Genomic DNA, 144179 nt, shown 5'->3' with positions numbered 1-144179 from the left:
GTCTGCATGGGTATGGGGCTGAGGGGACGTCTGCACGGGGGAAGACGTGCGCGGCCAGAAGGGGAAAGGGAGAGAGAGAAAGAGAGAGAGAGAAAAAGGGAGGGCAGACGCAATGATGGGGACGACGTGTGCGGGCAGAGGAGAGAGAGGAGAGAGGACAAAAGGCTAATTTTTGTCTTCGAGCGTGATCCAACGGACACGGTTTAAACTAAAAATCGATCTAACGGTCACGATTCAAATTCGGAAAATGATCTAACGGTCCACGAAAATCCCCAAATAATAATATAAGACAAAGGGCCAAAATAAAATAACTCAAAACACACTACGATGGAGGTCTACTAGTCCAAATTCGCACCCGGTCAAAAATCCACTTTTCCACTATTCCTGGCAATCTCGATGCTGGCCACAATAATATCGACACCGTCCAATTTATTTCGTCCCGAAACTCCCGAGAATCGACTGCCAATTTCGGGGTCTAAATAACGGCCAAATTCGATCGAGTGCAATTCTAGCAAAATCTCTATTTTAAAAACATGAACCCGAGAGTGATCAGTTCCCGGGTGAGATTCTATTATAAGCGTACTGACGAATTACACGTTTTATAAATCCCAAAAATCGGCCAAAATTCGGAATGTCACATATCTCTTAGTGATAGTCTCCCCTAGTATGTTCTCGCCTTGTATATCACCCTTGTTATATAAATAAAGGAGAAGATGAAGTTAAAACAAGTATTATGGTTTTCGTGTCATGCTATTCTTTATATTGATCATCTTCCTAGTTTCGGTCTCATAGTAGTAGAAGGAGTAGAATAACATGGAGGGTTGTAATTAATGAAATATGGTCTTGTTAAGGTTTTCTAAGAAGGGAGGTTAGTCATGACTAGTTTAAATAGTAGTGTTCCTTATGTTTAAATTCATGTTATAAATGCTAACATTAATAAGAATCATCTTCCACTTAACACTAAATTGCGAGTACATGGGGTCATATTGATAGCATTAGTAAGGGGCATGCCTGGGACACTACGCTATTTCAAAGTACAGATATGTCATCTGTGAACATTGAGAAGCATATGCAGGTCCCTCGTTTCTTCTGTCTTTCTCTTGCAGAACTGAACATTGATTTTCAGTTCATTCCAATAAGTGATTGGTTCCATTGGAACCGGACCGGACCGGTCCTCGGTCCTAAAAATTGGGAATCGGTCCTCCTAGTCTGGTTCCCGATTCTTGGATGGGACCGGACCAGACCGGGAACCGATCACCCCTAGAATTTGCTACTTCTGATAGGCCGCGTCATGAATTCGTATGAAACAATGTATGTGCTTTTCTTGTGCCAACCATATAGATAATCCTCTAGGTTTTGTTGCTTCATTTGAATGGCACAAATGGCATGGGCATAAGAAATTCTAGTTAGTTACCAGGCTTGACATGAACACATTCTCCTCTCTAGGTGGACGACATACTTATCATTATCGTTTTTTATCTCATAGCTATCGTCTCCATTCCAAATTGGATGGCAGAGCCTATTAGTAGCCAGGTTCTCATCCAATCTCTTCGCAATCCTAGGACCACATTCTCTAGTCCAGTTTGCAGCCTCATCTCTTTACCTGTGCAGCCTAGTCATAATCATAACTCGAATGTCTTCAAGCATGCTGATGATTGGTTTAAACCTAGCCTCTATTATTCTGCCATTAAAAGCTTCACTATGGTTGTTGTCAAGGACATTGCATTTGAATTCTTTGCTGAAGAAGGCCTTACACCAATGCTTAGCTTTTGTTTGGCTAGTCTAAAATTAGCCATATTGGTGCTCTTTACTATTTGCCAAAATTGCTTCTGCAGCTTATCTCCTTTGTAGTTCTTTGCCCAATTTGCATATATGTGCCTTGCAACCATTTTAGGCTAGGCATATAGTATCAACTCAGCTAATGTAGGAACAAGTCCCTGCAAAAATTCAAACCAACAAATACAAGTAAGCAAAAATACGCAACTAATTAATATGAAAAAGCCAATAATTGACAATGGTATTACCTTTTGTTGGTCGCTTATAAATGCCCAACCTCCTCCAGAGTTAATCTCAAGATTAGCCATTATATTTTTTAGGAACCGGGACCAAGTGTCCTTGTTCTCTATCTTGACAACAGCTCAAACTATTGGAAATATTTGATTATTAGCATCTCTCCCAACAATAGCCAACAACTCTTCCTTGCATAATCCTTTCAAAAAAACATCTATCCAATCTTACAACTCTTCTACAACCAACCCAAAATCCATGTTTGCATGCATCAAAGCAAACATAAAATCTATCAAACTTAGACCCACAATCAGACAGTGGCCTACCAACAACCTCTACATACACTCGACTAGATGGGTTCTAAAGCACGCATTCGCAAGCATAATCCCAAACCTGGGCATATTCTTCCTTGTACCGATCCATCGATATTTTCATCACCCTTTGCTTCACTCTTTTGCGCTAATTTTTCAACACATTAACTCCCACATGCTCCTTCACTAACTGCTGAAACCGAAGACTCTTGATCTCGGGCATTGCCTTTATAGTATTCAAGAATTGCTTCGACAACCATGCATTTGTTACCCTTTTATTGTCACAAATTATGTAACAACTATGTTACTCTAGAAAATACCTAATCTAGAATGACCCCTTCCTACTCAGTGCGTCATAGATATTTCACAAACAATTGAGTTGTGAATACTTAGCTCTCACAAATGCTTTCGTATTTCTAATAAATTAAATGCTCTTCTGTTCAACAATGAAGTTATTAACAATAGTTTTTTTAAATTGTTTGACAACATCAAATTTCATGCCTATAGACAAAATATGTTTGGCAACAGTAGGATCAAAGTAAGGAAACTTACTTTTCCTTCTACGCGCACAGGTACATCATCATCCTCAAGCTTATTCTCAAAACTTGCACTCTCATTACCACCACTTTCAACCTCATCACTTTGATTACCTGCAGCTCCATCATCTCTATTTACTGGCTCGGATTCACATGTTTCTTCAAATGCTGCAAATTTATTTCTCACAAATTCCCTCTACTTTTGTCTTGACCGAGCGAGTTCATCACTATCTTCGTCACTTGGGAAATTCATATTTGCCAAAACTTCATCATCCTCGTCACTCGATTGAGCAACTTCCTAATCTAGTCCAATCAATTTTTCATTAGCTAAGGTAGACTCATCTCCCTCCTCCCTCACTTGCCTCTCCTGTTGCCCTTTGTCTAATGTAGACTCATCCTCGACCTCATTATTCGCTTGAATACGATCTCCTACTTCTCCTATTTGAGTGCTCACATCATTTCCATTATCTCTATCATCCTCATCATCACTATAATACTTAGCATACACCTTAGGTTCCTCGCCATGAAAATAATGGTAAATGATATCCTTAATACCATTATCCTTAATACCATTATCATCCCTAAAGTATCTCAAATCATACTTCAACTTCTTCCCAAGAACACAGTAATGCAATTTTTGCACTTTGCATGATAAATAAAGCACTGTATCCCTCACGAATTCAATATATGATAGCTTTATAACATCGACGAAGATAGTACCTTCATTTCTATCGACATATTCCTACTCCTTAGTGCTAATTACAAATTTTCCGTCATAGCAAACAATGATGGCTACAAAACTCTTTCTTATGTTGACAATGCACCCAAGGATAAAAATTATTAGCTTTTGGGATCACATAGCATAAAGGACAACAACTTCACATGGAAGTCCCCACAATCGAAACTAATTGATTAAAGAATTGACTTCGCGGTTGTTGTTTTGTAAAACAAAACCAACGAACTTAACTTAATCCATTCGGTCCCCACAAAAGCACCAAATTGATTAAATAAAGTAAGGTCCCCACAATCATAACTTCACTGTTTCACGATTCCTTCTCTAGTATCAAGAACCATTTTTCCCTCCGAGCTGAGCCCTAATTTTGCCCTTATTGCTCTAATTTTGCCGTCAGAGCCTCAAGGGAGAGAAGATGACAAACCTTAGTGAGTGAGAGTTACGGAGACAACAGGCGAACGACAGCGAGATGGCAACAGCGGGAGAATGATGGTGGGCGAGCGACGGCGAGCGAGCGATGGCAGGCGAGCGAGCGAGCGATGGTCAGTAGTTAGTTTGTATGCAATAACAGGAAGTCGACGCCATCATTTTTATCCATGTTCTGCAACGTCGGACAGAAAAACGACATCGTTCTTCACGTCCTCATTGCGTTTTAAAAAATATGCCACGTCACTTTTTTTTAGCTACAAAAACCACGAAATTAATTTGACTGGAATATTTCACCGTTGGCACTTAAATGATCAATTTTTCTTCGATTTAGCACCTAAGTGATCCATCGAAAATTTTTGACACTAAAGTAAGTGCCATACACAACTTTTGACACTTATAGTGTCTTTCCCCCACCAAAGTTAAGTGGGACTTGCATTAGGCTAAAGGCTTTTGGAAATGCTAGTTTTGACTGAAAAGCCTTTTCATGTTGCAATGTTTATCCATAGCTCATAAAATCTTTCTGCAGCTAATGAATGGACTTTACCCAAAATAGATAAATTTGTTTCTCCTTCCTACCTGACACTTTCTCTACTTAGCCAAATAGGCAAAACTTATTCTAAATCCTCTAGAACGTCTCTATGTGGATTCCGATGGTTGAAATTAGCTCCAAAGCACAAATTTGAATTTAAATCAAATCTATTTAAAGCTAGGTCTTCATTTCTAGGTGTGGAGTATCATCCACACCATCTATAGCATGAACTTCCTCTACAACGCAGTCCATCTAAACTTAGCAAGTTCACCCAATCCAAATCTATTCACCTTTTGCAGTTAGGTCCTTCCAAGCATATTAATGTACTGATGTTATCCAAGTTCTACTCCTATTTGAGTACCTCGACGGCCCCACGTCCCTTGTTTGTTCACCAAAATCTAAATGTCTTTACAACTCTTAACACATTTTAGTCGGTATCTTGTTCTCCATTTGCAGAATAAGGAAGTTCTCCACTAGCACAAATATCATGTTAGCATTATCTACATATGAAATGATGAATGTAGAGGACATAGCGTCCACACACTCAAATACACAATACTAGCTCATATAAAATATTTAGCCATCTTCAAAATATATAAATAGTTTCACCCCAACAATTTCCTCCTTTTTTACGATAACAAAACCTTATATAACCTTCCAATGTGCAAATGTGTTCACATGCATGAAGATTTTGGAAATATTTTGTTACACCCCAAACCTACCAAAATGGGAGAGTGACACGGCCATCCTTCCACTCGAAGGACGCAGCTTCAAACACAACCAAAAACAACAAACTCCCAAAACTCCTCATTGTTATCGCTCTCGATCTATTGACTGCTAATTGAGGGACCTGAAAAGATTGGGAAAGAGAGGGCTAAGCAACTAAAGCTTAATGAATAGTACATATCTCTTTTAAGCTGATCGAGCACTCACTATGCATTTTACAAAACAATACCTAAACTCATTATTCTCAATTCCAATATACAATATATACGCAATATCAATAATGAATTATAACTTTTACATATCGGAAATACTCATTTAAATCAACAATATCGAATCAAGCATCAATGATCCAGTCCATTGACCAATCTCATCAATTTCACATGTCGACGGTCCATTCCATCGACTAATCTCAAATCACATGTCAATGGTCCATCTATCGACCAAACTCGTGCTTAAATATCTAAGCATTGTCACGCATAACACCCCGTGACAAGGCGACCAAGCATTTTATAAAGGCTATGACCAAGTGACAAGGGACTCCTTGACAAAGGCTCTACCTATATTGCTGGTGGCTAGCCCACAAGAATATCCTAAACTTGTATGCCTATACCCACAAGCCCCTCAATGGGCTCACAGCGATATTGAGCACCAATGCAAACTCACAACATCCTTCACCATTCACAAACCAATTCAAAATCAATATCACAAAACAGTTTCACAAACCAAAAATAAATCGCTTTTCACAACTCAGTTTATCAATAAAATGCATTTTATAAAGCATTTTACAAATCCATAGATATAACCTTTCACAACACATTTCCTAAAAGATTTCAAAAAGCATTCACAAATATCAAAAAGCAGTAAATGCCCGATCCGAATTTTTATGCAACAAACATGCTTTAATAACTTGTACGATACTCAAATCAATCTCATTTTTAAAACATGGGTTTACAAACTCAAAGAAGAGATAGCACTACTCACCTGGGAACGCCTATGACCAAACAACAAAGATTACTTAAACCGTCGAACTTGCAATCCTATCAAATAAGCGAGAAACAACGTTAAAATTGAGTAAAATTTTGTCTCAACTATGACTCGACTAAACTAAGTTTATCCACTAAACGTGCCCACAAATCACTCATCCAAAGTGATTATCCAGAATGGTCCCAATGCAAAGATTGAGTGCGAAACTTGGTCGCGCCATAACTTCCTCCACCAAACTCCGTTTCAAACCAATTTATAGTCAAAAGAAAGCCTGTTTAGAGTACTAGAAAAGCCCCATCTTGACCGACCCAAAATCTATTCGGAAATTGGTGAAATTTGGCTCAAAAGGCACTCGACGTGCACTATTCATCACATGCGGCCAACTTCAAAATTTTGTTCCGGGAAAACCGTAAGTCCAAATTGAATTCAGTAAAATCCTCCAACCATATAACACCTCAAACTCCCATTTCTATATGTATTCGTAGCTCGACGACTCCTTAATCAAACCTTGTAGTTCAAAATCCACAAAACCCCAAATTTGGGTCCTAACCCCAAATATTACTCCAATTAGACAAACAAGAGGCACGAGTATTTAGCGGACGTTGCAATACGAAGTAACTCTGCCTTGGCGAGGCTCCCTTCTTTCTTCTTTCTTTCCTCTCTTTTCTTCTTTCCCTTTCTTTCTCTCTTTTTGGCCGTGCGTGCTCTCGGTTCCTTTCAAAGGGGGAAGTCCACTTTTCTTTGTGACGCTGACTTTTCAACGTTTTTTCTTGCTTTTTTTTCTTAAGAATTCCAAATATTACAATTTTTCAGGTGTGTAACGTAAAAGTTGTTGCCTTTGTACCAAAGTGACGTGTAAGATTCAGATCGGAGCACTAGGCATGTATAACATGTTTCGCATGTATGATATGAGTGAAGCAACGTAGGAAGTACAAGCCATACTCATAAATTTGTCAAAGTTAAGCAAGTCTGCAATAAGATCATCTTTTGAGGAATAGGAGAAATAGAATATATACCATTTTTAGAGTCAATGTCTTCTCTAAATGTATCAAAGAAAGTTAACTTTTTTCCATCAAAATACCATAGCATTTTTTTATAGATCATTAGAGCATGATAGGAATGTTATCTGTTCAAGAATTTCAGCAAGTGTCGGAGCAATAATTGTCAGAGTATAGATGAATTTTTCGTACGCACGAGTTTCTTTGAAAATCTTCGTCTAATAAAAGAATTGCAAGAAGCTTTATAGACGATTTTTCTTCCACAATCATCAGAGAAAAAAGACACGTGCAAACTTAACTTATCTACACATATCAGAGGAGGAAGATATGTGCATTTCTAACTAATGCTCTTTCTTTGCAAATTCAACTTCCTCAAGGATCATAAAAGAATAATACTTACTCTCTGCAAACTTAACTTATCTTAGCACAAAGAAATATTTATTTTTGGACCCGAGCATGTCCTTAAAATGCTCAAGGGGAGACAGGGGAAGGAATTCCCCAGTATGATGAAGGGACGTCCCTGTAAGTTCTACCTGTATTCCTAGTCACCCGGGAAGACAAACATAGGGTGGGAACTTGGGGGCCTACTTGGTGGGGAAGGTAAACTCCATGTCAACTTCGGTTGGTTACCACCAAGTCGAAAATGTGAATAACTTGCTCCACACCTGGGGTGAATGTGGGGGTGCTTCGACACCTGATTATTCCTGTGCTTTGCACAATGTGATTAACCGCTTGCCAACAAGTACCCCTGGTAACTCACATTGTGCTTTGCAAACCTAACTTAGAATACTTACTCTCTCTGCAAACTTAACTTATCTTTGGACAAAGAAATATTTAGAACAAAAGAGTGTTAACACATGCTCTTCTGTAAGCATAACTTTTTCTTTAGAGATTAGAGCAGAGAATTTCGTAAATCCTTATTTCGGTCATAAACCAATTGTACAGATTCCGATGTAACCCCACACCTTTCAATTGATCCAGTGTAGTCTTAAACCTTTGCAAGAAATTTCAATGTGATCATTCCAGCCAATTCTAGCCTGAAAGGAAAACCGTGTAATGAAAATGCAATCACCGTTTGTTGTTCCACAATCTCAGGGCTGTTTTGCCCGTTCATTCCAAGGCAAGCGGATCGTTTATGATACCCACCAAAGAGGTGTGCTAGCTTTCTTTTCTTTTTTTGGTTGGTAGTAGACTAGGAGTGCTGGCTTTTATCCTTGAGCAAGTTGTATTATGATTCTCACAGGAGATGCTCTCATTTCCACCTCAATATGAAAGTGAAGGGGAGACATGCCTCGGTGTCACTCAACACAGCATTTCATGATGCCAATTCGCCCTCCTTTTCAAGCATGACTACGGGAAACTAACAGGGACCGTCCCATGTGTTAGTGGAACCAATCATCGTTCTTTTCTTGGATTACAGAACCACTCATCATTGCTTTTTGTCTTTTTGGTTTTAAAGAACCAGCACTCTCTTCACGCCGAAGCCACTTCAACGCAAAAATCGGGGTCTGACTGGCTTTATTTGTAATGATACTCGAGCTTTGATGTTGCTTTCCCTTATATGATAGTTGAGCTCCAGTGGTAGCTCACTCTTTCTATTTTCTTTCTTTTGTTTAATCTTCGTATTTGGCCAAAGGTAACTTTTAGGGGAAAATTTTACTACGTCTCAAAATTTATGATCCTTTCCAATCAAATTCTTAAACTTTGCTTTATCTAATCGAATCTTTTAATTTACATAAGGTTTCTAATCAAGTCCCTCCATTACAAATTCCGACATGTTAAATTCCTAATAATTTTAAGTCTATCACATTTCTAGAATGGTCAACTCCACATTGAACCCACTTAAAAAGACATACACTAAGATAAGACCTTGCATATTTCCTATATTGTGATTGATTCCAGTGAAAACCCAAGAGATTACATGAATTGTTGAGTTAAGTTATTTTGGATGTAGTAAATACTGTGTTTATATCGCTGTCTTTCATTCTAATTAACTTTGGGGCTCGCATTTATCACTTTGTGGGTGAGGTCTTGTACTCGAATCACGCAGACGACCAAACATTAAATATGATATAATAAAATCCCGGGATTTTATATCATGTCCTATCCAGTCCTATTTTATGCAGAAATTCAGACGACCAAACGCATCCCGAAAGTCTTACCCCATACACAAAATCCAATTAAGTTGTAAATCTTTCATTCACTTCAATTCAGTGCTAATTACCTTCGAGGAACTAAAGATCTTTCTACGTAAAATCTTCAAATTGCACATTTCAATATAATTTTATGAAGTTGTTGAATTTTTCAGTAAAGGTTTATGACTTAAGTGAACAAATTTGATAGATTTAGAATTCCATTGCATCCGATGTGTAAAATTTAGGGCAAGTAATACAATCTTCCCTTTTTTGAAAGTAGAACTACGAAGCGACCTTGTAAATTCAAAACAAACACCGAATCGCCTTCGAAAAGGAACAGAGGGACCTACGCTAAAATTCCGCATAAAGGGCATGATCCATTAAATGATTCGCCTTCGATGGTCGTCTACTCTATTTAATTATCACAGTATCTATGAAATAAATAATCAAAGTTTCTTGTCAAGAAGCATGGCAAACATAACTATAAAACCCATTGGTCAATTGCTTCTATGTATGAAAAGGCTAGTGCTCTCGCAGTCTTGTTATGTCAAAGTACAAAATGCCTCCAAAAACGGCCATGTTCTTACTCATTTTTCATTTCGTTGGCCTTCCTATTTTTGCCTCAGACCCCGACCCCGTTCAAGACTACTGCATACCAAACCCTAAATTCGGTACTGGCCGGACCGCCAGATTCTCAGTCCTCCCATGCAAGAACTCTTCCGAAGTCACCACGGACGACTTCGTCTTCTCGGGCCTGAAAAACTTCACACCCAACTTCTCTGAAACCGGACTTGCCGCCCTTTCCGTGGACCCCACCCTATTTCCAGGGCTTAACACACTAGGCATGTCGTTCGCGAAAGCCGAACTAAGAGTTGGCGGCATCAACCCGCCACATTTCCACCCTAGGGCCACCGAGATTGCGTATTTGGTGCGAGGGAGCATTTACTCGGGGTTCGTCGACTCAGCGAACCGGGTTTTTGCTAGGGTTATCGAGGCAGGCGAGGTGATGGTGTATCCAAGGGGCCTGGTGCACTTCCAAATGAATGTTGGTGACAAGCTGGCGACCATTTTTGGGAGCTTCAATAGCCAGAATGCCGGAATACAGAAAATTCCGGCAACCGTCTTTGGATCCGGCATAAACAGTGATCTTCTGGAGAAGGCATTCGGGTTGAGTCCCAGACAGATAGGGCAGATGAGAAGAAAGTTTGACCCCAAAACCACAAGGTAATTGATGTTGCCAGTAATGGACGATACAGTTGTATGATCTGTTTCGGGCTTCTTATTTACTTCTGATATACATATGTTATTGGATCGTTTACCATCGGTGTTTAAGACAAATATGTTCTCAAGGGAATTTCATTACTATTTATAGTTGGTTATGTTAATATATAGACATTTACAATACTCCATACGATCAATATTTCACTTTTTTTTTTTGGACAGACAATATTTCACTTTAGAAACCTCACTTGAGATATATAATTGCAGCTATTAGGGAAAATTACCCGATCAATCCTAAATCTATTGTACAGATGCCAATTCAATCCTAAACTTTTCAATTTTCTGTCATAAACATTTCAATTTTGCCAATTTAGTCCTAAACATTTTCGTGAAATTCCGATTTAATCTTTCTAGTCAATTTTCGCCCAAAATCGTTGACATGGCGGATGTAATCCTTCCGGTCAATCTTTGCTGGAAATAGCTAACGTAGCGGTCCAGTCATCGCTGGCTGTCTTACGTGATACATTGCCACGCCGGCCATTTCCGGCAAAAATTGGCCGGAAGGACAACGTTGGAATTTCGTGCTAAGGTTTAGAACTAAATTGGTAAAATTGAAAAGTCTAAGACTGAATTGATATACGTATAATAGGTTTATGACCAATTAGACAATTTCCCCGTTGTTACTATGAAGCATTTATTCTATTATCGTGTTAATTAGTCTAGATGGGCAGATTAGATGTAATCCTGTGAACACAGTTAATCACGGAAGTAGCCGGACCAAAGAAACACTTTGATCCAACCACATGCTAAGTTCGGTTAAATGTTTTAAATACAATAGCAATTCAGCATGCAGTGTCGAGATCTAACCACATTTGCAGTTGATATCATATGCTCTATAAAGACTCTCTTTGATGCCTTAGGCTCCATTATGAATTATTTGGAAAATATTTTCCTAAAAATAATTGCTTGTATCTCTTACAAAAATAAATAATCGAAAAAAATTTCACCATCCGCGAAAATGTTTGGATATAGATTGCCGTCAATAGTAAATATTTTTTTGTTAACTACTAATTTCAAGCTATACAAGCGATTATTTTAAAGAAAATATTTTTTAAAATTATTTATTTTTCGCAAAATAAATGGATTCTCAGATCAAGATCAGCTGTCGTTAAAATGAGCCCTTCAGACAATGAACAAGAGAGTTTGAGTTGCGACTGTGGCAAAGAGGAGGATGTTTGCGATGAGCGTGGTGTTACAATCTCCGAAATCTTTTTCCGAAAATCCATTCCGACGAGACACGATGGCAGGGCTGTAATTTCGGTCAGCAACGGGGGCTTTTTTGTATCTGTCTCACAGTCGGAGCAAGTTCGGCTTGCTCAGTCGGAGACTTCATCATTTTCCTCAAAATAGTAAAATAGTCACAAAAATTCCCCTTTCGAAAACTCTCGACCATGGAGTGACGACAACCTACTTTAAAAATTCACTTTGAATTTTTCTCTGAAACACTTGAATTTTTCACCAAGATACATGATTCAAATATAAACATTCTTTAAATTTTGAAATTTGAATAATATATTAAAATTTAGGTTAATATCACGAAAAACCTCAAACTAATACACATGTGACAAATTTAACCCGAACTAATTTTTTGACCACAAAAAATCTCAAACTGGTACACATGTGATCAATTTACCCCAAACTAATTTTTTAACCTCCAAAAAACCCAAACTGGTACACTTATGATAAATTTACTACTCGTTAAATTGAATTAATATCATGAAAATAAAAAATCGGTAAATCTGTGACAAATTGAGGGATAAAACCCCAAATGGTACACCCGTCAACTGTCATGTGTCATCCAACTCAACAATTTAATGGTAAAATTTCACAGAAACAATGGAGGATAAATTTGTCATAAATATATAAATTTTGGGTTTTTCGTGAGATTAACCTTTAAAATTTTGACGCTACTTCTATATTTTTTTTATTTTGTAATTCTTAAGTGAATAGGCCCAACTTAAGCTCCCTTGATAGACAGAAACCACTGCGATGGATGGCCAGGTAGTGTAAGACTTACTCCCAAGTAATTTGAGCCTCTTGGTCACAGGTTCGGAACTCTCCCATCACTCCTCGACTTTAAGAAGCCTTCTTTCGTTTGCCGCATAAATTACGTCGTGTCATGGCATATGATAACTCCCGTCCTACTCCCATGAACAACATTATGCGGCAGCACTGATAGGCTCGCTAAAAATTGAAGCGATCACGACTCAAATCGAATATTATGTAATATCGTCCGGTTCCGCCAAGAAAGAGCATGCTCTACGAGCCAAAATTGGTGGACATGCATGATGATTCTTAGCCAAAAGAAAAGGTTGATGATTCTTAGCCAAAAGAAAAGGTATCACGTGACCAAAAAACATGTGATGGCCCACTGACACAATGCCAATCATAACTTTCCTGAGCATGCTTAAGATGTGTAATTGCACATTGCTGCTAGTTTGGTTGCCTTTTGGTTGCACTAATGGCTATTACTTTACAGGCTTAACATTAGTCATGGCCACGGGCCGGTTTCGGCCCGGAACCGGCCCGGTCAAACCCGGGCCCGCGGTTCGGAACCGGCCCGTGGCCTACGGGCCCAGTTCCAGTTCCAGAAATTTTGGAACCGGCCCGGAACCGGCGATTCCGGGCCCGGTTCCAAAAAAAAATTTAAAAAATTTAAAAAAATAAATTAAAAAAAAAAAAACCTGCAGCAGGCCTGCAGCGTTGCCAGGGCAGCCTTTGCAGGCTACCTTGGCAACGGGCAAAAATAAAAAAATAAAAAAAGATAACCGTTGCAAATTGCAACGGTTATCTAGCTTTTTTTTTATCCTAAATTTTCTTCTCATTTTTTTCTTATAAATTCTCTCAAATTCTCTCAATACTCTCAATTCTCTCAAATTCTCTTAAATTCTCTCAATTTTCTCAATCCGCGCAATTCTCTCTTAATTCTTCCAATCAATCCGCTCAATTCTCTCAATTCACTCGAAAAATGGCAAGTGGAAGTCGAGTGCCAACTGGCAAAGGTAAGAATATCATGACGGAATCCCATCATTTTTTTTATCCTCGTGATTATGCAGACTTTCAAGATGATGAAATCAACATTTTTCCCGATGTGGAGCGCGTCCCGACGCAAGAAAGTCTTCATCCTCCTGCCGAAATATCTACAACAAAGGAGGCGGAGCGGGAACTTACATCTACATTTGGGATCACTTTACGAAAATGGAAAGGTTTTATATTGGTCAAAAAAGGTATGATATAATTTGTAAACATTGTGGGAAAATATATGAATATACAGATGGACAAGGATATGGAACATTCAAACGACATCTTAGGAGCAAACATCCAACCCAAGCGGGAATCGATATCAGCCAACAACAAATTTCCGAGTACGTCAATCCTAACACTTCCCCTTTATTTCGTTTTAATGAAAAAAGTTATAAGGAAGAATTAGGTAAATTTGTTTCCGTTGAGCATTTATCATTTAATTTTGGAGAAAGATTTGGTTTTAATCAATTTGTACAAAAAGCATGTGCTCCACAAGAAAAACGTGTTCCTAGAAATTCACTTAAACGAGTAATTAAAGATCTTTACAAAAATGGAAGAAAAGATTTACAAAACTTTTTTATGCAATTTAATGGATGCGTGCATATAGGTAGTGATATTTGGAGTGATCATTGGCAAATTCATTCTTACATGGGCATAACATGTTATTGGATAGATGACGATTGGGGTATTCAAAAAAGAGTTATTGCATTTAGAGTTTTCGATGGTAAGCATACGGCAAATAATATTTATAGAATAATTAGGCAAATTTTAGAAGAATATTATTTGCTTAACAAAATTTTTTCAATTGGTTTTGATAATGCCGCGGCAAATACCGCTTCAATTGCCGATTTAGAAAATATTTGTAAACCCGCTTTTGGCAGAAAATTTTTTCACGTTAGATGTGCTTGTCATGTTTTAAATTTATGTGTACAAGATGGTTTGAAAACTCTTGATATTTTTCTTGAACCAATAAAAACAGCAATTCAATTTTTATGGAAACATCCCCAAAAAATGAAAGAATGGGGTAGATTTGTAGAGAAAATGACAAAAAGCCAAAAAGATTTCCAAGAGATGTTCCAACTCGTTGGAATTCTACTTTCCACTTGCTTAGTGAATCTTATGAATATAAAGATTTATTATGTACATTCATTCTAATAATATACCTCAGATTAATTTATACCCATAAGAGTGGGGTATTTGCAAAAAAAATTTAGATATTTTAAAGGTTTTTAATGATGCAACTTATACTTTGTTCGGTGTTTATTATCCTACTACGCATTTATTTTTAGTAGAGTGTATTAATATTGTCGGAGTTTTTGAGGAATATGAAAATGATGTTGAATTACAACATACTATAGTAACAATGAAAATGAAGTGGTTACATTATTATAACGAAATTCCCATTATTTATTTAGTTGCTTGCGTTTTTTATCCGCGTTGCAAATTAGATGGTTTAAGTGATTATTTGCATATATATTATCAATGTTTACATTATAATACGGTAAATGTTACAATCATACTAAGTGAGGTTAAAAACGTAGTAATAGAATTATATAATGAATTTTATACTAAATATAATTTAGGTGATATTTGATCTTCTCAATCTACCGAGACACAAAGTGAGAGTACAGGTAAAATTAGTAGAGGGTACCAACTTTATTACATAGACAAAAAAAAACAAAATGGAGCAATAGGAAATATTTCTGAATTAGAGATTTATCTAACCGTTTCCTTTAAGTTTACTGAATCCGAAGGTAGTATAGGTTTTTTTAATTTTGGATTGGTGGAAGAGGCACGCAAGCCAAACCCAATCCTTTCTCTTATTGCAAAACAAATTTTTGCAACCCCTTGTTCCACAGTTGCGGTTGAACAAGCATTCAGTGCCGGAGGTAATATTTTGAACGAACATCGTTCAAGATTAGCTCCAGAATCAGTGGAGGCTCAAGCTTGTGTCGATGATTGGACGAAGGCTCAATACCGACAACAAGAGATAGATCGGAATAATGAATCCGAATTCTTTAACGATAGAGATACCACCGGTACCGCTACCGGAACGAGTAGCGACGACTGAGGGTAAAAGAACTGTTGGAGTTGGCAAATATTTTGGGGACCCTTGTTTCTCATACCGAACACGCCCACATGAGCTTAGGGAAACAGAAGTATAATCCGATGACATGTGATCCTTGCGCACGGAATGCGGGGGTTCGGATAGGCTTAGGTTTTGGGGTCATTTTAGGGCATATATATTGTGCTCCTTTTTTTTATAGATCATTGTAACGAATTGTAAGGCGCTTAATGATAATTTATTAAGTTCAAGCCCCCTCTTTCTCTCTTTTTGTCCCCAAATTTGATTACAATTTACATTTTGATTACAATTTATATTGAATAATTCATTATTTCATAATTCATTATTTTTTTATTTCATAATTTATTTTTTAAAATTTTAAATTATGAACCGGAACCGGCAGGAACCGGAACCGGAACCGGAACCGGCCCGGAATCGGAACCGGCCCGGAACCGGAACCGGACCGAAACCGGCCCGGAACCAACCGGTTCATACATGGCCACGAACCGGAACCCGCCGGTTTCGAACCGTGGCCATGACTACTTAACATGTCGATTACAATATTTGATTACAGTAATGAAAGAAAAATTACCAAAGCAGTCCTAAATATATCGCAATTATGCCAATTAAGTCCTAAACATTTTTTTTGGCCAATTTAGTCCTAAATCTTTTGCATTTGTACCAATTCAATCCATTCAGCCAATTTTAGCTGGCCAATATTGACATGACGCTAGCCGTCCACATGTGACCAATTTACCCCAAACTAATTTTTTGACCTTCAAAAACCCCAAACTGGTACACTTATGATAGATTTAATATCCGTTAAATTGAATTAATACCATGAAAAATCACAAATCGGTAAATCTGTGACAAATGGAGGGATAAAACTCGAAATGGTATACCCATCAACTGTCATGTGTCATCCAACTCAACAATTTAATGGTAAAATTTCACAAAAACAATGGAGGATAAATTTGTCATAAATATACAAATTTAGAATTTTTCGTGATATTAACCTTTAAAATTTTGACGCTACTTCTATATTTTTTTTTATTTTGTAATTCTTAAGTGAATAGGCCCAACTTAAGCTCCCTTGATAGACAGAAACCACTGCGATGGATGGCCAGGTAGTGTAGGACTTACTCCCAAGTAATTTGAGCCTCTTAGTCACAGGTTCGGAACTCTCCAATCACTCCTCGACTTTAAGAAGCCTTCTTTCGTTTGCCGCATAAATTACGTCGTGTCATGGCATATGATAACTCCCGTCCTACTCCCACGAACAACATGATGCGGCAGCACTGATAGGCTCGCTAAAAATTGAAGCGATCACGACTCAAATCGAATATTATGTAATATCGTCCGGTTCCGCCAAGAAAGAGCATGCTCTACGAGCCAGAATTGGTGGACATGCATGATGATTCTTAGCCAAAAGAAAAGGTATCATGTGACCAAAAAACATGTGATGGCCCACTGACACATTGCCAATCATAATTTTCCTGAGCATGCGCACCGCAGATAAGATGTTGTAATTACACATTGCTGCTAGTTTGGTTGCCTTTCGGTTGCACTAATGGCTATTACTTTACAGGCTTAACATGTAGATTACAATATTTAATTACAGTAATGAAGGAAAAATTACCAAAGCAGTCCTAAATATATCGCAATTATGCCAATTAAGTCCTAAATAATTTTTTTTGCCAATTCAGTCCTAAATTTTTTGTATTTGTACCAATTCAATTCATTCAGCCAATTTTGGCTGGCCAGTATTGACATGACGCCAGTTGTCCGATCGACCTTGACGTGATAAATTTTAAATATTTTTCAATTTTTTTATTTTTTTCCTTTCTCTTTCCTTTTTTTTTTTCCTTTCCTTCTTCTCCTGGCCAGTCGTTGGACCGGCCAGAGGCTAGGGTCGGCGAGATTGATCTCACCGTCGCAAGTGAGGGCAAGCCTCCCCATGGCTATGGGCAAGGTCGACCATGGCGAGGCCCACCCTCGCCGTCGCTAGGCGAGGGTGAGCCTCACCATGGCTGGGTGAGGTTGAGCTCACCCAGCGACGACAACGGTGAGCCTCACCAGTCCGGTGACCGACCAGGGGAAGAAGGAAAGGAAAAAGAAAAGCAAAAAATACTATAAAAAGTCGAAAAAAATATTTAAAAATTATCATGTCAGCGTTGGCCGGCGTCCACATCAGCACCGGCCAGTTAAAATTGGTCAAATGGACTGAATTGGCACAATTACAATAGGTTTAGGATTGTTTTGGTAATTTTCCCCAGTAATAACTATAACATAGACCACCATATAACAATTATTACATCTTGACTATAATAGCTATTTCCAAAATACTCGTCTTATTTTTTCTCACTCACTCTATCGGTGTTAGATTATTAGTGAGAATTAAAAGATTATTAATTATAACTCATTTTATTTATATAATTTATATAATGATAACATCATTTATACTTATCTTCACTTAATCACATATTTGTATCATCAAAAGTAAATAGTAAATATTAGATAAAGAATCGGCATAATAGTAATTATGTTATCGTGATGATACATAATTTATAATGTTAAAGATTATCCATAATATAATAATTAGCAGAATATTAGTTGCCCCTATTAGGTACGGTTGTCTACATGTTCATAACTTAATATTATATCATTCCAAATATAATGTTTATCATAGTAATTATATTAATCGATGCTCAAATTGTGATATATTTGTTATTTCTATTAATTATGTACCAAATAATATTCAGCTTCATATAATCATATATTATACTATTAAATTCAAATCATAGTGATAAGTTTTAATTAAACAATAAATAATAATATTAAATTGTAATATCTTGACAATATGTATAGGGTATAACACTCATCTTTGACTATTAACGTAATAATTCCTATAACATAATATCCATTTAAATATAATCACATCTTATGTACTTAATATTTAATAAAAACCAGAAATATATGATTAGAATATAGATAATATTTCATAAAATAGATTATATATCCATAAACTCATGAATCATGATTGACTATTTAAGTGACTATTAAAGCAATCATTATGATATTCCCTCTAATTCTGATTATAGCGATATTTTGTGAATTTTGATGTTATGCCCCCTTACTATATATGTCATTCATGAAACCAAACAGTATAATAGGTATTATGTTACTAAAATCAGATTAATGCAACCAAACAGGCTGTCAGTAACCCCAACAACAGGCTGTCAGTAACCCCAACATGGCAGCTAAAAAATGAATGACCGATGTCTATAGCATTAACGTTCAAGAAAGAGAGAACTGACTGTTCGTTCCTGCTAGCCTTCGAGGCCAATTCTGCATCTAATTTCGAAATCTTTTCTAAGTTAGAAATACAAAATACCAAAGTTCACCTCAGAAGCTGAGCAAGCAACAAGTTATCCTTACTTTCAGTTCATGGCCAACTTCAATCTTTGGCATTGAGGTTTATAAACTTCTACCGGGCATCGTAATGGCTACTGCTTATTACCTTAAAGTTCAAGTTCAACTGATAGAGGGGCCTCCCCAGGAAAGGGCGACCGGTACTCGAATTTCCCAATCAGACTAACTCGAGGATTAGGAATTGTACAAGGATCAATCAACAAGGAAATTCAAGGCAGGAAGAGTCAACTGGCCAAGGGGGAAAAGAATGTTAACAGGGACTATATGACCTTCTACGCTGGTAGATGAATCAAATCGACTCAACAAATTGGAAACCTCCCTCCTTTCCAATGTAAAAGAGCTATTCTTGTTTTCTTTTCAGAACATGCATTCAAAATAATGCCCCAAATGTGAAATCTCAAGAAAATTAGACCAATTAGCTCGAGTTTAACCCACCAACTCCAAAGATAAGAAGGGAAAGAAAGAAGAACGCAAACAACATACCGCTTACAACTCTGGTTCAAATCTTTCATTCAAGAACAATGAACAAAACTGAAGGTCTACAAGTCAAGCAAGCTATACGGCAGTTTCTCCGAGTAAAAGTACCTTTGTAATAACATCAGACATCCCATTAGCATAAGGGAATCCGTGTCCATATCCAGGTAGCTCGTGATATTGAATCCAGGGGAGTTGCTGGGAGATGAAGCGCTGCATCGTGACAGGCACCAACATATCATCACCCCCTTGCCACACATGGATAGTACCTTCATTGTTAGGGAACGGGTTTTCTAGATCCATGGGAGTAAATTCCCAGGTACCAAATGTGATCATCAAGTCACGGTGGAGGGACTCAAATTCCCCTTGTTGTCTTACCTCGGCCTAAAAATAAATCAATTGATGTATTTAGTATTCATGAGGATGTAATTAGACTATGCAATCAGGGGACCAATTGAAATTAAGGAGAAGAGGAGAGACAAATTACACAGATAGAAGTGATAACAGAAGATGATAAACTATGTCCACCAAATTCCAGGTGAAATGCAGAGATATGTTGCTTGTGAAACAACTTTTATATATTCCAGGGAATTCATCTGAAAACGAATCTGGCACACAACATTGTTATTTTCAACCTCCATCGGGCCAGGTGCTTTTTAGTAACTGGGATGAATTTTTTTCTTTTTTTCTTGATAAAGACAAAGGAGTTGGTAGATATTGGCTGACTCCAAGGACGAAGATTATTCTTCAGCATGACACAATGGGCATGACTCCCTACACTGTGCCACTTCTTAACAGACGCTATAACCTTCTTACTCCTTAAATCAAGCCATGTGACAGAAAAGCAATGCAGGAATTCAACAACACTAAATAAAGGAATTTAAACGGTGTCCAAAAAAATAACGCGAATCAGAGAAAGAATTTATGGAAAAATGTCAACAATACGAGTTTCATAAACTGAACTTGAAGTAATATAATCCATACATTGGTTAACAAAGGCCTGAAATAGATATTCCAACCAAGACCTCTAAAAGTGTAGTTGCTCATTGTTGACAGTCCTGCTTTCACTAGTGTTACAGGTCATCCTCTTCTCATTTTTCCAATGACATCCAAAAGAAAAAAAAAGAATATTTTATCTAGTAATAAGAAATCAGTAGTAATAATAAGTAGGCCATACATACCGAATTTTCTCTTATATGTTGGGCATAGATTTTTTTGTCTGAGGGAGAAAGAACATCAGTACTATGAGTTACGACGCTGAAAGCGGGGAACAATTTTTGGGTGTTCCACCAATAGGTAAGCCAGGGGGCGTGGTAAGCAACACGGAGTGCCCATTGATCCCTCTGGAGCTTTTGGTTAAATGCCTGAGAAGACAAATTTGCAGGTAAACCGTGCCACCAGTGATTGATAGCTGGAGCTAGTAGTGCTGCTCCTGCTAGCCTGTGGCATCAAATATATCACTTGTATGGGTAGACACAAGACAAACAATCACAGAATTTACTAACATGCAGACCCAAAATCTTGGTTCTCTTACACAGATATATGCTTGCACATTTTCATACATGACCAACACAAGGAGATTAGTAAGAAACTCTTCATGGTTACTACACATTAGATTTGATCCGAGACAAGAAGAATGGGCCAGCGAATATTCTCACACAGGGTACGTTGAATAACTCTCATCTATTTGATTCCGCATTCCTCACAATTACTAGCACGTTATGCATTCACTCAGATAAACTCATTGCAACAATTTTACCTATGAGGAATGTACTTGAGGCAGCCCCACACAATCTGGCCACCCATGGAATAGCCAATTACGTACAATTTTGAGCCAAGTCCCAGCTGATCAGCAAGTTCTTCTATGTCTAAAGCAATGCTTTTCCTCGTTCGTTTTGGATCAGGATCACTCTGTCCATAGCCAGGTCGATCAAAAGACACAATGTAGACCCCTAGATCATCGATGACTTTCTGGATGAGAACACCAATCACCATGAATTAATGAATAGTAGAATCTAAGATACTGCATTTCAGAATGTAGATACATTTTACATCAAACAAAGTCTTTGAGCACCTGAGATAAAGTATTTGCGACAACAGCATCATGCCTACAACTGTCAAAACCGTGCACATAAACAATTTTAAACTTTGCAACATCTTTTGGAGCACCATGCTCCTTATATGCCAAATGCCGGCCATCTCTAAGCTGTATTCTTGGTGCTGTAACAGGAGGCCCACCAAGAGAACCAGGTATTTTAGGTTGAGGAGGTTGGATGGCTTGATAAGCCCAGGCAAGGATTCCAATGAATGAAACCAGAAGTAGTTTCTGGAAGATCCCTGAAATGGTGCGTGCATATAATCACTACACACTATTAGCAACTATAGAGAGTGGATGGAACATGAGTTAAACAATCTGGAAAGACGCATGAATTCCATTAAGCAAATATATACTGACAGGTCTAATATAAGTTCCGTGAATGTTTTTCACGCATCATAAACATTCTCAGTAACCTATTAAAAGAGAGTATTACATGAAAAGTAAGAATGTCAATATCCTTAAGCTAACACAGAGTGGAGTTTTCACTTTCCCAATGTAATTGTTGTTTGGTCAAGAACATGTGAATTTGCATGCCGTGATATAAATGGACCCAATCATGTAAGTGTCACTATCACTTTGAACCCGGCTAATAAATCGGTCGAGTTCCATTCTCACACGAAATACATACAAATTGGCGGAGTGAAACCCGACGAAATAAAAAATACACTAGGTGTTTCACAGCACAGACATTGGCAGTCTCAAATAGTCAAGAGCTCAAATCAACCATTATTTACTTCAAATCAACAAGAAGTATATAAATCTCGCCATATTACTTAACGTATCGTCCCAGCAAAATTCACATCTCAGCCCCAAGATTTTCAACAAGCCCCAGTGGCAAACTGATCGCCGAAACACTAAATTTGGGAACGCTGTAGACCTTGCGATCTTTGTTCAATCAGCATTCCTTCCAGGTGTTCAAGTTCAAACCACCCCCCCTCCAAAATCACGGCCCGAAAAAGAAAACCTCCCCACATCAGACACGCACCCAATAGAAACAGAGCGACAAGGCATCGAAGTGAAGACCCCGAAATCGAAACGAGCTCAAATTATATCGACAGAGAAAGGGAGGGGAGACGCGACACCTGAAGGGAGACGGAAGGAGCTGGGCTTGGATTTCCGGGTGTGAGCTCGCGCCGCAGCTGCCGAGATCTTCCTGCCCGTCGCTCCCGCCATAGCTTTTTCTTTCGGGTTTGCTCGAAGAGAGAGAGAGAGAGAGAGGGAGTTTCAAGAAACTCTGCTTACTGCGTCTCAAGAGCTAAAAGATTCGAGTTTTGAGATCTGGGAAAGGAAGCGAACACGGGCAAGAAGACGAGGGTGTTGGCTGGCGAACGATCCAAGAGCTTTCTGAAATCGAAGTTAGTCAAAGGATTCCATTTCTGACAGCAAACTGGCTTAAACACTTCCCAGATTAGATAGATTCCGTCGAAGTCAAACCGGAGTAAAACAGGTTAATGAGGTCGGATTTTACCATAGACAAATTGGGAATTCTTGACTGATCCATCTTTTTTTTCTAATCGATATAACTAATTTTCCAAATGGTTGATTTTTCGTGGAATAGACGAGCCTTTGTATTTGGAGAAAAGCACTCGAAATTAGGAGTGTGCAAAACGGACCACCCGAACTGGGAACCGCCCAGATCCAATCCAACTGGCCGGTTGGGTCCGGTTCCTAGGAGTGTCGGTCCGATTCCCGGTTCCTAGAAGTGGAATCAGTGTCCGGGCAATCCGGTTCCCGATTTCAAGGGAGAACTGAACCGATCAGACCGGACCAACTACATATACTTTTTTTATTTTTTCAAAAAAATTAGTAAAATGCGAACTGAACTCATACACAACACTTTTCCCTTATCGTTACACTACAATGACTCTTCACACATCGTCCATTCTGTCAATATATTGAGATTTGTCACTCTCTTTCGTTATGGTGGAAAAAAACAAAAAAGTAACCGATTCCATTGGACCAAACCAGAAACCGATCACCAATGCTCGAAATGCGATTGAGTATGAGAAGAAAAACACACAACCTTTTATGAGCGAGACATCTTAACACGATCTTTCAAATGTCTCTAAAAATTATGACATTTTGCTTCCGAAACACATTTGACGTGACTTTTCAAATGTCTTTCACAGGAACACAAATTTTTTGTCATTTGGTAATTTTGAGGCCCATTAACACTCATGGAGCAATTAAAAAAACACTCATGGAGCCCAAAAAAAGAGAAAATACCACAAAAAATCTCAAATTATGTTCATTAGGACACATTTACTCTGACCATTTTTTTGTGTCACTTAAAATCTCAAACTTTTATATACGTGATATATTTATCCTAACTTACGTTTTCGTTAAGAAGCACCGTTAAAAATCTTACATGGTGGCTGACATGAACGACAAAATGTAAACAATGCTGAATGTGGCGTCCACGTGGATTAGTAAAACAAAAACAACGTCGTTTTTCTTTGGTACTACAAAACGGTGTCGTGCTCTTCATCTATATTGCTCTTTGTCTCTCCTTTTGGGGGTTAGGGTTCTTCGCGGAGCTCAGTTGATCTCCATATCCTTCTCGATTGCTCTATTGAAACGACAACGAAATCTCTATTGCTCCGAAGGGAGGAGCTCGATTCGTGGTTGATCATCTCTTGCAAATAAATGAATTTAATAAAAATCAACAAAATAAATGCTATCAAATGAATAAAAGAACTCATCATTACAAAAAAATTACGGTATAACTTTAGAGGGTTATATTGCGTGATTGTGCATATTTCATCAACAAATATGACTAGAAAATTGGTGGCACTTATTGTGACATTCCGAATTTCGACCCATTTTTTTGGAATTTATAAAACGTGTATTTCGTCGGTGCGCTTATAGTTAAATCTCGCCCAAAACTGATCACTCTCGGGTTATTTTTAAATTTGAGATTTCGCTAAAATCACACTCGATCGAATTTGGCCATTATTTAGATCCCGAACTTTGGTGTCGAATTTCCCGGAGTTTCGTGACGAATTTAATTGGACGGTGTCGATATTATTGCGGCCAGCGTCGATATTGCCCGGAATTGGTGAAAAGTGAAATTTGGTCCGGGTGCGGATTTTGACTAGTAGACCTCAATCTTAGTGTATTTAGTGTTTTTGGCCCTTTTTCCTAATTTATAAATTAGGGTTTTCGTGGACCGTCGGATCGACTTCAAGTTTGAACGTGGGTCGTTGGATCGCACTCGATGGGGTTGACTTTCCCTCTCTCTCTCTCTCTCTCCCCCGGTCACATCCCCCCCTGCGCACGTCCCCTCCCCCATCTCCCAATGCAGACTCTCTCTCTCCTCCTTTTCTTCTTCTTTCTTCTTCTTTCTTTCTTCTTCTTCTTTCTTCTTCCCCTTTGCCGCTGCTCCTGCTCCTTTCCGCTCGACCGCCGCTCACCCAGCCGCTACTCGCCGGCCGTCCGCCTTACGCCGCCGCACGCCTAGCCGCCAGGGCCGCCGTCCGTCCAGCCGTTTACCCCTAGATCGATCGCCCTTCTCCTTCCTTCCCTCCCGCCGAGCAGCAAGCTCGCGCGCGTCACGCCGCGGCCCGGCCGCGACCTAAGATCGCAGCCGGCCAGCCACTCTGTCTCACCCGGCCACCCGCGACGCCACCATGCCAAACCCGACCGCCGCCAACTCTGCCATTACCAACGCGACCCTTCTCTTTTTTCCCTTCCCCTGTTTTGGCTCACCCCAGCTCCGCCTCGCCAACCGGTCGCCGCCATTGCTACTGGCCACCGCCGCTCTCACCGGCTTGCCGCCACCACCCCAGCTCCCCCCGAGCCGCCGTCGCCCCTGCTGCTCCGGCGACGATGAGGCTGCCCCTGTTCTGGCCGAGTCCTCCGCCGCCCTAGCTCGCCGGCTGCAGGCTCGGCTAGCTCGCAGCCCATCGTCGCCCATCGCTGTCGCACGCTTGCCGGTCGTGGCCGAGCTTGTCGCCCTCGCACGTGCCGGCCGAACCGCCCCCGGTCGTGGCCGAGCAGTCCAGCTGCTGCCCTTGCCCGTGCCAAGTGCCGAGCCCATCGCTCGCACGCCTGGCCGCAGTCCCGGCCGTGGCCGAGCTCGCCCATCGTGCCCAGCCGCTCGCCCGCACGCACGCCTGGTCGCCCACCTGGCCGTGGCTGAGAGTCCCGGGCCGTGGCCGAGGGCTGTGCCGAGCCGTGGCTAGCCACCTTGCCCGTTACGCCCGTGCCGCGCTGAGCCCGCCACTGTTCCAATAGGCCATTTTGGTCCCTTGCCGGCTTTCCTTGGGCCAAAACCTAGGTAAGTGACTCCCTAAACCCTACTTAGTACTTTGGGTATTATTAGACTTGTTTAGGGGGTGATTAGTGTTGGTTTAGTGACTAAGTTAGGTGGGGATTAGTTAATTAAATGTGTTTGGTTTATGGATTATTGTGGTGGTAATTTTGTTGCTAAATTAGTGATCGATCAAGATGGGTTCAATGACTGAGTTGTCGTGGCGTTTGTGGGTGAAATTGGTGTTTGAATGTGGCCGACTTGAAGGTCGGGTTGGTGGGCTAATGTAGTGAGCATGACTTGAATTTGAATAGTATGACGTGTTAGATTGGTATTGGCGAATTGTGTTGTGGCGTATGTGCAAGAGAAACGTCTTGAGGCGTGGTTACGCAGGACTGAGCCCTAATTGATCGAAGGGCTGCTAACCTGAGGCATGGTTACGCGGGTGTGGCTAGAAAAGCAAGAAATGACTTGAGGCGTGATTACGCGGGTCGAGAGAAATGTCCTGATGCGTGGTTATGCGGGACTGAGCCCGGATTGATCGGGGGGCTGTCAACTTGAGGCGTGGTTACGCGGGTCGAGAGAAATGTCCTGAGGCGTGGTTACGCGGGACTAAGCCCGGATTGATCAGGGGGCTGTCAACTTGAGGTGTGGTTACGCGGGTCGAGAGAAATGTCCTGAGGCGTGGTTACGCGGGACTAAGCCCGGATTGATCGGAGGGCTGGACCTGAGGCGTGTTGACGCGGGTCGTGGATAGTTGGTTGGACACACATGCGAAATGTGTTTGGCTGAATAGGGTGAATGTACGTGGTTATGGTGCTCGAGTGTTTATGTTATGTCCTTGAGCTATTATTGCATTATTGTGATTTGACTAATGCGCAAAGTTGGCGGGTGATTTGAGGCAAGGTAAGTGTGTATGAGAATTTTTATTATGTCGATTGCTAGATTGCATGCTGGGACTCGTCTGGGTACGCAATGGCCTAGGTGGGGTTTATGTTGTCTGCTTATTGAGATTTATTTTCATTGCTGTAGTGTAAACCATTTCAGATCCCCGACCCCGACCTTGATCATGCCACCACCTCGGCATTTTGGGGTCCCTATGCATACGGTGCATGAGGAGACCGAGTATCCAGTAGGTCCAAATCAGACTTACATTAGACACCTCACTATAGTCTGGGTAGATGTGGGCTTAGAGGACTTGCAGTGTCACACTTACCTGGCCTGGTTTTATCGTGACGGGTTGGAGCTAGTTGGCCCAATCCGGGGTTTTGAGGGACAGCAGCACGGTAACGAGGATCCCATGGATTGGGAGTCCGGGGACGTGTATGCTCCTGATGGTGAGATTCTAGACGTCGAAGATTCCCCGGAGAACCCTGGTCCCGAACCCGAGCCCGTACCAGAACCTGTAGCGTCTGCGGATCTCAATCTCGAAGAGGAATTTGAGGATTCCGAACCTGAAGAAGAGCCCGAGCCTGTGCCTAAGCCCATGGAGTCCGAGCCCGAGGAGGAGCTGGGTGACGAGGAAGAGCCGATCGAGATCAACTCTGATACGGAGTCGGAGTCTTCAAGGTCTAATTCAGATTGGGCACTATAGGAGTGTTTGGTGCTAGGTTTAGAACTTTTTGGTAGAGCCCTTTTTGTGCAGCTAGCTAGCTTACCCTACTACCTGTCCCTTTTTTATGATACTGGTGGATGTTAATCCTAGGAGCCTATTGTCTGATTGTTGGGCCGAATATTGTAAGTGACTGTTTTCCATTGTTATGAAATTATTGTTTTGTGATATTGCTATCCCTTCGTCATTGTCTATTGTCTGGGTTGTTATATTTTGCTTCCGCTTGCGTATTTATTTGGGTACTTCGTTTGGGTCGGCAACGCGTCTTGGGACGTCACGTTTGATACGACCGCCGTAGGGGTGTCGCGAGCCCGTTGAGGTTCGGGGTGTGACATCCCTGTTGATTTGGTATCAGAGCAAGGTCAGCTCGATCCAAGTTGGTCGAAGCTTGAAGTGATAAGGAGCGATGACTTTGAGGTAGCCAGTTAGGGAGACTCACGTGCCATGCGTACCCCAGACTGTGTGATTGTGGTTGCTGAGTGATCTTATGCAATAATGTGTGAAGTGCATGTGCGTTAGGACTTGAGGTAAGTGCACAAACCATGTTGGCTGCAATTGAGTGTTGTATGTTATTGGCTACCTGCTTGGTGAATTGTTGTTGTGATTCACTGCCTAGGGCTTTAGACTGGTATAGTTGGCCTAGGTCTTTAATTCCTGAGTGGAATTATAGCAGGTAGGCGAGTGTGAGATCCTGTGAGAATGAGCAGTCGAGGAAGAGATCGAGGTCGAGGTCGAGGTCGCGTGGCCCTACAAGCTAGAGTTGTGGAGGATCCCTAGGTGGATGGAATTCTGAGGGCACTACAAGAAGTTGGGATTTTAATGGGTAGACAGACCGAAGAGCGGAATGCTACTGTCGCTGCTGCCGCTGTAGTCGCCGCTAATGGGGCCAATGGAAACAATGGGAACAATGGGAATGGTGGGCATCCCGCTTAGGGCCAAGTAAATGTAAATAGGCCGATGTCTAAGCTGGTTGAACAGTTTTTGAAGCTGAAGCCTCCGAGGTTCGATGGTAGAGGTGATACTGAGGCTGCACCTCGATGGGTGGAAGAGCTAGAAAAAGCTTTCGAAGTGCTGGGATGCACTGACGAGGAAAAAGTAACCCTGGCAATATACCAGCTTCAAGGAAATGCGAGCGACTGGTGGAGAGCCACAAGAGGCCAAGTGTTCCTTGCTGGTACTGCTCCGACTTGGACAGTTTTACTGAGACTTTTAATGGCAAGTATTTCTCGGAAAGTGCCCGAGAGCAGAAGTTGGCAGAATTCATGAGACTTCGCCAGGGTCAGATGTCGGTAGACCAATATGAGGCTGAGTTCGCAAGGCTGTCCAAGTTTGCCCCAAGAATGGTAGAGGACCCAGTGGACAAAGCCAGGAGGTTCCGAGATGGACTGAAGCCGGACCTCCGCAGTCAGATGATCTCACTGAACTTGAGGGGCTATCATGAGATTTATGATCGGGCTCAGGCAATTGAGCGTGATTTGATGGATCGGGCTGCCACCTCTGGATCGCGGTAGGCCCCGGCTTGGGACAACTGTCGTTTTGGGAAGAGACCTGTGACGGGAAATAATCGTTTTGTTCCCCCCGTTCAGATAAATATCGGGAAGCCGAATCGCTTTCAGAACGCCCCGTGTAGGTTATGTGGAGGGAGACATGGGAATGGACCTTGCCCAAATAGGGGCGGAGTGTGTTTTAGACGTGGCGGAAGGGGCCATCAGATGAAGGACTGCCCCAACAATAGGCAGGCTAGGTCGCCTGCACTACTGCCACCGCCACTCCGGAATGGAAATCAGTTCGGAGCTATCCGGCCAATCAGAACAAGCCACCGGCCCAAGGACGAGTATATACAATGGCAAGGAGGGAATCTGAGGATGCGCCTAGCGTGGTCATAGGTACGGTCTCTCTCTGTGATCATGCTGCATATGCTTTATTTGATCCGGGGGCATCGCATTCGTTTATATCTGAGCAGTTCGTTAAATTGTCTGGAATTGAGTCGAAACCGCTTGAAGTTATGTTGTGTGTGATTACTCCGTTGAATGATAAAGTGTTGATTGCGTTTGGATGCCCTGATTGTAAGATAGTGATTGGTGATAGGGAAGAAAGGATAGATTTGACGGTTTTAGCTATGTATGACTTTGATGTGATTGTTGGTATGGACTGGTTAGTTAAACAGAAAGCTGTAATGGACTGTAGTAACAGGGTGATCCAATTTAATCCGATTGGACATCTTAGATTCGATTTTGTGAGAAACCGAGAAGGAACCTCGATCCCTTGGATCTTGTCACTTGAGATGACTAACCTGTTAGACGAAGGGTGCCAAGGATTTCTGGCGACTGTAGTTGATTCGACGGCTGGAGAGCCGAGGCTAGAAGACATAGTCGTGGTGCGCAATTTCCCCGATGTCTTTCCTCAGGAATTGCCGGGATTGCCACCTGATAGAGAAGTAGAGTTTGTGGTTGAGTTGGCCCCTGATACGAAACCGATCTCGAAAGCGCCCTATAGGATGTCGTTGTCAGAATTGAAGGAATTGAAAGTTCAGATGCAAGAGTTACTGGATAAGGGCTTTATTCGCCCGAGTGTGTCTCCATGGGGAGCGCCAATGTTATTCGTGAGAAATAAGGATGGGTCTTTGAGGTTGTGCATTGACTACAGACAGTTAAATCAGGTGACCATTAAGAATAAGTACCCACTACCAAGGATAGACGATCTGTTTGATCAGTTGCAAGGAGCATCAATATTTTCTAAGATCGACTTGAGGACGGGTTATCACCAACTGAGGATTAAGAAGGAGGACATGCCGAAGATGGCATTCAAGACGAGATATGGGCACTACGAGTTTACGGTGATGCCATTTGGATCGACTAACGCCCCTGCAGCCTTCATGGATTTGATGAATCGAGTGTTCAAGGAATTCCTGGATCAGTTTGTAATCGTGTTCATAGACAATATTGTCGTGACCTACCTCTCGAGGGCCAAACTTGATAAAGCGGGTTTAGAGGTAAGTGTTCATGAAACGGTCCATATGGCACATTATAAAAGATAGCTTTACCGAAACATCGACCTTTTAGTCATCCATACGGTCCGCATGGCACATCATAAAAGACGGCTTACCAAAGCGTCAATCTTTTAGTCATCCATACGGTCCGTTTGGCACATCATAAGAGACGACTTATCGAAGCATCGATCTTTTGGTCATCCATATGGTCCATTGATCATGAACGTGGATTTTCCCTAAATCCATACCTCGCGTGACAGCGGATTGATTTTATCTTTTTTAGGAGTCGCCACTAGCCTAGGTCGGGGGTCGGCTAGAATACCCAACCGAAACGCGGGAGTTTCGTTTCGGCTTCTACGAAACCAGAGATCATGAGTTCGGAGACTAGCTTACGTTAACATTTCTATTAACGCCCTTTCGGTACCGCTAAACTTATCATGGTTGTTATCTAAGTTGTCATGCATTTATTTTTTACCAATTTCATGTTAAAGTCTTAGTCCACTAAGTGATCACGCATCTTGTTTTTGTATTTTCTTTTAAGATTATAAACTAATCCTATCTTAGTCTAGAAAAAGAAAGAAACAATCAATTGTATTGAAAGATATTTCGTAAAGTAAACACTCAAAGTATTGAAAAGACGAGCTAATTCTAAGTGCGAGAAAGTAAAACCCGAAACTCGTCGGGTGTTTATTACAACACAAATTGAAAACCCAAGACATGATCGGGGATGAATGAATTGAATACAAATTGAAACCGGATCGGACATCGGTTTATCGCCACCGTCAAGTGAATACAAATTGAGACCGTATTAGACATCGGTCTATTGCCTTGGTCTTTTACAATTTTGGATTTTCCCCCCATGGACCGCCTCTCGGGTGTCGGCGTTTACATTCACAACATACATTCACGACAAACAATATACAAAGGAATAACCAAAGAAAAGCAATGGTGCAAACAATTCACTAATCAAGCACTGGCCTCGGGATCGGCCTTTGTTTTTCATGCATTTCGATTCACCACCCACCTAATCATATAACATTATTTGATTAATGGTTAACGATAATGGGCTACCATTTGCATTCACAAAACGGCAACTCATATCAATTAACCCCTAAAGTCAGGTTCTAAATGACCATAATGGGCTACCCGCCGAACATGCACCGGGCCTAACATCCATCTAACAAACACATGCATAGCAATGAGTAAAACATGCATTCAAGCCCATGGGCCTTATTTCTCAACCAATCAAGCAATGGGAAGTGGGCATCATAATAAGACCACTTATTCAATTATTATCTAATTCGGATCACTTCTGTTCAGATGTGATTAACTAACCTAATGATGTCCAAATGAAGTGATTCAGGTGTCATTAGAAAGCTTATATCACGAGAATCAAAAGTTAAGAAGACTATTTTTTCTAAATCCCTACCGATTTTCACGAAACAGACAATTTTACTCTCGGTGACAGACTGGACCCGGTTCTGTTAGGGATTCAAAATAATGGCGGGAAAAATAACAAACCTTATCAAAACCGTGTGAAAATTTTTAGACAGCTAGGAATCTCTGCGTGTTACAACTTTCATATTTTGAGTTTTTGCTAAAAAGGTCCTCCAAATTTTTATAAAATTCGGTTTTCACAAAGGACTCAACTGCAAATCGAATTTTAACCCGAGAAGGCCTTATATGAGGTTTTTAGCAAATCAACCCCCTAAAAATTGTTATTAGGCCCTCAAATTTCCAGTCTATATAATGAGACCCCAAGGAACAATTTTATAATTTTGATTTTTTGTAAAGGAGGACTCTAACTTTATCAAATTCGGAGAAACATCTTTTGGATTCCAAAGGAATGAAAATCAGATCTGAACACAGATACTGATTAGATAATAAAAATTCCTTTTGAAAATCCAAATGAATTCAGCTATTAATGAAATTAGTATCACTGGAAATATCTCGATCTCAGTGTGAACTTTTGTGAAGAAAATTGTTTCATATTTTGAACACATGAATTTATAAAAATCGAAGAACACATGAAGGTCAGTCAGAAACTAGTCTGTCACCAGATCTATGCATATATGGCGTTGCAGATCGTACAATCCTAACATAGTCGAAATTTTATGAAAATTTTATGATGAATAGATTAAGATATACTCTATGACTTTCATCAAGGAATTTTCTTCAAACAACAATCTTAGAAAATCATAAAAATCATAGAACAGCACAACGTCAATTAGGAAATCATCAGAACAGACTTGAACATCACATTCCAGATTCTGATCCTAACTTCCGAAAGAGTTTTGACATAGAAAACTAAGTCTGATTGAGGCATGCAATATATCAAATCGAAGCTTGAGACGTGTTTTACGACTCTCTAGTTCATCACTTCGCAAGATTTCGACATTAACGAGCTGAAATCAGCATCTCAAATATGCAGGTTTCTCTGTACACGAATTTACAGAATAACATCCAAGTGTACTTACCTTGTTTAATGATGCTTCGATGCGCAATCGAGCGATCCGGTCTCCGTATTCAGATCAAGAGCAGCACGGAGAAGTCTCGGAAAGCTCGACAAACCTATGAGAATCGAGTGCACAAGCTATAGTGAGAACCGACTGGATTTCGCGCTAATGAACTAATAACGAAAAATCAAGTAGAAAGAAGCGATCCGGTGGCTGTTCAGCGGGAAGCTGGCCACCACAGCCACGTGAAGACACCAAGGAAGGCTGCTGGAGGTTCGGGATCGCCGGAGGGACTACCGGCTAGCTGATTTAGCCACTTGAACCGGCTGATTCAATCACCGGCGACTATGCCGGTGATGTTGCCGTGGAGGAGATCACGCCGGACAGAGCAGTTCCGGCCACCAGCAAGGACAGCTGGTCTTGCGACCAGCCTTGTGCCGCCGTGGAGGACGGCGGTGAGGCGGTGGCTCGCCGGAAAACGGCCGGCGGGAGGTGGAAAGGCTAGCGGCCGAGAGAGAGAGAGAGAGCAAGAGGGAGAGAGATACGTGGGCTAGAGAGAGAGGGAAGAGAGGAGAGAGAATTCATATCTGAAAACGTGAGTCCTCCCAATTTTGGAGGGAAAAAAAACTATATACTCCCATCAACTTTGAATCCTAGCCCTTAGATTGATCCAATGGCCTAAAGTGCATCCTTAATGATTAAGAATATTCTTTAAGGGCTAAGGATTTGTGACATGGCATTATGGATTTACATGATCAATTCTAAATGAATGGCCATGATTAATTTGCTTACCCCCTAAGTAATTTGATTAATCCTTAATGAAGGGCATTTTAGTAATTTCACTTAGGGGTATTTTCGTAATTTTTATTTAAGGGCATTTTTGTCATTTTGGGCTCAAAGGGACGTGATCAGTGGTTGGTCGGAATAGATCGCCAGCCGCCGGATTTTTGATTGGAAAATGGCTGGTCCGATCGGACCAGTTCAATTCGGGTCAAACCGGGTTGAACCGGTTTGACCGATTTGACCCGAGTTTAATCGGGTTGAACCGGTTCAATCCTTGGCTCAATTTGTTCCAATTTTGTACAATTTGATTCCTATCATGATTAAATGATCCAATTAATATTGAATTTGATTAAATTGGATCGAACCAATTTAAAACTTATGCATAAATTAATCCAATTTAATTTGTTTAGCTCAATTGTTCTTTAATTTGAGTAATTGCATGGCCAAGCTAGACTAACAAATTTAATTGAAGTTCAATTAATCAAATTGAGTCTCAATTCATCAAATTGGATGTTAGTATAGAGTGGGTCAAGTTGAATTGCACAAATTGAATCAATTACTCTTAGATTTCTCAATTATTGGATCACTAAATTGATCAAATTGGCTCAAATTCATGTGAATATTTCAAAATTGATTTTGAATTTGGATTTAATATAAGAAATTAGGCTCATTCGTGTCTCAATTGCGCAAATCATGAAGAATCGATCCAAATCACTGATTAGGGCCAAAATTGGGGGTTTTTGCTTTTGGCTTGGAATTACAAAATTTGTTCCAAAATTGAATATAATATGACCTCTAGATCAAATGTCGTGAAGAAAACTAACCCAAAAAAATGACTAGAAATGAAGTAATTTCATTTTTGGCCGATTTGAACCAAATTCCGCAAATTGGGAAAAAGTTGATTCTAAACCGATTTTTGTAGAATTTCAAATGCCAAAGTCAAATTGAATGTAAAATAAGATGATTTTTGGATTTTTGTATTTTTCAATTTTTTTGGTCAAAGGTTTGACCAAAAGTCAAACCCTAGTTGACTTTTTACTAGGAGTTTGATTTTATGATCAAATCTTTGAATTTTTCTAAAATTTCCACTTCTAAAGTAAAATTTAACTTGAAAGGAATCTTTTTATGCGAAAAGCCCCAATTTGACTCGGGGTTGACTTTTGGTCAAAAGGTTGACCAAAAAGTCAACGCGAAAGTCAACCGTTTGACTTTTCGGGTTTTTGCATGAAATGAATAGAAAATTGTTTATAGAAACTAGGCCAATAAACAGAATTAAAAAACGACACTTTTTGTTCAAGAAACGGGTTCCGTCGCGATCGGAAATCATAATCTTGAATTTTCTACTTTTAATTACGCGTTGGCTAAAAATTAGGTGTCAACAGCTGCCCGTCTTTGAGCGGGAGTTCGAAGAGGTTTCGCTCAAAGACCAATTGGCACCTGCAAATTTTTAGTCGACTCCACTTGGGATATGAAAGAAAATAGAGACAAAGACATTTGATCAGAGTCTTACCTGAAGCATTTACCATTGACGTCATGTGTTTTTCTCTCTCTCTCATAGGGTGGAATGAAGGAAGAAAATAAAATGAAAGGATTTTGTAGGAAATCCATGGTTTAAGAATAACCAAGAACCTAAAGAGCAAGGTTTAAGGATGACCTAGAACCTAAGGACAAGGTTTAAGGATGACCTAGAACCTAAGGACAAGATTTAAGGATGACCTAGAACCTAAGGACAAGGTTTAAAAACCAAAGGGACGGTATGAAAACCGAAAGCGATGCATGGTTTAGGATAACCAAAAATCAAAACTGAAGGGTATGGTTTAGGCTGACCCAAAAACAAAAAATGAGGGATATGGTTTAGGCTGACCAAAAACCGAAAGTGAGGGATATGGTTTAGGCTGACCAAAAATCGAAAATGGGAGGTATGGTTTAGGCTGACCAAAAATCGAAATTGGGGGGTATGGTTTAGGCTGACCAAAAACAGAAAATGGGGAGTATGGTTTAGGCTGACCAAAAATCGAAAATGGGGGGTATGGTTTAGGTTGACCAAAAACCGAAAATGGGGGATATGGTTTAGGCTGACTAAAAACCGAAAATGGGGGATATGGTTTAGGCTGACCAAAAATCGAAAATGGGGGGTATGGTTTAGGCTGACCAAAAACCGAAAATGGGGGATATGGTTTAGGCTGACCAAAAATCGAAAATAAGGAATATGGTTTGGGTTGGCCAAAAACCGATCCACTGGGGAAAGATATTTTGAAAGAAGTTCCGAGATTGTTTAACGACAAATCAAACGGAATTATTCACATTTTGGTAAAGGACACTGATTTCCTTAAGAGGAAATTTTAACAAAATGATCTTTGAATAACCATCTAAAGAGGTTAGAAAAAAAATGCAAAATTGGAAATAACCTAATCAAAAAAGTCTTTCGCACTGGCTCTCATAAAGGATTTGATTCCCATCCATTGATGTGGGAAAGCTATTCAATTCTCACTGGTGATGCCTCACGAACCTATGTCAAAGGTTTTCGGAAACGTTCACATTGAATACAAATTGATTGACCAGAAAGGTCTTTCAAAAGGACCGTAATGTAGGCTTGGTTATGAGCTTACACAAAGGGTATTTGCTTTGAGACCAAGAAAAGAAATATACCATCAACATCTTCAGCGGGTTTACAAGTCAAGAACCTTGAAGACAAGACAAGATATGATTACTTCCACTCCTTCAAGCGGTAGTTTCTTTGTGAAATCTTTACGTCAACTCAAACCATCCCAATCAGAAGAGACTTTGGAGAGGGTTGTAATGTCGGTTCGGGTTAGGCTCAAAAGGCTTGAAATTTTGTAGAAGGGTTTTGAAAGAGAAATGACGATTATCTTGGCATCATTACCAAATCATCCAAATTTGACATGATTTGACTCTTGAAAATCAAATTATCTCGAGAGTCCATTTTTCTTGCAACATAAGAGCTTTGCTCTTTCTAAGTATCTTTTGCAATGGGAATTTCGTTTTCATCATTAACATGTTGCTTTTTGCTTTTGCTTTTGCTTTTGATACATTTTCTTTTTCATGGGCATCGGCCTTGCTTTTACCAGGCACACTGCTTTTTCATGCCCCCTAATATTTATCTTTTGAGCTCTTTGGACTCTTGAGACACTCTATACATATTAACCAATTTTTCCAAATTTTCTTGGTAAATCATATGCATTGCCCCAATGTAGGGAGATAATCAACATTTTGGGCTTTGAAATGAACATGCTTAATGTTATGCCCCGAACCCCATCGAGCACGTGACACACCTCTTTGGTCGAATATCACGATGTCCTAGAAAATCGCCGACCCAATCAACTTATCAGAGATTTAAAGCATCAGCGAAAGCCACAAACACCCAGACAATAATTGACTAGGGGTAAAAGGGAGAATAGACATCCATTACCTAACCAACTTTATACAATATCCACCATATACAACCCATAATATACAAGCACACCGAATATCTAAACTATACACTACCGATATCAAAAAGATCAGTAGCCTGGGTACCCTAACTGTAAAAAATGGAACACCTCAAAAGACCTACACTCAACCCCTACACTAGCCCCTACGCCCCCTAGATGGCGTCCACTCCGAGTCTGACTCCTCGGGACCCGAGTCCGAATATCTCTGAGCTGCCTGATCATCTGAGGACTCGGAATCTGCCTCGATCTCGATCGGATTGTCCTCGTCACCCGACTCCACCGGAACCTCAACCCGTTCTTCCTCATCAGGCTCCTCTTCCGGCTCGTCCTCTAGCTCGTCCTCTGGTTCCATCTCTGGGTCTTCTTCGGGCTCATCTTCGAGTTCTTCTTCCGGCGCCTCTTCAGGTTCTTCCTCAGGGTCTTCTTCTTCTGGTTCCTTCTCTGGTATTACCTTGAGATCCACATCCATAGGATCATACCCTGCCTGTGACTCCTCTGGCTCCGAATAAGGCTCAGCCACGGGAGGTTCAAGTGCTGCAGGTGCTGACTGTTGCCCGGACTGGACGAGACTAGTATCCAGACTAGTCATCTCGCCGTCACGAGGGGGTATTGCTGACGGATCCCAATCCCCTACTCCGTCAAACGGAACGTCAAAGCCACGGACGGGGCCAAACTCATCCAACCCGTCCCTGAACATTCACGCTGTATAGGTGTGGGCCTGCCAAAGAGGTAGTCCTACGTCTACCCAGACTACGGTAGTATGCTTAACCCAGGTCATATTTTCGTTTATTGGGTACTCTACGACATTATGGTCGGTGTGCATCGGAATCCCAAAACGCTGCGGCGGCGGTGGTGGAAGGTTCATGGCTCAGGCCGGGGTTCTGAAATTGTTGGTTGAAACAACCATGAGAACACGTCTCAATAAGTACACACCCTAAACCCCACTTAGGCTATCATGTACCTCCAGACAAAACCAAACATAATATCACCCAATAAACACATCATGCACACAATTACACTTACCTGGCTTTTGATACGCACCATCTGCAGGTTAGTCTCAAATATATATAATTTCCAATCACATACATAATTCAAATTAACTTCACGCCCAATACACAAATCGAACACGTGGCATTTCATTTCCACATTTCATACACTCATTCATGCCTCATCACACTATTTTCACTCAACTCGCCAGTGACCCGCGTAGTAGTACCGCCTCAGGTTCACTGCGACCATCTCGTATTTTCACTCGACTCGCCAGTGACCCGTGTAGTAGTACTGCCTCAGGTTCACTGCGACCATCTCGTATTTTCACTCGACTCGCCAGTGACCCGCGTAGTAGTACCGCCTCAGGTTCACTGCGACCATCTCATATTCACAACACTCCTTAGCCCGCGTAATGGTACCGCCTCAGGCTATGTATCTTGCCCGCGTAATGGTACCGCCTCAGGCTCAACATCCACCACCTATGGGACAACCCGCGTTATGGTACCGCCTTAGGTTCGCCGTCTTCCGGTAATACTGTCACGCCCCGTACCCCACGAAGCGCGAGTATCCCACGCAAAGGTCGAAATGGGTGCGACGTCCCAGGACGCATCGTCGACCCAACACAAACCAGAGATCAAGTCACATGCGAAAGCACGATATATAAGAAAATATATCACCCAGACAAAAGTTACAAAGACCAGGGATAGCCACATCACAAACGATTACCAAATAAAACAACTTTATCCTTTTATAAACATATAGAAATTTATACAGTATCCATTTACAAGGGCAAGACAAAAACGGGTCGTGACCACTACAACAAAAAGGGACAGTGGCCACAGGTTACTGAGCTAAGACGGCTTCGGTCAAAAAGATGCAACCCTCCTTCTAAGGCTAAGATCAACCTAGGGAACCCAATCCGGGTCAGAACCGGAAGACTCTGACGAAGAAGAACTATCTGGCAGCTCCTCATCAGAATCCAACGAGTCTAACTCGGACTCAGCCTCCTCGGGCTCGTCCTCTGCGTCCATCGCCTCGGGCTCAGGGTCTCCTCATCAGAATCCAACTAGTCTAACTCGGACTCAGCCTCCTCGGGCTCGTCCTCTGCGTCCATCGCCTCGGGCTCAGGGTCCTCCTCCACCTGCTGCTCCATCTAAACATCATCCGGCTCCATGTCCATCGGCTCAACCTCATCTACCTCGTACTCCACAGGAACGCCATCAGAGCTCATATCCTCCTCGTCTGAAGTGGCGGGGTCTACTATATCTCCATTGGGACACTGGGGGTCAATCTCACCCTTCCCGTTAAACGGGATATCAAACGTCCGAAGGGGTCCGGTCTCCTCCCCATTATACGTCCTATAACACCATGCCACATACTCATGGATCGCAGACTCTAACTCCCCAACATCTACCCATACTAAAGTATAGTATCTAATGTACATATTCCCGTCCCCTACGGGATGTACAGACATCGTCTTCTCTATGAAGTAGGGAATCCCAAAACGCACAAGCGGCTCCGCCATCCTCACTGCCGGGGGTCTGAAATATAGGTTTCCAACAACCGTGAGACGAATCTCAGCAAGTAAATAACCCCTAAACCTAAACTAGGCTAACATGCACCTCCTGACAGGCGAATGAAACACGCATGATAGTACGGCATAAACATCACAATAATTGACCTAGGCTCGGAGACCAGATCACTTATACAACAACCCTGCAGGTTAGGCATTTTATAACAGTACTAATGGCACATGCGCGCACGCATTGGTCACATATACGTCATACGCGTGCTCATGCTCAAAAATACCAATTTCACGTGCAATTTACCGAACGTGCACACGGCTAATATACTCTGTACACGATTGCCATGCTCATGAATCAAATAATTATTCCGACCCGAAGGCCCATAGATATATCGACCCGAAGGCCAACAAATATTCCGACCCGAAGGCCACAAATATTCCGACCCGAAGGCCACGACCCGAAGGCCACAAATATTCCGATTAGGTACGTGCAATTTCGCACTCACAATCCCAGCCATATCAAAACACATTATGTGAAGTCACATATAATGACATTCGAGTCGATCATGAACATACAATTCACTAACACCAATATGTGCCCAAGTACAATTCGTCATAACTCGACCAATTCAATACATTGTCGGCACGCCCAATTCATTCCATTTTAGCCCATTGAAACTCGGCATTCAATACATGGTTTAAACCTGAGACCAATTTATATAATTCAAGTTCGCCATTAACCAGTCAATTTCGGCTACTATACCAACAACAAGGACTCACACAATTTAACCCAAACAAGTCCCATTTAGCCATTGGATCACCCAAATTAAGCAACCACAACAAGAATCCAATTAATCCCAACTTAGACAATTTTAATCCAAATTCGGTTCTGGTGTGAACAGTACCAAAACAGCCCACATTTGGGCATTAAATCACATCCAAATCATCCTATTAGGCTCCAATTACACCCCACAATCATCCAATACACATTCACCTATAATTAGACCATAATCTAGTCTAATTAAACTCTAATTCACCCATTTAAAGTGCAAATTAAACTAATTTGGATTTAGGGATTTAATACTCGCCTAAACCGATTCGAGTCGACGGGAACGAGCGGCCAATCGCCGGTAGATGGCGGAATCGGCGGCGGCATTCCAACAGTAAGGACGGCGGCGCGGCGTACGAACGGCGGCGGTCCTGCGTCCGGACGGCGGCGGTCCTGCGTCCGGACGGCGGCGGTTCGGCCCAAAAGAGAAGAGAGAACGGGACGAGAGAGAGAGAGAGAGAGAGAGAGAGAGAGAGAGAGAGAGAGAGAGAGAGAGTGAGTGAGGGACGGTGGTGATGGTTAGTTGTGGGCGACGGTGACTGGCGGCGGCGCACGGCGACCGGCGGCGGCACACGGCGGCGACGGGCGGAGCTCCGGCGTGAATGGCTGAGAGGAAAAAGGCGCCGGCGAGAGAGGGAGAGAACGGGGGATGGCTAGCCGGTGAAATGAAGAAAGAGAGAGTCAAAGTTGGTCTTAATAGTCAATAGTGGATGCCACTTGTCATCATCCTACTCACTTTGACCAAAATGCCCTTAATCCAATGGCCTTAATTCATCCAAATCCAATAATTTAGGGGCCTTTTTGTCTTTTAATAATGGCTGATAATTATCCACTTAATAATCAAAACTAAATCCCCAAAATCCTTAAAAAAAAATCGGAATACCTTAGTTAGGCATAGGGGAAAAATGGTAATTTTCCGATCCCCGGTCGAAATTCCATTTTTCGACCATACCAACCCCAAATGTACGTGGCCACCAAAAATCGCGCCGGCCACGCAAAATAGTCACTTACGCCCTCGAAAATCGGCTTCAAAGTCTTGAGGGGCAAATCCGTAATTTTTCACTTCCAGGTCGAAATTCCATTTTTCGACCGTACACACTCCAAATATGTGTGGCCACCCTAAAACGACATCGGCTTTGAAAAATAATCTCATATGGCCTCGAAAATCGACGTCGGAGTCCAGAGGGGTAAAATCGTAATTTTTCCAATTTCGGCTGAAATTCCAATTTTCGGCTGTACTAGCCCCAAATGTATGTGGCCACTCCAAAACGACATTGGCCACGAAAAATAGTCGTATACGATCTCGAAAATCGACGCCCAAGTCTGGTTCAATTTTCCGTGATCAAAATCGCTCAATTTCAAATTTTAAAGTCTCTGACTAACGGGCGGCTGTTTAGGGGTTACGCGTATCGACCTAGGGATACTCGAGTCGTGACGGCCTCGATTACCGGGAAAACGTGAGAATTTATCACTAGTGCCGGAGGTCGCGATCGGTCGGGTTAAGTTTGGGATTTGATCGCCACGTGTACTTTCGGTCGTACAGAATCACCCGCGATCCTATCGTACATCGTTGGCCAAATCATATCCTTCACTTTCCTAGGATCGGCCCATATTGGCCCAAAATATTTCCTCGTCGCTTCTCGGAATCAGTGCCCGATTCACGGTCGGGTCCCTAGTCCACGTACCGTTTCCTAATTAGCCATTCCCTTTTGGTTAGTATCCCGAGAGTGATCAATTCCGGGCGAGACTTTTCAAAATGAAATGATAAACAATATTCACTTTATTGATCTCGGAAATGGGTTGAAATTCGTGATGTTACAAATACCGGGCATCGTCCCGCGTTGTGGTACCGCCTCAGGACGGCACAATTCCCCGCGTAATGGTACAGCCTCAGGGATTTTCGTGACCACACATACAACTTCACACACAATTTCTCATTTATTCACTCACTCGATTTACACCCCAATATTGCCAATTTACTAGCCGATCAAATTCGACCCATGCACGCATCAAACTTCACGCATTTCACATGCTCAATAAACACCTAATCACGGCCATTTGCCAGTCAATTCAATTCAGCCCATGCGCGCACATAATGGCCTACATTTCAATCAATCAACTCACGACTCAACAAACATACAAGGCCACTATCGGGCCCACAATCACAGCCACAATCATGGTATAAATTCAGCATTTCCAAGCTCATTTCAAACCATAACAAGCACCACAATCCAGCCACATTACAACACACCAAACCGACACCATTTGCCCCTAAATCGAGCCATATGCTCGTCAATTCAATCCACGACGTCCAGTACTCAACTCAGCCTCAAATTAGTCCCGAAACATCACCAATTCATCCTCAATTCAGCCAATACCATTTCCCAAATCAGTCCACCAAATTAACCCCTAAATAACCCCTAAACCGCCACTAATTGACGTTATTTAGCCACTAATCAAGTCTATCGATACCCGATGTCCTAAATAGGGTTTAGGGGGCAACTTACTTTGAATCTAGGCTAGCTCGGCTGAAGGGGAGGGGCGGCTGACCGGCGGCCACTCGGTGGCGGACGACGACGGCGAGCGGCTGAACGGCGGCGTACAGCGACGGCGGCGACTGGCTGGACGGTGGCTGATCTTCCACGGCTGGACAGGATCGAAGGGGGCTGGTGTTTCGGTGGGGACAGAATAGGGGAGAGAGAAACGGTGAGGTGAGCGGCGGTGGTGAGGCGAGCGGCCATGGCGGCGGCGGCTCCGGCTCGGCGGGAAGGTGGCGGCGACGGCTGGCCTGGGCGGCTGGCCACGTGATCGGTGGGAGGCCGAGGAAGTTCGGTCGTGAGGGAGAGAGGGAGAGGGAAGCCGAGAGAGGTGAGAGAGTGAGGAGAGAGAGAGAAATTTGGTTTAAATAACCCAACGTCAATTATTTGTGTATAATACACATGCCTAAAGACCATCATACCCCTCTCTCACATTTCCAATCAACGGCCAATATTCGATCTTATCCTAAGATCGACGGTCCGGATTAATTCTTGCAAAAAATATCCAGGGGCAAAATTGGAATTTCACAAAATTCCCAAGGGTAAAATTGTCCAAAAATTTTTATTTCTAAAGTGAGGGTGAAATGACCAAAATGCCTTTCCCCATTTACACTTGGCCTTAACAAAATCTCAAGGGTAAAACGGTCATTTTCCATTTCTCGCCGAAATTCGATTTTTCATAAGGATTCGAACAATTCTAAGACTGATCATGCTAATAACAACGTCGTTCAAATGCTCTGTCGTGACTTTCTAAATTTCCAATGCCCAACTTGATCTCTAATTAATGACTAAATTTTAAATAACGTAACTTGAGCATATCTCAGACTAACGGGTGGCTTTTGGGGAAATTTGCACATTTGACCCGTGGCCGATACTGAATCAAGCCACGTTCAAGTTCACTCGGGTCGTGACGACTTCGGTTGTCACTTAATCGCGAGGGTCGATCGCTAGTTCCGACGGGCGCGATCGTTTGGTATAGGTTTAGGGTCATTCGTCTGTTCATCTCGTGGTCAAGCGAAATCACCCGCGATCCACTAATATGACAGCGGCGAATTGATCCCTAACTATCCTTGGATCGGCCTACATTGACTCAAAATGTCAACTTGACAATTTTTATGATCGAAAGTCAATTCACGATCGAGTTTCTTTAGTCGCGCGAATTTAAATCCCTAATTAGCCTTTCCCTAACGGTTAGTATCCCAGGAGTGATCAATTCCGGGTGAGATCTAACTACAAGCACATCCATAAACCATTCATTTAATAAATCCCAAGTGGGCCGGATTTCAGAATGTCACACTTAAGGCTCAATTTGGCTAAGCAAGGGATAACTGTGTTTGGGTAGAGGAAAAGAATGCTTTTCTTCACTTTGGGATGTTTCGTGCTTCTATAAAGATCCACCTGAAATTACCACAAGAAGGTTGATGCAAATGAAAGCAATAAAATCTTTCTTAATCTTTTTGCTCCAAAAATGATCAACCACAACTTCTTAACTTACCCTAATGTGGGGTGGTTCTTGACAGGGGTATTTTGAAAATTCTCCCTATTTGGCTTAAAGTGGCTAGCAAAGGATAAAATGAGTGTTTAGGATAGAGAAATGAAATGCCTTTTATCACTTCAATCCATGTATTCAATGTGAACGAACCCTACGTCCTAGGACATGATTTTTTTTCGCTCAATTTTCTCAAAATGAGTATAGGGACGTGTTTGATCAAAGGTTTGCCTTTTATCATCCTAGGCATTTCCATTCGGCATTTTTGAGAAATTCCTTTTTTTTTGTTTTTTCAAAGGATCATTTGGTTAAATCTCCCGTCTGTGGGAAATTCTGATGCATGATGTATTTACCAATGTGTGAATGAATAATTTGAAGAATGTCATTTGAGATCTCTTGAAAAAAATGATTTCAAATTTCTCTTACGATTATTTGAAATTTGAACTTGGAACATCTTTTTAGTTCAAAACAATGTGTCTAAGATTCCGCATCTAGGACTTAATTGTTTTATAAAGCATTTGAAGACAATGGTTTCAAATTTACCTTGATCATGAAACCAAATTTTTTATCCAAGAGGTTTTGAAATGGAATGGCTTTGAAAGCTCATTTTTTAGAATTATTCGAAATATTTTTTCTTGAAAGATCTTTGAGGAAAAGGATACTTGTTCTGTGTTGGACAATTGATCCTACATGAATACAAAGGAAATCATGTCAATGAATATCCTTTGAAAGATGACAACTTGGAACAACACAACTTTACCCTTGTATTTTCCTTCCATTGATCGATGTCTTCCTATCAAGAGAAAGGAAATTAAGTCAATAAATGATATCATAAGAGGTAAATTGGAACCGATACAACTTTACCCTTCATTTGAGTCCATGTAAACGACTCTTTGAGCTTTCTTGATTGTTGACAACTTAGTTGATTGTACTAAAGCCATTTGCCCCAGTTGGACACTTTTGCGTTCAAAGAATCTGGTATGTTCAATGCTCTTCCTTATTTGATTTCCATTGTCTATTGTTTGAATCTTTTCTTTTATTCACCTTCATGTAAAGGAAAGATATGTCAATTTGGATTCTAAATAAATTTGAGCTTAAAAATGAAATGCTCCCTTTGATGATGACATCATCCTTTGTCACGTCCATATTATTCAACCGTCTTGACACCTTATCTACAAGATAAATGGATGAACAAGTCAAATCAGATACGAGATATTCTCATTGGAACGAGTACTTTTACCTTTTTGAGATACTGCTCTTTGAGATCATTCTGATTAGGTAAATAGAAGCCAAATTTATGCATGATTGTTTGGAAATCATTTTTGAAAACAATTTCAAAAGTCATTTGAAAATCTAACCCTCAAATCTTTTGGTCCATTTTGATTTAAAAATCTAATCTTCAAAATTTGTTGGGGGATTAACCACACATTCATGATATGCCCCAAAAATTGGTTTTGAAACCATGCCAGAAAATGTTTTAGGAAATTAGTCCTCATATCCTCGGACATCCTTGTTCCTCAAATCTTTGAAACTAGGAAGCATGCGGAAGTCCAATCCTCAAAATATCATCATAGGACTGGTTTGGTGTACTTCCACACGTCCTTAATAAAACATGCATATGCCTTCTTTTTGAAATTCAAATGATGAGGCCGTATTACAATATATGCTACCTTGGACCAACGGCTCAAGATCCAAGTGTCCATAACAAATCAAAGATCGAATTGAAAGAATCAATTGAACTAACAAATTGATCCCACGCATGGGCAAACAAATGAAGCGATAACGAATGCAACAGACTTAGAAGAAGGGTAAGAAGCATCCCTATTTAGCAAGGTTGATAGGTGCTTTGAATGATTCAGCTTTATCGTGGGCTAAGATAGTGCCAATAAAGTCTTCATTAAAGAGATCTGCCATAAAGTCAAAGGAAATCTCTTCTTCTTGTAGCATCATGGGAGGTCCGGAAAATGTCTCTTTCAAAGATGGAGATAGCAGCCTCTGTCGACTGTTTGTTTTTTTATTTTGGTATTTGCGATCACCTTGGTCTTCATGGCTTCCATGGTAACCTAAACCTTTCTTGTTCCTCTTCATAACAGCTTCAATTGGTTTCAAGATGCCTTGGGAATGCTTCCCTAAGCCTTTTCCGAGAGTGTAGCCGTTTTCAAGCAACACTTTGCTAGACATAATGGCGGGCTTTGACATTTGAGGAATTTGCATAATCGCTCCAACAGGCACATGTGCAATGGAGACCAACTCGAAGGAGTGGCAATTCGATTCTTCCTTGATTTCGGGCTCAACATATGGAATGGCAGTATCATGGAACACCTTGAAATCCGTCTCAGCATGTATGGTTATGACCTTGCCGTCTACCACGAATCTCACTTTTTGGTGAAGGCTTGAGGGCACAGCTCCGGCATTATGAATCCACGGTCTACCAAGGAGCAAACTAAAGTTGCTTGGTATATTTAGTACTTGGAAAGTGAGCGAGAAAAGAACAGGTCCAATCAGGAGTTCCAACTCAATTTCGCCTATAGTTTCTTTCTTCATTCCATCGAACGCTCGCACAGGTGTTTTGGCGGCTCGAATTCTATCTTCATTTACTCCCAATCGTCGTAACGTAGCCGATGGGCATATGTTTAGGGCCGAGCCATTATCAATGAGAACTCGCGACAAAATCGTGTCACGATGTTTTACGGATATGTATAATGCCTTAGAATGAGAACGTCCTTCAGGAGGGAAGTCCTCATCGGAAAAAGAGATTTGATCCTTTAAAAGGATTGCCTTAACAAAGTTTTCGAGTTGAGCATCATCAATGGAATCGGGTACATGCACTTCATTCAACACCCTGAGCAAGGCATTCTTATGTTTCTCGGATGACTTGAATAAATCCAATAAGGAGATTTGGGCGGGCATCTTCCTTAATCGGTTCACCACGTTGAATTCACTAGTCTTCACCACGGCTAGAAATTACTTAGCATCCTCTTCAGTCACGGCTTTCTTTTCGATTCCTTCTTTGGGTAGACAACAACGACCCGATCGAGTGACAGCATCAATTTCATTTGCTCCGTACTTCCATGGAACAGCTTTTTTATCAAACTTGAGAGTAACTTCAACAGTTATTTCTTCGCCTTCCAATGATGGTGGTAATTCAATCACAACGGGCTCAAAATCATCCATCGTGATCTCAATTGACTCAAAGTCTTCAACTAACAAATCAATAACCATAGGTTCCACACCCATCGGCTTGATTTCATAATACGCGGCTTCTTTAGACAAGTTAACTACTACGGGTTCAATACCCATCGGTTTGCTCTCATGATCATTCTCTTCGGAGAGGTCAATCGCAACGGGAGTGATCATAGCCACCATCTCTTCATCATCCATTCCTCCCCATCCGTCGGGAATAATATCCTTCAGGTCAATAAAGAAACTTGGCGGAGGTGAATATTTGATAAAAAAGTCGTACTTCCCACTTGGTTGACCTAGAGTATCAACCACTTCACCACGCTCATGAGCGGCTGTTACAAATTCACGATCCCAATGAGCTCTTCTAGCACCAAGCTCGGAATCCGTGTCAGAAACGTGCTCCTCATCTTCATTAACGGGTATAGGTGCAAAGACTTTAGATGTGCGATCCACGTTTTCATCATCCATGCCTCCCCATCCATCGGGAACAATATCCTTTGTCAATGAAGAAGCTTGGAGGTGGCGTGTATTTGACATAGAAGTCATATTTCCCGCTTGGTTGGCCTAAGGTATATACTACTTCTTTGCACTCACGAGCAATCTTCATGAATTTATGGTCCCAATGGGGTCTTTTGACATCGAGGTCGGAATCCACATCGGAAACGATTTCTTCATCTTCTTCAAATAGAAAATCATCGTCAATAACTTCTAAAGCTTCTATTCCTTTAGTCAAGACTTCGACGGATCCATCTCCGTTCTCCTCCTCTTCTAACTCATAAAGGAAGTTCTCGGACGATACATCAATCATAGCCGTCATCATTGTGGCATCTGATTCTTCTCCTATACACCGGATAACCCCCATGTCAATTAATTTAGAAATGCATATCAACTTTTCTTCTTTCGAGATGTCACCTCCTTTTTCATAATGTCCAGCTAGCATCAAGATCTCATACAACTTTGGTACATCCACCATAAAAGACTTCTTATCTTCATTCATATCTACCATATTCATACATTGGGTATGATCGAGCAATGGATTTTGTTGTATATTCGGTTCGGGATACTTAAAAGACAAGATCCCTTTGTCAATCAAGCTTTGAACCTTAATTTTCAATACTAGGCAATTGTCGGTGCTATGGCCTTTCTCGCCCATGTGGTACTCACATGATTTCGTAATGTCAAACCCAGCGAACTTTGGAGGATTATCTCGGGGGACTTCTTTTGCAACCATTCTCGTCTCAAGAAGCATGGGTAGAAGCTTTGATAGCGGTCTTGGTAAAGGTGTAAACTGACGAAGCGGGTTACACTTATATGGCTTCTTATTGGAGTCATGACGCGATTGAATACGAACTACGTCCATTTTGTCAAGATGTCCTTGATTACATTCTCCAGTCCCAGAAGATAGTTCACTTTCAGATGCTTGTTCTTTATAAGGCCATTTTCCTTTACCCTTTGAATAAAGACCAATCGTTTCCGGCATGGAAAGGGATGACAATTCTATAGTCATTTGATTTACACGATCCATAAGACGCATCATCATCTCACGCATTTTGTTTACTTGATTCTGAAGATCCTCAAGAGTGGGTGCAATTTTGGTCGGAAGCAATGGAGTTACGAACGCTTCAAAGTCTGCAAATGTAGCGATTATTTCATCCAGTTGATTTTCCACATTAGTTACTCGAACTTGAGTGTCTTTGTTCTCCATCTTTGCTTGATGACAGGTGCGTATAGTAGAACGTGTCTCAGCTGTGCTTTAGTACCTTTTTTTACAAAAAAAACAGAAATCAAGTTAGTATTGCAGAAAATGAATCGAGACGAAAATATAAAACCCTTCAATTTTATATTTTCTTTGGATGAAATAGAGATAAGAAATATTCTCATGATCCCAATATCATGTGAATAATCTCTTATCACAATTTCTTCACAAGAAATTATACAATTAAAGGGGTAACACGCAATGATTAACCAAGATGCCCCATCTATATTCCATTGGAATCTCGAAGAAAGAAAGTGCATACAAAAAAAATTTCACTATTAACAATAAATTTCATGGAATATAATCCCTATACATCAATCTAAAAACATGAAGAGAATCCTATTACATCATTACTAAAATGAGTAAAAAGGAAACCCTATACATCAAATCTATGAAAATTACATGAAAGGAGATTTCCTCATGGAATATAGTCAAACTCCTAATGGATCTTCTTTAGGCACGAGGCGAATTCGTTTGTTTTCTTGGATCAAACGTTCAACCTCAGCTAAAGCCTCATCCTTTTCCCTAAGAGCTCTTGCGGCTATAGCTTGTTGAGTTGGCTTCTCGGGGACATTAGGGAGATACACTTTAAGCTCGGGCTCGAGGCGACGGTATATATACTCCGGCAATGCATGATGTATCCTCATTTCACCTTCCAATTCCGACTCGTCGGTAATGAGAATTGGCTCTGGGTGGCATTTGTACCACATATCAATGATGGACTTGATCATTTCCTTCAAATCCGCCATTTGGTCCTTTTGGATAACATCTTTGCGTTCGTCAAAATGATATAACCCCAACTTGAGGAATGGCGGAATCTTTTGAAGCGCACAATATTGACGGATCACCCTAAAAGGGTAATATGACGTAGACCCCATGAGACCCAAAAGTGAGATTGGGTTGTTGGATCTGTTATTAAGGCGTACCTCGGGATTTCCAAGCCAACGAACATGCCATTGGATTTGATTTGGAACAAGGTTCTTGAAAAAATTAAATCAAGTTGAGAATGACCAATAAGGAAAGATTTCTTCCTTTTCTCGGAAGAGCGAGATAGGATGACAATCTTTAGACACATCTATGATTTTCAAGCTCAAACCGAAGTCTTTGAGGTGAGAGACCAACCAAATTTGGAGTAAACCTATTGGGGCTCTAAAGATACCATTTCTGTTTTGTTTGAACTTATTGAGTGATACGATAGGATAATATTGGAGAATCTTACATACACACTTGATTGACAATGTGAACTACCAAAGGATCCATGGTCTTTTTGGCGAATGGAAAGACCACAAAACCAAAGAATGCTAAGAGAAAGACTCGAGGAATTTGATTACCCGCTTCTTTTGGCAAGCTAGAAAAATGTCGTTCTAAGAATGTAAAAGGAAGTGCATTAGAATTTCCTCTAAGAACGCCTTTGATTTGGAGAATGTCAACTCCTAAGAATTGGCAAAAGGACATTATAAGTGTCATAACTTGTGTACGGAGATCACTTTGGTGCCATAACTTTTTTTCGGATCACTTTGGTGCCAAGTCGGAGGAAAAACGATCACTTAAGTGTCATAAGTTTTTTTTGGATCACTTCAGTGCTAAAATTTTTGAAAAACGATCACTTAAGTGCTAAAAATTTTTTAAAAACGATCATTTAAGTGCTAAAATTTTTGAAAAACGATCACTTAAGTGCCAATCTCCGGCGAGCCACGCGCCTTCAGAAATTAATAAAAAAATGCCACGTCGGATTTCCGGCGAAAAATTGTGTACGGCACCGGAGTTGGCACTTAAGTGATCGTTTTTCAAAAATTTTAGCACTTAAGTGATCGTTTTTCAAAAATTTTAGCACTAAAGTGATCCAAAAAAAACTTATGGCATCAAAGTGAGCGCCGTACACAAGTTATGGCACTTGTAGTGTTCTTTTGCCCCTAAGAATTGGCTCAAAAGAGTTATAGGATCTATATCTATCGGAGGACTAACTAGACCAAAAGACCCGACTCTTCCAATGGCAATATTGTACTCCTCAATTGTAGGGGTCAATTCATTTCGACCAAACACAAAAGTGGATGTCTTTGAGTTTAAAAAATGGGACAATGCTTTGATCATAGCAACACGAGGCTCGATGTATAAAAGTGCGGGAAGATATCCTATCCTCTTTTCCACGTAGTCCTTGTGCTTTGACTCGAGACTTTCCCACATGGTCACGAGAGCTCTAGGTACGGGGATGATTTGAATCTCTGACATATCCATTTTGACTAACCCTAATTTGGAGCATCGAGATTAATCACCACGTGTTATAGAAAGTAATATAACATGAAATGACGTAAGTGAAATTACAATTAAAACGATACAATCAACCTTACCGTGAAAAGAATGGCAAACACATCGACACATCGCATGAGTACGTGAGGTTTGACGCCTAAAGGTAGGATTCTAAAAGTTCAAGGTCCCACCTTGATTAGATAAGAAGAGTTTACCCACCGCTACTAACGTCGGTCGGTGCACTTCTTACTAACCAAGATGAGCGGTATTGAAGAATGGATTACCACATGCATTCACATGCGGATTCCACTCTTAATACCTCCTAAAGGTGCCCTAAAAGCGATCCGGGGTTTTAGACCGCAGGATGTGGGTGCATTGTGTCGTGCTAAAGCATGTAAACATGCATTTGAATTTAAACATCCAGCACTTCAATATAATCCAACATACACGCATACATCCTTTCACCACCTGCAAAACAAAGGGTTGACACACACGCCTCCCCTTATAACTCCCACCTACAAAAACATTTAACACTTGATTAGCGACTAACCTCATTTTCCACGCGACTTTGACATGCAGTCGATGCTACAAAGTGAGATAACAACCAACAAGTTTATTACGGCTTTAATCCACTTAGATTTGTAACCTAGTCCCCAGCGGAGTCGCCAAGCCTGTCACGACCTACCTCTCGAGGGCCAAACTCGATAAGGCGGGTTTAGAGGTAAGTGTTCATGAAACGGTTCATATGGCACATCATAAAAGATAGTTTTACCGAAACATCGACCTTTTAGTCATCCATACGGTCCGCATGGCACATCATAAAAGACGGCTTACCAAAGCGTCAATTTTTTAGTCATCCATACGGTCCGTTTGGCACATCATAAAAGACGGCTTACCGAAGCATCGATCTTTTGGTCATCCATATGGTCCATTGATCATGAACGTGGATTTTTCCTAAATCCATACCTCGCGTGACAGCGGATCGATTTTATCTTTTTTAGGAGTCGCCACTAGCCTAGGTCGGGGGTCGGCTAGAATACCCAACTGAAACGCGGGAGTTCGTTTCGGCTTCTACGAAAAACCAGAGATCATGAGTTTGGGGACTAGCTTACGTTAATATTTTTACTAACGCCCTTTCGGTACCGCTAAACTTATCATGGTTGTTATCTAAGTTGTCATGCATTTATTTTTTACCATTTTCATGTTAAAGTCTTAGTCCACTAAGTGATCATGCATCTTGTTTTTGTATTTTCATTTAAGATTCTAAACTAATCCTATCTTAGTCTAGAAAAAGAAAGAAACAATCAATTGTATTGAAAGACATTTCGTAAAGTAAACACTCAAAGTATTGAAAAGACGAGCTAATTTTAAGTGCGAGAAAGTAAAACCCGTAACTCGTCAGGTGTTTATTACAACACAAATTGAAAACCCGAGACATGATAGGGGACGAATGAATTGAATACAAATTGAAACCGGATCGGACATCGGTCTATCGCCACCGTCAAGTGAATACAAATTGAGACCAGATTGGACATCAGTCTATTGCCTTAGTCTTTTACAATTTTGGATTATCCCCCCATGGACCGCCTCTCGGGTGTCGGCGTTTACATTCACGACAAACAATATACAAAGGAATAACCAAAGAAAAGCAATGGTGCAAACAATTCACTAATCAAGCACTGGCCTCGGGTCGGCCTTTGTTTTTCATGTATTTCGATTCACCACCCACCTAATCATCTAGCATTATTTGATTAATGGTTAATGATAATGGGCTACCATTTGCATTCATAAAACGGCAACTCATATCAATTAACCCCTAAAGTCGGGTTCTAAATGACCATAATGGGCTACCCACCGAACATGCACCGGGCTTAACATCCATCTAACAAACACATGCATAGCAATGAGTAAAACATGCATTCAAGCCCATGGGCCTTATTTCTCAACCAATCAAGCAATGGGAAGTGGGCATCATAAGAAGACCACTTATTATTATCTAATTCGGATCACTTCTGTTCAGATGTGATTAACTAACCTAATGATGTCCAAATGAAGTGATTCAGGTGTCATTAGAAAGCTTATGTCATGAGGATCAAAATTTAAGATTACTATTTTTTCTAAATCCCTACCGATTTTCACGAAACAGACAATTTTACTCTCGGTGACAGATTGGACCCGGTTCTGTTAGGGATTTCAAAATAATGGCGGGAAAAATAACAAACCTTATCAAAACCATGTGAAAATTTTTAGACAGCTAGGACTCTCTGCGTGTTACAACTTTCATGTTTTGAGTTTTTGCTAAAAAAGTCCTCCAAATTTTTATAAAATTCGGTTTTCACAAAGGACTCAACTGCAAATCGAATTTTAACCCGAGAAGGCCTTATCTGAGGTTTTTAGCAAATCAACCCCCTAAAAATTGTTATTAGGCCCTCAAAATTTCCAGTCTGTATAATGAGACCCCAAGGAACAATTTTATAATTTTGATTTTTTGCAAAGGAGGACTCTAACTTTATCAAATTCGGAGAAACATCTTTTGGATTCCAAATGAATGAAAATCAGATCTGAACACAGATACTGATTAGATCATAAAAATTCCTTTTGAAAATCCAAATGAATTCCGATTTTAATGAAATTAGTATCACTGGAAAGACACTACAAAAAAAGTTGGTTTTAGCGACAAATTTTGCCACGAAAAATTTGGCAAAATTCGTCGCTAAACGAATTTGCGACGAAATTAGCGACGGAAAAAAATTCGTCGCTAATAGGCCGTCGCAAAATTTTGCGACGGAAAATTTCAATTTTTGTCGCTAATTTGCGACGAAAAAAATTTCGTTGCAAAATTCATCGCTAATTATTCGTGGCAAAATTCGTGGCTAATTCGTCTCAAAATTCGTCGCTAATTATTTGTGGCAAAATTCGTCGCTAATTTGCCACGAACTGTATTCGTGGCAAAATTCGTTGCTAATTATTCGTGGTAAAATTTGTCGCTAAATATTCGTGGCAAAATTCGTCGCTAATTTGCCACGAACTGTATTCGTGGCAAAATTCGTCGCTATTTTTTTCAAATTTTTTTTTTGTTGGTCGCGAAATTGCGACGAAATCTTTTCGTGGCAAAAATCATTGCTAATTATTCGTGGCAAAATTTATCGCTAATTTGCAACGAACACATTTCGTGGCAAAATTCGTGGCTAATTTGACACCAAATTTTTTTTGTCAGTATTTTGCGGCGAACTTATTCGTGGGTAATTTGCCACGAACACATTTCGTGGCAAAATTCGTGGCTAATTTGCCACCAAGTTTTTTTTTTGGTCAGTATTTTGTGACAAACTTATTCGTGGCAAAATTCGTCACTAATTTGCCACGAAAAATTTTGACTTTTGCCACGAACATTGTTCCGAAATGAATTTGACGACGAATTTTAATGAATAATTTAGCGACGAAGTCTGCGACGAATGTTGTTTAGGGACGATTTCGATTTGAAATCTAATTAACAGTAATTATAGAATTTATATTTAACATTGATAGAATCACAGTCAAGACAAGAACAAACACAAAAAAGAAAGAAATGGAACAAAGCACTAAATTTGTATGAAAAATCCTTGAGAGGATCCAACAAATTCAACTGCTTCAAATCCAGTTCGCTCTCTTGTTGCAAACTGTTGATCTTGCCAAGAAGTTCTTTCATGTAGTCACGTAGTCACGTAGTCTATAGTGTCTCCAAGAATCGAAGTCCTGTCCATCTGCAGCGCAAACATCACAATATCAAACTCCTAACCCCTCTTAATTTTTTCACATCTATTCAACAGCAGAAAGAGGGGTGTTCAAAAAAGAATATATTAGGCTATGCTCACACAAAAGACCAATTCCAGAGGGCATGTATGCAAACCGAACGCTTATTGTCATGTAGCATAAAGAATGATAGAAGTACCTCTTGCATTAACTTAGTGAACCCAGGGCACAATTCTCTGCGAACTGACTCGTCAAAAATCTAATCCAAAGTGAGATCTTGTAAAGCCACCAAAAGTGTTCTCTAATATGTCAAGTCCTGCCTAGTTTGCAAAGACGAAAACTGGAATAGACTGCCAAACCAAAAGGAAGACCATCATTAATCATTCCTAATTACATACATGGCAAAATTCACTTTTAACAATTTCGAGTAATACAAATAACAGATAACAACACAATATGGCATCATAATCATTCCAAAGATTCTTCAAAGAATCAGTGCCAAGTAATTCAGATCCCAACAACTCTGTTCCTAGAATGCACGTGCGTGCGTGAACAAGGGAGAGAGATAGCCGAGCATTAGCTTGATTAGTCCATTGTCTCTCGCGTACATGTGCAAAAACAGTTGTTGAGCTTATAACAGTTGTTGAACTTTTAACAGAATCGATACATGTGCATTAAACAAATGCAATAACTAATAACTTGTCCTATAAATAAATAGATAATGCTGAAGCAAGCTTTCCCTCGAGTTTGGAAATTTTAACTAGCAAGGATCATCATCAGCAATCTCATTATCATTGTGTCGCCCATCATTATGCCCATCACCTACTGGATTAGTGGGAGGTATAGGAAGAACGTCATCGTGATCGAGGTTGAGGTGTCGCATGATCAATTGCAAATGTTGTTTCACTCCTCTTATTTCTTCGTCCTTCTATACAAGTAAATGTTTCGGTTGGTTCAATTCTTGGGTCATTTGCTCCTCGTGTTGTGTCCTCCTTAAAAAAGCCGCATTAGAGGATGAAGTTGCAGCAGCCGGCGTTGTGTATATCCTTGACAAGGATCCCATCCCAAATATTTGACCTCTTCTCATTCCACCCGATGCCTCCACCCATAATGCCATACTGTTAACCGATGGCTCGGACGCAACAACACCATCATCATCACCACCACTAGCAGCAGTGCTCGTTACAAGTTCATCATATTTGTCCTACATTAACAATATAGATAAAAATAAAAAAACTTCATTAATATAACTACAAAATATAACCTTACATACCTTAATAGCTTTTGCTCGATTGCCAGTCCATGTCTTATCTTTTTTCTGAAATGTGCATTCAAATGTAGCTATAAATGTCGGTTCCGTCCCCAATTCATCTACCTACAAAATATAAACATAAATGAGTAATCATTGAATTAACTTACAACATGTTTAACAGACTTACCATTCTTTTTCTATGCTCCCCGATGTTGATAGAGCCCCCAGCATATGTGGCAGACCCTTCACTAGAACTAGAAGCTCGATTCTTCTTATTTATTTCACTGATTTGCTTATGCTTTTCGGTGTCCCAAGTTCTCTTAATTTCCGTCCAATTGTCAGCTGCAATAAAATCCGATTTTTCTTGACTTCTCTTTGCTCTATTCATCACATTTCGCATGTGATCACCGGCTTTCTTCTTAAAAATTCTTCTAACTTCTTTCTCTTCCGCTTGATCCCACCTGAACTTCCGATGCAAGCAATCAATAGAAAAACAATTGTACACTCAATATGCTAAACCGAACTTAGTTTGTGAGAAAATAGAAGGACAAAACTTACCTTGAACTTATTCCACCACAATTCCTTTACTTCTTTTGGAGCAGTGGTCAAACTACTATACTGCCCCATCCAACAGTTATTGATTATTTTATTAAGTTTCCTCACAACATACGTAGCATCCGTGAATCTGCAAATAGGTTATAACGATGTCAACATACGTAGCATCCGTGAAGCATATGGACAATTCAGTTGACATTCATAATAATTTGCATATACTTAAAAAAATAAAGTACTTACGAATCTCCAAATGGGCATATCATGAATCGGCTATCTTCTTCATCATTCGAGTGTTGCATTGAAGAAGAAGGTGGAACCGAAGGCGATGGAACTGAAGTAGATTCAGTTCGCATTTGAGGGTCGGAGGAAGGGCCAATGTATCCATCAGCATGTACTGGTTGAGGGTTAGATGAAAGGGCAGGGGAAGAGGAAAGGGACGAGGACGAGGACGAGGAAGGGGAAGGGCCTGGTCTTCTTTGTGAAGCTACACCATGACGCATGTGACCTCCACGTTTATACTAACAAGTTGGAAGGTTAGACAAATATGTTAAAAAATATGAACATGTATTATGGACACATAATGACATAAGTCGTGAAGCTTACCATTTTGTTTTTGAGAGCAAGAGATAAACTTGAGAAAATGAAACAAACTTGCTATCGCCCCTGATAAAAAGCAAGCTGTCCGGAAATGTCTACGAGCTTAATTCTTTAGCTCGTATTTTGCCACAAATAACAGTTGTGGTAACTGTCTACAAAAACATTCAACAAGCACTTAAATATTATCTCTTTTCTGGTGATTATTATAGAAGAAAACATGAGTGAGCATGTAGGCTTACGGAAAGGTCCCAAAAAAAACAAGAATCTAGATAATTTAGAGTTGAGCATGTAGCTGGCAGATGCTAAAATATATTGTAACTCACAGTTTTTTGTCCTGAAGAATTTATACACTCCACACTGAATCCAATGTCCTGACAGATGGAAGAACATATATCAAAAGATATTCTTGCAATAATCTCTAGCTTGCATACCAAAAAACTAACACTAACACTTACACTCTGGACCATGCATTCATTTTGATTCTCCTAATTCAATTGCCAAATTCAACATCCTGTCTCATGTGTATAAAAAGAGGCACTCATTGCAACTACCATCATCAAATTGAAAAAAAAAATTACCCAAGCTCAAAAAATTCAACCCACAACCAAATTCGAGAAAGGTGTTTGTTTGACTCAAGATCAAGCCTATAGTCTATGACTTGAAGAACTTGTCCATATAGTCCAAAAATACAATTTAATATCAAGCTAACAAAGCCAAGGACATGGCAACAATGGGTAAGGGAGATGGTAGTCGGTAATCTCTCCGTAAACAAGGCTGGTTTGGTCAGTCTTGGGTATGCAATTGTAATCACAAGTTAGTGAACATGTTGAGGTCATGCACAAGAATACTCGCTTTCAGTCAAAGCTAAATGGCTGCAGCTACTTCTCAGTGAATAGAAAAGTTTCACGGAAGTTTGAAATTACTGGGGCAACTGGCCTTCCACTTTGAGATTTTGGTTTACAAATCCCATTAGTTTCCACATGAATGATCTTTTCAACTTGGTAAAATAACTCCATGTTTGCACGGCCTTATAAAGGGAGGATGGTGGGAGGATGGTGCTGCAGGAATATACTTTTTTCTTTGTTAAAAATTCATTAAATGGTTCAGTATGAACTATTCAAGCTAATACTATTAACTCTTATACCAACATATCCCTATGTTCTTCATTCAGCTGCATCAAGCAATTATGGTCAAAGGACAGTTGATGAGGGCGAAAGATTGAAAAATCACGAGGAAAAGGCAAACACAAACAGCTTGCCACCTCCCTTAGATGATGGGCCACCCAGTACATAGTCTTAAATGAATTACTAGGTTAATTTTGCCTTGTACAGATGATTAATTTCTCGCAAACAGATTTTTGGAACACAAACAAATTGAAAAATTAACCTAGTATGAAAAATTAACAGATTACCACACAAATAAATTTCTCACAAACAGATGATGGGCCACCCAGTACATAGTCTTAAATGAATTACATAGTCTTAGATGATGGACCACACAAACAGATTGAAAAATTTCTCGCAGAATAGTACAGATGATTCAACAACCACAGGAAAGAAAGCCTCATGACTTACTAGGTTAATTTTGCCTTGTACCAGGGCAAAATCCCATGCAATGAATGAAGCAATTCTACGAATCCACCATCAAGGAAACCTAGCATAGAGTCCATTTTATGAAGCATAAAATTTTTTGGAACCAAAACAGCATCATCGAGGTTACAGCAGGAGCAAAAAATGACAACAACAAACCTACATGACATTCGTCATCACATTATAATCCTACATGACATTCGTCATCACACTATAGCCTATTTTTTATTGGTTTCAATATTCAAACCTAGCTATAAATAAAAAAATAATGAAACGACTCCGAAACGCCAAAAAAAACTCAAACCGAACTGAAATCACTGTTCAAACAGAATGGTTTTTTGCTCAAAAACTTATGTAAACGACTCCAAAACGCCAAAAAATGACTTGCGTCACGGCGAAAAGCGGTGATTTTTTATCAGCGGGCCGTTTCCACTTGACCGACCAAATTTGAGTCATTCCGACCAAATTTCACCTCATTCCGACCAAATTTCAACCAAATTTCAACCCAAATCCGACCAAATTTCAGCTCATTCTGACCAAATTTCAACCTAAATCCGACCAAATTTCAGCCCGTTTTCACTTGGCGAACAGAATAAATTCGCCGGAAATTCCAATTACGGCTAACAGTCAACCCGAGATAAGTCGAATCAAATTCGCCGCAAATTGAAAGCTAATTCCAGTTACCACGAACAGAACAATACTTAAGCAAAAGCAGCAGACCCATTCTGTTTCGCCCAACGTCCAACGGAAGCAAAAGCAGCAGACCCAAGCTAATTCATCCAACAGAAGCAAAAGCAGCAGACCCAACACAAACAACAGAAGCAAAAGCAGAAACAAAAGCAAACGTCCACAAAAAAATTTAGAGAACGTCCCTCTAAAACTCTCGGACGACGATCCTCGCGCTGGGTGTCCTCGCGCTTCCCAGTGTCCGCCGCCGAAGAACGCCGAGAATTGCGCCGAAGAACGCCGAATCCGAATCCGAAGGTCGCCGAGAATCATTCGATCGAGAGACAGAGACAGAGATAGAGACAAAAAAGAGGGAGAAGAGGAAGAGAAAACCCTAAATTGAGTGATCGAGACAGAGAAGAAAGCCTAATACTAGTTCTACCCGCAAATGAAGATGACGCCGTTTTGCTAATTTCCGCCGAAATTAGCCACAGATCCAAATTCGTGGCTAATATCGTGGCAAATTAGCCACGGATTCAAATTCATGGCTAATTCCGTCGCACATTAGCCACGAATTTTAATCCGTGGCTAATTTGCCACGATATTAGCCACGAATTTTAATTTTGTCGCGGCAAATTCGAATCGAATTATAAAATTGTCGCAGCAAACCCTAATATTTTTTACGTTGCTAAATCCGTGACAAATTTGCCACGGATTTAGCCACGAATTTCAATTCTACTAGCCTATACACGCCTAATTCATTTTTTTCAAATTCGTGGCTAAATCTGTGGCTAATTTGCCACGGATTTAGCCACAAATTTCAATTCTACTAGCCCTTTTTAAAATTCGTGGCTAAATCCATGGCTAATTTGCCACGAATTTAGCCACGAATTTCATTTCTACTAGCCCACACACGCCTAACTCATTTTTTTTTCAAATTCGTTGCTAAATCCGTGGCTAATTTGCCACGGATTTAGCCACGAATTTCAATTTTACTTGCCCACACACGCTTAATTCATTTTTTTTTCAAATTTATGGCTAAATCCGTGGCTAATTTGCCACGGATTTAGCCACGAATTTCAATTCTACTAGCCCTTTTTCAAATTTGCCACGAATTTAGCCACGAATTTCATTTCTACTAGCCGACACACGCCTAATTCATTTTTTTTTCAAATTCGTGGCTAAATCCGTGGCTAATTAGCCACGAATTTCAATTCTACTAACCGACACACGCCTAATTCATTTTTTTTTCAAATTCGTGGCTAATTGATTTAGCCACGAATTTCATTTCTACTAGCCCATAGACACCTAATTCATTTTTTTTTCAAATTCGTGGCTATTACCACGAATTTAGCCACGAATTTTAATTATACTAGCCCACACATGCCTAATTCATTTTTTTCCAAATTCATGGCTAAATCCATGGCAAATTTGCCACGGATTTAGCCACGAATTTCAATTCTACTAGCCCACACACGCCTAATTCATTTTTTTTCAAATTCGTGGCTAATTTGCCACGGATTTAGCCACGAATTTCAATTCTACTAGCCCTTTTTCAAATTCGTGGCTAAATCCGTGGCTAATTTGCCACGAATTTCAATTCTACTAGCCCTTTTTCAAATTCGTGGCTAAATCCGTGGCAAAGCTAAATTCGTGGCTAATTTGCCACGGATTTAGCCACGAATTTCATTTCTACTAGCCCTTTTTCAAATTCGTGGCTAATTTGCCACGGATTTAGCCACGAATTTCATTTCTACTAGCCCACACACGCCTAATTCATTTTTTTTTTGAAATTTGTGGCTAAATCTGTGGCTAATTTGCCACGAATTGCAATTCTACTAGCCCTTTTTAAAATTCGTGGCTAAATTCGTGTCTAATATTCCACGGATTTAGCCACGAATTTCAATTCCCTTTGCCCACACGCGACTAATTGATTTTTTTTCCCGACAATAACGTTTCAGTAACAATAATAGCAATAATAATAATAATCAACAACAACAACAACAACAATAATAATAATAATAATAATAACAATAACAATAACAATAATAATAATAACAACAACAACAATAACAATAATAATAATAACAACAACAACAACAACTATACTAATAATTACGACAACAACAATAATAATAAATATGACAACAACAATAAACTCCACACCGTAATAATAATATTAATAATAATTACGACATAATTAGTAAAAAGTCTCAAAAATCTAAATCTCATCTTCACCTTCGTCTTCATCTTGATCTTCATCTTCTTCATGAGCATCATGATCATCATCATCATCATCCTCTGTCTCAAAATCATATTCTGCAACACCTTCTAAATTTGATTCGTGAATTTCAATTAGATCTACATCTATCATTGCTCCACATGGATCTTGTAAAGTTGGAATGTTATATTCCTCAGTTTCAACCATGTTACAAACTTCCTCTTATTGATATGCTGTATCCTTCGAGTGTTCCTCGATTTTTTTTCGTGCTTTGGTTTTACATACCGCCCACCAATCAGCTTTATCACGTTTCAAACTAGGATATGATGCATAATATACTTGAATTGCTTGTTGTGCCAACACAAATGGTTCATATTTCATATACATTTTCTTGTGATTTATTTCAATCAAATTAAACTTCGTATGCACCTTCATTCCTTTGACAAGGTCGAACCACATGCACTTAAATAACACAACCCGCATTAATGGTCCGGGGTACTCTATCTCTATGATTTCATCCAACAAGCCATAAAAATCATCTTTTGAACTGCCACTATTGGATGACCGAACACACACACCACTATTCATTGTGGCTTTTCCCATTCCATATTCTTGAGTGTGAAAATTATACCCGTTTATGAAATATGCTGGCCAAGTTCGTACTCTTGACTTTGGACCCCATAACAGATGATATAACAATCCTTGCTCTTCAACTTGATCATGATTACTGTGAACCTAAAGTCACACACGCAAAGTCAATAATATATATTTAAATGATGTATAAAATATTAATAACTTGATTTTGGTCCATAGGCAACTTACATGTGTTTTGAACCATGCTGCAAATTGTTCATCACACAAACGGTCAAACTCATTTGGTGGTAGTCCATACATTGAAGTTTGAAAAATCCTATTAATAATTTGCATTTATATATTAGTAAATATTTGACACGCAATACATATATTTGCAAATATACACTTACTCGAAGTATGACTCCACTTCTGGACAGTTCAGTAAAATATATGTATGGGTTGCCTGCCATTTTTTGCCTGTTAAGCAACGAAACTTACATGCGCCGCTTGGTCGACCGAGATAATTAAAAATAGAGAATGATTTGCAATTGGGATCAATGAGACCCTCATCATTTCTTCCTGCTCTCCGCCTCTTGCACTGCACGTGCGGCTCAAAATAGTATGTTGCAAATGTTGTCACTTCTTCCACAATATATGCATTACAAACTGAAGCTTCAACACATACCTTATTCTTCACTTTTTTCTTCAAATGATATAAAAACCTACTTGCAATATAAAGAAGTTTATCAGAACATAATATATAATAAAGTATTTTGAAATTTATTTTTAAAAAAATTTTACCTCTCAAATGGATACATCCATCGAAATTGGACGGGACCTGCAACTTTGGCCTCATAAGGCAAGTGAACTAAGAGATGCTCCATTGAATCAAAAAATGATGGAGGAAATATCCTTTATAAGTTGTAAAGAATAATTGGAATGTCTCTCTCTAGTTTCTCCATGTGTGATGCTTTTAACACTGTTGAGCAAATATCATGAAGGAAATTACTTAACTCTGTAATGGCGCCCCATACAAAGTTTGGTAGAAGTTCCTTGAAAGCTATTGGAATTAGTCTTTCCATAAATATGTGACAATCATGACTCTTTAATCATGTCAACTTGCATTCGTTCAAATCAACACATCTCCCGATGTTTGAAGCATATCCATCGAGAAACCGCATGATTTCAACCATTGACAAACGACTTGTCTCTCGCTCCTTATCCAATGTATAAACCGCTTTTGGTTTTGGTCCCCCGCTGCTTGTATCAACATCTAGTGTTGGCCGATCACAAACATCTAATATCTTTTCTTGCATTCAAGTTGTCTTTTGTTTTTCCAGTGACATCTATCACAGTATTTATGACATTGTCGACATTGTCGAAAACATTCTTTTCAATGTGCATAACATCAAGATCATGATGAATAAGATGGGCCTTCCAATATGGTAGATCCCAAAATATACTGCGTTTAGTCCACTTATGTGTACTTCCATACGCAATAGTTGTGCCATGAGGGTTTTCAACAACAGTTGGAAAGTCATGCACTCGCTCCCAAATTTGATCACCGGTCAACCTCAATGGTGGAGGTGTTCTTTCAATCTTATTCTTGATGAACTCTTTTTTATTCCTTCTGAATGTATGATTCGTCGGCAAAAATTATCTGTTACAGTCAAAATAGCTAGGCTTCTTACCATATCTTAATCTGAATGACTTCGATCTCTCCAAACATATCGAACATCCTAAGATCCCAGCTGTACTCCATCCAGATAACATTCCATAAGCTAGAAAGTCATTTATCGTCCAAAGAAGAGCAGCCTTCATTACAAATGTTTGATCAGTAGAAACATCATACGCAACGACACATTTATCCCATAGCCATTGTAACTCTTCAATTAATGGTTGCATATAAACATCTATCAACTTTTTCGAATTTTGCGGGCCAGTCACGATCAATATCAAAAACATATAATGTGTCTTCATGCACATACCGAGTGGAAGATTGTACGGAGTTAAGATAACTGGCCAACATGAATAATTTTTCCTGATTTCTCAAATGGGGCAAATCCATCAGCATAGAGACCTAACCTAATGTTTCGAGGCTCTATCGCAAACTCAGGGTATGTTCTATCAAAATGTTTCCATGCCTCTGCATCTTAAGGATGACACATTAGACCCTCTTCTGTTTCATGATTTGCATGCCAAGTCATGTGTTCAGCAGTGGCTTGAGACGCATAAAGCCTTTGCAATATGGGGATTAAGGGCAGATAAAACATTTGCTTGCATGGTCTACACTTCTGATTACGACCCTGCCTCCTGTTAATCTTGTACCTAGGTTGGCTACAGAATTTGCAAGATTCTGCATTTTCATCATCTCTCCAATATAACATACAAGCCCTACTACATACATCAATCCTTTCAACTGGAAGACCTAAGTTATCCACTAACTTATTCATATCGTAAAAATCACTTGGCATGATGTTTATCACGAGGCATTGTTTCCCGCATTTCTTCAACAAAAGAGTTGAAGCAATTCTCAGACACATGATGCTCTACCTTGATATTTAACAATCTTGCTGTCACTGATAACTGAGTGTGGTTGTCACAACCTGCCCATAAAGGTTCATCTGCTCCTTTCAACACTTCCCAAAACTAATTAGATGGAAAAGTTTCATTAGACACATTTTCATCAAAACCTGTTACTCCTATCTCTTCCAATTGTTCAAGTGTAGGAGTAAAACTAGTACTTGCATGGTTCGAATCTGAAACAACATTCTGACCAGCTGAATCATTCACCATCCTCTGGTATGGGTTCAATTGATCCTAATAGCTACATTCTTCCCTAACTGAAAATTGATCACTTATTAGATATACTTCATCAGATATAAATGGTTCACCATGGCAAGTCCAATTATAGTAGTTCGGAGTAAACCCAAATCTACAAAGATATTCTCTAACTTTATCACACACATGAAATTTACCATTACTGCACTTGTTACACGGACACCGTAACTTATTTCCATCCATTAACTCATATTTACTACTAGCAAAGTCCAAAAATAGTTCCAACCCAGTACGAAACTCATCGGTCAATCCTCGACGTCTAGGTAAGTTCTTATTATACATCTAAGCCCTGTCTCTTTGCATTGTGTCTATATAAAAATAAAAAAATCTTGTAAAATATTAAAACCATAAAATTTTCTTAATTAAAACCATAAAATTCTAAAAATTAAAATTTTGTTTTTGACGAAACAATTACTTTGAAATTGAAAAAAATGAAAAAATTACCATGTCAAGAAGACTTACCCAAGTATTTGACTGAAATCTTTGTAGTAGAAAGTGCTCAATTTGATGAGAATTGCAACGTTCACTTCATCTGCGAGACTTTCAAATGGACACGTACCTATAAAAAAAATGACTTCATATTTTTTTATAAATAAATTTTTTTTTTCGAAATTTTTTTTCAAATTTTTTTTTTCATTATATTTTTCGCCGGTCGCCGGACCTGAGGCCGGCGAGTTGGACCTTGCCGGCCATGGGCGAGGTCCAGCGGCCTCGCCATGGCCATGGGTGAGGTCGAGTGGCGGCCTCGCCATGACCGCCGTTGGACCTCGCCGCCCAGATCTGGGCGCCGTTTGACCTCGCGGTGACGTCGAGCGGCGGCCATGGCCGCTCGGCCTCACCCAGATCTGGGCGAGGTCCAGCAGCCTCGGCCATGGCCGTCGCTCGACCTCGCCGCACAGATCTGGATGGCGAGGTCGAGCGGCGGCCTCGCCATGGCCGCCGTTGGACCTCGCGGCAAGGTCGAGCGGCGGCCATGGCCGGCGAGGTCTCGCCGGTTGCTGGTCGCCGGACCGGCGACCGGCGACGAAGTTAGAAGTTAGGAAAAAAAAAGAGAAAAAAAAAGCCAATAAAATAAAAAAAATTCGAATCCAGCAATGAATAGTTTTGCGACGAACCGTCTTCGTCGCCAATTAGCCACGAAATTAGCCACGCCACTTATCGACAGAAAAGCTTTACCGAGACTGATTTGCGCGCGCGCAATAAGGTTTTTCGAGAGAAATGAAAGAGGGAGAGGGAGGGAGAACAGCGAAGAAGGATATGAGGAATTAGCAGGGAGAGAGAGAAATTGGGGGTAGGGGTATATTACAAGTAGCGAGGGGGACAATTAGCGACTAATTTATTTTCCGTTGCAAATTAGCAACGAATTTATTTTTCGTTGCAAATTCCGTCGCAAAATTAGCGACGAAAAAAAATAAGTCGCTAACTCCGTCTCAAATTAGCAACGAATACTTTTTCGTCGCAAATTCCGTTGCAAATTAGCGATGGATTTTTTTTCGTCGCAAATTAGCGACGAAATTTTTTTCGTGGCAAATTCCATTGCAAATTAGCAAACGACATTTTTTTTCGTGGCAAATTCCGTTGCAAATTAGCGACAACATTTTTTTTCGTCTCAAATTAGCAACGGAAAAAAATTCGCCGCTAATTCCGTCGCAAATTAGTGACGAATTTTTTTTCGTGGCAAATTCTGTCGCAAATTAGCGATGGATTTTTTTCCGTCGCAAATTTGCGACGAATTTTTTCTTCGTCAGAAATTACTGACGAAAAATTATTCGTCGCTAATTTTCCGTGGCTAAATCCTTGTTTTTTTGTAGTGAGATCTCGATCTCAGTGTGAACTTTCGTGAAGAAAAATTTTTCATATTTTGAACACATGAATTTATAAAAATCGAAGAACACATGAAGGTCAGTCAGAAACTAGTCTGTCACCACATCTTTGTATATATGGCGTTGCAGATCGTACAATCCTAACATAGTCGGAATTTTATGAAAATTTTATGATGAACAGATTAAGATGTATTCTACGACTTTCATGAAGGAAGTTTCTTCAAAAAACGATCGTAGAAAATCAGAAAAATCATATAATAGCACAACGTCAATCAGGAAATCATCAGAACAGACTTGAACATCACATTCCAGATTCTGATCCTAACTTCCGAAAAAGTTTTGACCTAGCAAACTAAGTCTGATTGAGGCATGCAATATATCAAATCGAAGCTTGATACGTTTTTTACGACTCTCTAGTTCATCACTTTGCAAGATTTTGACATTAACGAGCTGAAATCAGCATCTCAAACATGCAGGTTTCTCTGTACACAAATCTACAGAATAACATCCAAGTGTACTTAACTTGTTTAATGATGCTTCGTCGCGCAATCGAGCGATCCGGTCTCCGTATTCAGATCAAGAGCAGCAAGGAGAAGTCTCGGAAAGCTCGATAAACCTATGAGAATCGAGTGCACAAGCTATAGTGAAAACCGACTCGATTTCGCGCTAATGAACTAATAACGAAAAATCAAGTAGAAAGAAGCGATCCGGTGGTCGTTCAATGGGAAGCCGGCCACCACACCCACGTGAAATCACCAAGGAAGGCTGCTGGTGGTTCGGGATCGCCGGAGGGACTCGCCGCTAGGCCGATTCAGCCGCTTGAACCGGCTAATTCAATCACCGCGACTATGCCTGGTGATGTTGCCGTGGAGGAGATCACGCCGGACAGAGCAGTTTCGGCCACCAGCAAGGACAGCTGGTCTAGCGACCAGCCTTGTGCCGCCGTGGAGGACGGCGGTGAGGCGGCGGCTCGCCGGAAAACGGCCGGCAGGAGGTGGAAAGGCTAGTGGCCGAGAGAGAGAGAGAGCAAGAGGGAGAGAAATACGTGGGCTAGAGAGAGAGAGGGAAGAGAGGATAGAGAATTCAGATATGAAAATGTGAGTCCTCCCAATTTTGGAGGGAAAAAAAACTATATACTCCCCTCAACTTTGAATTCTAGCCCTTAGATTGATCCAATGGCCTAGAATGCATCCTTAATGATTAAGAATATTCCTTAAGGGCTAAGGATTGGTGACATGGCATTATGGATGGACATGATCAATTCTAAATGAATGGCCATGATTGATTTGCTTACCCCCTAAGTAATTTGATTAATCCTTAATGAAGGGCATTTTAGTAATTTCACTTAGGGGTATTTTTGTAATTTTTATTTAAGGGCATTTTTGTCATTTTGGGCTCAAATGGACGTGATCAGCCTTGGCTGGTCGGAATAGATCACCGGCCGTCGGATTTTTTATTGGAAAATGGCTGGTCCAACCGGACCGGTTCAATTCGAGTCAAACCGGGTTGAACCGGTTGGACCGATTTGACCCGAGTTTAATCGGGTTGAACCGGTTCAATCCTTTGCTCAACTTGTTCCAATTTTGTATAATTTGATTCCTATCATTATTAAATGATCCAATTAATATTGAATTCGATTAAATTGGATCGAACCAATTTGAAACTTATGCACAAATTGATCCAATTTAATTTGTTTAGCTCAATTGTTCTTTAATTTGAGTAATTGCATGGCCAAGCTAGACTAACAAATTTAATTGAAGTTCAATTAATCAAATTGAGCCTCAATTCATCAAATTGGATGTTAGTATAGAGTGGGTCAAGTTGAATTGCACAAATTGAATCAATTACTCTTAGATTTCTCAATCATTGGATCACTAAATTGATCAAATTGGCTCAAATTCATGTGAATCTTCCAAAATTGATTTTGAATTTGGATTTAATATAAGAAATTAGGCTCATTCGTGTCTCAATTGCGCAAATCATGAAGAATCGATCCAAATCACTGATTAGGGCCAAAATTGGGGAATTTTGCTTTTGGCTTGGAATTACAAAATTTGTTCCAAAATTGAATTTAATATGACCTCTAGATCAAATGTCGTGAAGAAAACTAACCTAAAAAAATGACTAGAAATGAAGTAATTTCATTTTTGGCCGATTTGAACCAAATTCCGCAAATTGGGAAAAAGTTGATTCTAAACCGATTTTTGTAGAATTTCAAATGCCAAAGTCAAATTGAATGTAAAATAAGATGATTTTTAGATTTTTATATTTTTCAATTTTTTTGGTCAAAGGTTTGACCAAAAGTGAAACCCTAGTTGACTTTTTGCTAGGAGTTTGATTTTATGATCAAATCTTTGAATTTTTCTAAAATTTCCACTTCTAAAGTAAAATTGAACTTGAAAGGAATCTTTTTTATGCGAAAAGCCCCAATTTAACCCGGGATTGACTTTTGGTCAAAAAGTTGACCAAAAAGTCAACGCGAAAGTCAACCATTTGACTTTTCGGGTTTTTGCATGAAATGAATAGAAAATTGTTTACAGAAGCTAGGCCAACAAACAGAATTAAAAACGACACTTTTTGTTCAAGAAACGGGTTCCGTCGCGATCGGAAATCATAATCTCGAATTTTCTACTTTTAATGACGCGTCGGCTAAAAATTAGGTGTCAACAAATATCTTGGTATACTCCCAGAGTTCTGCCGAGCATGAGTTACATTTGGAAAAGGTTCTACGGACTTTAAGGGAACATGCACTTTACGCTAAGTTGAGAAAGTGCGAATTATGGCTTCATCGTGTAGCGTTTTTAGGACATGTGGTATCCGGAGAAGGAATTGTAGTGGATCCAACGAAGATCGAAGCTGTCACAAATTGGCCGAGGCCGACAACAGTAACCAAGGTTCGGAGCTTCTTGGGCCTAGCAGATTAGTACAGACGCTTCGTGGAAAGGTTTTCGGCATTAGCGACACCGTTGACACGGTTACTAAAGAAGGAGACGAGATTTGAATGGACGGATATGTGTGAAAGGAGTTTCCAAGAGTTAAAGCAGAGATTGATGACCGCCCTTAGTGTTGACAATCCCGTCAGGTCCGGGAGGATATGAGATCTACAGTGACGCGTCGCTAAGCGGATTGGGATGCATGCTAATGCAACACGGAAGAGTAGTGGCATACGCTTCGCGACAATTGAGACCGCATGAGCTGAATTATCCAACTCACGACTTGAAATTGGCCGCGATTATCTTTGCTCTTAAAATTTGGAGACACTACTTGTGTGGGGAGAAATTTCAGATTTATACGAACCATCAAAGTTTAAGGTACTTATTCTCCCAAAAGAAATTGAACATGAGACAGCATCGTTGGATGGAACTCCTTAAGGACTATGACTGCGATATTCTGTATCACCCCGGAAAAGCTAATAAAGTAGTGGATGCATTGAGCCGAAAATCGAGCATTGCGCATATGATGGTCAAGGAATGGACTTTATTGGAGGGAGTTCGGGATTCGGAGTTTAAGTTTGAAGTGAGTCATGTCTCAAATTTGTTTGCCGCATTGAGGATTGAACCGGAAATCCAGACTAAGATTAACGCTTTACAATCGACGGACCTGGAGATTCAGAAGATTCTGAAAATAGATGTCACAAAAAGGAAATCGGACTTTCAGGTATCCGAGGATGGGATTCTGAAGTTCCATGGACGGTTGTGTGTGCCCAGTGATGCAGAACTGAAGGAGGAGATTTTGTCAGAAGCTCACCGTAGCAATTACAGTATTCACCCGGGTAGTACGAAGATGCATCAGAACTTGCGATAGCATTATTGGTGGAACGGCATGAAAGTGGATGTAGCCAAGCACGTGGCTAAGTGTTTAACATACCAACAAGTGAAAGCGCAATATTGCAAACCGGGTGAAATGTTGCAGCCATTGGAGATCCCTGAGTGGAAGTGGGAACACATCACGATGGACTTTGTAATGGGATTACCGAGGAGCTAGAGGGGTCATGATTCAATTTGGGTAGTAGTCGACTGATTGACAAAGTCAGCACATTTTCTGCCAGTGCGAAAGGACTTCGCCTTGGAAAGGTATGCCAAGATATACGTGCAACAAATAGTTCGTCTTCATGGAATGCTAGTGACGATTACTTCAGACCGTGATCCTAAGTTTACTGTCGCTTTTTAGAAAAGTCTTCATACGGTATTAGGAACAAAGTTACAGTTTAGCACGGCCTACCATTCCCAAACGGATGGCCAGTCTGAAAAGACGATTCAGACTTTGGAAGATATGCTGTGTGACATTCTGAAATTCGACCAACTTGGGATTTATGAAATGGATGATTTTATGGACGTGCTTGTAGTTGGATCTCACCCGGAACTGATCACTCCTGGGATACTAACCGTTAGGGAATGGTTAATTAGGGATTTAAATTCGCGCGACCAAAGAAACTCGGTCGTGAACCGACTTTCGACCATAAAAATTGTCGAGGTGACATTTTGAGCCAATGCAGGTCGACCCAAGGATAATTAGGGATCAATTCGCCGCTGTCATACGAGTGGATCGCGGGTGATTCCGCTTGACCACGAGATGAGTTGACGAATGACCCTAAACCTATGCCAAACGATCGCGCCCGTCGGAACTAGCGATCGATCCTCGCGATTACATGACAACCGAGGTCGTCACGATCCGAGTGAACTTAAACATGGCTTGATTCAGTATCGACCACGGGTCGAAGATGCGAATTTCCCGAAAGCCACCCGTTAGTTTGAGACGAACTCAAGTCGCGTTTGTTTGATTTAGCCATTACTTAGAATCTGAGTTTGGGGTATCGAAATTCTCGAAAGCCACGACAAATTAATTGGACAACGTCGCCATTAGCGTAGCTCGCCTTAGAATGTATCGGATTTGCCAGGAAAAATCGAAAATTGGACCGAGAATGGAAAATTGCCATTTTGCCCCTGAAATTATGTTAAGTCTCATAAGAAAGTGGGAAGGGCAACTTGGTCTTTTGGCTGCCCCCTTTATGCACGAATTTTAAGAACAAAAATGCCCCTGCCCTCTTTGTTCTTTTCCTAGTTTGCCCTTGGTAGACTTTTAATCTCGGCCGTTGGATGAGATGGATGTGACCCGTGCTTGAATTTGGACCGTTGGATTGGAAGATGTAGTGGAAAGGGTAGGATGGTCTTTTCTAGAGGCTAGACCTAGCCTACCCTTTTAGGTCATAATGACCCGTTTAGGCCATGATAACCTACCCCCTATAGCCTGCCCCTCTAGGTCATCATGACCATAATTTAGGCCATCATAGCCTAGTCTAGCCTATTCCCCTATTTTCCCTCTCTTTTCCCAAACTCTCTCTCTCTCTCTCTCCGTCACCCCTCACGATCCCCTCCTACTCCCTCCTCTCCGGCCGACCTCCTCCCTTCTTCTCCTTGTTCGCGCGCGGCCGCCCTCGGCCAGCCACCGTCCGAGCCCGTCGCCGCCATTCCTCGCCACCATCCGCCCCGTTGCTGCCCGTCCGGCCACCTGGTCGCCACGGCCTTACCCCACCACCATCACACCACCTCTCTCTCTCTCTCACTTGGCCAACTCTCCTCTCCCTCCCTTGTTGTTCGCACGCGCAGCCGGAAGCCACGCCGTCGCCGTCTCTCCGGAGCCGCCCCATGCCGCTCGCCCGGCGCCTACCACCGCCAGCTCTCCCTCTTGTTCCGCCTCCTCCCCCTTGTCGTTCCAGCTCACTCGGCCGCCGTCCTCACCTTGCCCAGCCAAAATCGTCGTCGTCGCCGCCCGTTCGCCGTCGTCCAAGGCCGCCGTGTGTTCGCCGGTGCCCCGAGCCGCTCGGCGACAAAGTTGCAGCCACTGTCCGTTGCCTCGCCATCCCCTTTTTTGCTTAGCTCGTCTAGCTTGGACCTCGAGTAAGTGGCATCCTAAACTCTACTTAGGATATCGGCTATCGATAGACTAGTTTAGGTACGATTTTTGGGTGGATTGTGGACTATTTGAGGGTTGCCATGTTAGATGGTTTATTGGTGGACTTGTGGTGATTTGGTGGTTGTTTAGAGGTTAAATAGGGGCTGACCATGGTGGATTTATATGCTGGAAATCGTGGTTCGAAATTATGAGTGTATGGTTCGATTTGGGGACTAAACGTGTCGGTTTGATGTGTGGTGCCGTGGCTGATTTGTGGGATTATTGTGGCTGGAAATAGACTTGAATATGTTGATTTTATGCTCATATTAGTGGCTGTGATTGTGGGTCTAGTGGCGACCTTGCATGCTCATCAGATTGTGGAATAATTGGTTGAAATGTGGACCCGTCTATATGTGCATGGGCTGAATTGGATTGGCTGGAAATTGGGCATGTTTGTGTGTCAATTGAGCATGCGAAATGCGTGAGGTTCGTATGAGGTTCGAGCGTATGGATGGGTGAAAAATTTATGTGGTATGTCGTGCATGTGATCATGAAAGTCCCTGAGGCGTGTAATGTAACGCGAGGAATTGAGCCGTCCTGAGGCGTGTACTTTAACGCGGGACGATGCCCGGTATTACCGGAAGATCGCCAACCTGAGGCGTGTTCGTTAACGCGGGTTGTGCCGTGGGTGGAGGACATTGAGCCTGAGGCGTGTACTGTAACGCGGGCAAGAGACATAGCCTGAGGCGTGTACTGTAACGCGGGCTAAGAAGTGTTGTGAATTTGAGATGGTCGTACGTGGACCGTGAATTGAAAGTGGACCTGAGGTGTATTTACGCGGATCGTTGGCAAGTCTTATGAAAATAGTGTGGTGGTGCATGAACGAGTGTGTGTGAAATGCGGAGTTTGGAAATGACATATGTTCGACTTGTCTTTGGGCATGAAAATTTATTTGGAATGTGCATGTGGTTGGAATTTGTGTAATTGAGACTAACGTGCAAATTGTACGCATTAAAAGCCCAGGTAAGTACATTTGTGCGCATGTTATGTGTTTATTGAGTGGCATTGTATTTGGACTTGTCTGGAGGTACGTGTTAGCCTATGTGAGATTTAGGGTGTTTACTTGCTGAGACGTGTCTTATGGTTGTTTAACCAAACCATTTCAGAACCCCGGCCTGGACCATGAATCTTCCACCGCCACCGCCTCAGCGTTTTGGCATACCGATGCACACTGAGCATGCCGTGGTAGAGTACCCAATAGATAATAATATGGCTTGGATCAAGCACACCACCGTAGTCTGGGTAGATATAGGACAACCCCTTTGGCAAGCCCACACTTATACCGCCTGGTGTTTCCGGGATGGTATGGACGAGTTTGGTCCCGTCCGAGGTTTTGATGTTCCTTTTAACAGAGTGGGAGATTGGGATCTGTCGGCTATACCTCCTCCTGATGGGGAGATGGCTAGTCTTGACACTAGCCTCGCACAGTCAGGACATCAGCATGTACCTGCAGCACTCGAACCCACAGTGGCTGAGCCTGATCCGGAGCCGGAGGAAGCACAAGCAGGGTTCGACCCGATGGATGTGGACTTAGGTGCGGTGCCAGAGGAGGAAACCGAAGGAGAAGAGCCCGAAGAAGAGCCTGAGGAGGAACCAGAAGAAGAGCCAGAGGAAGAACCAGATAAGGAGTATGAAGAAGAGGAGTGAATTGAGGTTCCGTTAGAGTCGGGGGATGAAGATAACCCGATTGAGATCGAGGTGGATTCGGAGTCTTCAGAGGAGCAGGTGGCTTAAGGGGAATCAGATTCGGGTTATGGGGAGACCGACTCGGAGTGGACGCCGTCTAGATGGCGTAAGGGTTAGTTTAGGGGTAAGGTAAACCCTTTTTGAAGTGTCCCATTTTTGGAGTTAGAATATACCCAGACTACTGGTCCTTTTTTATATCGGTGGTGTAAACTTTAGAAGCCCGGTGTGCATGTATATTATGTGTTTTGTAAGCGGTGTGAATTGTATAAGTTTGACTTGGTAATGAACATATATATATATATATATATATATATATATATATATATATATATTCTCCCTATTATCCATTTCTAAGTATTGTCTGGGTGTTTGTTGCTTCCGCTAGTGCTTTTTCTCTGGATGTGTGGGGTCAGCGACATCCTGGGACGTCGCAATATTCGACCAAAGAGGTTTGTCGCGAGCTCGATGGGGTTCGGGGCGTGACATCCCGCGTTGATTTGGTATCAGAGCAAGGTCAGCTCGATCCGAGTTGGTCGAAGTCTAGAGTGATAAGGAGCGACGACTTTTGGGGTAGTTGACTAGGGAGACCTTAGTGAGTCATAGGTGTGCAACGAGCTACACGTGCCTCCAGACTGTTTGTTGTGATTGCTTAGTGAATTGAGTGCTATAACGATTGGAATGTAGGTGCGTCTGGACCTGAGGTAAGTGCATGGACCTTACTGATTGTGGCCTTGTGCTGTTGTGATTAATTACCTGCTGAGTGGATTATTGTGTTAATTCGCTGTCTAGGACTAGACTGGTATAGTTGTCCTAGGTTTCTAATTCCTGAGTGGAATTATAGCATGTAGGTGAGTGACAGAAACCCGTGAGGATGAGTTCGAGAGGTAGAGGAATAAGAAGCCAATCAAGTTCGCAAGCCCAACCTGCGGGAGATCTGAGAATGGATGCGGTCATGAGGACCCTAGAAGAGATTGGTAATCTGATAGGACGGCAGACTCAGGAACGAGCTGCCACTATTGCCCAAGCTGCTGAGGCCGCTGTGGCCGCCGTCGCCAATAATAACAATGGGAATCAAGGGCAAGGGCAAGTGAATGTGAATAGGCAGATGCATCAACTAGTTGAGCAGTTTTTGAAATTAAAGCCCCCTAAGTTTGATGGTAAGGGCTACTTTGAGGTTGCATCGCTTTGGGTAGAGGAGTTAGAAAAGGCCTTTGAGGTATTAGGGTGCATCGAGGAAGAGAAAGTGACATTGGCGATGTACCAGCTCCAAGGAAATGCAAGTGATTGGTGGAAAGCCACCAGAGGAAGGGTGTTCCCTGATAGTGCTGCCCAGACTTAGGCGATGTTTGTGGAAGTCTTCAATGGTAAGTATTTTTCTGAGAGTGCCCGGGAACAGAAGTTAGCTGAGTTTATGAGGCTTCGCCAGGGACAGAGGACAGTGGATCAGTATGGGCTGAATTTGCTCGATTATCTAAGTTTTCCCCAAGGATGGCGGAGGATCCGTTGGATAGGGCTCGGAGGTTTCGAGACGGTTTGAAGCCGGACCTTCGCAGCCAAATGATTTCGCTGAATTTGAGGGATTATAACGAGATCTATGATCGGGCCCAAGCGATCGAACGTGACTTAGCGGATAGGGCTGCCGCTTCTGGGTCAAGATTTGCCCCGGGTAGGGACAATCGCCACTTCGGGAAGAGGCCAATGGCGAGTAATCGTTTCGTCCCTCCTGTTAGAAGGAATAACGGGAAACCGAACCGTTTCCAGAATGGTCCATGTCGGATGTGTGGTGAAAGACATGGAAGTGGACTTTGTCCGAACAGGGGCGGAGCCTGTTTCGGATGTGGCGGGTTTGGCCATCAGATAAGGACTTGCCCTAACATCAGGCAGAATAGGTCGCCTGCGTTGCCGCCACCCCGAAACGGGAACCAAATTGGAGCTGCCCCGTCGGCTAATCAGAATAGGCCACCGGCCCAAGGACGGGTGTACGCCATGGCAAGGAGAGAGATTGAGAACGCGCCAGGGGTGGTCACAGGTACGATTTCTCTATGCGATCATGCTGCATATGCTTTGTTTGACCCTGGGGCGTCACATTCATTTATATCAGAACAGTTTGTTAAATTGACTGGTATAGAGCCGCAATTGATTGATGTTGTGTTGTATGTTACCACTCCACTGATTGATAAGGTGCTAGTCTTATTAGGGTGCCCGGATTGTAAGATTGTGATTGGTGATAGGGAGGAAAAGATAGATCTAGCGGTTTTAGCCATGTATGACTTCGATGTGATCGTGGGTATGGATTGGTTAGTTAAGCAGAGGACTGTCATGGATTGTAGTAGCAGGGTGATCCAATTTAATCCGGTTGGACATCCGAAATTTGAATTTGTGGGAAATCGAGGAGGGACCTCGATCCCCTGGATTTCGTCGCTAGAAGTGACTAAGTTGTTGAACGAAGGGTGTCAAGGATTTCTAGCGGCTGTAGATGATTCGACGGCTGAAGAGCCGAGGCTAAAGGACATAGCTATTGTGTGCAATTATCCCTATGTCTTTCCTCAGGAATTGCCGGGATTGCCACCTGAAAGGGAAGTGGAGTTTGTAATCGAGTTGGCCCCTGGGACTAAGCCAATCTCGAAGGCACCTTATAGAATGTCGTTGTCAGAATTAAAAGAGTTAAAGATGCAAATGCAAGAATTATTGGACAAAGGTTTCATTCGTCCAAGTGCGTCTCCATGGGGAGCGCCAGTCTTATTTGTGAGGAAGAAGGATGGGTCATTAAGGTTATGTATTGATTACCGGCAATTAAATCAAATGACGATTAAGAATAAATATCCCCTGCCAAGGATAGATGATTTGTTTGATCAGTTACAAGGGGCTTCGGTATTTTCTAAGATTGATTTGAGGACGGGATATCATTAGTTGAGGATTAGGAAGGAGGACATACCGAAAATGGCAATCAGGACGAGATATGGACACTATGAACTTACAGTAATGCCGTTCGGATTGACAAACGCTCCTGCTGCCTTTATGGACTTAATGAATCGGGTGTTTAAGGAATTCTTGGATCAGTTTGTTATAGTCTTTATAGACGATATATTGGTATACTCGAAGAGCTCGAAAGAGCACGAGTTCCATTTGAGTAAAGTTTTACAGACCTTAAGGGAACACACATTGTACGCTAAGTTTAGTAAGTGTGAGTTCTGGCTCAATCGAGTAGCATTTCTTGGACACGTGATCTCTGGGGAAGGAATCTCAGTAGATCCAGCCAAGATTGAAGCTGTAATAAAGTGGCCAAGACCAACGATGGTAACAGAGGTCCGATGCTTTCTGGGTTTGGCAGGATATTACCGACGTTTCGTGGAAGGATTCTCAGCAATAGCAACACCTTGGACACATTTGTTGAAAAAGGAAACCAAGTTCGAATGGACCGACAAATGTGAAAGGAGTTTCAAGAATTAAAGCATAAATTGACTACGGCGCCGGTATTGACTATTCCGTCAGGACCAGGAGGATATGAAATTTATAGTGATGCGTCATTGAAAAGACTGGGGTATGTACTCATGCAAAATGGACGACTAGTAGCCTACGCATCAAGATAGTTGAGACCGCATGAGTTGAACTACCCGACGCATGATTTAGAATTAGCCGCAATAATATTCGCCCTTAAGATTTGGCGACATTATTTATGTGGAGAGAAATTTCAGATATATACAGACCATCAGAATCTGAAATATTTGTTTTCTCAAAAGGAGCTTAATATGAGACAGCGTCATTGGATGGAGTTACTTAAGGACTACGATTGTGATATTTTGTATCACCCCAGAAAGGCCAACCGGGTAGCCGATGCATTGAGTCGGAAATCAAGCATCGCACACTTGATGGTCAAGGAATGGACTTTGTTGGAAGGAGTGCGAGACTCGGAGTTTAAGTTTGAAGTAAGTCAAGTCTCGAGTTTGTTTACCACTTTAAGAATTGAACCAGAAATCCAGACTAAGATTAAGGCCTTATAGTCTACGGATCAAGAAATTCAAAAGATTCTGGAAATGGATGCTACCAAGAGGAAGCCGGACTTTCGAGTATCCGAAGACGGGATATTGAAGTTCCGTGGACAGTTGTGCGTGCCTGACGATGCAGAACTTAAGGAAGAAATCTTGTCGGAAGTACATCATGGTAATTATAGTATCCATCCGGGGAGTACCAAAATGTATCAGAACTTGAGACAGTATTATTGGTGGAATGGAATGAAGGTGGATATAGCCAAGCACGTGGCTAAGTGTCTGACGTGCCAGCAAGTGAAAGCGCAATATTGTAAGCCCAGAGGATTGTTGCGACCTTTAGAAATCCCAGAATGGAAATGGGAACATATTACTATGGATTTTGTAATGGGATTACCAAGGAGCCAAAGCGGCCATGATTCCATTTGGGTGATTGTCGATAGATTGACAAAGTCAGCGCACTTCTTGGCCTTACGAAAGGACTTCGCATTGGATCGGTATGCCGAATTGTACGTACAACAGATAGTTCGTTTACATGGGGTGCCAGCGACGATTACTTCGGATCGTGATCCTAGGTTTACCGCCAACTTTTGGAAAAGTCTGCAGACGGCATTAGGATCAAAGCTGCAGTTTAGTACAGCTTACCATCCACAAACGGATGGCCAGTCTGAAAGGACAATTCAGACTCTAGAGGATATGCTTCGGGCATGTGTGTTGGATTTTCAAGGCAAGTGGGAGGAACAAATACCCTTGACGGAATTCGCGTACAATAATAGTTTTCAGCAGAGTATCGGGATGGCGTCATTTGAAGCGCTGTATGGCAGGACCTGCAGAACGCCCGTATATTGGGACGAAGTTGGAGAAAGGAGTATAACCGGGCCAGAATTAGTTCAACAGTCAGTTGAGGCAGTTAAGATCATCCGTGAAAGGTTGAAAACAGCCCAAAGCCGTCAAAAGAGTTATGTAGACAGAAGGCGAAGACCTTTGGAATTTCAAGTAGGAGATCACGTATTCCTCAAGGTATCACCCATGAGAGGAATATCCCGATTTGGCAAGAAAGGGAAGTTGAGTCCGAGGTACGTGGGACCCTTTGAGATTTTGGAAAGGATTGGAGACTTAGCTTATCGCCTTGCATTACCGCCAAATTTGTCGCAAGTGCATAATGTATTCTACGTATTGATGCTGAGAAAATATGAACCGGATCCAACTCATGTATTGAACTATGAAGAGATAGAAGTTGACGACAGGGTGTCGTATGTCGAAAGGCCAATAAGGATCGAAGATCGGAAAGAACGAGTTTTAAGGAACAAGACGATCCCGATGGTCAAAGTTGTTTGGGAACATCACGGGACAGAAGGCACGATTTGGGAAAGTGAAGAGCTAATGCGACGGCAATACCCCTATTTATTTGAGTAGTTGGGATTGAGTTGTAAATTTCGAGGACTAAATTTTTGTAAGGGGGAAGAGTTGTGACATTCTGAAATTCGACCCACTTGGGATTTATGAAATGGATGATTTTATGGATGTGCTTGTAGTTGGATCTCGCTCGGAACTGATCACTCCATGGATAGTAACCGTTAGGGAATGGCTAATTAGGGATTTAAATTCGCGCGACCAAAGAAACTCGATCGTGAACCGACTTTTGACCATAAAAATTATCGAGGTGACATTTTGAGCCAATGTAGGTCGATCCAAAGATAGTTAGGGATCAATTCGCCGCTGTCATACGAGTGGATCGCGGGTGATTCCGCTTGACCACGAGATGAGTTGACGAATGACCCTAAACCTATGCCAAACGATCGCGCCCGTCGAAACTAGCGATTGATCCTCGCAATTACATACCAAGGTCGTCACGATCCGAGTGAACTTAAACATGGCTTGATTCAGTATCGACCACGGGTCGAAGATGCGAATTTCCCGAAAGCCACCCGTTAGTTTGAGACGAACTCAAGTCGCGTTTGTTTGATTTAGCCATTACTTAGAATCTGAGTTTGGGGTATCGAAATTCTCGAAAGCCACGACAAATTAATTAGACAACGTCGCCATTAGCGTAGCTCGCCTTAGAATGTATCAGATTTGCCAGGAAAAATCGAAAATTGGACCGGGAATGAAAAATTGCCATTTTGCCCCTGAAATTATGTTAAGGCTCATAAGAAAGTGGGAAGGGCAACTTGGTCTTTTGGCTGCCCCCTTTATATACGAATTTTAAGAACAAAAATGCCCCTGCCCTCTTTGTTCTTTTCCTAGTTTGCCCTTAGTAGACTTTTAATCTCGGTCGTTGGATGATATGGATGTGACCCGTGCTTGAATTTGGACCGTTGGATTGGAAGATGTAGTGGAAAGGGTAGGATGGTCTTTTCTAAAGGCTAGACCTAGCCTACCCTTTTAGGTCATAATGACCCTTTTAGGCCATGATAACCTACCCCCCTATAGCCTGCCCCTCTAGGTCATCATGACCATATTTTAGGCCATCATAGCCTAGTCTAGCCTATTCCCCTATTTTCCCTCTCTTTTCCCATACTCTCTCTCTCTCTCTCTCTCTCTCTCTCTCTCTCTCTCTCTCTCTCTCTCTCTCTCTCTCTCTCTCTCTCTCTCTCTCACCCCTCACGATCCCCTCCTCCTCCCTCCTCTCCGGCCGACCTCCTCCCTTCTTCTCCTTGTTCGCGCGCGGCCAACCTTGACCAGCCACCGTCCGCGCCCGTCGCTGCCGTTCCTCGCCACCGTCCGCCCCGTCGCCGCCCGTCCGGCCACCTGGTCGCCGCGGCCTCACCCCACCACCATCACGCCGACTCTCTCTCACACTTGGCCAGCTCTCCTCTCCCTCCCTTGTTGTTCGCACGAGCAGCCGAAAATACACACCGCCGCCGTCGCCGTCTCGCCGGAGCCGCCCCACGCCGCTCGCCCGGCGCCTACCACCGCCGGCTCTCCCTCTTGTTCCGCCTCCTCCCCCTCGTCGTTCCAGCTCACTCGGCCGCCGTCCTCACCTTGCCCAGCCAAAATCGCCGTCGTCGCCGCCCGTTCGCCGTCGTCCAATGCTGCCGTGTGTTCACTGGTGACCTGAGCCGCTCGGCGACGAAGTTGCAGCCACTGTCCGTTGCCTCGCCATCCCCTTTTTTGCTTAGCTCGTCTAGCTTGGACCTCGAGTAAGTGGCATCCTAAACTCTACTTAGGATATCGGGTATCGATGGACTAGTTTAGGTACGATTTTTGGGTGGATTGTGGACTATTTGAGGGTTGCCATGTTAGATGGTTTATTGGTGGACTTGTGATGATTTGGTGGTTGTTTAGAGGTTAAATAGGGGCTGACCATGGTGGATTTATATGCGGGAAATCGTGGTTCGAAATTATGAGTGTATGGTTCGATTTGGGGACTAAACGTGTCGGTTTGATGTCTGGTGCCGTGGCTAATTTGTGGGATTATTGTGGCTGGAAATAGACTTGAATATGTTGATTTTATGCTTATATTAGTGACTGTGATTGTGGGTCTAGTGGCGACCTTGCATGCTCATCGGATTGTGGAATAATTGGTTGAAATGTGGACCCGTCTATATGTGCATAGGCTGAATTGGATTGGCTGGAAATTGGGCATGTTTGTGTGTCAATTGAGCATGTGAAATGCGTGAGGTTCGTATGAGGTTCGAGCGTATGGATGGGTGAAAAATTTATGTGGTATGTCGTGCATGTGATCATGAAAGTCCCTGAGGCGTGTAATGTAACGCGGGGAATTGAGCCGTCCTGAGGCGTGTACTTTAACGCGGGACGATGCCCGGTATTACCGGAAGACCGCCAACTTGAGGCGTGTTCGTTAACGCGGGTTGTGCCGTAGGTGGAGGACATTGAGCCTGAGGCGTGTATTGTAACGCGGGCAAGAGACATAGCCTGAGGCATGTACTGTAACGCGGGCTAAGGAGTGTTGTGAATTTGAGATGGTCGTACGTGGACCGTGAATTGAAAGTGGACCCGAGACGTATTTACGCGGATTGTTGGCAAGTCTTATGAAAATAGTGTGGTGGTGCATGAACGAGTGTGTGTGAAATGCGGAGTTTGGAAATGACATATGTTCGACTTGTCTTTGGGCATGAAAATTTATTTGGAATGTGCATGTGGTTGAAATTTGTGTAATTGAGACTAATGTGCAGATTGTACGCATTAAAAGCCCAGGTAAGTACATTTGTGCGCATGTTATGTGTTTATTGAGTGGCATTGTGTTTGGACTTGTCGGAGGTACGTGTTAGCCTAGGTGGGATTTAAGGTGTTTACTTGCTGAGACGTGTCTCATGGTTATTTAACCAAACCATTTCAGAACCCCAGCCTGGACCATGAATCTTCCACCGCCACCGCCTTAGCGTTTTGGCATACCGATGCACACTGAGCATGCCATGGTAGAGTACCCAATAGATAATAATATGGCTTGGATCAAGCACACCGTTGTAGGCTGGGTAGATATAGGACAACCCCTTTAGCAAGCCGACACTTATACCGCCCGGTGTTTCCGGGATGGTATGGACGAGTTTGGTCCCGTCCGAGGTTTTGATGTTCCTTTTGACGGAGTGGGAGATTGGGATCCGTCGGCTATACCTCCTCCTGATGGGGAGATGGCTAGTCTTGACACTAGCCTCGCACAGTCAGGACATCAGCATGTACCTGCAGCACCCGAACCAACAGTGGCTGAGCCTGATCCGGAGCCGAAGGAGTCACAAGCAGGGTTCGACCCGATGGATGTGGACTTAGGTGCGGTGCCAGAGGAGGAACCCGAAGGAGAAGAGCCCGAAGAAGAGCCTGAGGAGGAACCAGAAGAGGAACCAGAAGAAGAGCCAAAGGAAGAACCAGATGAGGAGTCTGAAGAAGAGGAGCGAATTGAGGTTCCGTTAGAGTCGGGGGATGATGACAACTCGATTGAGATCGAGGCGGATTCAGAGTCTTCAGAGGAGCCGGTGGCTCAGGGGGAATCAGATTCGGGTTCTGGGGAGACCGACTCGGAGTGGACGCCGTCTAGATGGCGTAGGGGTTAGTTTAGGGGTAGGATAAACCCTTTTTGAAGTGTCCCATTTTTTGAGTTAGAATATACCCAGACTACTGGTCCTTTTTGATATCGGTGGTGTAAACTTTAGAAGCCCGGTGTGCATATATATTATGTGTTTTGTAAGCGGTGTGAATTTTATAAGTTTGACTTGGTAATGAACATATATATATTCTCCCTATTATCCCTTTCTAAGTATTGTCTGGGTGTTTGTTGCTTCCGCTAGTGCTTTTTCTCTGGATGTGTGGGGTCGGCGACATCCTGGGACGTCGCAATATTCGACCAAAGAGGTTTGTCTCGAGCTCGATGGGGTTCGGGCCGTGACATGCTGCGGGCATGTGTATTGGATTTTAAGGGTAGTTGGGAGGAACAGTTGCATCTGGTTGAGTTTGCCTACAACAATAGCTATCAGCAGAGTATCAGAATGGCACCATTTGAAGCGCTGTATGGCAGAGTTTGCAGAACGATGGTTTGTTGGGATGAAGTTGGTAAGAGGAATATCACTGGTCCAGAGTTAGTTCAGCAGTCAGTCGAAACAGTCAAGGTGATTCGGGACAAGCTTAAGACCGCTCAGAGCCGCCAAAAGAATTATGTGGACCGGAGACGTAGGCCTTTGGAATTTCAAGTGGGGGACCACGTTTTCCTCAAAGTATTGCCGATGAGAGGATTGTCACGGTTTGGCAAAAAAGGGAAGTTGAGCCCGAGGTACGTGGGTCCATTCGAGGTCTTAGAGAGAATTAGTACTTTGGCCTATCGTCTCGCACTACCGCCGAATTTGTCCCAAGTTCACAATGTGTTCCACGTGTCCATGTTACGCAAATACGAATCGGATCCGACCCACGTGCTAAATTATGAAGAAATAGACGTGGACGACAGAGTGTCGTACGTGGAAAAGCCAGTAAGGATCGAGGACAAAATGGAACGAGTGTTGCGGAACAAGACAATTCCGATGGTCAAAGTGATTTGGGAGTATCATGGAACCGAAGGTACGACATGGGAAAGCGAAGAGTTGATGCGACACCAATACCCCCATTTGTTCGAATAATTGGGTTGAGTTGTAAATTTCGAGGACGAAATTTTTGTAAGGGAGAAAGAGTTGTGACATTCCGAATTTCGACCCTTTTTTGGGATTTATAAAACGTGTATTTCGTCTGTGCGCTTATAGTTAAATCTCGCCCAGAACTGATCACTTTCGGGTTATTTTTAAATTTGAGATTTCGCTAAAATCGCACTCGATCGAATTTGACCGTTATTTAGAGCCCAAACTTTGGTGTCGAATTTCTCGGAATTTCGTGATGAATTTAATTGGACGGTGTTGATATTATTGTGGCCAGCGTCGATATTGCCCGGAATTAGTGAAAAGTGAAATTTGGACCGGGTGCGGATTTTGACTAGTAGACCTCTCTCTTAGTGTATTTTAGTTAGAGTTTTTGGCCCTTTTTCCTAATTTATAAATTAGGGTTTTCGTGGACCGTCGGATCGACTTTGAGTTTGAACGTGGGCCATTGGATCACACTCGATGGGGTTGACTTTCCCTCTCTCTCTCTCTCTCTCTCTCACCCCTAGTCACGTCCCCCCCTGCGCAAGTCCCTTCCCCCATCTCCCCATGCAGACTCTCTCTCTCCGCCTTTTCTTCTTCTTCTTCTTCCTTCTTTCTTCTTCTTTCTTTCTTCTACTTCCTTCTTCTTCCCCTTTGCCGCTGCTCCTGCTCCGTTCCGCCCGACCGCCACTCACCTAGCCGCTACTCGTCGGCCGTCCGTCTTGCGCCGCGCACGCTGCCGCTGTGGGCCGCCGTCCGTCCGGCCGTTTACCCCCGAACCGACTCGCGCCTTCTCCTTCCTTCCCCTCCGCTTCGCGCGCGAGCAGCAAGCTCGCCACCGCCTCCGCCACGACCCAGAACTGCCGAGCTGCCAGCCGGCCCGTCCTGCCTCGCCCAGCCACCTGCGACGCCACCGTGCCGCCCCCGACCGCCACCGCCTCCGCCATCACTGCCGCGGCCCTTCTCTTTTTTCCCTTCCCCTATTTTAGCTCACCCCGACTTCGCCTCGCCAACCGGTTGCCGCCGTCGCTACTGGCCACCGCCACTCTCACCGGCTCGACGCCACCACCGCAGCTCCCCTCGGGCCGCCATCACCCCTGCTACTCCGGCGACGACGCGGCTGCCCCTGTTCTGGCCGAGTCCTCCGCTGCCCCAGCTTGCCGCACCCGTCGCGCTCGCCCGGCCATGGCCTAGCCCGTCGCCCGCGTGCCTTGGCCGGACTGTCCCGGCCGTGGCCAAGCAGCCCAGCCGCTACTCTTGCCCGTCGCCCGTACGCCTGGCAGCCATCCCAGCCGTGGTCGAGCTCGTTCAGCCGCTCACCCGTCGTGCCCAGCCACTCGCCCGCACGCCTAGCCCCCCGCCCGGCCGTGGCGGAGAGTCTCTGGCCATGGCCGAGGGCTGTGCCGAGCCATGGCCAACCACCTTGCTCGTTGCACCCGTGCCGCGCTGAGCCCGCCACTGTTCCACCGGGCCATTTTGGCCCCTTGCCGATTTTCCTTGAGCCAAAACCTAGGCAAGTGACTCCCTAAACCCTACTTAGTACTTTGGGTATTATTAGACTTGTTTAGGGGTGATTAGTGTTGGTTTAGTGACTAAGTTAGGTAGGGATTAGTTAATTAAATGTGTTTGGTTTATGGATTATTGTGGTGGTAATTTTGTGGCTAAATTAGTGATCGATCGAGATGGGTTCAATGACTGAGTTGTCGTGGCATTTGTGGGTGAAATTGGTGTTTGAATGTGGCCGACTTGAAGGTCGGGTTGGTGGGCTAATGTAGTGAGCATGACTTGAATTTGAATAGTATGACGTGTTAGATTGGTATTGGCGAATTGTGTTGTGGCGTATGTTCATGAGAAATGTCCTGAGGAGTGGTTACGCGGGACTGAGCCCGGATTGATCGGAGGACTGCCAACCTGAGGCGTGGTTACGCGGGTGTGGCTAGAAAGGCAAGAAATGACCTGAGGCGTGGTTACGCGGGTCGAGAGAAATGTCCTGAGGAGTGGTTACGCGGGACTGAGCCCGAATTGATCGGAGGACTGCCAACCTGAGGCGTGGTTACGCGGGTGTGGCTAGAAAGGCAAGAAATGACCTGAGGCGTGGTTACGCGGGTCGAGAGAAATGTCCTGAGACGTGGTTACGCGGGACTGAGCTCGGATTGATCGGAGGGCTGCCAATCTGAGGCGTGGTTACGCGGGTGTGGCTAGAAAGGCAAGAAATGACCTGAGGCGTAGTTACGCGGGTCGAGAGAAATGTTCTGAGGCGTGGTTACGCGGGACTGAGCCCGGATTGAGCGGAGGGCTGGACCTGAGGCGTGTTGATGCAGGTCGTGGATAGTTGGTTGGACACGCATGCGAAATGTGTTTGGCTGAATTGGGTGAATATACGTGGTTATGGCGCTCGAGTGTTGATGTTATGTCTTTGAGCTATTATTGCATTATTGTGATTTGACTAATGCGCAAAGTTGGTGGGTGATTTGAGGCGAGATAAGTGTGTATGAGAATTTTTATTATATCGATTGCTAAGTTGCATGCTAGGACTCGTATGGGTATGCAATGGCCTAGGTGGGGTTTATGTTGTCTGCTTATTGAGATTTATTCCCATTGCTGTAGTGCAAACCATTTCAGATCCCCGACCCCAACCTTGATCATGCCGCCACCTCAGCGTTTTGGGGTCCCTATGCATACGGTGCATGAGGAGACCGAGTATCCAGTAGGTCCAAATCAGACTTACATTAGGCACCTCACTATAGTCTAGGTAGATGTAGGCTTAGAGGACTTGCAGCGTCACACTTACCTGGCCTGGTTTTATCGTGACGGATTGGAGCTAGTTGGCCCAATCCGGGGTTTTGAGGGACAGCAGCACGGCAACAAGGATGCCATGGATTGAGAGTTTGGGGACGTGTATGCTCCTGATGGTGAGATTCTGGACGTCGAAGATCCCCCGGATAATCCTGGTCCCGAACCCGAGCCCGTAACAGAACCTGTAGCGCCTGCAAGTCTCGAGCTCGAAGAGGAATTTGAGGAGTCCGAACCTGAAGAAGAGCCCAAGCCTGTGCCTGAGCCCATGGAGTCCGAGCTCGAGGAGGAGCCGGGTGACGAGGAAGAGCCAATCGAGATCAACTCTGACACGGAGTCGGAGTCTTCAGGGTCTGATTCAGATTGGGCACCGCAGGAGTATTTGGTGCTGGGTTTAGAACTTTTTGGTAGAGCCCTTTTTTGTGCAGCTAGCTAGCTTATCCTACCACCTATCCCTTTTTGATGATAATGGTGGATGTTAACCCTAGAAGCCTATTGTCTGATTGTCGGGCCGAATGTTGTAAGTGACTGTTTTCCATTGTTATGAAATTATTGTTTTGTGCTATTGCTATCCCTTCGTCATTGTCTATTGTCTGGGTTGTTATATTTCGCTTCCGCTTGCGTATTCATTTGGGTATTTCGTTTGGGTCGGCGACGCGTCCTGGGATTCGCGTTCGATACGATCGCTGTAGGGGTGTCGCAGCCCGTTGAGGTTAGAGGCGTGAAACTATTATTAAATGCATAATGAGAGAAAACTCTTATCACTTTGCAATTTAGATATTTTTAAAAGATTTGATAGATATATAGATACCCAAACAACAAAATGTTTTCAGAAACAAATGATATTAGAAGATCAATAAAGAAGCTATATATAACATGATAGCCCATATTTAACGTATAAATGAGATTACATAATCAATTAAAAAAGGGAAAATTGTCCAAAAAGCTTTAAACCTATTGCACTTTTAACAATTGAGTCCTAAACCTTTTAATTTTGCCAATTGAGTCATAAACATTTTCACGTTTTGCCAATTGAATCCATTCAGTCAATTTTGATCGGAAATTACTGACGTAGATAATTTTTAATAACAATTTAATATTTTTTGAATTTTATGTTAATTTTTTTCTTTTCTTTTCTTTCTTTTTCCATTTTTTTCCTCCCCTCTTCTTCCTCTAGCCGACCACCGGGCTTGGGCGATGGCTAGCGACTGGCCAAAGGAAATAACCGGCAAGGGTCGCCCTCGCCAAATTGGGTGAGGCTCGACCTCACCAACCTCGCTGGCCTTCAGTGAGGGCAACCCTCACGAGCCTCTAAAGAGGGGTGACCTCACATGAGGCCCGTGACAGCGACCCTCGCCGGTGGTTGCGTTTGGCTAGTCATTGGCCATCGTCCAAGCCCGACAATCGGCTGGAGAAAGAAGAAGGGGGAAAAAGAAAAAAGAAAGAAAAAGAAAAAGAAAAATATATAATTCGTAAAATACTAAAATAATATTAATAATTTTCCACGTCACCACCGGTCATGCCATGTAGGACAGCTGACGTCCATGTTAGTGATTTCCGGCTAAAATTGGCCGGATGGACTTAATTGAAAAAATGTAAAAAAGTTTATGACTCAATTGACAAAATGAAAAAGTTTAGGATTCCATTGGTAAAAGTACAATAGGTTTACAATTTTTTGGACAATTTTTCGCATTAAAATATTACGTGTCATTTTTACAAAAATATGAATATTAGAAGATGATAAGATGAATTTAGAAAATATAAAAACCATCAAGACAAAACGTGTATAGATGAAACAATATATATTTCGAATTAGCGAGTTCCAATATTATGTGAATTTAGATAAGTCTTGAGGAAATTCTCACAGTAAAGTTTACTTCACGAATCCATGATACTAAATTATCAATAAACGAGTCGTCAGCTAAAATTAATAGCACATCTTTTACAAATAAATAAATATAGAATGATAAAAAGAACATTAGCAAATCAACAATAAAAAAGTTACATGTGGTTAAAAAATGCTATAAAAGAAAATTAGATGTGCATGGGTTGCTTCACCAAGAAAGATGAGATAAATCAATAATTAGATTGGCATCTAATTAACCTAGCTACGTTTAGTTAGGCTAACTAAAGACTTAATGTTGTTAATTTTCATCACATGTTTGCTTCACCGAGATAATACCGATCAATAATATGTGTATCCTATGTGTAACTTGAAGTATGAATTGATGCAAGATGAATTAACAACCAACATTTAAATACTATAAATATATATATATATAGCCTTGCACTTGTGCAATATATGCACAGGCATCTTGCTAGCTAGCGGATACTTAGGGCGTCAAGTAGTATCGCTCAACGTACATCCAAAATGGAGACCACCAAACCCTAATATGCTGAAGATAATCATCAATTGATCTCACCCCTCAGGGACCACGGAAGGGCCAATTGTGTGCATATGTCGCGATTCAGAATGAAGATTGATGGAAGGCCTCGTGCGACCAGTTCAAGCATCTTCCGCCCTTCAAGCCAAGACCCTTGCTTATCTCTATGTTCTCCAACACTTTGCTGATCGGCCTCATTTGAAACTAACCCTAAAGTCTGACTCTTCAACTTTGATAAGCTGTCTAAAAAATGCTTCCCTCTGTCCTTGGGATGTATTGGCCTCTTGGCCTTTTTTGAGAGTCTAGAGATGGTCCTTTGTCCCTGTGACTCAAATAGTCTAGCAGACTGAGTTGTAAAGGTCTCAAGATGTAAGACCCTCTCCCTAAACAGGGTTTCTAACCACCCCCCCTTCCCCTCTTTGGGAAATTCTGTGTTTTGATGTCCCTTATTATTGTAGGTGAGCTCGGATTTAATGAAATGATATCTCTGTTTCGACAAAAAAAATATGGCAGTCAAAATCAATTTTGTCACATGAAATGTGCTGCATCTGAATTTGGAATTCTTATAGAATTGATTGTGAGTGACGTTACAATAATTGATGAGGGGACTGACGTACTCCTACACATTTGCAACACAATCCCCAACTTGTATTTTCATAATGTGTGTATGAAGTGCCACCACTCTATCATCACAAGAAAAAAATTATCTCATTATAAAGGACAACAATTATATATGTAGCAAAGAATACGTAGCATCTACCTGTCTATTGGTTGTTGCCTTTTTTTTAAAGAGTTGCCAACTTCTCACTGTCAAAGTGGATAGATTTGCACCCAATTTGCTCTTCTTCGTTTAAGGCCATCAAGTCTGATACATCACTCATGGGAACAAGGATGTCAGAAATACTGGTGTTTTGAGGAGGAACTCTGGACTTTTAGAACGGTTCTATCGTGACAAGGGACGAGGGATAAAGTTCTACCCCTGACTATTTCAGCTGATGAGTTCACGAAATCCGTCAACAAGGAACTATCGACCATGCGGTAGTTTATTGAGATTCCTACTGTAAAACCTCCACGTCTAAATCCGATAACCTGTTAATTTGTCTCTAGAGTTACTAACATCCTAGAATAAAAATAGGGAAAATAATTCCTAAACTCAGGACTACATTGAACATTTTATATAGTTCAGGGACCAGATTGAATACGTACCAAAAGTCAAGGGACCACATTAAATAAATTAAAAATTCAGGAACCACATTGAACATTAGGCTAAAATTCAGGGACTATATTGAATAAATTAAAAGTTCAGGGACTACATTACACGTTCGACCAAAATTCAGAGACCGTTTGTGTCATTATCTCATAAAAATACAACAAACGAAAATGATTGCAAGGCCATTTTCCATGGACTGATTGCATGCACTCGGCATACAATTGAAACATTATATATGATGGGCCCAATGTTGAATCTTGTTGGACCCACCAAATTCAACAATGGTGAGCTAGAGTAGATGCATCCATCTGTGTAAATACATCTGAACTTTTAATCAAACAGATTCTAGCAAGGCGAGACTAATTAGATGTGGCGGATAAAATCCACGGCGTATTTTAATGGTGATAAGGCGATAAGATAGTAAACTATTTACAAGGAGAAGTCATAACGTCTATGGAAAAATTACAAGTTTGTTGAAAGACTTGGAAGTCATCATAGTATACAGAAAATTGTCCCAATTTTCTCTTGATTGTGAATAAATTGCTTTGCCACTAACCGGAGAGTTATCAACTACATTAGAGTAGTTACTTATTATGAAAATTGACAAGTCAAACTTGTCTTTTGATTATGGAAAGACATTTAGAAAGTCACATCGAAAGTACTAGTTATTAATAAGTCTGACACTTTCTTTGCTATATGATGAAAATTCATCGACTACATTGAGGAATTTACCAACTAATGATAAACAAAAAGTTACTTTTGCTTGCGATAAGTCACTAACTACATCTAGAATGCATGTGGAATGTGACATTCACCAATCGAATGTGAATTTAAGTCTGCGAAAGCGGTTTTGCCATTATAATAGACGAGAAAGCCAAAGACAATAGATATAGAATAGTGATAACCATTACCAGAAAAGGAAGAAAGAGATTGCTCTTAGCCTAAGCTGTTAAAAGGGGTGCAACTTCTGGCATATTTTCCGTAGGGTCTCTCTGGAAACAAGCTTTCCTTCAACATCAGAATCAAGAACTCGCATATCGCCCAGACTTTCAAGGTCACAATCATCAGCGACTGCCTCCACAAATGGCGCTTCTAACTTCTTGCAGTCAACGGTCTAACTTCCCTTGAGAGCTTTTAGCTTATCTCCCTGCAACGGGACAGTAATGAACCAAAAAACTTTGGACAAAGCTTGCTTAATCACGGCTATCATGTCAGCGTCGCTCCTGTCGAAATAATAAACCGATGACGCGAAGAAAACAGACACTCGATTAAGGTTACTTAAGAAAAGGGAGTCCCCAGGTGTTTCTTGTTCTGGCAGGATTGCAACAGGGGCGAATCTTTTTACTATCAGGGCATTGTTGGTGGTGGTTTGGAAGGCTTCCATAGGAGAAGTCCAAAACTCTATATCCTGCTCTCTTGCTGAGAAAAGTGGTGTGTCAGAAAGTTCAGAAAAGTCATTAGGTGAAGGAGCAAATGTCACCAAAAATCATAAACTATGTATATTATAGCACATTTACCATAAATTAAATTCCAAACTTGTACCTGTGTGACATATTTACCCTCCATTAAATTTCTATATATGATAATCGTTAAAAATCTGCCTACATAGATGCCAAAAAGCAAACAATACTGACATGAAGTCCACATAAAAACGATGTTATTTTGGCTGAAAAAACATATAACGGAATCTTGACGAAGGGTATACGTGTCACATAGGTACAAGTATGGGGTTTTTTTATGTCACAAGCAAAATTTTAGGGTAAATATGTCACATTGGGCATAGTTTGGGGTTTTGATGTCACAAAAAAAATTCAAGGTAAATGTTTCATAATAGGTATAATTTGGGGTTTTTTTTTGTTGTTTTTTCCCTAGATGGAGGGAATCACATATGAGTAAATAAGGGCATCATTAATCCCGTATGCAAGCAAAGTATAGTTTAACAAAACTTATCTCATGCGCAAATCCGAATAAAATCAATTCGTATAAATTAGGAAAAGCGAGCAGAGTCAGAGGATGTGAAATGACATGAATAAGGACAATAAGGAAGTGACATAAAGATTCAAACATGGCATCAGTTTCATGCGTGGTGGAAGATTCAAGTAAAACAGGATACAAACGATGGTGCTTATTCCTAAGTAACAAAGATTTCAACGTGTCTGATTAAAATTCATAAGATACATAATCGAGTTTCAGATAAAAAGATCTCAGTTCACTGATATATTCCGATTTATTTAACAATGCTTTCTTTATCACAGTTTTAGTTATGTTCTGTAACTTGGTAAGAAAAAGCAAAACATCATTCTTTCTTGGGAAGATGATGCGCGTACGCTTGTGCTAAGTAAATATCGAACTTTTTATTATCTTCCAAAACCGAGATATGTTTCACTAAATTAGCACTTTGTGATTGTTTCAGATGGAATACATAATTAAAGTAGTGACATCGTATTAGAAAAGCAAGACGACGTATTGTATTTTTAGTTTGAGAATAAAGTAAAAGCAAAGGAGGTGAAAGTTTCGTTCGTTTCACGGAAAACAATTTCCAGAAAAACGTTTTCCGAATTTTCCGGCGTTTAGTTCACGGAAAATAAACTAGTCATGAAAAATATTTTCCACCAATGAGAAAAAACACCTTCAAAAGTGGGGAAAATGATTTCCTTGTTTTGAAGATAGGAAATCATTTTCCATTCTCTTTCCTCTCTGCACTCCTTCAAATTCCTTTTCTTTTTTTTCTTTTTTTATCTTTTATTTTTTACATTTTTTATATTTATATTCTTCTTTTCATTTCTTTTTTTCTCTGCCGATTGCCGGTGAGGGCGAACTCGATCCTCGCCGGTCATGGGCAAGGCTCCACCTCGCCAGATTTGTGAGGTCGAGCTCACCCAAGGCCGACGAGGCGAGGCCAAGCCTTGCCAGATTTGGCGAGGCGAGACTTTGCCTCGCTCGAGCCTCACTAGATGTTGGCCTTGGGCGAGCGAGACCGAGCCTCACTTGTGCCGGTCGCCGGCCGTCACCGTGGCCTATGACCGGCATAGGAAGAAAGAAAACACAAAAAAAAGAAGAGAAAAGAAAAGAAATATAAAAAATTATTAAAAAATTCAAAATTGAAAAATATTTCAAAATTCGAATTATTTTAAAAATAAAATAAAAAAATTAAAAGGAGTGCAAGGAGGAAAATCAAATCAGATCTTCCACACCGAACTACGAAAAATATTTTTCAGTTTATTTTCAGGTTTTAGCCGAACATCGAAAAATACTGTCATTTTCCTGGAAAATGGCTTTATGAAACATTACATTTTTAGTGAAACGAATGGAGCCGAAGTGTAGAATAAATGACAAAAGTTAAAAACCTACCGAAACTTAGCATGAGCAACATCATCCTTTATTATAAAACATATTTGGGAAAAGTGTCAGAAAAGTTCTAAATATATTACATTGTTGTCAATTTAGTCATAAACTTTTTTCTGATGCCAATTTAGTCTTAAAATTATGCCAATTCAGTCACTCCGGCTAATTTTAGCCGGGTACTACCGACATGGACATCGGCCGGCCTGCGCGGCACCGCCGGCGCTGACGTGGATGATTTTTAATAATTTTAATATTTTTCAATTTTTTTTATTATTTTTCTGATTTTTTTTCTTTTTTCTTTCTTTTCTTTTTCTTCTTCTTCCTTTTGCCAGTGATCGGCCACCGACCGTAGCCAGGTGGGATGGCCTCGCCTAGGTGAGGGTTGCCATCAACCACCACAGGTGAGGCTCGGCCAGGCGAGGGCAAGCCCTGATGAGGGCTCCCCTCGCCAAATCTGGCGAGGCCAGCCCTCACCTTCACTAGGATGGTGTTTGATATGTGGGTCAAGTAGTCTCTTTTTCTGGCAATTATCTCTTTTTATGGAAATTTAATGGAGTATTTGTCCCCGTGCACGCAAGGCCATTTTCTAGCAATTGACAGAAACATGTCCAAAACGCACGGCCATTTCGTAACTGTCAGCAGGACCACATGTAATGAAAAACTATACAATGAAAATTGTTAATACGGGCACTTACAACTTCCAAAAGCCCCATCGAAGTGCTCATAGACTTTGGAAAATCACATTATTAGAATTTCATATTAAGGTGTGATCGACCCACCAACCAAATTTTCATATTAAAGGTGTGATCGACCTTCATAAACAAAAACTCCAGATCTCTGCAGAAACGGCCACTTTCCAAAATCCGCAAAGAGAAACCAATCCAATTTCAGGTTACGTTAATCTCTAATATCTCTATCGATTTTTTCATGGTATTTCTTCATTTGATAAGGCACGTTCAAATCTTTGTAACAGAGGAGAATTTAGGAATATTATTTGTGGAGGCAAAAGCTAATTGACATCGAAAATCTGGGTGATATGAGAATTTTCGATAATGATGTTATAGGTAAGCTTATCTACAAAGATCCTATGGAAGAAACACTTGAAATTGTCCCTTTCTAATTGCACGAACAATTTTTTTTTTCTGGTAATGCTTGAGAGTGATTTCAATCTTTCATTTCACTTCAAATTTCTACGTAATGATCATAAGTACTTCCTTTTGCCCTTTTATTTGTTTTTATTGATTAAACAAGATTGTGAATTTATTTAAGTAGACTTAATTCACATTGGACTAGTTGATGTTAGGTTCCAGGTTTGTTAACTTTGCTTAAGATTTAAAAAATAACAATTTTCTCCTTTTATTTACGTTTTTTTAAAGGATGAGTAATTCATATGAAAAAAACTAGATAGTGATTTGTAAATACCTATATTGTTAATAAGTTTCTATATATAATAGCTAGAAAGTTTTAACTTACTTTTGCTAGAGGTAATTCCTCTTATGCATTTAGTAACTTTTCATCTAGTATAGTAATTATCTACATACAGTTAACTAGTTTTTTCTCTATATAATTGGTGGAGAACTTTATTTGATTATTTTTGGGCAACGGTCAATATATTTGTAATCATTAATGAGCAATTTATCTAATGTAGTTAGTAACTTTTCATGTTGAAAAAGTAAATGTCATTTGTAAGTAAGTTTATTTAGTTCTCCAGTTAATTAGTATCTCTCCATGACAAACAATCGAAGTAGGGTACAAAAATAATCGAAAATTGGCAATTTCATCAATACTAACTTTCTCAATACTATGATAAACTTTCAAATCCAACACCAACTATTAATTATCCATTCAGATAGTAACTTGCCCATAAAAAAGGAAAATAGAGATAGTTACTTTTCCTCATTGGCTGTAACTTGTCCTGTTAGGTGATACAATACCGTTGGATAAAACTGAGGCCCACACTTAAACCACAAGATTAGCAATCGAAATTCATCAAATCCGTGGTGTATCAAGTCTAGGCAAATCTTTCTCTTTATTATAGGCAAAAAGTCAAGATATTACGACATGAATCAAGTACATTCATCCTGATTCCATTTGCTCCCACTTCATGTAAGACTTTATATGGATATAAAGTGCATAAACTCAATCCATGCAAGAATTTTTTTTCACATGTTTACACGTTCAACATTCTCTGTTGAGATATTATTATCTTTGAAGACAAATTACAAGTGACTAAATTTAGATGTGGAGGTTTCTCTATAGGGATCTCAATTGACCACTACATGGTAGATGGAGTGTCAACAAATGATTTTATGAACACATGGGCTAAATTGGCAAGAGTTATGCGCATCTCTTCTCATAATAGAACTATCTCAAAATAAAGGGTGCCACCTCAAATCACCGGTGCTCAAATAAACATATGGTTTTGTCAAATGAGGTTTTTTTCAACACTTATGCTATAGGTTCTTCAAAAAGCTGCAATGAAAAGGAAATTGAAGTGTCACGCAAGCAAAAAAGATTTGTTTAATTATAATTGGTCTTGGATAATGATAACCGAATAAACATAAAAAGGCATAATATATGGGAAAAGTACCAAAAAAGTCCTAAACCTTTTGCATTAGTGCCAATTTAGTCCTAAACCTTTTTTTGGTACCAATTCAGTCCTAAACCTTTTGCATTGGTGCCAATTTAGTCCTAAACTTTTTTTTTGTGCTAATTCAGTCCTAAACATTTTGTATTGGTGCCAATTCAGTCCTAAACCTTTTTTGTCTTTGTGCCAATTCAGTCCTTCCGGCCAATTTTAGCCAGATTTTGCCGACGTGGACACCGGCCGGCCGGCGGCCGATCACCGGCGCTGACGTTGACAACTTGTAATAATATTTTAATATTTTTTTCGAATTTTTATTTATTTTTTCTTTTTTCTTTTTTTTTCCCTCCCCTCCCTCTTCCTTTAGCCCTTCGCCAGACCATCGACCAGCTAGAGACCAGAGACGGCGAGGTCCTCGCCAGATCCGGCGAGGTCGTGCCTCGCCGGTGGCTAGGTGAGGCACGACCTCGCCGGATCCGGCGAGGCTCGCCTTCGCCGTCGCTGGCGAGGGTGAGCCTCGCCAGTGGCCGGCAAGGTCGACCTCGCCGGCGGCTGGGCGAGGCACGACCTTGCCAGATTTTGCGAGGTCCAGCCTCGCCCAGCCATGGCGAGGCCCGCCTTCGCCGTCGCTGGCGAGGGCGAGCCTAGCCAGTGGTTGGCGAGGCCTCTTGCCGGTCGCCGGACCTCGCTGGCCTCTAGCCTCCAGCCGGTCGCCAGTCCAGCGACCGGCTGGAGGGAGGGAAAAAAAAAAAAGAAAAGAAAAGAATAAATAAAAATTCAAAAAATATTAAAATATTATTAAAAGTTGTCCACGTCAGCGCCGGTGACTGGCCGACATCCACGTCAGCAAAATCAGGCCAAAATTGTGACATTCCGAATTTCGGGCCATAGTTGGGATTTATAAAACGTGTAATTCGTCAGTGTGCTTATAGTAAAATCTCGCCCGGGAACTGATCACTCTCGGTTATTGTTTTAAAATTGAGATTTCGCTAGAATCGCGCTCGATCGAATTTGACCGTTATTTAGACCCCGAACTTGACAGTCGATTTTCGGGAGTTTCAGGACGAAATAAATTGGTCGGTGTCAATATTATCGTAGCCAGCGTTGAGATTGTCACGAATAATGGAAAAAGGGGAGTTTTTGACCGGGTACGAATTTGGACTAGTAGACCTCCCTCGATATAGTTTGATTTAATTAATTCGGCCTTTGTCCCTTTTTATATGCGAGGCTTATTTTGGACCGGTAGATCGCTTTCGATTTTGAATTTGGGTCATAGGATCGCATTTAATATTTGATTGAAGTTAATTTTTTTTATTGTTTTTCTCTCTCTCTCTCTCTCTCTCTCTCTCCCCGGTCACCTTTTCCCCTTGCGCACGTTTGCCCCCCTGTCAGACCCATCCCTTCTCCTTCTCTCTCTTCCTTTTTCTTTTTCTTCTTCCTTCTTTCTTCTTCTTCTTCCTCCTCCTTCGTCGCTCGATCGTTTTTGCTTCGCTCGCACCAGCCGACGCCGACCGAGCTCGCCCCGCCCCGTCTGCCGTCCGCATTGCCGTCTAGCCGCCGTCGCCGACCGAGCCAGGCCGCCGCTCGTCGCCCGCGACCGCCGCTCGTCGGCCTTGTCCGCCTGTCGCCGGCCCTGTCCACGCTGCACGCGAGCAGCAGCTTGCCGCTGCGTCCGCCGTGGTCCGGCGTTGCCCAGCCGTCCGCCGGCCTGTCCTCCGTCGCCCGGCCACCCGAGACGCCGCCGTGCCACCTCCGGCCGCCGCGCGACTTCCTCTCCCCCTGTTTCTCTCTTCCCCGACGCCTTCCCCGGTTTCGGCTCCCGGCCGCCGCCGCCGCGTGCCGTCGTTCCGGCCGCGGCCGCTGACCTCCCGCCACCCGGTCTCTCCCCTCGCCCACCTCCGCCGACCCTACTTGCTTCCCCCTGGCCGCCACCACCTTTCTTCCTCTGTTTTTCTTCCTCCCCGACGCCTCCCCGTTTTGGGCTCTCCCCGCGCCGCCTTTCGACTCAGACCAGAAACTCAACATGCCGCCGTACCGGCCGCCGCTGCCCCAGTCTACCACCACCTAGCCCCGGCGACCCTGCCCAGCCAGCCCGAGAGTGCCCCGAGCCGTGGCCGAGCCCGCGCCCTTGCTCGTTCGGTTCAGCCGGGGGAGGGGCGTCACTGTTCATTCCGGGGGTACTGTTCATCCGGGCCCAGTTCTTTGTTCATTCCGAGTCTTGTTCATCCGAGGCCCATTCTTTGTTCATTCGAACCTTTGTTCATCCGAGGCCCATTCTTGTTCATTCCGAACACTTGTTCATCAAGGCCCGTTCTTGTTCATTCGGCACTGTTCATCCGGCCCGTTTTGAGCCCGTGCGGGTTTTTCCCGAGCCAAATTGAAGTAAGTGACTTCCTAAACCCTATCTAGTACTTTGGGTATGTTATGACTTGTCTCGGGTTTAGAACGGTTAGAACGTGATTTAATTTAATTATATTATGATATGATTGTGCTAATTGGATTGGATAAAATGATGTGCATGATTTGGGTGATCGTACGTGGCCGACTTGAACGTCGGGTTTGTGGATTGACGTGGTGAGTTGTGAATATGGATGGTTTAATGCAATTGGCGTGAAATTGATTGAATTGAATGGCGTGTGCATGCCTGTCGATTATAAGCCCGGATTGATCGGAGGGCTACGGACTTGGGACGTGTTGACGGCGGTCCGTGTGAAGGCATGAATGGCCGGCGTGCCAAATGGATGCGGGCTTGAGACGTGTTGACGGTGGCCCGTTAGAGGTGTGTTGGACCGGGACGTATTTACGTCGGTCATTGGAAATTGAGCCCGGATTGATCGGAGGGCTACGGACTTGGGACGTGTTGACGGCGGTCCGTGTGAAAGCATGAATGGCCGGTGTGCCAAAGTGGGCCTGAGGCGCAGTGGCGCGGGCAGTGAGAATGGACCTGAGGCGCAGTGGCGCGGGTCGTGAGAAAGATGTTCGGCCACGCATGCGAATTGAGTGATTGAATTGGCTGGTTGAGCGTGTGATTGAATTGGCTGGTTGAATTAGTTGGATTGATTGAGTGCAAGTGTGGTTGGTGTTTGAGCGGTTGTGATGTGCTATTTAATTACTATTATTGTATTATCACGTTGTGACTAACGTGTAGAGTTGGCATGGGCTTGATGACGAGGTAAGTACAATGATGCGAATTTTATATATTATGGGGTAGATTGCATGTACGACTTGTCTGGGTACGCATTGGCCTACGTGGGGTATAGGGGGTTGCTTATTGAGACTCGTTCTCACGGTTATTATATAACCACTTTCAGATCCGCGACCGTGATCGACTTGAAGATGCCGCCAGAGTACTACAGGGATTGAAGGATAGATCAATTTACCCTGTCTTTTGAGTATATTTTTGTAGAGGAGATAGGCTTGTAAACCACCGCCCCCTTTTGAAAATTGTGGTTTTTAAATTGGTAGCCTGGATTACTGTTTTGTATTAATGACTGCTTTATGAAATTATTGTTTCGTGCTATCCTTTTGTCATCTTGTTAGTTGTCTGGGTTGTTTTATTTTGCTTCCGCTTGCGTAGTTCATTTGGGTCGGCGACGCGTCCTGGGACGTCGCGTTCAATACGACCGTGGAAGGGGTGTCGCGAGCCCGTTGGGGTTCGGGGCGTGACAAAAATTGACCGGAAGGACTGAACTGGCACACAGACAAAAAGGTTTAGGACTGAATTGGCACCAATGCAAAAGGTTTAGGATTGAATTGGCACCGAAAAAAGGTTTATGACTAAATTGGCACCAATGCAAAAGGTTTAGAACTGAATTAGCACCAAAAAAAGGTTTAGGACTAAATTGGCACTAATGTAAAAGGTTTAGGACTTTTTTGGCACTTTTCCCCATAATATATACTCAGAATTCCAACTGATTATCCTCGGTATTCAAGACTAACTCTTAAAATTTATTCATTAAGTGAGGTGAGCAATTTCATCCGGGTGTTGAATAAGATGGTTCTCTTATAGTTGGTCACATTTTGGAAAGTAGTTTTTGAATATAAATATTAGTGTATTGAGCATCCAAATCACAAACAAGCTTCTCGAAGTTATTGATGGCTGAAAATGGCAAACCCAACACCACCGCAATGCCCTTCCCTCTCATAAACAAGCACGTTTCCTCGAAAGGTCACTGGTCCCAAACGTCTGCTCTCCCTAACCAAAGTCTGTGTACTCATACTCAAGCTTCACCCATAAACTTATTACTAGTGTGCTCAAAAGGAGTCCCTTATCGATACATGTCTAAATTGTCGATCCTCGACCATACGTAGTTGTTAGTCACACTTTGGATCACCTGATTTATCCTTCCTATAAAAGCAGAGATTGGCTACTCGATCAACTCTCACATGGTGTAGAGACAGCTAGGCACGGCCACGGCGTTCCCAAAGTATCCGTCGAGCAATGGAGTTCTTAGCGTAGACCTGAAATTGACTGCTAACACAAGCATTGATAGTTGGTGAAGTTTCATCTTGAGGGCCATGCTTCGAGCCCGCCAAACAAAGGTTGCGAGTGCTACGAATCTAGTGTAGCTGCTCATTACCTGTTATCCAAAATAAATAAATACCATTTTCAGTGACCAAATATTCACGTAAGGCTCACTTGATGGATATAGATGTAAGTTAAGGTATCAGAGCCAAGGGGGAGATATAGTAAAAGATACCCCAGACCAACTCAATGTTCTGGATGAATATTGTGACATTCCGAATTTCGACCCATTCTTGAGATTTATAAAACGTGTATTTCGTCGGTGTGCTTATAGTTAAATCTCGCCCAGAACTGATCACTCTCGGGTTATTTTTAAATTTGAGATTTCGCTAAAATCGCACTCGATCGAATTTGGCCGTTATTTAGAGCCCGAACTTTGGTGTCGAATTTCTCGGAGTTTCGTGACGAATTTAATTGAACGATGTCGATATTATTGTGGCCAGCGTCAATATTGCCCGGAATTAGTGAAAAGTGAAATTTGGACCGAGTGCGGATTTTGACTAGTAGACCTCCCTCTTAGTGTATTTTAGTTAGTGTTTTTGGCTTTTTCCTAATTTATAAATTAGGGTTTTTCGTGGACCGTCGAATCGACTTCGAGTTTGAACGTGGGCCGTTGGATCGCACTCGATTGAGTTGACTCTCTCTCTCTCTCTCTCTCTCTCTCTCTCTCTCTCTCTCTCTCTCTCTCTCTCTCTCTCTCTCTCTCTCTCTCCTCTGATGCGCACCCCCTACGCGTGCGTCCCCTCTCCCCCCCAGCTACGCACGTCCCCTCCCCCCTGCCATGCAGACCTCTCTCTCTCTCTCTCTCTCTCTCTCTCTCTCTCTCTCTCTCTCTCTCTCTCCTTTTTTCTTTTCTTCTTCTTCTTCTTCTTCTTCTTTCTTCTTTTCTTCTTCTTCCTCCTTTCCCCCCCTTCGCCGCTGCCCCTTCCGCCCGACCGCTGCTCACCCAGCCGCTACTCGCCGGCCGTCCGCCTTGCGCCGCCGCACGCCCAGCCGCCAGGGCCGCCGTTCGTCCAGCCGTTTACCCCCGGACCGACTGCCCTTCTCCTTCCTTCCCCTCCCCTTCGCTCGCAAGCAGCAAGCTCGCCGCCGTGACCGCCGTGGCCCGGCGCTACCGAGCGGCCAGCCGGCCCATCCTGCCTCGCCCAGCCACCTGCGACGCCACCGTGCGCCCCCGACCGCCGCCTGCTCCGCCTCGCCAGCTAGTCGCCGCCGTCGCTACTGGCCACCGCCACTCTCACTGGCTCGCCACCACCACCCCAGCTCCCCCTCTCGCCCATCGCCGCCCCGGCTGCCCGTCACCGCCGCCGTGCTGCCCCTCCCCTGTCTCAGTCCTTAACTGAGTTCCCCTGCCGCGGCCGAGTTGCCCGACCATTCGCCCGTCGCCATCGCCAACCGCCAGCCCAACTCGCCGGCCGTTCTCCTGCTCGCCTGGCCGTTGCCCCTGCCCGCGCCCAGCCGTTCGCCCGGTCGTCGCCGAGAGTCCCGGGCCTTGGCCGAGGGCTGTGCCGAGCAGTGACCGAGGGCTGTGCTGAGCCGTGGCCGAGCCGCTTGCCCGCTGTGCCCTCGCCCGCGCCGAGCCCGCCGTTGCCCCGACCGGCCATTTGGCCCCCTTGCCGGTTTTCCTTGGGCCAAAACCTAGGTAAGTGACTCCCTAAACCCTACTTAGTACTTTGGGTATTATTAGACTTGTTTAGGGGTGATTAGTGTTGGTTTAGTGACTAAGTTAGGTAGGGATTAGTTAATTGAATGTGTTTGGTTTATAGATTATTGTGGTGGTGATTTTGTGGCTAAATTAGCGATCGATCGAGATGGGTTCAATGACTGAGTTGTAGTGGCGTTTGTGGGTGAAATTGGTATTTGAACGTGGCCGACTTGAAAGTCGGGTTAGTGGGCTAATGTGGTGAGCATGACTTGAATTTGAATAGTATGACATGTTAGATTGGTATGGGCGAATTATGTTGTGGCGTATGTGCATGCGAAATGTCCTGAGGTGTGGTTACGCGGGACTGAGCCTGGATTGATCGGAGGGCTACCAACCTGAGGCGTAGTTACGCGGGTGTGGCTAGAAAGGCAAGAAATGACCTGAGGCATGGTTACGCGGGTCGAGAGAAATGTCCTGAGGCGTGGTTACGCGGGACTGAGCCCGGATTGATTGGACGGCTGCCAACCTGAGGCGTGGTTACACGAGACTGAGCCCGGAATGATCGGAGGGCTGGACCTGAGGCGTGTGGCCGCAGGTCGTGGTTAGTTGGTTGGACACGCATGCGAAATGTGTTTGGTTGAATTGGGTGAATGTACGTGGTTATGGCGCTCGAGTGTTTATGTTATGTCGTTGAGCTATTATTGCATTATTGTGATTCGACTAATGCGCGGAGTTGGCATGTGATTTGAGGCGAGGTAAGTGTGCATGAGAATTCTATTATGTCGATTGCTAGATTGCATGTTGGGACTCGTCTGGGTACATATTGGCCTAGGTGGGGTTTAGGTTGTCTGCTTATTGAGATTTATTCTCATTGCTGTAATACAAATCATTTCAGATCCTCGACCCCGACCTTGATCATGCCGCCACCTCGGCGTTTTGGGATCCCTATGCATACAGTGCATGAGGAAACCGAGTATCCAGTAGGTTCAAATCAGACTTACACTAGGCACCTCACTACAGTCTGGGTAGATGTGGGCTTAGAGGACTTACAGCGTCACACTTACCTGGCCTGGTTTTATCGTGATGGGTTGGAGCTAGTTGGCCCAATCCGGGGTTTTGAGGGACAGCAGCACGGCAACGAGAATGCCGTGGATTGAGAGCCCGGGGACGTGTATGCTCCTGATGGTGAGATTCTGGACGCCAAAGATCCCCCGGAGAACCCTGGTCCCGAACCCGAGCCCGTACCAGAACCTATAGCGCCTGCGGATCTCGAGCTCGAAGAGGAATTTGAGGAGTCCGAACTTGAAGAAGAGCCCGAGCCGATGCCAGAGCCCATAGAGTCCAAGCCCGAGGAGGAGCCGGGTAACGAGGAAGAGCCGATCGAGATCAACTCTAATACGGAGTCGAAGTCTTTAGGGTCTGATTCAGATTAGACACCGTAGGAGTGTTTGGGTGCTGGGTTTAGAAGCTTTTTGGTAGAGCCCTTTTTGTGCAGCTAGTCAGCCTACCCTACCACCTGTCCCTTTTTTATGATAATGGCGGATGTTAACCCTAGGAGCCTAATACTTGATTGTCTGGCCGAATGTTGTAAGTGACTGTTTTCCATTGTTATGAAATTATTGTTTTGTGCTATTGCTATCCCTTCGGCATTGTCTATTGTCTAGGTTGTTATATTTCGCTTCCGCTTGCGTATACATGTGGGTGTCTCGTTTGGGTCGGCGACGCGTCCTGGGACGTCGCGTTTGTTACGACCGTCGTAGGGGTGTCGCGAGCCCGTTGAGGTTCGGGGCGTGACAAATATGAAAATGAATCCATCCCTAAAATTAATAGAATTACGTGGAAAGACCCACAAAAATTATATTTCTCCATAAACACAGCGCCCAATGTAGTTTTAGAAGAATCATCTTCTAAAATCCAAAATAAATATTCCTCAGGATCGATTTATGAATGGAACATAGATGGAGTCTCTGAACATAATCTTTTGAACATACTGAGCCAAATGGTCATACTTGCAAATACCTATAAAACCGTCCTTGATACCATAGACCATTCCGTTGCTTATCTTATAATAGCAAGATTTACTGGCCAGTTAAAAGGATGGTGGGATAATTATCTTACTGACGAGCAAAGAAAATAGATTTTTAATACTTATAAGTTAGATGATTATGGTCAAAGAATTGTTGATGAGGAAGATCAACCCATCCAAGATGCTGTCAATACCTTGATATATTCCATATCCCAGCATTTCTTAGGAGACTCATTTCATATTTGTGATAAGAATTTAGACCTCTCATCTAATATGAAATGCAAGACTCTAGGAGAATTGAGAGAATATAAAGAAATCTTCTTACAAAGAGTTTTACTTAGACCAGATTATAATAAACCTTTTTGGAAAGAAAAGTTTCTTGCTGGTCTACCAAAATTGATAGGAGAACAAGTTCGTAATAAGATAAGAGAAGAATATTGAGAACAAATCCCATATAACCTCCTTTCTTATGGTGAATTAACCTCCTATGTTTATAAAATAGGAACATAACTGTGTACCAATATACGGTTACAAAAACAAGTCAAAAAGGAATAGAAGAACTCTAACAAAGGATTAGGAGATTTTTGTGCCCAATATGACCCCTCCTTTAAAATGTCAAAATCCTCAAAATCCAAATGTTCAGGTAAATGTCCTCCAGAACATGAAGCTAAAAGGACTAGAAGAAAATTTAATAAAAAGAGAGATAAACAGAACATTAGAAAAGGTTATGACAAGAATAAATCCTTCAAAAAACCCTTCAAGCATTGAATGCTACAATTGTGGAAAGAAATGACATACTTCCAAATATTGCAAATTAAGTAAACAACTTAACAAATTAAATCTAAATGAGGAAGAAGAAGTTCTTTTGCAAATAGTTGATCAAATCACTAACCCTGAAGATAGAATTAAATATCTCAGTGATCTCCAATCTTCTATGACCTCCAAACAGCATTTTGATGCCCCTTATAATCTTTCTACCATACTTAATAGAGGAAAGAAAATTGTTTCTCGACCTATTTCCATAAACGATCTTAATTAAGAGATCAACCACCAAAAGCAAGAGATTCAGAATCTCAAGTTTACCAAAATTGAGATGCAAAAGGAAATTCTAGAGATAAAATCCAATTTTATGAGAGGAAAAGAGAAAATTGAAGAATCTTCATAATCTCAATTCAATTCTAATCCTAACCCCTCTGATCCAAACTTCTTGCTCATGCTTTCAGAAATAACCACCAGAAAGTGGTTTATAAACATCACTATAAGAATCAATAATGAGTTCATTTTAAAAACAACAGCACTATTTGATACAGGAGCAGATCTCAACTGTATTAGAAAAGGTTTTATATTGACCAAATATTTTGAGAAAACAATCCAATCACTCAAATCAGCATCAGGAAGTAAATTACATATTAATTATAAGATTCCAAAAGCTGTAATAGTAAAAGATAATACTTCTTATAAAACTTCATTCCTTCTTGTTAAGAATATTAAACAGAATGTCATTTTAGGAACTCCTTTTATAGAATTTATACAACCTTTTAAAGTTACTAATGATATATATATGTATATATATATACATATATATATCTTAATGAATACAGTTTAAATCAATCAAATATATATACATATATATATATATATATCTTAATGAATACAGTTTAAATCAATCAAATTGTAAGAATGTGCATACTAGTGGTCCATATCATATTTACTGGGATTTAAGAAGGGCGCGGTATTCTACACAAATTGGTCAATGAAAACTACATTTAGGGAAGAAATGATCTCATGAATGTATACTATTACTTACACTCATTATTTAAAAATTGTAATGCATTTAACCCGATTGGAAATTTGTTTTGATTGGAAATTATACAAAGATGTCTATGAATTGCCACCTATCCATTATCACAAGACAGAATTTTACCCTTTCGTCTTATACAAATTGTAGTTCCTCATAGCCGTCATGTTTGATACATCACTTATGTGAACAAAGTCCCTGATCAGGGACGGGGAAATACATGATTTTATGATCGCATGGGCTGAAATAGCAAGAGGAGAGGCAAGCCAAATGATTTTACGAATACATCGGCTCAAATAACAAGAGGCAAGCCTTTATCCCCGTTCCTGCTCATGATAAAACTATCCTAAAATAAAGGGTGCCTCCTCAAATCACCGGTCTTTACAAGGACATTGTTCACTTAAGTGATGTATCAAACATGACAACATTATATGCGGAACAACAATTCATATATAAATCTTTCCACTTTGATGCTAAGAAGCTAGCGACCATGAAAAGAATGGCAACAAAAGACGAACAGGTAAATTTCTATCTTGTGATGATGGATAGGTGGCAATTCATAGACATCTTTGTATAATTTATACGAAAACTGATAGGTAGTTCCAAAAGAATTCCAAATACGCTCAACATTAAATCAAAACAAATTTCCAATCGGGTTAAATGCATTACAATTTTTAAATAATTAGTGTAACTAATAGTATACGTTCATGAGATCATTTCTGTGACATTCCGAATTTCGGCCCATTTTTGGGATTTATAAAACGAGTATTTCGTCAGTGTGCTTATAATAAAATCTGCCCAGAACTAATCACTCTTTGGTTATTTTTAAATTAGAGGTTTCGCTAGAATTGCACTCGATCGAATTTGGCCGTTATTTAGAGCTCGAACTTTGGTGTCGAATTTCTCGGAGTTTCGTGACGAATTTAATTGGACGGTCTCGATATTATTGTGGCCAGCGTCGATATTGTCCGGGATAAGTGAAAAGTGAAATTTGGACCGGGTGCGGATTTGGACTAGTAGACCTCCCTCGTAGTGTATTTTATTTGGTGTCTATTGGTCTTTTCTTTATTTTGAATTGGGATTTTTTTAGAACCGTTGGATCAAGCTCGCGAGATCGAATTGTGGCCGTTGGATCGCACTCGATGACAAAATTTGACTTCTCTCTCTCTCTCTCTCTCTCTCTCTCTCTCTCTCTCTCTCTCTCTCTCCGACCCGCGCACGTTTCCCCCGATTGCGTCCCCTCCCCCTCTCTTTTCCCTCACGTCCCCTCCCCCTGCATGTCAGACCCCCTTCCCCATGCAAACTCTCTCTCTCTCTCTCTCTCTCTCTCTCTTCCTTTTTCTTTCTTTTCTTCTCTTCCTTTCTTCTTCTTCTCTTCCTCCTCCCCCGACCGCTGCTTCCACTTCCTACTCGACCAGTCCCTAGCCCAGCCGCTCGCCGCGCCCGACTGCCGCAGCGTCGTCCGTCCTGCGCCGCCACCCGCCCGTCCCCGCCGCGAGCCCAGCTCAGCTCGCCACCGCCCGCCACCGTCCCGAACGCCGTCGCCCCTCCCCTCGGCTCGCCACCACAACCCCAGATTTTCCCCCCAAGCCGCCATCGCCCCTACTGCTCCGGCGACGACGCGGCTACCCCTGCTTCGCCCCCCTTATTCTAGCCAAGCTCGCCGCCGTAGCTCGTCGCCGCCGACGTGTCGCCCAGCCAGCCGGCTAGCCAGCTCACCTGGCCGTTGCTCAGGCCGTGCCCGAGCTCGCCTAGCCCGTTGTTCAGCCGTGCCGAGCTCGCCTAGCCCGCTGCCCAACCGTACCCGAGCCGTCCCAGCCGCTGCCCGTCTCCGCCGTGCCTGTGCCCGCATGCTTGCCCGCGTGCCTGGCCGCTCGCCCGGTCGTGGCCGAGAGCCCCGGCCCGTGGTCGAGAGTGTGCCGAGCCGTGGCCGAGCCCCTTGCCCGTCGCGCCCTTGCCCGTGCCGAGCCCGTTACTGTTCACCCAGGCCATTTTGGGCCCGTACCGATTTTTCCCATGTCAAATTTAGGTAAGCGACTCCCTAAACCCTACTTAGTATTTTGGGTATTTCTAAACTTGTTTAAGGACTAATTAGTACCGGTTTAGTGGTTAAATTTGGATTAGGACCAATTTGTGAATGTGGTTAATTGGTAGATTAAATTGTGGTGATTATGTAGCATATTTAGTGGCTGATTTATGTGGGTGCGATGATCGAATTGTCGTGGCATTTGTGGGTGAAATTGACATTTGATTGGGCCGACTTGAGTGTCGAATTGGTGGACTAGTGTGATGAGTTTGTGATTTGAATTGGATTTGTACGACGTGTGAGAATAGCGAATTGTGATGTGGTATATGTGCATGCGAAATGTCCAGTGAGGGACGGAGCCCGGATTGATCGGAGGGCTGACCTGAGGCGTGTTGACGCGGGTCGTGAGAAAGTGTGAAATGTCCAGTGAGGGACGTAGCCTGGATTGATCGGAGGACTGACCTAAGGTGTGTTGACGCGGGTCGTGAGAAAGTGTGAAATGTCCAGTGAGGGACGGAGCCCGGATTGATCGGAGGGCTGACCTGAGGCATGTTGACGCGGGTCGTGAGAAAGTGTGAAATGTCCAGTGAGGGACGGAGCCCGGATTGATCGGAGGGCTGACCTGAGGCGTGTTGACGCGAGTCGTGGAAAGTTACTCGGCCACGAATGCGAAATGAGTGTTATTGAATTGAGTGAATGTACATGTGTATGGCACCCGAATGATGACAATGTGTTCTTGAGTTATTATGATATTCATGTGATTTAACTAATATGCAGAGGTGGCGTGTGAATCGGGGTGAGGTAAGTGTGTAAATTGGCAAGTTTGTTATATCGGTAGTTAGATCGCATGTTAGACTCGTCTGGGTACGCATTGGCCTTGGTGGGGTATAGGTTGTCTTCTTATTGAGATTTATTCTCATTGCTGTAATGCAAACCATTTCAGACCCCCGACCCCGACCATGAGTGATCCGCCTGAGCGTTTTGGGATCCCGAGGCATACTGAGCACTCGGCGGTGGAGTACCCCATAGTGAACGGAGAGGCCTATGTTAAGCATACCACGGTGGTATGGATAGATGTGGGTAAACCGGAGTTGCAGCCCAATACATACCGGGCATACTATTATCGGGATTTATACGGAGTCTATGGACCGCTCCGGCATTTTGATGTTCCGTTTAATGGGGTACGCGAGTGGGACCCCTCCGCCGTTCTTGCTCCTGATGGTGAGGTCCTGCACCCCAGAGATTTCCCGGTAAACCCTAGCCCTGAACCGGAGCCCGAACCCGAACCTGTAGCCCCTGCAGACCTCGAGCTTGAAGAGGAATTCGAGGAGTCTGAGCCCGAGATCGAGGAAGAATTAGAAGAACCAGAGCCCGAGTCCGAACCTGAGGAGGAACCTATGGTGTCCGAGCACGAGGAGGAGCCGATCGAGATCGACTCGGACACGGAGTCGGAGCCTTCCGGGTCCGATTCAGATTGGGTACCGTAGAGGCGTTTAGGTGCTGAGCCTGGAAGCCCTTTTTGGTAGAGCCCTTTTTGTGCAGTTAGTCAGTCTACCCGACCACCTATTCCTTTTTGATGACGAAGGTGGATACTAACCCTAGAAGCCTAATGTATGAATTTTATGGTCTCAAGCTAATGATATGGGTTTACTGATTTTATGTAAGTGCTACCCTGTCTTCATTATTTATTGTTTGGGATATTTAAATTCCCGCTTCCGCTTCCGCTTACGTTCGCCTTCGCGTGTTTCGTCTGGGTCGGCGACGCATCCTAAGACGTCGCTTTCGATACGACCTTCGGAGGGGTGTCGCGAGCCCGTCAGGGTTCGGGGCGTGACATCCCCATTGATTTGCTCGGTCCAAGTTGATCGAAACCTAGAATAATAAGGAGCGATGACTTTGGGGTAGCCAGTTAGGGAGACTTGTGTGCCATGCGTACCCCAGACTGTGTGATTGCGGTTGCTGAGTGATTTTATACAATAATATGTGAGGTGCAGGTGTGTCAAAACTTGAGGTAAGTGCACGAACTTTATTGGTTGTGATTGGGTGTTGTTTGTGATTGGCTACCTGCTTAGTGAATTGTTGTTGTGATTCACTGCCTAGGGCTTTAGACTGGTATAGTTGGCCTAGGTTTCTAATTTCTGCGTGAAATTATAGCAGTGTGAGCATTTGTGAGAACCTGTAAGATGAGCAGCCGAGGTCGAGGTAGAGGTCAAGGTCGAGGTCGCGTAGCCCCGCAAGCTGGAGTTATGGAGGATCCCAGGGTGGATGAAATCTGGAGGGCGCTTGAGGAAGCGGGACTATTATCGGGTAGACAGACAGTGGAAAGAAGCGCTACTGTCGCCGCTGCAGCTGCCAGCGAGATTATTGGGAATAATGGAGGTCAGGAGAATAATGTGATTGGTAGGAATCCTGGTCCAGTGCGAGTAAATGCGATCAGGCCAATGTCCAAGCTAGTCGAATAGTTTCTGGGGTTGAAACCCCCGAAGTTTGATGGGAGAGGCGATTCTGAGGCTATACCAAGATGGGTAGAAAAGCTAGAGAAAGCTTTGGAGGTGCTGGGATGCACTGAAGAGGAGAAAGTAACCCTAGCAGTCTACCAGCTTCAGGAAAATGTAAGTGATTGGTAGAGAGCCACCAGAGGTCAAGTGTTCCCCGCTGGTACTGCCCCGAATTGGGCTGTTTTTACCGAGACCTTCAATGGCAAGTACTTCTCGGAAAGCGCCCGAGAGCAGAAACTGGCAGAATTTATGAGACTTCGCCAGGGTCAGATGTCGGTGGACCAGTATGAGGCTGAGTTCGCAAGGCTGTCCAAGTTTGCCCCCGGAATGGTAGAGGACCCGGTGGACAAGGCCAAGAGGTTCCGGGATGGGTTGAAACCGGACCTCCACAGTCAAATGATATCGTTAAACTTGAGGGGTTACCACGAGATATATGACTGAGCTCAGGCAATTGAGCGTGATATGATGGAGAGGGCTGCCGTCTCTGGATCGTTGCAAGCCCCGACTTGGGACAACCGTCGTTTCGAGAAAAGACTTATGACGGGGAATAATCATTTTGTCCCTCCAGTCCAAAGAAATATTGGGAAGCCGAACCGCTTTCAGCACGCCCTGTGTAGGTTATGCGGGGGGAGACATGGAAATAGACCTTGCCCAAATAGGGGCGGATCGTGTTTCAGATGTGGCGGAAGGGGCCATCAGATGAAGGACTGCCCCAACAATAGGCAGGCTAGGTCGCCTGCACTACTGCCACCGCCGCCCCGAAATGGAAATCAATTTAGAGCTATCCAGCCGGCCAATCGGAATAGGCCGCCGGCCCAAGAACGAGTGTATGCAATGGCGAGAAGGGAAGCTGAGGACGCGCCTGGCATGGTCACAGGTATGGTCTCTCTCTGTGATCATGCTGCATATGCTTTATTTGATCCGGGGGCGTCGCATTCGTTTATATCTGAGCAGTTCGTTAGATTGTCTGGAATTGAGCCGAAACCGCTTGAAGTTATGCTGTGTGTGACTACACCGTTGAATGATAAAGTGTTGATTGCGTTTGGATGCCCTGATTGTAAGATAGTGATTGGTGATAGGGAAGGAATGATAGATTTGGCGGTTTTAACTATGTTTGACTTTGACGTGATTGTTGGTATGGACTGGTTAGTTAAACAGAAAGCCAAAATGGACTGTAGTAACAGGGTGATCCAATTCAATCCGGTTAGACATCCTAGATTCGAGTTTGTGGGAAACCGAGGAGGAACCTCGATCCCTTGGATTTCGTCGCTCGAGGTAACAAAGCTGCTAGACGAAGGGTGCCAAGGATTTCTGGCGTCCGTAGTTGACTCAACGACTGGGAGAGCCAAGGCTAGAAGACATAGCTGTGGTGTGCAATTTCCCCTATGTCTTTCCCCAGGAATTGCCGGGACTGCCACTTGATAGAGAAGTGGAGTTCGTGATTGAGTTAGCCCCAGGGACGGAACCGATCTCGAAAGCACCTTATAGGATGTCACTGTCGGAATTGAAGGAATTGAAGGTCCAAATGCAAGAGTTATTGGATAAAGGCTTCATTCGCCCAAGTGCGTCTCCATGGGAAGCGCCAGTATTATTCGTGAGGAGAAAGGATGGATCATTGAGGTTATGCATTGACTACAGACAACTGACTCAGGTGACCATTAAGAATAAGTACCCGTTGCCAAGGATTGATGACATGTTTGATCAGTTACAAGGGGCGTCAGTGTTTTCTAAGATCGATTTGAGGACTAGTTATCACCAATTGAGGATAAAGAAGGAGGACGTGCCGAAGTCGGCATTTAGGACGAGGTATGGGCACTACGAGTTTAGAGTAATGCCGTTTGGATTGACTAACGCCCCTGCAGCCTTTATGGATTTGATGAATAGAGTATTCAAGGAACTTTTGGACCAGTTTGTAATCGTGTTCATAAACGATATCCTGGTATATTCGAAGAGTTCCGTCAAGCACGAGTTACACTTGTAAAGAGTTCTACGGACTTTAAGGGAACATGCACTCTACGCTAAGTTTAACAAGTGCAAATTCTGGCTCCATCGAGTGGCGTTCTTAGGACATGTGATATCTGGGGAAGGAATTGCGGTGGACCCGACAAAGATTGAAGCCATCACGAATTGGCCGAGGCCAACAACAGTAACCGAGGTTCGGAGCTTCTTGGGCCTAGCAGGGTATTACTGACGCTTCATGGAGAGGTTTTCGACATTAGCGACACCATTGACGCAATTATTAAAGAAGGAGACGAGGTTTGAATGGACGGATAAGTGCGAAAGGAGCTTCCAAGAGTTAAAACAGAGGTTGACGACCGCACCAGTGTTGACAATATCGTCAGGTCTCGGAGGATATGAAATCTTCAGTGATACGTTGCTGAGAGGACTAGGATGCGTGCTAATGCAACACGGAAGAGTGGTGACATGCGCATTGCGACAATTGAGACCGCATAAGCTGAATTATCCGACTCACGACTTGGAATTGACCGCGATTATCTTCGCTCTTAAGATTTGGAGACACTACTTGTGTAGGGAGAAATTTCAAATTTATACAAATCATCAAAGTTTAAGGTACCTGTTCTCCCAAAAGGAATTGAACATGACACAGCGTCGTTGGATGGAACTCCTTAAGGACTATGACTGCGATATTCTGTATCACCCTGGAAAAGCTAATAAAGTGGCGGATGCACTGAGCCGGAAATCGAGCATCGCGCATATGATGGTCAAGGAATGGACTCTGTTGGAGGGAGTTCGGGATTCGGAATTTAAGTTTGAAGTGAGTCATGTCTCGAGCCTACTTGCAGCATTGAGGATTGAACCTGAAATCCAGACTAAGATTAAGGTTTTACAATCGACAGACCCGGAGATTCAGAAGATTATGGGTATGGATGTCACAAAAAGGAAATCGGACTTGCAGGTATCCGAGGATGGGATTCTAAAGTTCTGCGGACGGTTGTGTGTGCCCAATGATGCAGAACTTAAGGAGGAGATTTTGTCTGAAGCACACCATAGTAATTATAGTATTCACCCGGGTAGTACAAAAATGTATCAGAACTTGCGACAACATTATTGGTGGAACGGCATGAAAGTAGATGTAACCAAGCACGTGGCCAAGTGTTTAACATGTCAGCAAGTGAAGGCACAACATTGCAAGCCGGGTGGAATGTTGCAGCCATTGGAAATCCCCGAGTGGAAGTAGGAACACATCACGATGGACTTTGTAATGGGATTACCAAGGAATCAGAGGGGTCATGATTCAATTTGGGTGGTAGTCGATCGGTTGACAAAGTCAGCACATTTCTGCCGGTGCGAAAGGACTTCGCCTTGGAAAGGTATGCCGAGATTTACGTGCGACAAACAGTCCGTCTTCACAGAATGCCGATAACGATTACTTTATACCGTGATTTTAAGTTTACTGCCGCTTTTTGGAAAAGTCTTCATACGGCATTAGGAACGAAGTTACAGTTTAGCACGGCCTATCACCCCCAAACGGATGGCCAGTCTGAAAGGACAATTCAGACTTTGGAAGATATGTTGCGGGCATGCGTAATGGATTTTAAAGGTAGTTGGGAGGAACAGTTGCATTTGGTGGAATTTGCCTACAACAATAGCCACCAGTAGAGTATCAGAATGGCACCGTTTGAGGCGCTGTATGGCAGAGCTTGCAAAACACCGGTTTGTTGGGATGAAGTTGGTGAGAGGAGCATCACGGGTCCCGAGTTGGTTCAACAGTCAGTCGAAACAGTCAAGGTGATTCGAGACAGGCTTAAGACCGCTCAGAGTCGCCAAAAGAATTATGCAAACCGGAGACGTAGGCCTTTGGAATTTCAAGTGGGGGACCACGTTTTCCTCAAAGTGTCGCCGATGAGAGGATTGTCACGGTTTGGCAAGAAAGGAAAGTTGAGTCCGAGGTACGTGGGTCCGTTCGAAGTCTTAGAGAGAATCGGTGCCTTGGCCTATCGTCTCGCGCTACCACCGAATTTATCCCAAGTTCAAAATGTATTTCACGTATCTATGCTAAGGAAGTATGAACCGGACCTGACCCACGTGCTGAATTACGAAGAAATAGACGTGGACGATAGAGTGTCGTACGTGGAAAGGCCAGTAAGAATCGAGGATAGAATGGAACGAGTATTGCGGAATAAGACAATTCCGATGGTCAAAGTAATTTGGGAGCATCATGGAACTGAAGGTGCGACATGGGAAAGCGAAGAGTTGATGCGACACCAATACCCCCATTTGTTCGAATAGTTAGGTTGAATTGTAAATTTCGAGGACGAAATTTTTGTAAGGGGGGAAGAGTTGTGACATTCCGAATTTCGGCCTATTTTTGGGATTTATAAAATGTGTATTTCGTCAGTGCGCTTATAATAAAATCTCGCCCAGAACTGATCACTCTTGGGTTATTTTTAAATTAGAGGTTTCACTAGAATCGCACTCGATCGAATTTAGCCGTTATTTAGAGCCCGAACTTTGGTGTCGAATTTCTCGGAGTTTCGTGACGAATTTAATTGGACGGTGTCGATATTATTGTGGCCAGCGTAGATATTGCCCGGGATAAGTGAAAAGTGAAATTTGGATCGGGTGCGGATTTGGACTAGTAGATCTCCCTCGTAGTGTGTTTTTTTTTGTGTCTGTTGGTCTTTTTTCTATTTTGAGTTGGGATTTTTTAGAACCGTTGGATCAAGCTCGCGAGATCGAATTGTGGCCGTTAGATCGCACTCGAGGACAAAATTTGACTTTCTCTCTCTCTCTCTCTCTCTCTCTCTCTCTCTCTCTCTCTCTCTCTCTCTCTCCGACCCGCGCACGTTTCCCCCGGTCGCGTCCCCTCCCCCTCTCTTTTCCCTCACGTCCCCTCCCCTGCATGTCAGACCCCCTTCCCCCTCTCTCTCTCTCTCTCTCTCTTCCTTTTTCTTTCTTTTCTTCTCTTCCTTTCTTCTTCTTCTCTTCCTCCTCCCCCGACCGCTGCTTCCACTTCCTACTCGACCAGTCCCTAGCCCGGCCCCGCTCGCCCTGACCCGTACGCAAATAGCGGCGTCGTCCCGTCTGCGCCGCCACCCGCCCGTCCCCGCCGCGAGCCCAGCTCAGCTTGCTACCGCCCGCCGCTGTCCCGAACGCCGTCGCCCCTCCCCTCGGCTCGCCACCACAACCCCAGATTTTCCCCCCAAGCCGCCGTCGCCCTTGCTGCTCCGGCGACGACGCGGCTGCCCCTGCTTCGCCCCCCTTATTCTGGCCAAGCTCGCCGCCGTAGCTCGTCGCCGCCGCCGTGTCGCCCAGCCAGCCGGCTAGCCAGCTCACCTGGCCGTTGCTCAGGCCGTGCCCGAGCTCGCCTAGCCCGTTGTTCAGCCGTGCCGAGCTCGCCTAGCCCGCTGCCCAACCGTACCCGAGCCGTCCCAGCCGCTGCCCGTCTCCGCCGTGCCTGTGCCCGCATGCTTGCCCGCGTGCCTGGCCGCTCGCCCGGTCGTGGCCGAGAGCCCCGGGCCATGGTCGAGGGTGTGCCGAGCTGTGGCCGAGCCCCTTGCCCGTCGCGCCCTTGCCCGTGCCGAGCCCGTTACTGTTCACCCAGGCCATTTTGGGCCCGTACCGATTTTTCCCATGTCAAATTTAGGTAAGCGACTCCCTAAACCCTACTTAGTATTTTGGGTATTTCTAAACTTGTTTAAGGACTAATTAGTACCGGTTTAGTGGTTAAATTTGGATTAGGACCAATTTGTGAATGTGGTTAATTGGTAGATTAAATTGTGGTGATTATGTAGCATATTTAGTGGCTGATTTATGTGGGTGCGATGATCGAATTGTCGTGGCATTTGTGGGTGAAATTGACATTTGATTGGGCCGACTTGAGTGTCGAATTGGTGGACTAGTGTGATGAGTTTGTGATTTGAATTGGATTTGTACGACGTGTGAGAATAGCGAATTGTGATGTGGTATATGTGCATGCGAAATGTCCAGTGAGGGACGGAGCCCGGATTGATCGGAGGGCTGACCTGAGGCGTGTTGACGCGGGTCGTGAGAAAGTGTGAAATGTCCAGTGAGGGACGTAGCCTGGATTGATCGGAGGACTGACCTAAGGTGTGTTGACGCGGGTCGTGAGAAAGTGTGAAATGTCCAGTGAGGGACGGAGCCCGGATTGATCGGAGGGCGACGAGGCATGTTGACGCGGGTCGTGAGAAAGTGTGAAATGTCCAGTGAGGACGGAGCCGGATTGATCGGAGGGCGACCCGAGGCGTGTTGACGCGAGTCGTGGAAAGTTACTCGGCCACGAATGCGAAATGAGTGTTATTGAATTGAGTGAATGTACATGTGTATGGCACCCGAATGATGACAATGTGTTCTTGAGTTATTATGATATTCATGTGATTTAACTAATATGCAGAGGTGGCGTGTGAATCGGGGTGAGGTAAGTGTGTAAATTGGCAAGTTTGTTATATCGGTAGTTAGATCGCATGTTAGACTCGTCTGGGTACGCATTGGCCTTGGTGGGGTATAGGTTGTCTTCTTATTGAGATTTATTCTCATTGCTGTAATGCAAACCATTTCAGACCCCCGACCCCGACCATGAGTGATCCGCCTGAGCATTTTGGGATCCCGAGGCATACTGAGCACTCGGCGGTGGAGTACCCCATAGTGAACGGAGAGGCCTATGTTAAGCATACCACGGTGGTATGGATAGATGTGGGTAAACCGAGTTGCGGCCCAATACATACCGGCATACTATTATCGGGATTTATACGGAGTCTATGGACCGCTCCGGCATTTTGATGTTCCGTTTAATGGGTACGCGAGTGGGACCCTCCGCCGTTCTTGCTCCTGATGGTGAGGTCCTGCACCCCAGAGATTTCCCGGTAAACCCTAGCCCTGAACCGGAGCCCGAACCCGAACCTGTAGCCCCTGCAGACCTCGAGCTTGAAGAGGAATTCGAGGAGTCTGAGCCCGAGATCGAGGAAGAATTAGAAGAACCAGAGCCCGAGTCCGAACCTGAGGAGGAACCTATGGTGTCCGAGCACGAGGAGGAGCCGATCGAGATCGACTCGGACACGGAGTCGGAGCCTTCCGGGTCCGATTCAGATTGGGTACCGTAGAGGCGTTTAGGTGCTGAGCCTGGAAGCCCTTTTTGGTAGAGCCCTTTTTGTGCAGTTAGTCAGTCTACCCGACCACCTATTCCTTTTTGATGACGAAGGTGGATACTAACCCTAGAAGCCTAATGTATGAATTTTATGGTCTCAAGCTAATGATATGGGTTTACTGATTTTATGTAAGTGCTACCCTGTCTTCATTATTTATTGTTTGGGATATTTAAATTCCCGCTTCCGCTTCCGCTTACGTTCGCCTTCGCGTGTTTCGTCTGGGTCGGCGACGCATCCTAAGACGTCGCTTTCGATACGACCTTCGGAGGGGTGTCGCAAGCCCGTCGGGGTTCGGGGCGTGACATCCCCATTGATTTGGTATCAGAGCAAGATTAGCTCGGTCCAAGTTGATCGAAACCTAGAATGATAAGGAGCGATGACTTTGGGGTAGCCAGTTAGGGAGACTTGTGTGCCATGCGTACCCCAGACTGTGTGATTGCGGTTGCTGAGTGATTTTATACAATAATATGTGAGGTGCAGGTGTGTCAAAACTTGAGGTAAGTGCACGAACTTTATTGGTTGTGATTGGGTGTTGTTTGTGATTGGCTACCTGCTTAGTGAATTGTTGTTGTGATTCACTGCCTAGGGCTTTAGACTGGTATAGTTGGCCTAGGTTTCTAATTTCTGCGTGAAATTATAGCAGGTGAGCATTTGTGAGAACCTGTAAGATGAGCAGCCGAGGTCGAGGTAGAGGTCAAGGTCGAGGTCGCGTAGCCCCGCAAGCTGGAGTTATGGAGGATCCCAGGGTGGATGAAATCTGGAGGGCGCTTGAGGAAGCGGGACTATTATCGGGTAGACAGACAGTGGAAAGAAGCGCTATTGTCGCCGCTGCAGCTGCCAACGAGATTATTGGGAATAATGGAGGTCAGGAGAATAATGTGATTGGTAGGAATCCTGGTCCAGTGCGAGTAAATGCGATCAGGCCAATGTCCAAGCTAGTCGAATAGTTTCTGGGGTTGAAACCCCCGAAGTTTGATGGGAGAGGCGATTCTGAGGCTATACCAAGATGGGTAGAAAAGCTAGAGAAAGCTTTGGAGGTGCTGGGATGCACTGAAGAGGAGAAAGTAACCCTAGAAGTCTACCAGCTTTAGGAAAATGCAAGTGATTGGTAGAGAGCCACCAGAGGTCAAGTGTTCCCCGCTGGTACTGCCCCGAATTGGGCTGTTTTTACCGAGACCTTCAATGGCAAGTACTTCTCGGAAAGCGCCCGAGAGCAGAAACTGGCAGAATTTATGAGACTTCGCCAGGGTCAGATGTCGGTGGACCAGTATGAGGCTGAGTTCGCAAGGCTGTCCAAGTTTGCCCCCAGAATGGTAGAGGACCCGGTGGACAAGGCCAAGAGGTTCCGGGATGGGCTGAAGCCGGACCTCCACAGTCAAATGATATCGTTAAACTTGAGGGGTTACCACGAGATATATGACCGAGCTCGTGCAATTGAGCGTGATATGATGGAGAGAGGCCGCTGTCTCCGGATCGTTGCAAGCCCCGACTTGGGACAACCGTCGTTTCGAGAAAAGACTTATGACGGGGAATAATCATTTTGTCCCTCCAGTCCAAAGAAATATTGGAAAGCCAAACCGCTTGTAGAACGCCCCGTGTCGATTATGTGGGGGAAGACATGAAAATGGACCTTGCCCAAACATGGGCAGATCGTGTTTCGAGATGTGGCGGAAGGGGCCATCGGATGAAGGATCGCCCCAACAATAGGCGTGGCTAGGTCGCTCGCACTACCGCCACCGCCGCCCGAAATGGAAATCAATTTAGAGCTATCCAAATGGGCCAATCTAATAGGCCGCCGGCCCAAGAACGAGTGTATGCAATGGCGAGAAGGGAAGTCGAGACGCGCCCGGCATGGTCACGGTATGGTCTCTCTCGTGATCATGCCGCATATGCTTTATTTGATCCGGGGGCGTCGCATTCGTTTATATCTGAGCAGTTCGTTAGATTGTCTGGAATTGAGCCGAAACCGCTTGAAGTTATGCTGTGTGTGACTACACCGTTGAATGATAAAGTGTTGATTGCGTTTGGATGCCCTGATTGTAAGATAGTGATTGGTGATAGGGAAGGAATGATAGATTTGGCGGTTTTAACTATGTTTGACTTTGACGTGATTGTTGGTATGGACTGGTTAGTTAAACAGAAAGCCAAAATGGACTGTAGTAACAGGGTGATCCAATTCAATCCGGTTAGACATCCTAGATTCGAGTTTGTGGGAAACCGAGGAGGAACCTCGATCCCTTGGATTTCGTCGCTCGAGGTAACAAAGCTGCTAGACGAAGGGTGCCAAGGATTTCTGGCGTCCGTAGTTGACTCGACGACTGGAGAGCCAAGGCTAGAAGACATAGCTGTGGTGTGCAATTTCCCCTATGTCTTTCCCCAGGAATTGCCGGGACTGCCACTTGATAGAGAAGTGGAGTTCGTGATTGAGTTAGCCCCAGGGACGGAACCGATCTCGAAAGCACCTTATAGGATGTCACTGTCGGAATTGAAGGAATTGAAGGTCCAAATGCAAGAGTTATTGGATAAAGGCTTCATTCGCCCAAGTGCGTCTCCATGGGAAGCGCCAGTATTATTCGTGAGGAGAAAGGATGGATCATTGAGGTTATGCATTGACTACAGACAACTGACTCAGGTGACCATTAAGAATAAGTACCCGTTGCCAAGGATTGATGACATGTTTGATCGGGCCACAAGGGGCGCGTGTTTTCTAAGATCGATTTGAGGACTAGTTATCACCAATTGAGGATAAAGAAGGAGGACGTGCCGAAGTCGGCATTTAGGACGAGGTATGGGCACTACGAGTTTAGAGTAATGCCGTTTGGATTGACTAACGCCCCTGCAGCCTTTATGGATTTGATGAATAGAGTATTCAAGGAACTTTTGGACCAGTTTGTAATCGTGTTCATAAACGATATCCTGGTATATTCGAAGAGTTCCGTCAAGCACGAGTTACACTTGTAAAGAGTTCTACGGACTTTAAGGGAACATGCACTCTACGCTAAGTTTAACAAGTGCAAATTCTGGCTCCATCGAGTGGCGTTCTTAGGACATGTGATATCTGGGGAAGGAATTGCGGTGGACCCGACAAAGATTGAAGCCATCACGAATTGGCCGAGGCCAACAACAGTAACCGAGGTTCGGAGCTTCTTGGGCCTAGCAGGGTATTACTGACGCTTCATGGAGAGGTTTTCGACATTAGCGACACCATTGACGCAATTATTAAAGAAGGAGACGAGGTTTGAATGGACGGATAAGTGCGAAAGGAGCTTCCAAGAGTTAAAACAGAGGTTGACGACCGCACCAGTGTTGACAATATCGTCAGGTCTCGGAGGATATGAAATCTTCAGTGATACGTTGCTGAGAGGACTAGGATGCGTGCTAATGCAACACGGAAGAGTGGTGACATGCGCATTGCGACAATTGAGACCGCATAAGCTGAATTATCCGACTCACGACTTGGAATTGACCGCGATTATCTTCGCTCTTAAGATTTGGAGACACTACTTGTGTAGGGAGAAATTTCAAATTTATACAAATCATCAAAGTTTAAGGTACCTGTTCTCCCAAAAGGAATTGAACATGACACAGCGTCGTTGGATGGAACTCCTTAAGGACTATGACTGCGATATTCTGTATCACCCTGGAAAAGCTAATAAAGTGGCGGATGCACTGAGCCGGAAATCGAGCATCGCGCATATGATGGTCAAGGAATGGACTCTGTTGGAGGGAGTTCGGGATTCGGAATTTAAGTTTGAAGTGAGTCATGTCTCGAGCCTACTTGCAGCATTGAGGATTGAACCTGAAATCCAGACTAAGATTAAGGTTTTACAATCGACAGACCCGGAGATTCAGAAGATTATGGGTATGGATGTCACAAAAAGGAAATCGGACTTGCAGGTATCCGAGGATGGGATTCTAAAGTTCTGCGGACGGTTGTGTGTGCCCAATGATGCAGAACTTAAGGAGGAGATTTTGTCTGAAGCACACCATAGTAATTATAGTATTCACCCGGGTAGTACAAAAATGTATCAGAACTTGCGACAACATTATTGGTGGAACGGCATGAAAGTAGATGTAACCAAGCACGTGGCCAAGTGTTTAACATGTCAGCAAGTGAAGGCACAACATTGCAAGCCGGGTGGAATGTTGCAGCCATTGGAAATCCCCGAGTGGAAGTAGGAACACATCACGATGGACTTTGTAATGGGATTACCAAGGAATCAGAGGGGTCATGATTCAATTTGGGTGGTAGTCGATCGGTTGACAAAGTCAGCACATTTCTGCCGGTGCGAAAGGACTTCGCCTTGGAAAGGTATGCCGAGATTTACGTGCGACAAACAGTCCGTCTTCACAGAATGCCGATAACGATTACTTTATACCGTGATTTTAAGTTTACTGCCGCTTTTTGGAAAAGTCTTCATACGGCATTAGGAACGAAGTTACAGTTTAGCACGGCCTATCACCCCCAAACGGATGGCCACCCGAAAGGACAATTCGACTTTGGAAGATATGTCATGGGCATGCGTAATGGATTTTAAAGGTAGTTGGGAGGAACAGTTGCATTTGGTGGAATTTGCCTACAACAATAGCCACCAGTAGAGTATCAGAATGGCACCGTTTGAGGCGCTGTATGGCAGAGCTTGCAAAACACCGGTTTGTTGGGATGAAGTTGGTGAGAGGAGCATCACGGGTCCCGAGTTGGTTCAACAGTCAGTCGAAACAGTCAAGGTGATTCGAGACAGGCTTAAGACCGCTCAGAGTCGCCAAAAGAATTATGCAAACCGGAGACGTAGGCCTTTGGAATTTCAAGTGGGGGACCACGTTTTCCTCAAAGTGTCGCCGATGAGAGGATTGTCACGGTTTGGCAAGAAAGGAAAGTTGAGTCCGAGGTACGTGGGTCCGTTCGAAGTCTTAGAGAGAATCGGTGCCTTGGCCTATCGTCTCGCGCTACCACCGAATTTATCCCAAGTTCAAAATGTATTTCACGTATCTATGCTAAGGAAGTATGAACCGGACCTGACCCACGTGCTGAATTACGAAGAAATAGACGTGGACGATAGAGTGTCGTACGTGGAAAGGCCAGTAAGAATCGAGGATAGAATGGAACGAGTATTGCGGAATAAGACAATTCCGATGGTCAAAGTAATTTGGGAGCATCATGGAACCGAAGGTGCGACATGGGAAAGCGAAGAGTTGATGCGACACCAATACCCCCATTTGTTTGAATAGTTAGGTTGAATTGTAAATTTCGAGGACGAAATTTTTGTAAGGGGGGAAGAGTTGTGACATTCCGAATTTCGGCCTATTTTTGGGATTTATAAAATGTGTATTTCGTCAGTGCGCTTATAATAAAATCTCGCCTGGAACTGATCACTCTTGGGTTATTTTTAAATTAGAGGTTTCACTAGAATCGCACTCGATCGAATTTAGCCGTTATTTAGAGCCCGAACTTTGGTGTCGAATTTCTCGGAGTTTCGTGACGAATTTAATTGGACGGTGTCGATATTATTGTGGCCAGCGTAGATATTGCCCGGGATAAGTGAAAAGTGAAATTTGGATCGGGTGCGGATTTGGACTAGTAGATCTCCCTCGTAGTGTGTTTTTTTTTGTGTCTGTTGGTCTTTTTTCTATTTTGAGTTGGGATTTTTTAGAACCGTTGGATCAAGCTCGCGAGATCGAATTTGACTTTCTCTCTCTCTCTCTCTCTCTCTCTCTCTCTCTCTCTCTCTCTCTCTCTCGCACGTTTCCCCGGTCGCGTCCCCTCCCCCTCTCTTTTCCCTCACGTCCCCTCCCCTGCATGTCAGACCCCCTTCCCCCATGCAAACTCTCTCTCTTCCTTTTTTCTTTCTTTTCTTCTCTTCCTTTCTTCTTCTTCTCTTCTGCTTTTTCTTCCTCCTCCCCCGACCGCTGCTCCCGCTTCCTGCTCGACCAGTCCCCAGCCCAGCCACTCGCCGCGCCCGACCGCCGCTACGCCGTCCGTCCTGCGCCGCCACTCGCTCGTCGCCGCCGCGAGCCCAGCTCGCTGCCCACAACTTAGCTCACCGCCGCGTGCCGCCATCCCGGACGCCGTCACCCCTCCCCTCGGCTCGCCACCACCACCCTAGCTTTTCCCCCCAAGCCGCCGTCACCCCTGCTGCTCCGGCAACGACGCGGCTGCCCCTGCTTCGTCCCCCCTGTTCTAGCCGAGCTCGCCGCCGTAGCTGGTCGCCGCCGCCGTGCTGCCCAGCCAGCCGGCCAGCCAACTCGCCTAGCCGTTGCTCAGGACGTGCCCGAGCGTGCCCAGCCGTGCCCGAGCTCGCCTAGCCCGTTGCCCAGCCGTGCCGAGCTCGCCTAGCCCGCTGCCCAACCGTGCCCGAGCCGTCCCAGCCGCTGCCCGTCTCCGCCGTGCCCGTGCCCACGTGCTTGCCCGCATGCCTGACCACTCGCCCTGTCGTGCCCGAGAGCTCCAGGCCGTGGCCAAGGGTGTGCCGAGCCGTGGCCGAGCCCCTTGCCCATCACGCCCTCGCCCGTGCCGAGCCTGTTACTGTTCACTCGGGCCATTTTGGGCCCGTGTCGATTTTTCCCGAGCCAAATTTAGGTAAGCGACTCCTTAAACCCTACCTAGTATTTTGGGTATTTCTAGACTTGTTTAGGGACTAATTAGTACCGGTTTAGTGGTTAAACTTGGATTAGGACCAATTTGTGAATATGGTTAATTGGTAGATTAAATTGTGATGATTATGTGGCATATTTAGTGGTTGATTTATGTGGGTACGATGATCGGATTGTCGTGGCGTTTGTGGGTGAAATTGACGTTTGATTGGGCTGACTTGAGTGTCGAATTGGTGGGCTAGTGTGATGAGTTTGTGATTTGAATTGGATTTGTACGACGTGTAAGAATGGCGAATTGTGATTTGGTGTATATGCATGCGAAATGTCCAGTGAGGGACGAAGCCCGGATTAATCGAAGGGCTGACTTGAGGCGTGTTGACGCAGGTCGTGAGAAAGTGTGAAATGTCCAGTGAAGGACGTTATCCGGATTAATCGGAGGGCTGACCTGAGGCGTGTTGACGCGGGTCGTGAGAAAGTGTGAAATGTCCAGTGAGGGACGGAGCCCAGATTGATCGGAGGGCTGACCTGATACATGTTGATGCGGGTCGTGGATAGTTGCTCGGCCACGAATGCGAAATGAGTGTGATTGAATTGAGTGAATGTACGTGTGTATGGCGCCCGAATGATGACAATGTGTTCTTGAGTTATTATGATATTCATGTGATTTGACTAATATGCAGAGCTGGTGTGTGAATCGGGGTGAGGTAAGTGTGTGAATTGGCAAGTTTGTTACATCGGTTGTTAGATCGCATGTTAGACTCGTCTGGGTACGCATTGGCCTAGGTGGGGTATAGGTTGTCTGCTTATTGAGATTTATTCTCATTGCTGTAATGCAAACCATTTTAGAGCCCCGACCCCGACCATGAGTGATCCGCCTGAGCGTTTTGGGATCTCGAGGCATACTGAGCACTCGGCGGTGGAGTACTCCGTAGGGAACGGGGAGGCCTATGTTAAGCATACCACGGTGGTATGGGTAGATGTGGGTAAACCGGAGTTGCAGCCTAATACATACCGGGCATACTATTATCGGGATTTATATGGAGTCTATGGACCGCTCCGGCATTTTGATGTTCCGTTTAATGGGTAGGCGAGTGGGACCCCTCCGCCGTTCTTGCTCCTAATGGTGAGGTCCTGCACCCCGGAGATTCCCCGGTAAACCCTAGCCCTGAACCGGAGCCCGAACCCGAACCTGTGGCCCCTGCAGACCTCGAGCTTGAAGAGGAATTCGAGGAGTCTGAGCCCGAGCCCGAGGAGGAGCCCATGGAGCCCGAGATCGAGGAAGAATTAGAAGAACCAGAGCCCGAGTTCGAACCTGAGGAAGAACCTATGGTGTCCGAGCACGAGGAGGAGCCGATCGAGATCAACTCAGACACAGAGTCGGAGCCTTCCGGGTCCGATTCAGATTGGGTACCGTAGGGTTGTTTAGGTGCTGGGCCTGGAAGCCCTTTTTGGTAGAGCCCTTTTTGTGCAGTTAGTCAGTCTACCCGGCCACCTGTTCCTTTTTTATGACGAAGTTGGATACTAACCCTAGAAGCCTAATGTATGAATTTGATGGTCTCAAGCTAATGATATGGGTTTACTGATTTTGTGTAAGTGCTACCCTGTCGTCATTATTTATTGTATGGGATATTTAAATTTCCGCTTACGTTCGCCTTCGCGTGTTTCGTCTGGGTCGGCGACGCGTCCTGGGACGTCACTTTCGATACGACCTTCGGATGGGTGTCGCGAGCCCGTCGGGGTTCGGGGCGTGACAATTTCTTCCTTAAATGTAGTTTTCATTGACCATGTATAGAATACCTCGGCCCCTCTTGAATTTCAGTAATTATGATATGGACCACTAGTATGCACATCCTTACAATTTGATTGATTTCAATTGTATTTATTAAGATACATAATTATATAATAATATATGTAACTAACATGTATATCCATCAACAAAGCCTTGCGTGAATATTCGGTCACTGAAAATGGAATCTATTTATTTTGAACAACAGGTAACGAGCAGCTACACCAGATTCATAGCACTTGCCGCCTTTGTTTGGCGGGCTCGAAGCATGGTCCTCAAGATGAAACTTCACCAACAATCAATGCTTCCTTTAGCAGTCAATTTCAGTCGATATTGCCCGATGGATACTTTGGGAGCGGCATGGCCATGCCCAGCTGTCTTTGCACCATGGGAGAGTTGATTATGCGGGAAGGATAGATCAAGCAATCCAAAGTTTGACTGACAACTACGGAAGATCAAGGATAGAATATTTAGACATGTATCGGGACTCCTTTGGGCACACTAGTAACAAGTTCATGGGTGAAGCTCGAGTATGAGTACACTGACTTTGGGTGGGAAGAGCCAAGGTTTGGGGCTGGTCAGCTACCGAGGGAATTTGCTTGTTTATGAGGGAATGGAGAGGGAAGGGCATTACGGTAGTGTTGGGTTTGCCATTTTCAGCCATGAATAATTTCAGGAAGCTTGTTTGTGATTTGGATTCTCAATACACTAATATTTATATTTAAAAACTACTTTCCAAAATGTGACCAACTACAAGTGGATCATCTTATTCAACACCTGAATGAAATTCGACACATCACATGATGAATCAATTTTAAGAGTTTAGTCTTGAATACCTAGATAAATCAATTGGAATTCTGAGTATATCCTATGCCTTTCTATGTTTCTTCAATTATCATTGTCCATGACCAATTTAATTAAGCATATCTTTCTGGTTGCATGACGCTTCAATTTCCTTTTCTTTGCAACTTTTTGAAGGCATAAGTGTAGAAAAAACCTCTTATGATATTTTAAAGTTGACAAAACTTATATCAGTGATGGTGATTGAGGAGACACTTGATTTAGGATAGTTCTATCATGAGAAGGGACGGGGATAAAGGCTTTCCTCTTGCTGTTTTAGCCCATGTGTTCATAAAATTTGACACTCTATCTACCATGCAATGATCAATTGCGACCTCTATGAAACCTCCACATCTAAATTTAGTCATATGTAATTTGTCTTCAAAGATAATAACATCTCAACAGAGAATGTAGAACATGTAAAAAAATTCTTGCATGGATTGAGTTTATGCACTTTATGTTCATATGAAGTGTGGGAACAAATGGAATCAAGATGAATGTAAATAAAATCAGGATGAATGTACTTGATCCATGCCATAATATCTAGACTTGCCTTTAATAAAGAAAAATATTTGCCTAGACTCGATACACGGATTTGATAAATTTCAATTGCTAACTTGTGGTTTAAGTGTTGGCCACAGTTTTATCCAACAATATTAAATCACCTAACGCATCCTTATGTGACCTTAGCAGGACAAGTTAGAACCAATTAGGAAATGTAACTATCTCTATTTTCTTTTTTTTATAGGCAAGTTACTAAAGTTACTAATGATGAAGTTGTCAAATTTCCATTATTTTTGAACCCATGAAGATGCTATTTCGTAATATTCTTTGCCATGGAAAGAGTTACTAATTAACTGGAGAAATAAATAAACTTATTAAAAAAATGTTATATACTTTTTCAAAATGAAAAGTTACTAACCACAGTAGAAAAATTGCTCATTAATGATTACAAATATATTGACCTTCGCCCAAAAAAACAAACAAACAAAGTTCTCCACCAATTATATAGAGAAAAAACTAGTTACTTGTATGTTGATAATTACTATACTAGATGTAAAGTTAGTAAATGGATAGAAGGAATTACCTCTTGCAAAAGTAAGTTGAAAGTTGCTACTTATTATGAATAGAAAATCATCAATTAACAATATAGGAATTTACTAATCACTATCTAGTTTTTTTCATATATATGAAATAGTCATCATTTAAAAAAAAGAGTAAATAACTACTTATAAGTAGAAAAAAGTATTATCCTTTAAATCTTAAGCAAAGTTAACGAATCTGGAACCCATCATCAACTAGTCCAACGTGAATTAAGTCTACCAAAACAAATTCACAATAATGTTTCATCATGAAAAACAAATAAAAGGGAAAAAAAAGTACTTATGATCTTTACATAGAAATCTAAAGTGAAATGAACAGATCAGAAAGCACTCCCAAGCATTACCCGTAAAAAATGATGCAAATCTAGTAAGAGAAAACGTGATCATTCACCTTCACGATTCCGAAAAGTATATTACTTCAACTCTAGTGTACTTCACTTTTATTTAATTATTTTTTATTATTTTCCCTCTCTTTTTTATTTCTTTTTATTCCCTTCCATCATTCCTTTATAAAATTTATTAAATAATAAAATATCTTAATATACCTAAAATATATAATAAATATAAATAATAATAAATATTTTATTTTGAATTTTTATGTTGGAATTCAAATATTAATTTACAATTAATAATTTTATTAATTTAAGAATTTTTTATTCAAGAAAAATAGCTTTTATACCATTAATATAAAAAATCGTATCCACTTTTATCCCACCTCTATAGGATATTTTTATTCAAGTTATATCCCTCTTGCATCCGATTTTATCCTGTTTGAGCTAAAATTAAATACGAGATATGATACATTTAATCCTATTGTGAATTTTATCCTAATTACGAAACATTGCCTAAGTGTTTGGGATTTGTCATATATCTCCAGGATAATGCATTAGTGTGAGGTTTGCATAGCATAGAATATTTTACGGGTATTTTGCTTTCACTTTATTATTTTTTGGTAAATCATTGCACTCGGAATTTGTTATAGATGTGCTCGTGGGTACCTATCCCAGGACTTTAGACGAACCTTGTACTAATTTTGCCCAATATACATTTTTAGCTTGAATATCGTGTTTATTATTATTTACATCAATTATTTTACTTTAAAGTTTGCACTATGCATGATCACCTAAATTTGCACGTCAGAAATAAAACTTGAAAAAGATTGCATGAAAAACAAAGAGAAAAGGTACCGGTAACGTGCGTTAAGTAACATGAGCATAACCAAATCTCCTATCTCAAATTTTCTGGTTTGCATAAGTAACGCGACCGCCCGCATCTTAACCCGCTTTTAACCGACCGAGAATATTTTAGTGGCAACTCTAGGTTTATAATTGAGCCATAAGATATGAGAAACTGAATGGTGTTCGGTAAGAGATGAAAGAACCCTTGCGAAGCTTTCTTTGTTATTCGCGCTTGTCTAACAATCTGTTAAACCCGCTTGGCGTAGTCACGGTAGTGCTTTTGACAGGAATAATGCCTCTGCCGGAGGAGGAGGTGCCGCAAGAGATGCCCAACCTTGTGTTGGGGGTTTCTCTATAAGAAAAATAGACAAAAAGAAAAGAACTCCATTGCTAAATCCAGCCATGAGGTTGAGATCTGAGCACTCAGAGGAGGACTAGAATTTACCCATCCAACTTAACCGCTCATTGCTAGAAATCGCAATAGATGCTAAAGTAGACACTTAAATACTAAGTAAAGTTTTTCACAACTCTACAGAAATAATTGTTGGAAAAATGTTAGGTAACATGGAAAAATAAGAAGAACTGAAAATCTATTGAAAAACATGAGAAAATAATATCAATTGTCCAAGGCATGTTAGTCACTGTCCTTAAGGATAATTCCACCCCTTGGAGTATGAAACTCGGTGCATAAGGCTCTAGTAGCTATCCTCTTGAGGTACAACCGACCTTTTTATACTTTTGCATTGAATATTAGAAGAAACAGGAACAATGTTATTTATATAACCCAGTAAAGAAAGAAATAAGAAGGAAAGGTGTTAAATATGTTTTGAATTTTATATACTTGGTCCGATTTATCACCCGATCTGATATATTTTTTGCGCGACCCAAAAGTGGAAAAAAAATTTGAGATTTAGTTCATGACGCAGAGGGTTGGGCCGATAGGCTCAACTTGGAGCAAGCGAACAAATCTTTATGGTGGTTCGCTTAAGCTGGAGCAAGCGAATAAATGTCTCAGGGGGTTCAGGGGCTATGCCCCCGAGGAAATTTTTTGGGGAGCTCTATTTATACTGCAGCTAGGTTTTTTCATAGATTAAGAGAGATTTTCGTTTTGGGAGAGATTTGTGAGCCATGAGGTTTTGTTAAGTCATTTTTTTGACTTCTGAAAACTGTACTTTCTTTGATTATAGTGGAATCTTGTTTTGCCTCGCCCGTGGACGTAGATCACCTTGTGATCGAGCCACGTAAATCCCTGTGTTCTGTGTTTGTTTTTCCGCGTTTGTTTCGAACAAAAGGAAACTCTCTTTTTTAAGTCGGTGTCTTCAAGAGTTGTGGTTTGAAATTTATATTCAAACGAAAGAAAGAGCCGTAAAAACCATTGTTAATAGATGACCGTTTTATGGCCGTTACAAATGATGGAGGGTTTATAATGAAATAAAACAGGCGTTACAAAGCCGTTACACGGCCGTTATAAAATGTTACAAAACCTTATTATATTAATAGCGGATAAAAAAACGTTACAACTTTATGATGGTAAAAAACCTGTTACAAAATTAATAGCTTTTAATAATTCAAAACTATTGAAATATCCAACAATCCCCCACATATTTCAAAAGGTTTTTAAATGAAAATAAAATAAAATAATGCTGGGTTATTGGAGCGTAATGCATCGGAACTGGTGCTTGTTAGGCTATGAACTAGCCCTAGAAAGAATGAAATGTAATTCACGAAATCACTGGTGAAGTTTGAAACTTCTATGAACCAAGAATTTCTTTTGTGAATCATAATTTTCACCAATCACATTACACCCCCACAAGGTTTGTTGTTCAACACGGTTTTGCGCTAATAAGCCATGGGCGTGCTTGGTTTATTCATAAGTGCTCTAGAGATTATCGCCAATAATAGGAGCGGCCCCACTCCACACTTATATAGGTGATTCCACCAAGTGTATTCTACAGTTTAATACACCACCAATAATAGCTACTGGAATTCATTAAGAGTTTAGGTCAACCTCTTTTTCATTACAGTCTTGCACTATTCTCACCTTAGGAGGGACAAAAAAAATAATTTAATAGTGCATCATAGATCAACAGGGGACTTGTTATTACCCTTATGAACCTAACTCATGGGATCGCCAATCACATGGGTTGAGTTACCATCACTGTTGATTTTCTTCAACTGTCTTGTTCCATTCCCCTCGATGTATAGTCAAAGGATTAGCCATAATCACTTTTGACATTACATAATTGATGGACATAATTCCATCTTTAAGTAATTGCTTTATCATGTCATGTCTCAACCGAATGTGTCTCTTTTTACCATTCAAAGTTTCATTTTTTGCAGTAGCTACTGTCACTTGGCAATCACTATGCCTAGACATAGAAGGTGTCATCTTATTCCAAAGGAATATATATGCTAAGAAGTTTCTCAACTACTCAGCCTCATTTTCAGGTATGAATATGAGAAGAATTTTCCCTTTCCTCAAGAACCTGATAGTTCTCAAATTACCAAAATATATTTTCTTCTCCTTCCCCTACTAGAACGCAGGAGGATAAAGCATTATGTTTTTACATATATGCTTAGTAGAACCTGACCATACCACTCATTCTTTCACGCTAGCCACAATATTTGCTTGAGGAATGACCGCAACAATTATGTCATCAAAATCATCTGCTTCAACCAAGTCGATTTTTGGTTTAGCATGATTGTCATTTCCCCCACAATTTTATTTGTTTAATTTTCAAATTACAGCATCTCCACCAAAGGTGAACAGATATCCTATAGTAAATTTTATCTCATTAAAATATGAGATCCAATTAGCATCACTGTATCCTTTTAAAACAACGGAAAATCCACCATATAAAATGCCTTAATTATATCAGAGAAAGGCATCCAGAGAGTGGGAAATAAATAGCTTTTAGCCATGTATCTATTCACACTCAACTCGGTGGCAAGGCAAATAAGCACTGCCAAAATCATATCAAGATCAATAGCACTAATTAGTTCTTCTTGGAATACCCATCTACATCTCTATCTATCTTTCCATAGAAATAGGAATTTCAAGATATATTTTCTGTGCTATTATTTGAAGTAGATGACCAAACTGAAATCAGCATTACTCACATGGACCAAATGAAATAAAATGACTCCTCCTGCAGTTACTATGACTCAGTTCTCTCATTTTAATTCAACATGGAAGTGGAATGCAACACAGAGTAATCCGGTAGTAATTATATAATTCAACACAGCTAGAGAACCAAAGCATGTAACATAAAGTATGGAAGTAAAAGTGTGACCAATATATGCGTGGACTCAACTTTAGGCATTGAATACCCATGAAATTTACAAAATTAGTTAGACATGTGACAAGGCAAGAGTGAGAGATAAATGTGATCTAGCAGTGATGGGGTGTACTAACAAAAATCAGAAATAAGCTTTTATAGAAATGAAAACACAATGGATTTCAGAGGAATTTTCGGTATGTCAACCTATTGCCAAAATCGTAGTTGATGGAGAGACCAAGACAACGATGAATAACAATAAGTCCAAACCAAATAATAAAATCACGGCAATACGAATTAGGTTGGATCACCCAGTGGCTGAGAACTAAGAAGATGCTGTTTTTGAAAGCCACATGAACACTTCATATGCAAACGAAATCAGTACTTCATACATCAAGCACAATGATTCAACCTACTCTGTACTAAACAACTGATGTACTTGTCCTTATGCTCATAGAATACGTAATCTATGGAGAACAGCCACGTATATAGAACGGGAAAAGTGCCAAAAAAGTCCTAAACCTTTTGTATTAGTGCCAATTTAGTCCTAAACCTTTTTTTATGCCAATTCAGTCCTAAACCTTTTGTTTTTGTGCCAATTCAGTCCTTCCGGTCAATTTTGACCGGAATTTGCCGACGTGGACGCCTGCCGGCCGGTGGCTAGTCACCGGCGCCGACATGGCGCCGACGTGGACAACTTTAATAATATTTTCATATTTTTTTTCCTTTTTTTCTTTTTTTTTCCACTTTTTTTTTTTGGTCCCTCACTCCTTCCTCTGGCCGGTCGCCGGTCCGGCGACCGGCCAAAGGCCAGAGGCCAGAGTCCTTAACCTTTTAAATTGCACAGCCACATGAGAGCATCGACTCAAATTGAACAATGGCATGCACATAAGCCTTACCGGTGAACAAGTTATACAAGCCTTGTTAAAAGAAAACCACATATGCCATTTATTTCCTCACTGATCGTCTTCGACCACCACGAAACCCACACCACCACTCACCTGCCACCATCCATATACGACACAGAGGGTATCCAGAATACAGAAGCAAAAAGGTAACAAAACAATGAGAGTGTATAACATAAACGAATCCATAAAAAAACAACTTAATTTATCTATTCTATTCTTAATGATCCATGAGCTATGACACATTGTTTCCATATCAAGAATTGAATTAAGCGTGACAGACTTCTTCAAGCCAAGTTCTAATTAGATTGATGTGCCAATAGCTCTCAGATCAAGCGTGAATAGAAAACGTGAATACTTCAACTGACACTGATCTGATCATGTGAAGTTTAACATTCAATGATATGACTATTCACTTTTTCTCTTACAGACATGCATTCTGTCCACAAAACACTTCCACGTGGAAACATAATATGAAGAGCAGTTCCTTTCAGAGAAAGCAACACGAGCATAAGCGTGCTCAATAAGCATACATACCACAGATTTGGACATATTCATGTAAACCTAAAACTCTACACGGAATTAACATGCCATTATTGAAATCAAAGCAGATCTTGGAAAAACAAACCTAGGTATCGAACACCCAAGGAACGATTTTACCTGACGCTTAGGGTGCGCATGAATACCATTCTGTGCCCGGGCGCTATTTCTGAACATAAATGATTTTTTTTTATTCTGTGCCCGGAAATAATTTCTGAGTATTTGAAGGCGTTTGATAAACTGTCCAAAATTTCTATTCCTAGAGTAGAAAAGAATAGAAATGCGTTTGGTAACTACACAAAATTTCTGTTCCCAAATAATATTTTAAATTGTTTAATTTTTTTTTCTTTTTACCCATTTTTTTCTTTGGCCATGGCCGGTCGCCGGCGACCGGCCACAGCCCAGGGCCGGGCGGAGGCGAGGGTCGCCCTCGCCGGTGAGGGCGAGGGCTGGACTCGCCACTGGGCGAGGCGGCTCGCCCGCAGACGGCGAGGCTCGGCCTCGCCCGAGATCCGGCGAGGCCGAGCCTCGCCGCTGCGACCTACGGCGGGCCGACCTCGCCGTGGGTCGCGACGGCGAGGCTCGGCCTCGCCAGATCCGGGCGAGGCCGAGCCTCGCTGTCTCTGGGCGAGGCCGACCTCGCCGTCGCGACCGACGGCGAGGCTCGGCCTCGCTCTGTCACGCCCCGAACCCCAACGGGCTCGCGACACCCCTTCGACGGTCGTATTAATCGCGACGTCCCAGGACGCGTCGCCGACCCAAACGGAATACGCAAGCGGAAGCGAAATATAAATAACCCAGACGATTAACCATGACCAGGGGATAGCACTAGCATAAAATCAATATGTGCATTTTATAAAAATACTTGGCAGATACAAACGGCAGAAACACGTTCATCAAAAAAAGGGGGTAAAGGTTGGGTAACCTACTTCACTATACAAAACGGGGGCAACCAAAAAGGTGGAATGAAACATCAAATGCCCAAAGTCACTCCCGGTCTCCGAACAAGCACATGACGACTATCCGTCACTCCAGTCCTGAAAATGTTTAACAACGGGGGATGAGATAAATCTCAATAAGCAGACCCCTAAACCTCACATAGGCCAATGCGTACCCAGACAAGTTCAGCATGCAATCTAACCGATTACATATATATAAAATTCACATCAATGGACTTACCTCGCCATCCAATCACATACCCACACTGCACATTAGTCAAATCATGATAATGCAATAATATCCCAAAAGTACATCACAATCACTCGAACGACATACATACGTACGTTCACCCAATTTATCCATGCACAAAACACATGCGCATCCATCCAACTTTTTCACGACCCGGGTCAACACCCCACAGGTCAGCCCTCCGATCAATCCGGGCTCTGTCCCGGGTCAACACCCCACAGGACCTTTCACAAACAAACTTTCACACGACCCGGGTCAACACCCCACAGGTCAGCCCTCCGATCAATCCGGGCTCTGTCCCGGGTCAACACCCCACAGGACCTTTCACAAACAAACTTTCACACGACCCGGGTCAACACCCCACAGGTCAGCCCTCCGATCAATCCGGGCTCTGTCCCGGGTCAACACCCCACAGGACCTTTCACAAACAAACTTTCACATGACCCGGGTCAACACCCCACAGGTCCTTTCTCACAACCCGGGTCAACACCCCTCAGGTTGGCAGCCCTCCGATCGATCCGGGCTTGGTCAAGCAAATACATACGCCACATAATTCAATCAATTACCATGTCAATCACATTCAAATATCGTTATATTATGCTCAATCGTCACTCATTCTAGTCACATCAAGCCACAGTTCACATAATAGGCGTCAATCTAACCACGAACAAACAACACGAATCGTCACCAAGCGGACGTTAAATCATACAAGAACATCCAATGAACTTAACATAATTTTCAGCATTAATGACCACCAATCCAGCCATGATTTCAACAATAAACCACCTCATTTCGGCCCACAATCCGACCCATTCACTCGCCCCGAAATCCGCCACCAATTTAGCATCAACCGACACAAAAATCAGCATTAAACCGTCATAAAATCAGCACCAAACAGCCGCACAATTAGCCTCACTAGCACGCCATTCCGATATAACATAGCTAATATTTCGTTCCATAGATTACCCAACATCGGCTCATCGAACTGGCCATTCCTCGAGCCAAAAATCAATCATAAATCTCGCAATGACCAACCACTAAACAGTCAAGATTCCGCCCGCACATTGCTCCACTCGACTCATAAAACAACCTATCACGATCACCATTCGAAAATCGCCGCACCAGCCATCGAATCCTCCCCCTCAATTCAGCCACAAATAAACAACCCGAACAATCGCCAATCGAGCATTGAATCACACAAACAACTAATAAACTCGACATAATTTTCCAGCATTATGCGACCTTCAAACCAGCCATAAAATCAGCGATAAACCACCTCGATTCAGCCCATACTCCGGTCCATTCGTTCACCTCGAGCCAACCCACAATTCAGCCACCAAGTCGCACTAAACGGCCATTAAATCAGCCCCGAACAGCCCCTAATCAGCCGCCAATCTCACCCTAAACGACCCCTAAACAAGTCTAATAATACGCAAGTTCCTAGACAAGGTTTAGGGTGTCGCTTACCTCGACTTGAGCAAGAAAACGGGGCTGGGCAGCGGGGGAAATCGCTGGGACAGCCGCAGCGGCGGCGATCGGCGAGGCTCTCGAACACGGCCGGGCGATGGCGGCGGCAAGGGAGCTTCCGCCGAGGCGGCAGCAGATCGGCGGCGCAGGGGGCAAGCAGGGCCTCGCGCCGAATGCAAGCAGCTGCCGGCTGGCCGCAGCGGCGGCCCACGGCGGCGACGGGAACAGGGGCGGTGAGGGCAGAACAGGGGAGGGGAGCGGTGGCCAGAACAGGGAAGGGGGTGGTGCTGGGTGGCCGGCCAAGCGGTGGGGTGGCGGTCGGTGGCTGAGGCAGCGACGGTTGGCTGGGGCGGCGAGCAACGCCGGTGCGGCTAGATCTGGCCCGAGCTGGAGGGAAAGAGAGAAGGGACGGGAGAGATGGGAACGGTCGGGCTCGGGACGATCGGCGGTACGGACGGTGACTCCGGGTCGACGGGAACGCCGGCCGGACGGGCGGTGAGGCGCGCGGCGGCGGACGGCGGCGCGGTGGAAGACACGCGCGCAGAAGGGAGGAAAAACCAGATCTGGAGCAGGGGAGGAGACCAGCCGGTCGGGGGCGGCGGCTGGCGGACGGCGGCGCGGCGGTCGAGCTAGTTGGCGACGGCGGCGACGCTGCGGTGGCCAGGCGAGCTCAAAGGCGGTCGGCGTGGGCAACAGACACACGAGCGAACCCGGTCGGGCCGGGGGAGGAAGAAAAGAAGAAGAAGAAGAAGAAGAAAGGAGGAAGAAGGAGAGAGAAAAGAGGAGAGAGAAGAAAAGGGACGTGCGGGCAGAGGGGGAGAGAACGTGCGCGTAGGGGAGGGGCGCGGCAGAGGGAGGAGAGAGAGAGAGAGAGAGAAAATAGAATAAGAAATAATTTGAACATTCAAATATTATTTGCAAACCGATGGTCCAAATTCAAAATCGAAAACGATCTACCGGTCCAAAATAAGCCTTGCATATAAAAAGGGACAAAGGCCAAATTAATTAGACCAAATTATAACGAGGGAGGTCTACTAGTCCAAATTCGCACGTGGTCAAAAACTCCCATTTTTCCATCATTCCTGAAAATCTCAACGTTGGCTACCATAATATTGACACCGTCCAATTTATTTCGTCCCGAAACTCTCGAAAATCGACTGCCAAGTTCAGGGTCTAAATAACGGCCAAATTTGATCGAGTACGATTCTAGCGAAATCTCTAATTTAAAATGATCATCGGGAGTGATCAGTTCCCGGGCGAGATTTTACTATAAGCACACTGACAAATTACGCGTTTTATAAATCCCAAAAATGGGCCGAAATTCGGAATGTCACACGCTCGATCTGGGCAAGGCCGCCTCGCCCAGGCGGCGAGGGTCCAGCTCTCGCTCTCGCCGGCGAGGGCGACCCTCGCCTCCGCCGCCGGCCGGCGAGGGCGACCCTTGCCTCCTTGCCTCCGCCGGCTGCCGGCGAGGGCCGTGACGCCCTCGCCGGCCTTGGGCTGTGGCCGGGCCGCCGGTCGCCGCCGCCGGCTCGCCCAGGGAAGAACAACACCACAAAATAAGAAAAGAAAAAAAACTGATTCTCAAAATTATGCCGAGAAACAAGAAGCAACTTTTTTTTTTACTTCTTGTTTCTCTTCCAAAACTGTTTCTCGGCACAAATTTTTGCAAAAATGTGCCCGGGAACAAAAAGTTTACCAAACGCATTTCTGTTCCCAAACTATTTCTGGGAACAAAAGAACAGAAATTTTCACTATTTGGCACGTTACCAAACGGGCCCTTAACTTACCGAAACGACCTTAAGCTCTTTTGTGCTGATGCTCAGTAATGTCCCATTGACGTCACTTGTGCTCTATAAGAAATTGGATTAAAACGAACAACGACAGAAGGCCACCTTGGTCCCGATGGTGATGAGTGATTTTAATGCCAGGCTCAGTGAGCTTCCTCTATGTGGGCGAACGACCTCTTCCCAGGGCCTTGAAACAGAGCAATAACAGAGACATTAATGGTGGACAAAAAAGAAGCGCAAGTAATGAAGACAACGAATGCGAAGAGAGAGAAAGAGAGTCCATAGTCATGATTGTGGCCTTGTCGAGCACAGTCTGCGATCTTCTTAAAGTTTCCACTTTGGAGAGGCGAGCTCTCGCTTGATCACCGGTCCAAAGATTGAGGTCACCAATATTGTTTGCCAGCCACACCACATACACAGCGATGATTTCAGAGTTATACAGAACATGGACGACAAATCACCCACAAATAAACGATGCTTTCCTTCACCATCTCCGAGTCCTCAATTCAATTCTGATTGCGGTGGTAGCAACAACAATTCCAGTATGGAAATTCATAAGGCAAGTATCCGTTATGTGTATAATCCAATAAAGAAAGAAAATAAGAAGGAAAGGAAACTCTCTTTTCTAAGTCGGTGTCTTTAAGAGTTGTGGTTTGAAATTTATATTCAAACAAAAGAAAGAGCTGTTAAAACCGTTGTTAATAGATGATCGCTATATAGCCGCTACAAATGATGGAGGGTTTATAATGAAATAAAACAGACGTTACAAAGCCGTTACACGGCCATTATAAAACGTTACAAAACCTTATTATATTAATAGCGGACAAAAATCTGTTCCAACTTTATGACGGTAAAAAATCCATTACAAAATTAATAACTTTTAATAATTCAAAACTATTGAAATATCCAACAATAATGTGTATTATTTGAACTGGATGATGCTCCTCAAACCAGCTGGATTCATATGTAATGGGGCGCATGCACATCTATAGATAAGCTGGCAGAAAATAGGAAGATCAAGTCAAGAAGGAAGCAATTTGTGGGAGCAATGTCCTAATAAAACTTTGCAAAATATATATATGTTGGTAACATGAATGGAGTCTTCAATCATCGGTTCGCAACATGTCGGGTGTTTTGTAATGCTTCTCTGGTCTTGAATTTGCAATTTTTTTGTAGTAATGTGATTGTAATCTTTGTTTATTTATGTGATCATCCTTTCATCGTTGTACTCTATGAATATTAGATTAATAGAAGTTGAGGCGTTATGTGTGAAGTTGACAGCTTGTCATGGCCTAATTCCCTTAAAAAGCATTAAGTTTAGGTTGGGTCACGATTATGACCCGAACTATTTTTTTGTCTCATAAAAAGCACCAGTTTTAGGTCGAATCCTAATTCTGCCCGGATTATTTTTGTCTTGTAAAAAGACACCTACTTTTAGTTAGTACCTATATCTAGCCTCCATCAAGCTTCCGTCCAATGATGCTGTTAAAAACCCGGCATGTTATTTCATGTGTACATCTTTCTCTCCCTCCCTCCATGAACCACTACAACGGAGAAGACAAAAGGAAAAAAAAGGGAAGAAAAAAAAGACAAGAAAAGAAAGACAACATGCAATGACACGTCGAGGGAGAGAGAGAGTGCACGCATAAAATGATATGTCAGTTCTTTAATGGTATCATTGGACGGAAATTTGGAGGAGGCCGGATTTAGATACCAGCTTACAAATTGTGCTCCTTTAGAAGACAAAAAGAATTCGGGCAAGAATTGGGACCTAACCTAAAATTTGTACTTTTTCACGAGGCAAAAAAGTTCGGACCAAAGTTAGGTCCCGATATAAAGATAATGCTTTATAAGAGAATTGGGTCATTTCTCGTTCTTAAAGCTATGGGCCAGTTCAAGCCTCTGTGAGGTACTGTGTTCGAATAACAAACGGGCCCCCCTTCACTTGCCAACCCACATCCAAGTGTTAAGCTTCCCCATGTTAGAGACCCACGGCCTATTCAAGTTTATAAATACCACCTTTAAGCCAATAATATATATATACACACATTTTGTCTTAGGTATGCTTTTGGAAGTGATGAATAAAAGAGTGAAAACATGTAACTGTCCTTTAATTACAAACTTTGATGTACTCAGGTTTTGTTTTGTAGTACGAATTAGCTCATATAATTGATGAAAGGAAATTAAGGCAAAAAGTACGAATGCCGAAGTTCGCATCTGAAAGGAAAGCTATCAATGGTAAAACCTTTTTTTTTTTTTGGTAACCCGGGAACCCCCCGCACGGCCGACAGCCGGGGAGGTAAACCCGGGGTGACGCTAGCGCAGGACCCACCACCACGACGTCACGCTTAAGAATCCCTAATGAATATTAAACAACAAGATCCAAAGCAATTTGCCAACTTTATTTGGTTAATTGATGTCTAGATCAGCTTTTGCATATTTCAACCGATTTACCTTGCCAAGCAAAATCTTAAGGGCGTGATACATTGGTATGGTGTGTTCAGGATTCTATTCTTAGAGTGTTCCCGAGAAGACTTGAGAGAGAATTAATATGTCTTATCATTTAGGTCAATAACTTGTCGGTTACATCCATTGTTTGGGTAACAACATCGTAAATGCCTGAACTTTCACTCTTTTTTTCCAATCAAGTACTTAGACTTTGTTTTTGTTCAATTAAGTACCTGAACTTTGAAAAAATAACTCTATGTGATACTTTCAGGGATAATTACTAAAAAAATCTTAAATTTATTGCACTTGTACCAATTCATTCCTAAATCTTTCAATTCAGTCAATTTAGTCTTCAACCTTTTGAAAATTTATCAATGTAGTCTATTTAGCCAATTTTGACCAGAAATTGATTAAGTGGATGCTGGCTATCCTATGTGGCATGACCAATGCTTACGTGAAATTTTTTTTAATTATTTTAAATTTTCTGAATTTTTTTAAATATTTTTTCTTTTTTCTTTTTTTTAATTGCTAAGGGCCGGTAGCCACCAGCCGAGGCCCAAGCCACCCTTGCCAGCCACTAGGCAAGGGCCGACAAGGGCCTTGAGGCATCACCTGAATCTGAGCTAGTCACTAGCCACTAGGGGAGGGCTATGACCCTATAGAAAAGAAAAAAATTAATACAAAATTAAAAAACTTTTAAAAAATTCTAAAAAATTATCCTTGTCAACACCGGTCATGCCATAGAAGAGAGAGTGGTAATGTTCTCTCTGGTGGTGATGTGGCAGCGGCAATGTGGTGGTTGACAATGGGGGTACAAGGATGGTGATTGTTGTTTGGTGGTATATGCAAAGAGAGAGAGAGTGTGTGTGTTTCCACGTAAGTGCCAACATGCTTAATTTGTTTGCCAACTTGGATACTAACTTTCCACGTAAGCACCACATTAGCATATCTAACGATTTCTCAACGACGTTCGTGTCATATGAATTGAAAGATCCGAACGATCAATTCTGCAATCAGTTGTTAGAATCAATAGGTCTTTAAATCGTTCATTTGAAAAAATGAAAACCATTATTATTGGATGATCCTAATACTTCCCAATGAATAATCTATAATAATTTGTAAATCGAGATCAGCTAATCCTAGGGGCAAAAGAACTACTGAAAGCGTGCGAAAACATCAAAAGAGTTTATGTACAACGAACGGGGAAACTCTTATAGGTTGTATTCGAAGATAGGGAAAGGGATGTTTTTCGAGAGTGCAAATTTCCTGGCTGTCTCTACACCCCTGCCTCCTTTATTACTGGGCAATGGAAGCCTAACATTGAGCATCCTTTTACAAATTGGAGTACTCACTCAAACAAAAAAAGATTTTAAAATCCTTAATAAGAAAAAGGGACAAATTTAAGACCCCATGGATTGCTTTATCCTTGCATTTGAGGGTTAACAAAGAGGAAAATAAAACCTATCTTGTCGATGGTACAAAAACAAGAACCCGAGAGGCCTATTTGTCGGGTAGTGAGTAGCTGTTTTGGAGGGTGCGTGGATGGTCAAAGGGGTATGTGACTTGTGACGTGAGAAGTTGTCATGTCCGATTGAGGGTTGATGTTGCGTTATCGTTGTGGTTTTTTTTTTTCTTGGATTAATTATGGCATATTTTTCTTGACCGATATTCTCTTTTTATTTTCCTAACTTACAAGATCCCTCGTTTGACTTT

General features: G+C 42.9%; 4 protein-coding genes and 1 pseudogene across 5 annotated transcripts; 2 read left to right on the top strand and 3 right to left on the bottom strand.

The window, feature by feature from the left end:
* Positions 1–9862: 9862 nt before the first annotated feature.
* Positions 9863–10792, top strand: LOC115663738 (germin-like protein subfamily 3 member 2). The gene has a single exon (XM_030585721.2). It carries the CDS (start codon positions 9933–9935, stop codon positions 10614–10616), a length of 684 nt encoding a protein of 227 aa, XP_030441581.2. The 5' UTR covers positions 9863–9932; the 3' UTR covers positions 10617–10792.
* An 8878-nt stretch (positions 10793–19670) lies between these two features.
* LOC115663739 (uncharacterized) lies at positions 19671–23152 on the bottom strand. The gene is made up of 5 exons (XM_030585722.2): positions 22845–23152; positions 21739–22001; positions 21424–21635; positions 20846–21104; positions 19671–20048 (listed from the first exon to the last, which is right to left on the bottom strand). The coding sequence occupies exons 1-5, from the start codon at positions 22933–22935 to the stop codon at positions 19746–19748; spliced, it is 1128 nt and encodes a 375-aa protein (XP_030441582.2). The 5' UTR covers positions 22936–23152; the 3' UTR covers positions 19671–19745.
* Positions 23153–36341: 13189 nt separating this feature from the next.
* LOC115663686 (uncharacterized) lies at positions 36342–37895 on the bottom strand. Its single transcript, XM_056315285.1, has 2 exons — positions 37486–37895; positions 36342–36363 (listed from the first exon to the last, which is right to left on the bottom strand). Exons 1-2 carry the CDS (start codon positions 37893–37895, stop codon positions 36342–36344), a joined length of 432 nt encoding a protein of 143 aa, XP_056171260.1.
* An 18602-nt stretch (positions 37896–56497) lies between these two features.
* LOC130139193 (uncharacterized) lies at positions 56498–57286 on the bottom strand. Of its 2 annotated transcripts, none has more exons than XM_056315630.1 (2): positions 57031–57286; positions 56498–56795 (listed from the first exon to the last, which is right to left on the bottom strand). In XM_056315630.1, the coding sequence occupies exons 1-2, from the start codon at positions 57241–57243 to the stop codon at positions 56520–56522; spliced, it is 489 nt and encodes a 162-aa protein (XP_056171605.1). In that variant the 5' UTR covers positions 57244–57286; the 3' UTR covers positions 56498–56519. The 2 variants fall into 2 exon arrangements, 1 of the variants encoding a protein (XP_056171605.1); XR_008817379.1 differs by lacking the exon at positions 56498–56795 and adding an exon at positions 56864–56966.
* Positions 57287–68556: 11270 nt separating this feature from the next.
* Positions 68557–128454, top strand: LOC115664098 (omega-hydroxypalmitate O-feruloyl transferase-like; annotated as a pseudogene).
* The last annotated feature ends 15725 nt before the right edge of the window (positions 128455–144179 follow it).

Source organism: Syzygium oleosum, unplaced genomic scaffold, assembly GCF_021117445.2.
Source record: "Syzygium oleosum isolate NSW1041296 unplaced genomic scaffold, Sole_v2.1 Sole_v2.10, whole genome shotgun sequence".
NCBI lineage: Eukaryota > Viridiplantae > Streptophyta > Magnoliopsida > Myrtales > Myrtaceae > Syzygium > Syzygium oleosum.
Note: the sequence above shows the minus strand (reverse complement) of the source record. Positions and strands in the feature narration are given on the sequence as shown.

Bases quoted from the DNA above. Each gene is read 5' to 3' on its own strand.
- LOC115663738 (XM_030585721.2), top strand. From the start codon at position 9,933: ATGTCAAAGTACAAAATGCCTCCAAAAACGGCCATGTTCTTACTCATT.
- LOC115663739 (XM_030585722.2), bottom strand. From the start codon at position 22,935: ATGGCGGGAGCGACGGGCAGGAAGATCTCGGCAGCTGCGGCGCGAGCT. The intron at 21,105-21,423 runs GTAAAATTGTTG...TTGATGCCACAG, and splicing joins CTCAAGTACATTCCTCATAG to GCTAGCAGGAGCAGCACTAC. The intron at 20,049-20,845 runs GTATGTATGGCC...ATTTATTTTTAG, and splicing joins AACATATAAGAGAAAATTCG to GCCGAGGTAAGACAACAAGG.
- LOC130139193 (XM_056315630.1), bottom strand. From the start codon at position 57,243: ATGCGAAATGTGATGAATAGAGCAAAGAGAAGTCAAGAAAAATCGGAT. The intron at 56,796-57,030 runs GTAAGTCTGTTA...TTGTTAATGTAG, and splicing joins GGGAGCATAGAAAAAGAATG to GACAAATATGATGAACTTGT.
- LOC115663686 (XM_056315285.1), bottom strand. From the start codon at position 37,895: ATGACTAGTCTGGATACTAGTCTCGTCCAGTCCGGGCAACAGTCAGCA. The intron at 36,364-37,485 runs GTCAGACTCGGA...CCTTTGACATAG, and splicing joins TCGGACTCGGGTCCCGAGGA to GTTCGTGAGGCATCACCAGT.